The sequence below is a fragment of the Mus musculus genome, chromosome 13 (genome assembly GCF_000001635.26).
Source record: "Mus musculus strain C57BL/6J chromosome 13, GRCm38.p6 C57BL/6J".
Taxonomy (NCBI): domain Eukaryota; kingdom Metazoa; phylum Chordata; class Mammalia; order Rodentia; family Muridae; genus Mus; species Mus musculus.
Window position 1 is genome coordinate 70,577,939 of NC_000079.6, and position 104,920 is coordinate 70,682,858.

Below are 104,920 nucleotides of genomic sequence, written 5' to 3' on the forward strand. Positions count from 1 at the left end.
ATGAACAAGGCTTGACTCCACTGTGTCTGTGCGGGGTTCAGTAGGTGCACAGCATCCCATGGCTTTTGGTGCTTGTACTGAATAAAAGGGGGTGGGCCGGACAGCTGAGAACCAGAGCCATCTCTCTGCTTTCTAATTCACACAGATGTGAATTATTATGTGAACAAGCAGCCTCCCTCATGCTTCCTCCATGACAGCCAAGGGCCACTCCAACCTCCCTGCTTTCCCTGGCATGATGGACTCTGTCCCGAGATCCAAAATAAACCCTTCCTCCCTTAATTTGTTCCTTGTCAGGGATTTGCTCACAGAACCGAAAAGCAGGAACACACTCATTAGCCAGCCCTAGAGTTCCTAGGCTAATCTGCTGAGTCAGTTCCTTCTGCAGCCCGCAGACTCTTCACTTCTAACGACACATGTCCCATTTCATGGCGCATTGCTGAGGTCTCACATGTCCTTGGACACGCTAGACATTATTCAGTAGATCATGTCATCTAGTCCTGGATATTGTAGGAACATTTACCAAACAATTCCAACTCATGGGCCACAGAGACTGCTTCGGCTAGCCACTGTTGTCTCCTGAGACATCAGAACTTGGCTGCTGAAGGAAGTTTTACTTTAATTAATCCTGATCTGTAGTCCAGCTGGGTCTGAGCTTTTGGACAAATATTTGCTTCTCTAGGGAGCTGTTAGAGACCATACCATGAGAAAGCGAGCCCTTCACAATCTCCCACCCTGACAAGCCAAATAGTCTCGTGCTAGGAGCCGGTTGTCACTCCCTCCTCCCTGTTCCCTTCCTGGCACCTGAGGCTGTAAAAGCTGAATTATAGTCCCCTCTTCCCTATCTCTTCCTGACTCTCATGACTTCCAAGGACATGAGTTACATCTGAGCCCGGCCTGACACCCCAAGGCTGTTAAGGAGGATCTATGTTCTGGAGATAAGATGCAGAGTGCCCACCGCCTGTCGCCTGACTTTGGCCCCTGATGCCCACTTCTTTGTTCTTTGTTAATTCCCCCTCAACCCCTCCCTATTCCCCTCGATGTATGCTTTAAAACCCAGCATTTCAGCCTAATAAACGGAGACCTTGATAGGTAACACTCTACTTGGTCTTCGCTTCTCTTTTCTCTTCCAATCTCATTTTCTTCAGGTTTGCAGTCCCCCTCGCACCCACGAATAACTGAATCCCGCAGGACGGAATAGGGAGCCACCTTCACACACTGTGTAAGCTGGCTCAGCATTTCCCACTTTGGAATACTTAGTTTCTCAGCACTTGCAGAATTAACATTTTTTTCTTCCAGTTACTGAAATCACCAGCTGCCAGGTCAGGAGACATCTCACTGTGGTGCACAGGACGGGGGGGGGGGGGGGGTGAAGCCTGCGCTTCCCCTCTGGGCCTCTGTGGGGAGCTTGCTCTGTGTGCCCACCTGCAACCTCAGGCAAGTCTGTTGCTCCCAGGCAGAAGGCTCTTGGGTCCATTTGTGCTCAGGGTACCAATGGCCTTTGTCCTCAGCATGCACCCTCCTGACCTGCTTTAGTGAGAAGTTGTAGAATTGGGGGCTCTCAATCTTATCTAGTCTTTGGCATCCTGGACTTGAGATGAGGACTGAGGAGAGGGCTAGCCATTTGAGGGATTCCCTAGAATTATAACCTGTGCTATAATTATGTTTGCTTAAGTTCACATCAAGTCCCCTTGCCCTTGCACACAGAAGACTTCTCTATTGCTCCTACAAGAGTGAGTGTAGCTCTGGGCATCAGAAGAAACTGCCCCATTTCTAGACTGGAGTTCATTTTTTTTTTTCCACACAAGCCCTAACATTCACATAAAAAAAACACATGATTTTGTGACATTTAAGTCAAGTGTGTGTGTGTGTCCCTGCCTGTGTGTATGTGGTGTGTATGTGTGTGAGGCATGTTTTAGTAGTGTGTCTGTGAGAGCACTAGTGTGTGTGTGGTTATTTTTTTATACTGCATTTTAGCCTTATAATTTGAAGCATGTCTTTGTGTTTCTAGGAGCTTCATATTGTCCTTCAAGCTTCTTAAAATTTTTATAATCTCTCCTTCTGGCACGCTCTCCTCCTCATGCCCGTATTAACCTCTAAACACACTGAGATCCCTGCTGCTTTGTATTCTGAGCCTGATACATAAACATAACAAATGCAGTCTCTTGACCCCATACACAGTCGTTTCTGTTGGTTGTCCTGGGCATTTTCTCGGGCTTCTCATGTTTTCACATTTGTAGGTATGTGAAGCCATGATCCTTGAAAGTTTGTCTATAACAATCCTTTCTCCCTTTTTTTTTTTGTGGTACAAGGTCTCCCAGGAAGGCCCTGAATTCCCAGTCTTTCTCCGTGCCCTCCGAGTTGTAGAATTACCAGCCTGTACCACCACCACATCCAGCTGCCGCTGGGCCAACGATGCCAACCAGTGAGCAGAGCAGCTGCTTGCCCAGCTCCCCAGCTCTTTCCCCACAAGAGCAACCTGTTCTAGCTCCAGCACTCCCTCTGTGGTCACCCCTTCCCTGTCCTTTCTCACCTCTAAGAAACTCCTTTACTTTCTGCCAGTTCACCTATGCAGGGCACAATTACCATCTGGTACTCAGTGTTGCATGGAATCTCGGTGGGAATCCCTCCTCCTCTGCCTGTCAGTCCTGCTGTCAACCATGTTGTTCATACCACCACATGGCCATGTTAACTGTGCACATTCAGACTCAGGGTAAGAGATGAGGCCCAACGTGTTAGCTGAGGAGCCTCTCCATCACCAGGTCTGCTGTGCAGAACAGAAGGGGCAGTGCTAGTCCATTTTCAGGCCACTCCTCCATCACAGCGGGAGAAAAATGAAGTGTTGACATGATTTCTACGCAATCTGTATTGAAGGATCTGTAAGTGTTAAGATGAATGCAGATGGCTATTATTTACCTATCTATCTCTTTAGCAGTGCTGAGGACATGCCCTGGGCCTTGTGAATGAATGCCAGGCCAATCTCCACCAATGAGTCACGTTGCTAGAAAAGTAAGACTAAATTTAAAAAATGTATCATTTCTACAAACTCTATTATCCACATTCAACTTCAAATAATTCAAACAATAAAAATCTCCACCTTGATTTCTAATTTGAAACTAATTACTGAGAAGAAATAATTATCTCAGATGACTAGACATTGTTATTTAACTATTGCTTGGGATCTTGTGAGTGAATCTTTGATTGACTAAATCTGTGTGAGACTGAGTTAATTTAGAAGCAACGTGCTGACTCACTTCTGAAATTACACAGGGATCCTGCGAGATGAGGTATCATCTATTTTGAGATGGAAGTCATCTTCTGTAGGGGAAGGACACACCTCAGGAGTGGCACACATGGTGGGGTTCTGAGCAGAATGCATCAAAAGGGTGATTTCTGTATTGACAGACAGACATTGTCTGTGTCCCGTCTCTCACTCCTCTAGCTCATATGCTACAGTGATGTTTCACACAGCTGGGCTGTGTGCAGGACCTAAGACAAGCAAACAGACCATGCTCTTGTCTTTATGGAACCAATTTGCTTCCTGTGGTCAGCCCAAATCCACTTACCTGGGCAGAATAAATAGCATCTTTCTGTCTCCAGAAGATGGAGGAGCCAGCTGCCAAGCAAGCCACAAGCCTCTCCACACCTGTTCGCCTAGCCTTGTTCAGTTACCTGAAATGCCCAGATGTGGGCCCTGGAAACACATCTTGCCTTTGGTGAACAGGTTGTGAGGCCCAGAAAGCGAGCTCTGCAGCAAGTGCCTTTTAAGAGACTCTGCTGCCACCAAGTTGTAGTCTGCTCACGCCTCAGGCTCTAGAAGCAGGTGTAGGACAACAATCTGCCCTGAGGAAGACAGAGGGGTTGTATTACTTGGTTAGAAGAGAGTTTGCATTCTCTCTCCTGCAGCGAAGTTGAGAGGGTCATTGAACTACAGCCTGAAGCAACTTCAATAGTTAATGAGGTGTGCTGTGATACTCTGTATGAACCGGACCCTGGCTCACCCTCACTCACAGTCAACAGACACAAACCAAAGTTAAGGCAAAGCAAAGCAACCTAAACTTTCCCATTCTGGTAGGATACTTGCTAGTTCTGTGAGATGCCACAATGTCAGACTCTCCCTGTGCAATGGGACAATGACTATTCCTTCAGGACTTTGTATTCCTTCTGAGTGTTAAGGCTCACACGATGTTTTGAATGACAATTATTAAAGACTATTGACAGCCTTGTGAGGCAGCTCATACCCTTAGTCCGCTGAGGAGGCACAGAAGGAATGAGTAGGAGACCAACCTGGACTACACAGTGACTTCAAGCACAGCCTGGGCTACAGAGTGGGACTATGTCTCAAAAACTATTGTGGTTGACCTGTCTTGCTACGACTTTGCTACATACGAGCATGAGGTCAGAGGCCTGTCTCCAACTCATTCTGCACCTGAACCATCCAAGCCACTGTCTGTGAGAATTCCAAGGAAGCCACACTGTAACCATGCTTAAAGAGACATCTAAAGTCTCAATGCTACCTCTGAGGTCCCTCCCTGGATCCTTAGAGGCCTGGTCATATCTGCTTTACTTCTGAAGAAATTCTTCACATCATCTACACCTGGCCACAGCAGTGGACTCTTTCCTAACATGGGAAAGGCTCTGGGTTTGACCCCCAACACAGCAAACAGATGCATAAGAGATAGGGGAAGGAGGACGACAATGGAGGTAGATTGTCTGAAGGACCTTTTGTTTCCTAATGTGTTCTCAGTGGTGGCCTCCAGACCAAGGTGCAGAGTGCCCCCTGCTGGGAAGTCTAGGTTGCCAAGGCAGATTTTCCACTAAAAAGGCTTGTAGGAACTACCAATAACAATGCAAAACTAAAGAAAATAAAAGCCTTGGGTGGCCAGGCACCGGGATCTCTGTCTTGAGGGTTCTGTCTACACAAAGTCTTTATATGTCTACACAAAGTCCTTTCTGTGCAAGAGCTCAGCCATACTGTAGAGTTTGAATGAACAGGACATGACGTAGAACTTGTGAAAAACTGAAATACTGCCAGATGGATTGGTTTTTTTTTTTTTGCTTTTGTTTTTGTTTTCTTGAGTGCCTTTAAAGGAGGTATACTTTTAAAGGGGGTACGCATTTAAAGGGGATAGGCTTTTAAGAGGGTGTGCCTTTAAAGGGTGTGTGCCTTTACAGGGATGTGCCTTTAAAGGGGGATACACATGTAAAGAGCTGGAGGAAACGTGAAAGAGGGATTGCTTTCTGGATTTTTATCTTGCTTAATTTCCCATGCCTCACCAAGGTTCCTCTTTAAAAGTGAGTTGCCAGACTTAAGTTTAGGGGTTGCATTGCAGGTGTTATCAACTGAGGGAACAGTTGTCTAGTTGGACCAAGGCCCACTCAATAGGTAGGAATCCATCCATGCCTGGCTCTGTGCAGCTAGCCAACCCATAGCTGGAGAGGCCAGAGCTGAGAGGAGAGCCACTATTGCTGCTTCCTAAGCCAACATGTCTTTTATCTGTTCTGCATCTGTCCAGGTGAGTGACACTCTCACCGTTAATTAAGGAAGTAACGGAGACTCTTAGAGAGGCGCACACCAGTTAAAATGCAGAGAATAAGGCACTGTGTGTTGGGGGTGGTGAAGGAGAGGGAGGCTGCAAGTGCTATATAAAATCCTAAAAGGGATAATAAAACTTAAAGTTACACAAAATCATAGCAAGACCCAGAAATTTTATTTTTCTCATTATCAAACAAGTGTCACAAACAGAGAAATATGACTCTGGACCATGGCTGATGTGATGAGGGTTGAACTCCATTCTCTACAAATGCAAAACGAAAGGGCCAGGAAGGAGGGCCCTATAGGTTTCCTTAGTAGATTTATGACATGCCTGTTGGGCACATTCTGAGTGGATACTGTTTGCTTAAGCCACACTTCACCATCTCTATTCTGCAGTGGATACACAGCAACCACCTCAGAGGTGGCTCTGCAGCCAGCATCAAACACTTGCTTCTTCTGCAAACTTGCCTCCTAGCATCTCATAAGGAATGTGTTTGCATTTCAAAGTACCAGCAGCTGGACCCAATTCTAATTTGAGGGTTTGCTTACTATTTTAGATTTAATTTTTAAGGTATCCCCATGTATGAGAAAGTGTGGCGTGAGTGTAAACTGTACAATGTTTGGGATAAGTCAGACACATACCCTGTCATCATTGGTAGTCAGTTACGTGCTGAGCAGCAGCACCCCACAGACTCTCCTCTCTGCCCATCATCACTTTACTCTCAGCTTATATAAGCAGCTTTTCTATGCCCCACAGGACATCATGGAACTTGGTTTTTCTGCACCTAAGTTCACTTAACACAACATCCAGTTTTATCCAGTCACAGCAACACGATTCTTTGAGCATACATCCTATTCTCTCATATGCATATAGTTTCTTTGCACATCAGCTGATCAGCTGGTGGATGCTTGGGCTTGTTTGTAGCTCCTGGTCACCGTAAATGGAACTGTGGACCAGAGGGTGCAGCTGTCTTTGCAATAGGCTGATTCCATTTTTATTTGGGGGAGGGGGGGCATATTCCCCAGGAATGGTCTCAAGCTTTAAGAACATCCTTACCGGAATGTTGATTTCAAGCCACACTCATTACCCTATCATCCGGTTTCACTGGCAATAGACACATATATTGGGATGGAGTGAGAGACAGCTTCCTTTGACTTTGACCTACATTTTTCTGGCGATTAGTAGTGACCATTTTATCGTGTATCTATCAGACATTCCCACACCTTCTGAGAGACATCTGTTTGGGCGGCTTGCCCATTTTTAATGGGTGTAATGATTAATCTTGATTGTCCATTTGATGGGATTCAGAGTCACCATGGAGACCGATCTCTAGGCGTGTCTATGTGGGATATAGATTAATGAGGTCAGCTGAGATGCTAAGACCCACTCTATGTACGGTTGGCACCATTTCCATGAGCTGGGGGCTCAGAATGAATAAGGAGTTATGAGCTAATCATATGCCTTCAGCAACCTTTGCTTACTGGTTGTGCATGCAATGTGGCCAGATACTTCACCCTCCTGCCGCTATGCCTTCCCCACCACAGTGGACGGTGCCCCTTTGGATTGCCGTAGAAATATCCCCCCTCTCCCAAGTTGCTTCATATCTAGTGTTTATCTTAGCAACGAGAAAAGAAACTCTTTACTTGGATGCCACCTTCTTACTTCCTTGCATGCTCTTCATATTTAGCCGGGATTGATGCACTTGTAGGTGAGGCCTTCCATTCTGTAGGTCATTTCTTCAGGCTGTGTCATTGCTACATAGTTGACTTTGATGTGATCCCTATTATAAGTTATTGTGTTTTGCTTGCCTATGTTTTTGAGATCTGATAAGAAAAAAAAAAGCCAGCAATCTCCCCAAAACCCATCTATTCCAGTGTCCTGAAGTGTTTTCTAGTTTTCATTGACTAGTTTGTTTTATGATTTTCCATCTGTTTTATTTTTCTAACTAGTAAACATAAATATCCCATTCCCAACACGACCTGTTGACTTTTCCCCACTGTGCTCTTTCATAACTATGTTGAGCTGGTTTAGATGTGGGAGTCTGATTGCAGATTTCTCTCATTGATCTGTGAGTCTGTTTTCACATTAGTACCATCATGTGTTGACTACCACAGCTTGATAGTGCTTTATGCTAAGGCAGCACAATGCCTTCTGCATTGTTCTTTATGCTCAAGACTGCTTTCCTATTTGGAGGTTTCTGTGGCTCTGAACAGAGAGTTCAGACTAGAGGTTGTACAATTGTATAGAATGTCCTGTTTGTTCTAGATTGCAACGGATTTCAGAGATTTTTACAGTAGTGATTTTTGGACCCTGTGAACACAGGGTAGCCTTTCTATCTGTATGCATCAAAAACTTCTTTTTGGGGTGTTTAGATTTTTCATTTCTTTTGTTGACCTTATTGCCTTTGGTGGTGTTGTCCTGATTTGCTTCAGATATCCCATGGTCGGCAAAGGCAGTATTACTGAACTTTGAATGCTATTTTCTTTGTTTTGAGATTTGTGCATTCTTTAGTCCTAACACTTCTTTTTTTTTTGTAGATCTCTGTTTACAGTCACATTATGTGCAGTGACAGTGACCTTCCTCTTTTCCAATCTTACTGCTATTTTCTTCTTTCACCAGTCTGATCCCCCTGGTCTAGGACTTCTAGAATGGCAGTGAATGGCGGTATCATTTTCTTGCTCCCATTTGAGAAAGAAAATGGCCAGTCTTTCCTAATTCAATTTAACATCAATTGCTGGTAATGGTAACCGTGCTTTGTTGACACTGATACGTTCTTCAGCACCCAGCTGGTTCAGTTTCATCTGCAGGGATGTGTGTCTTGAACCTACCCAGAGATCTTCACGGGCTTCATCCTCTACAGAAGTGGTAGGCTGGCCTGTGAGTCCCAGCAGGAACTGGGGAAGGGCTGGGGCTGGCACAGTAGAGAGGCTGGTAGCAGGAGGAACCCAGGGGTGTATCTCGCCGAGCCTGCTGAAGATCTAACCTCCTCCATGAAGCAGAGTCCTTCATAAATGCTGCACCCATGCCACCCATATGGAATTCTCTGGCCTTTGACTTTGTCTTCAGCTGCACGCAGAAATTACTTACCAGTGGTAAACACACTGATGACAAAGGAGGGGTGGTCAAAGAACATTAAGAAGGTAATGCCTTGGTATAAAAATAGCATCTGTTAATACTTTGTTTAGAAAGGCAGGAAAGGGGTGTCCAGGGTTCATAGTCATTCACGAGGAAGTGTCGGACAGGGCGCAGAAATGGCTTAAAGTTAGTTCCTTCCTTACTCTAGAAATTCAGCTTCTAGAACTGCCTCATTAAAGCCTTTGTCTCATCTCTGCTGCAAGGTACCCGTAAGTGCTAGTCACACTTTAACTGCTTCCTATAGGAGCATGTCAGAACATGTGAGAAGCTCTTTTCCTCTGAACGGCTCCATCAGGCCAGAGTGCCACACCTGCCCACAGCCAGTAATACGCCTGGACATCTGGGGTTTTGCCCTCAAGTGTTTTATTTTGTGATTATTTTTAACCATCACCAGAGAGAATTTGACTGAACTGTTAAAAATTATTTGAACCTGTTACCTTGTCACCCACCTGACCCCCATGTACCTTAGACATAATGGGCCCAAGAAGCCAAACTAGTAGCTTAGGAGTAGGAAAGTGCTTTCCTGATGAGCAGCCACCTAGTCACCTGGCTCTGCTTACAAGATGGTCTGCAGCACCCTCTGGTGGCCACAATTCAAATCCATCCTCCTTCCACAGTGGCATTTGATGAGCTGCACAGCCCCATCTTTTATAATGAGGAAAAAACCACAAATGACCACCTTCACTGATGTGACAGCTCCAAGGATATATTGCACCATGACCCTGGAGGTCTTCGGAGGGCCAGCAGGTACGTCCAGTCCATTTGTCTCCACACAGTTTCACTTTTCAGTCAGGATGATAAAAGCCTCCATCTATACTCTGCTGGGTACCAGGATTCATCAGCCTAAAGCTACTTGGCCTGCAGAGAGTCATACAGCACCATGGGTGACTTCTGTCCATGTGGATGGATGGATGGATGGATGGATGGATGGATGGATGGATGGATGGAGTCTGTGCTGGAACTGGTACTACTGGACTGGAGAAGCCACTGTCTGTGGAAACATCTAGATGCCCAACTCCTGGACACTCAAGACACAGGAAGCGAGGCCTCTCCCTTCCCACTTATTTGCCACCTCGACAGGCCACCACTCACCAACAGATGCTTCAATGCTTTACCTAGCAATGGGGACCTTGTGCTTTCTTCCACTCTGTCCCACCTTCCATTCAGGAGGGCCGAGGCGAAGCTCTCTCTAGATGAGGAGACAGATGGGAGGGGAAGGAAGAGGAGGGAAAGAGTGAGGAAGGAAAAATCGGAGGATATGAATACGAATGAGCAAGTCAGCGCTTGCTTCCATCAGCTACTGATCCCCAAATCTCTGCCCTGATCTCTAATTTTGCTTATTGGGGGGGGGGGGGGGGAGCTCAAGGCCACCAACAGTTGAATATCTTGCACCCCCTCTTCCTCCTGTACCTGTTGAGGACCTATGTCAATCTGCCTTTCTGGGCGTGCCCAGAGCATCCTTTACCCTTCAGCAGCCCCACACCTCTGGAGGCTAGGGCTAAACAGTGAGACCTGCAGCCCAGCCTTAAGTGCCCTGCAGGCTGCTGTGGAAGAGGATCCCATGGACAGTCACTTGCATTTGGGCCCCACACCTTCTCACCCTCAGCAGGACTACCTTCACTTTCCAGGAGGAATGCGACTACTCCCTCTTCTTGTTAGATGCTCTTCTGGGTCCTTCCAACTTTACCTCCTCAGAGGACCTAGATCTCATGCTGACGTCTGTGCCCCTTCTCTGTGATTACAGACCCATCACTGCCAGGTCCAGTGGGTGATGACTTAAGAGACTTACCCATTGAGAATATGGCTCTCTCTTAACAGGCTCGTTGAGCACTAGCTCAGAGCATAGGCAGAAGGAGGCACTAAAGAAGAACTTCCAAAGGGGCAACCCACTCACTCATGTTTGTGAAAGCTACTTAAGACACAGATGCAAGTCACCAGAACCATTGTCAGGTGTGACTTTATAGACAGCAATTATAACTGAATAGCGAAGTCTACACAGAACCATTTGACACTCCACAGTCTGGGACACATCTTCATCCGCACTACAGATGGGACATCAAGCACCACATAAAACAATCACAACAGTGTGTATGGCTTGCTTTTATTTTTTATTATAAAAACACATACAAGAGTTTTAAGAAATGATGAATATAAGACAAATCAGAATCACAGTGAGTTATTAAACCCATTTCTATATACAAATAAAAAAATTCCGAAAGTGGAATATCATCCAATGTGAGACACATCATAGATAGCACTGTCTGTATGCACACACCCCACAGAGCTGTCCCTATGCACACAGCCCACAGGGCTCTGATGCTCCCTCAGACTGGCCATCTCTACACAGCCAAATGGGAGTCTTGCTCTGTCAGTTAATCCTGATAGTAATTTATGGTTCAGGACATTTACAAATGGGAAGAAACACACTCACATACACTTCCACCAAGTTTGTCCTACTATGGTACTACGGTAGCTGCGCACTATGCTGTGGTTAAACCTCTGGAGCCATTTCCAGCTACAACAGTGAGAGACTTGCTTAGTTCTTGTTTTAAAAGACAATTTGCTTTTGCCTAGCCATTTACTTGAGCATAAACTCTAAAAATGACTCAGGTACCAAACCATGTTTTTGTATGTTTAAGATCATTATAAAAAATGCCACTCAACCTTTAAAAGCCACTAAAAAGGACACTTTTGCAGCCAAAGAAATAAAAAGGGCTAAGTTCAAGTTTTTGTTGTTTGACCAAGATACAATAATACAATCTATATGTCTGTGACCATACAGTCATAACTGAAATGCATGTGGTATAGGGGGAAATGCAGCTGCCTGCCTCTGTCCTCATCAGACCACGAGGCGCGCTCCTGTCATCTGCATCATGCCGTTCTCTGCTGAAAGAAGGCAAGAGCTTTACAGTAGAGCTGGCTAAAGCCCTTCTCTCTGCAGTGATCGTGACCTTCCGGTAAGCCTCCTGTCTCAGGGAGCTGACAGCCAGCTCTCAGGGTGCAGAGTCTCCTTTGCTTGTACAGCCAGCCGAGCCATCAGCACTCAGAGAGCCAACCTCTTCCAAACAGTGGACAATGGCGGATGGAATAGCGTTGGAAGTTTGTGTTCGCCAAGCTTCTAGAATCTTGGATATCTCTGCTGGATTGCTAGGACTCAAGTCACAAAGGGCATACACAGCTGCAAGCTGTACACCCCATGGGATATCTGAAAAGGATTTTCAAATCAGTTATAATACATCGACAAAGAAAGCATCTGGTAGCATCTCCGCGTATGACCTAAAGAAAACTACTCAGACATGGACTATTTGCGGCCACTAATGAGAAAGTCACATTACAAAGAAAAATGTCTCACAACAAAAATGTTCATTCAAGACCTGTCTACAAATGAAAACTAAGAGCTCCCTGTCCCTCTGGGCACTGGCTGTTACCAGTTACATGGGGTTACTCCTCTAACCCCATGAAGCTGGAAAAACACGAGGAACCTCTAACAACACCAACTAACACAAAACGCTCAGCCTCCAGCACAGACATGAAAATCATAATAACTTTAGTCTATTTTTACTAAGTAGTCCATTTATACAAAAGCCTACCCTTGTGTCAACTGACACCAGATGAGACTATGATTCTGAGCCAGTGTGACTCCAGACAAGAATAACTTCAGCCAGTGTGACTCCAGGCCAATTTGAGCCTAGGCCAGTGTGGCTCCACGCCAGTGTGACTCAAGATCAGTGTGGCTTTGGGTTAGTGTGACTCTAGGCCGGCATGGATCTAGGCCAGTGACTCTAGGCCAGTGTGACTTCAGGCTAATATAGCTCCAAATCAGTATAACTGCAGGTTAGTTTGGCTCCAGATCAGTTTGACTCTAGGCCAGTGTGGCACTAGGCCAGTGAGACTCGAGACCAGTGTGGCTGTAGATCAGCGTGACTCGAGACCAGTGTGGCTGTAGATCAGCGTGACTCCAGATCAGTTTAATTCCAGGTCAGTTTGGCTCCAGACCAGTGTAACTCCAGGCCAGTGTGACTCCAGGCCAGTGTAGATCTAGGCAAGTGTGGCTCTAGGCCAGGATGGCTAGAGGCCAGTGTGATTCTAGCTTAGCATTTCTCTAGACCAGTGTGGCTTAGCGTTTCTAAGCCAGTGTGGCCCCAGGGCAGCATGACTCTAAACCCAGTATAACTCCAGACCAGCATGGCTCCTGGGCAGTGTGATTCTAGGCCACTGTGGCTCTAGACCAGTGTGGCTCTAGGCCAGTTTGACTCTAGACCAGTGTGGCTCTAGGCCAGTGTGACTCCAGACCAGCATGGCTCCAGGCCATTATGACAGATGTAGTTTAACCAGAGTGCCATTATCATTATGTTGGCAAAAGTTTACTTTTTAAAATCTAATTTATTAATTTATAACTTAGTTAATGTAATTCACTGAATTCTAAATGTTTCAGGAGCTAAAGTTCATTATTAGCCATGTATCTCCATCTTCTATGAGCAAGGCAGGGATAAACAAGGCAAATTAGAATTTCAGGCTGTGTCCCTCATGCAAATGCATATCCACATATCACAGATTGGATTAATCTCTAACCATGACATTCATTTATGACCCATATATGCCTTACATGCATAGCAAAGGTAATCCAATATAACAAACTAATACGTTCATGCTATTTAGCAGATTCATGATAGGAATTTTATAGCTCTGGTATTTTGTCAGTGTTTAAAAATTTTAGATTTTCATTTTCTGCCAAGGGCAGCTCTGGAAGGTTCCCCTCCTCAAATAGGAAGCAAAGGCCAGAGAAATCCATGTGTCTACATGTTAGTTCTAATTGAGAATTTAGAAGAATTTCTTCCCTGATACCGAAGAATCAAGAAAAGCATACATATGGCTCTTTTCAGAGTCAGGACTCAACGAGACATGAACGAGGCATTGACAGCCTTAAGCAGGTTTCCAGACTGCAGCACTCAGGCCGCAGCAACAGGGGTGACAGGCACTGCAGGCTCCTTACTGTTCCCTCTGGCATTTAGTGTATGAAATGAGGACAGTGCCTTTCCACCTCCAGGGAGCTAGGAGGCATGTACTAATATACACGGCTTTTAGGTTACACCCATGACAGCAACACAGTCCAGGCCGCACATGTTAGTGAGACACCTTACAAGCTATGACCCTGACTACCTTTTATATCAAGTAGTATCCAAATTGTCATCAAGAGCACTTTCCTATGGAAGCAATGAACACTGCCTTAGCAGCAGGACAGTGTCTAGAGAAACTGCTTACAGCTGCTACTCATGTGCCTGGCACGCACATCAGACCTGCCACCCAGAACTGAAGACAAAGACCTGTGGCTAGGAGTAGCCCAGTGCCACCGGGTGTCTAAGCTGTCAATTTGTATATCTAGTACAAAGCTGTTTACATTATTCATTCACTGCTCAATATTCAAAAGAGACACCAGACTCATCATTCGAAGGGTTACTCTGAGTTAAGCTTTACCCACAAAAATAAGACATTAAATTATATGCCATGAAATCCATAATGGTTAACACAAGGGCCCACTCTGCTACAGGACACTCCCCTTTGGCTGCTGTGCAGGTTTTCTCTGAGGATACAGCCCAGGAGGCAGCCTCATGGGCAGTTTTTCAGTTGTGGATTCCTCCTCTCAGATGACTGCAGTCTGTGTCAAGTTGACACAGAACTAGCTAGCACACTATCTACCCAAGAAGGCAGCAGGTATTTTGTGCTCATACATGCATGGGTGAGAGGTGGTAAGCCATTCTCAGGATGCTTCCTGAATGACAAGGCACCAGTCCTGGAGCAGAGTTCCCTTTTTTGAGGAAGAACTGCTCGTCAGAGCAACTGACCCTTGAAGATACAACACACCACAAAAGGTCAAAAGCACATGAATTTAAGTTGGAAGGACTGGCTCATGTCCTCAGGACATGAAGGGAGAACAGTTCAAGGGTAATGAAAGCCACAGTCTTACCTTCATCCTGAGCATGTTGTATGAACATACCAATAACCGAGCTGATATTCTTCACAGCAGTTGGAAACCCCTCCTTCAAACCCAACTGGCCTAATCGACCTGAAGTAACAAAACACAGCAAAGCAGAGTTCAATAAATGTTGGCTAATATTTCCTGGAAACTGTAATTCATGTCTTATTTTGTTAATTTTTTTCCATTTCCCACCATACATGGTATAGTTTAAGCCTGAAGACCTGTAGTGCAGTGTGGGCTACCACTCAGTGAGACAGCTGAGGCCACAGGGCTCATAGCACAAATCGATGCACCCTGCCACTCAGAGTGCTGCTCACCACCTCGTACCCATGCGAAAGCACAAACACCTGCTGCCTTCTTACAATGTCAATTGATATAGGCTAAAGTCACTAAGAAGAAGGAATTGCAATTGAGAAAATGCATCCATAAGATCAGGCTATAGGCAAGCCCATAAGGCATTTTCTTAATTAATGATTGCTGTGGGAGGGCCTAGTTCATTGTGGGCGGTGCCATCCACGGATTGGTGGTCCTGGGTTCTCTGAGAAAGCAGGCTGAGCAAGCCAGTAAGCGGCACTCCTGCAGAGCCTCCACATCAGTTCCTACCTCCAGGTTCTTGTCCTGACTTCCTTTGATGATGATCTGTGATGGAAATCATGAGCAAATAAATCCTTTCCTGCCCAAGTCGCTTTGGTCACAGTGTTTCTTCACTAACTAAACGATGAGACCCTAACTAAGACAGACAGGAATGCAGAAATGGAACTTAAGTAGTAGTCACCACAGGCAAATATAACACAGGCAAATTTACCAGGTTAACAGAGAAAGCCTGTGGCCTTACCAACAGACTATGGTGACAGAGCACAGGGCTGACTGCACACTCTGAGGGAGGGTCACAGTACAAAGGCAGCACCAGATGAACCGCAGCGTCTTTTCACGGGGTGAAGGAGGCGCTTCTGCCTGGCTAGCGCTAATGCCTGACGGACAAGGCACAGCTCTCTCAGTTCCCATCCATCCTGGACTGTGGTGCACACGTGTGACATGGAGGTCACAAGAGTGCACGCCAAACTCACAGCACACCGAGCACAGGGGGTTGTGAGAGTACACCCAGACTGAACTGAGCTCAACGCCTTGCACCAGACTCCCTACTTAGGAGCTCTCCAGTACTCAAGTATGAGCTGGTACGTGTACTACTGTGCTGTGTGTACTGGTGACATTTGGAAGATGTGCATAATCAACTGTTCCCCAGGTGAACAGTGCAGATCACAAAACTGAGAGTGAGCAAACGAGTTCTTCACCATGAAAGCTAGACTAGTGGACTGCAGCTTTCACAAGTAACTAAAGAACCGACTAATTTAACAGGTGCCACAGCAAGACTCCATTTCAGGAAGAACAAGGTGGACTATCTACAGATTTTCAAAATGGTTTCTGAAACACTCTTCACTTTCATTGATTATATTTTGCACGCATACACGCACGCTAGCTAATCCTTAGTTTGCCAGCACAGGCTCTCTGGGCTGCCTTCTTCCTGCTCCATGACAGGAAGAGCCTCTGACCAAGGAACTCAGCTCAACAGTCTGAGACACCTCCTCAGACTGTATGGGACCCCACACCTATGCCTCCAGCCTTGACTTGGCCAACTCATTAGGTAACATGATGCCATGCACGTTTTGACTTAATTCTCATGAAGGTACGTACGTACCCACTCAGACTCAAGTTTCTGTCTTCGATGTCTTATACATGTTCTAAGCACAGCATCATTAATTAGTGTGTGCAGTTCACAGGGAAGAAGGAGGGAATTTGTAGATACAGTGACAATCAGCAGGGATGTTGTATTTCCCACTACACACTTACAAGGTTTATTCATATAGCATATACTCAAATGCCAACATTATCTCCAATAGTCTTATATTGCCTTTGAGTTTTAATTCAGTGAAACCCAAAGGGCCCTTTGAAGAAATCAGCTTTTTGAAGAAAATAACTTTTAGAAGATATTCAATTTGTGGCTCCTGGGGATTAATCAGAACCCTCTTTAGTGGCTAGGATAAAGAGAAACCTCTTTAGCGGCTAATGCCTCTGCCCGCTTGTTAGCTCACTGGCCCACAATGACATTCTAGACACTGAATAACTTGTGAACCTGTCTGTGTATGTGTCAACACCACACTTAGAATGTCACAAACAGCCAGAGCACTGAGGTAAGAAAGCAGAACGGGAAAAGTAGGGTTGGTGCTGTCACGCAGACTTACCAATCAGTCTCAGCACAGACGCGACAATGACATCAGGGGTGTACGCGATGTTTGAATGTCCTTTTCTGTATTTGATCCACTTATCCATCACAGGCCACAGCTCCTTACTAGAAAATAGCATGACAAGATACATGTCCATCCCCATGCAGACAGTACTAGTGTGTGCCCACCCACATGCAGACGACAGTACTAGTGTGTGCCCATCCCCATGCAGACAGTATGAGGTGCGTGCGCCTGCTCTTCTCCTATAATCCGGCTTTGCTTTCCAGCTCCCTCAGCCCCTTCTGTTTACAGATGTAGATGACATGGTGAAAGAATAGTACTTCCACTACCACTGAAAGGATCCTGGCAAAGCACTCTGACAGATGCCAGCTCTAGCCCCTCCTGCCACTGAGAAAGAGTAGCCCTGTCTCCCTGAGCTCATAGGGAAATCCACTCAAATCCTGCCTCCATGCAGATCAGGCACTAGATAGAAGCTCTGCCATTTCCTTATGCAGGACTTGCTCAGTGGGGCATGCTTCTCCATGTCTATGTGCAAGGAGCTCCTCACAGACAAGCACCTTGACACAGACCTCATTCTAGAAATGCACCTAGTCTCAGGTCTCAAGTGTGAGATCCAGGTGTCCTGGAATCAGGAAAGTAGGGAGGACAAGACTCTCAGGCACAAATAGCTTGACTCTCACAGGAACCTTCAAGCATTTCAAAGACACAAGTCACCAGCCATGTGGTAAGTGGTTTAATATCATATCTCGTCTTAAACCAGGCTTTCTCAGCCAGAGTTCAAAAGTAATTTCTTTATCCAAGGGTCAGTTTTCTCCACTCTCTTATGGGATGGTGCATGGTAGGTGGCAGAAGCACAGAGAAGCAGAGAAAGCTTAACTAATTAAATCCAATGGCTGTCTGCAACAACAGGCTCCACCCTCTCCAATGCAGAGCAGCTCACTGGTGGGTAATCTGCACACATCTGTCCCTCTGGCTCTGACTTGCCAGTGCATGAAGGTGACAAGTGCAGCACTTGGTTAGCTTGGACTCGCTAAGCTGCCTGTGTGGATGTGTCAGAGGACAGACGGGAACAGAAGGCCCTCATGCTCCCATTATTCTATGGGGACATCAACAGGACAATGAAAAGCAGTCAGCAGTATGCAGAAAAACAGAGCTGAAGCCTGTAATAGCGACTTGGACATTTTCAGGCTACTTTTGTTAGCTCTTATAAAAATGAAGTTATTTGTACTTCAAACTCCTTGGTAAGACAGGACTAGTCAGCCCACACTCTAGTGTTAGCAGGTTACCTTCCCTTAACCACCTTCCCTAGAGCAGCAAACTTACTCACCTTATGATGTTGTCATGCGTCCAGATCCACCTCTGGTGGCAGCAGAGGAGATCAATGGCAAATATGTATTCCCATATGTTTGCACTTAGGTCTTCGCCAAACTCCTCACTTGACTGAAATTCTGTTTTCGGGCACAGCTGTATGGTCAAAAGCAGCTTAGAAACTACGATTCCAACATCTATAGGAGCATTCTAGAAAAGAAAAAAACCCACATTTTTAAAAAGTAACATCTGGACTGCCATTTACGCTATGCGTAACTTTGAACTAGAGCCCGAGTTTGAACTAGAAAGTGTAGAAACAAAAGTATTGGAGCCACAATCAGCACCACAGAAAGAGCAGAGCTGCAATCTAGATAGAAGTACTAACTGCATTTGGTACATGGAACCAGGGATTAAGGTTATAAAATGTAGTTACAATTTAACAATAGAATAACCCTTAAAATTCTATAAACTCTGCCTTCTGCAAATGTTGATCAATCTGCCAGAGAGTAATGCCCAGCTTCCTTCAGTTTTGAGAACATTCCGGGCTTTGTGTTCCCATCTATGCCAGTGGTTTAAGCACTTCTCTTCCCTGCCAAGCAGTAAATCACATGGACACACTGACTGATGGGCAGCTCACCTCTACAGAGTACACACTAGACTGTACCTAGTTCTGCTTCTAGGAACATTCATATAGGCCTTGCTTTTCTTTTCTTTCTTTTCTTTTCTTTCTTTTCTTTTTTTCTTTCTTTTTTTTTTTTTTTTTTTTTTTTTGATGAAAAGCTCCTTTCCCTTGAGAAAGACCCAAGGCAAGGCTGCAGAGGATTGTGTGCAACTCCCACAAGGCTGAGTTACTCAACATCCCATCAGTACTGCAAGAAAGTCCTGGAGCAAACACAGGCTCAGATCAACCTGAACTTGGAAGTCTGCATAAGCTACTGAGAGATTCTCAGGTTCCCACAAATGAGTACATCTTCGTGGGGAAGTCAGTAACTTTGTAAGCTGAGAAGATGCAGAAACAAATTCAAACACATCGAGCGGCTCCTTGGTAAGGGACTGAGCCTGCTAGAGTCTGCAGGAATACTGGTTTTGCAAGACACTGGGATTCCCAGTCTAGGCTGAGGTCACTTAACTGTAAGTATCATCAATCAGCATGATGAATTAAAATGTGTAGGAGAGAGACTGCACTAAGGTTACAAGCTCAAGAAGACTCTACCTGTTACATCTGAAGGTGCAGTTTGAAGTGCTTCTGAGCTATGAATTATTTATCATCACTTAAAACATTGATAACTAAGTGAAGTTCATAAAGCCTGCTTGTTTAGGAGATATAATCTATTGAATGTGCTCTAGCACACACTAATCAATGGGCAATGGACTGCCTACTTTTTACCTCTTACCCAATTTATGAATGGAACAAGACTCAGAGCATTACAGTTCCACATCAGGAGCATTTGATATTAAAGTCCACACACGTATTTCAAACTTGGCGGGGGGGGGGGGGGTGGGGTGGGGGGGGGAGACCAAAAATCAAAAGGCAACCCAACTCTGAATCTCAAAATTTCCAGTCAAAAGCATTTTGTATTAAGGATGCTCCCTCAGGATAAGGGCAGCAGGGACATGTGTGGTTTGGGGTGTCTGATGGCTGCACCTGGAGCTCATGAAGTAGCCCACCTCCTACACCTTCTGTTGGTTTGCGTTAGGATGAAGCTCAAGCCACTGTAGGCCCAGCAAGTGGTGTGCCAATTTCCACTATCACAGACAGGCAAAGGAATCAACTGAGTAGAGTCCACGACACCATCTCCCAAGCTGTATCACAGGCACATGTATTTTGTTTGTTTGAGAGAAGGTTTCTCTATGTAATATGGCTGTCTTGGGACTGCCATGTGGACCAGGCTGTCTTTGAACTTAGATTCACCTGCCTCTGCCTCCAAGTGCTGGGATTAAAGGTGTGGGGACCCAGGCCCAACCAGGGTTATATCTAAAGAGGTGATTAAAAACTTGTGTTCCCTTCCTTCTCATAAAGTCAAATACAGATTATCTTAAAGAATACTTTAAATTTACAATGGTAAACACATAGTTTATGTGTATATAAGCCATATAAACTATAAGCATTTTCTAAAACATTTGAGGTATTACATGCTCATAAAAAACAGAAAAGAACAAGATAAATGTAAACTCCACAGCAACTTCAGCATCTACTTTCATGGTTTACTAATGTCAACTAGATTCTTATTAGGTGAAATCTATGACCAAGCAAGTATCAATCTGAATAATATTTTAATAAACCATTGATTAAAGAAAAAATACAGTAAAAGATAAAAGTAAAAAGAACAAACTGAATAACTTCTCACCTAAGGACCTTTTGCAAAAATCAATGAATTTACAATCCCTTTCTCTGTAGATTACAGACCAACAGATTTCATCGGTCATAAGTTAGTGTATCAGATGAACATCATACATTTTGGAGGTCTGCAATACTTCCTGGGATGTCATGAGTACTCAATAAATAAAATGCATAAACTTAAGATAATATGACACTTTAAATCACGTGTTGTGAAGTATAGCTCTACAGTGCCTAAGAACAAGCTGGTGAGATGGCTCAGTAGGTAAAGGTTCTTGCCACTAAGTCTGATGAACTCAGTTTGATTTCCAGAACCATGGGTGGGAGGACAGAACAGACCCAATGGTTGTTCTATGATGTCCACACGTACAGTGAGCACATATGCATGTATAGGCACAGCATAATAAATAATAAGCAAGCAAATAAATACATATCATTTTTTAGAAATGTTGAAGAACTAGGACAAAAGGAAATACAATAAATACTAAGCTGCATAACAATACCTATGCTCATCCTACAAGTACTGCAGAAAAGAAACAAACAAAGAAACAAACCCCCCAAAACCCAAAAGTGCACCTTTTCCCAGCTCAGGAAAGCTCTCAAGCAGTTCAGAACTTCTCCTCTGGCACGCTGCCTGGCAACCAGCTGCATCGCTTCACTAATGGCTGACTGGGAGAGAAATACTTCACGCCACATGTTGGCAATGAACAGAGTCAACTTCTCAGATTCTGGAAAATCTGTAAGAAAGAGGGATGAAAAAAGCCTTTACATCTGTCTCACCGAGGCAACTGATCTAAGATGAGGCAGTGATTTTACTTCACAGGGGCCTACAAGGCACAGGCAGCCAACAGGGCTCTGATCTTCAATGTTTCACAACCTGTTTTCCCTCCATCTTTAGTCCCTTTTTAATTTGTCTTTTGTTTGAGACAGGTCTCATTCTGTAGTCTCGATCGCCTGCCTCAATCTCCCAAATCCCGAGACTGTAAGAGTGAGCTACCATGTCTGGCTTGGCACAGTGTTAGATTTTAAACTTTGTATACAGGTAGAAAACACAGAAGGAACAGGTGGTATCAAAGGGATCCATCCATCAAAGAACAGGAAGTTAAAACATCTTGCTTCTAAATTTCTTCAGGCTCAGAATTTTCCATTTGCTATACATTATGACAAGACGATTCAATTCATTTCTATAGAGACATTACCACTTGTTAAGTAACTGAACTATACTTTTACAAGTGGATTATTTAGATAATCTGAGGCAGGACTTGGAAGTTCTATGTGTCAGGTAAGGAATGTGGATCAGAACCTAGGAGTGGGCCTGTGGGAGCGCTAAGACAGGACAAACCTTCACAGCAACTGCACTGGAAAACTGTTTTTGTTTATAATATTAAGACACATTACAAACCGAGAAATTCCCATCAGACTCCACATACAGAGAGCACCAAGGATACATCATAGGCTGACTATGTCCGAGAAGGAGAGAGTACATGATACCTAGATTACACTAAAACCATCATATCTACTAGATTTGTAGTGACAGCAAACAGATTTGGGGTTCTCCCTCTGGGGATGAGGTGCTCACTAAGAGTTATTGTTTGCCGAGTTACTTACTGTGTTCTAAACCTTTGTCCTATCTGCACTGAACGCATACCCGGTTAGAACTCTGTTACACTCTCACTGTGATTAACAGGGTGTGCAGGCCAGAGTTCAAGCTTAATGCACCGTTGCTGTGTATACCTGTTCTGATGCCTGCTTCCTGCCGTGGCACTTCTACATGCCCCACACGGTGCATGGCACAAAGTCAACAGGAGACTGTGAGACAGGAAATGACTAAGGACATCTATGAAGCCACGGACGGACAATCCCCTCTAAGAAAAGGCATGCAGTCTGAGTGAGTTCACGACTGAGCTACAGCAAGAAATGCAGCAGATGTGGCTGAATCACACTCCCCTGCTGCCTGCCTTTGTGTTCCTACATTACCAGTCTCCAGCCCTTTCATGGTCACACAGCATGCACCCCACGATGGGTTACTGAGCAGATCAGTAAGCAGCAGCAGTGTGGCTGACTGATACAGATGCCCTGATGCAGCACTGTGCCGCGTTCCTGTCTGTCCCTGTTTATGAATACTCATGACTTGACAGCCCTGCTCCTCTACCTCCTCCTCATCAGTGAGGGACAACGTCCATCTCACAGTCACTGCCATTTAGCCAAAGGCACAGCAATATGGACAGCCATTGTACAAGGATCCCCACAGTGTGCAACACAGGAATAGAGAAAATACACAGTGGGCAAGAGGAAACAATCTATACAAATGCTGGTGCCAATTTAAGTCTAAACAATCTATACAAACCCAAGTACATGCACCCATGTCAGTAATTCTAAGTAAAGTATGTTGAAAACTAGTATGGCTATGTAGAATTACTTAATCTTTACGATAGTTCAAAACTTGTTTGTAAGACAGGATCTCTAAGACCATGCTAGCTTCAAACTCATGAGACTTTATATTCAACCAGCTGAACGAGAGAGAAGCAAGTGTACGGTGGGCCTGCAGCAGTGGGTGCTCACACAGCAGTGCTGCACCCTGGGCACACACACACCTTCCTTCAGAAGGCTGTAACAGAACAAGCGAGCTCTTTCCAAGTCTCCAAGTTGCCGACAAATGCCCACATACACTCTGCACAGTGCATGGATGTAACTGTGGTCCAGAGACGTCTTCTGAATCTTTAGCTCTGAGAGAATAGAGCGAAGTAAGTATTCTCCTAAATGCTAGATTGGGAAAAAGATAAAACAATTATTAGTGATACAAGAGCCAATCTTAAATTGGTATTTATCAGACAAATAAAGCTTATATAGCACCAGAAGGTAGGTCACAATAACGGATAACAACTTGCCTAGCATGCTAGCAGAGGTGAGAGAACTCCCTATGACTAACCTCTTGAGATCAAACTATAGATACCACAGCAAGTCTGTAAATCCACCTACTTGCCTATTAGGACATGGTCACCATTCAGATAAATTCTCTATTGTTCTAAGAATTGACGTGTGCAAATACCTGTGTACATACGTTAAGCTCAGGCTAATTGTATCTCCATTTTTATTTATTCTATTGTCCAAATTAGGTGTTATTTCCCTTTCCCTGAAAGAGAATTGTATCATTGAAAATATGACAAGCTATTCACACAGAAGATAGTCTCTCAAAGACACTTCAGTCTCTTAGGCTGAGAGGCAGCAATCTAGGACAGTCACTCCACAAGGACATCCTGGATGTAGCACTGGACACAGAAGGGGGAGTTGGCAGGCACTGCAGTTACCTGGCAAGGAGCTGAGTGATGCCTAGCATACATAGCCACAGAGTCCTCAGGAGCCACACAGCCAGTCTGTACAATGACCCGACACTGAATGAACCATTACTCAAAAAATGAAAGGCTACCATGTGCTGGAAATGTGGCAAGCTGAAGGAAGTATACTTTAAACTTAAAATGCCAGCACTTCCTGGAAATGTGCAAATTTGTTCTGACAGTTTCCTCATAGTGCTGTGCATCAAGCCTCCACTGTCTTTCAGCATTTCTAATCTACAGATGCAGGTTAGAAATACACAGGCTTCAATCTTGAGAGGGGTCTAATCTTCAGTGTCATCTGCACTAGCCAGTCCCTGCTAGACACTCATGCTTAACACATCCAGAGAGAGAAAGAAAAGTTGCCACCTACCTTGTTTGTTGTGCTAAATTCATAAACAACTTCTTTCTCTTGATCTCTCATGACAGGCTTTTTGGAGATATTTCCCACATACACATGACTACGAATGACAGGTAGCAGGTCGAAGGAGGACTCGGCAATCTTCCTCAGAGCCCGAGTTATGGCTATGTTATATGACTCTGCCATCTCCCTTGGGTTTACACGCAGAAGTGAAGCTGCACTGCAGACTGGGACATCAGCTTGCTCTTCCTCAGCTGGCACGACTTCAGCCAGTGGGCTTCCTCCTTGGGGGTCCTCGGGGACTCCTTCCCCAGTGACCTCCCTGGTGTCTGGTTCTGGGGACTTGTTGTCCAGGCGCAGTCTTTTAGCACTCCTCAGCATGGATACTGCTAGTGTTCTTTTCCCACCTGCATCCTGCTGGACACCCGAGTCTTGTGACTTACCTTGGCTACCGTCAGCACCAGAGCTGCCCCCCGTTAGGACAAATGCAGTTGATGTTGAGGTTATAGCTTTGAGTCCTAGGAGAGCACTGACCCGCCCTGGTAACACCTTTCCATCCACAGTGGAGCCTCGGGAGAGCTGCATGTTCCCTTTGAGGAGGCTGAGGGTCCGGGCTCTGGCAGATAACTCTGGGTACATGGTGTCAAGGATTTTTACAGAATTCTCCTGCTGCGGCCCGCTCACAGCAGCATGGCCTGGTGCGCAGGATGGGAGTCGGCCAGGCACAGGAAGTGCATGCTTTGGTGTAGCAGCACAGAACTGCAACGGAGAGGACACTATCCTTCCACTAGCTGCTGCTGTGGATGGGGACGGAGAGGGATCCAGAGGGGAGGCCTGCTGGAGTTCCTCAGGCCATGGAGACAACACAGGAGGCCCTGGAACTTCACACAGGGGGGAAACATGGCCAGCAGGTGAGGACCTTGAGGACGGACCAGAGTTTGGTACCAGAGGAGACAGTGTCTGTGATGACCTTGGAGGCGTGGCTATTAGTGGGGGGAGCAAGGGAGGCAGTGGTGGCCCCACTTCTTGCCGGATCTTGCTCAGAGTGTCAGGAGAACAGTTGGTGGGGGTGGACCTATCTGTGCCTGCCATGATGGGCTGAGCTTGGCTTCTTGGCAGTTTTATATTAGTTCCTTCCCCTGAGGCTGGCTGAGGGACTTCATTCAGATGCACTTCCCCTCTGTTGAGTACTAGTGTCTTAGCTAGCTTGCTTGCTTGATCTTTGTTGGAAATCTTTGATCGAGGCTTATTTTTACCAAGTGGCTCTAATTTCCAGTTATAATATGTGTGATCAGATGCAACTTTCTCGGTCTCAAGTGTCTGGTCATATATCTGAGAACGGATCCAGATGCTAGGTTTTACAGGTCTGTTCCGAAGACGACTCTTATCAAAGTTGGCACTCTGACCATTGCTGGAAATATCCTCCTGGGCACCAGAGAGATCACCACCACATGGAGGCTCTTGAGGTAGAGGGCCAGAAGGGCTGGCTTCAGGGGACTTCTCCATAGAACCGTCATCTAGGCCTCCCTGATCCTGGGAGGAAGCAGCATCCCCAAGAGTGTCACATAGAACTACTTGTTCCATGCCAGGGGAGATGGCCACACCACTGATGATAGTCCAGTTGTCTCCCTTTTCAATCACAAGGTCTTGATCCTTATTTATAAGTACACTTATAACCTCGGAGGTCACTGCGGAGATCTGGTACCGAAACGCCGTCTCTGCCACACAATCAGAACTTTGCTCTAACCTTGGTGGGGTTGAAGAGTCAGAACTCAGGGTCAACAGCTCCCCAGGTTCTGCTAGGCCCTCTTCCCCAATGCTGAGGCACTCCCCAGAATTAGGCTCATCCTCATAGCTGCTCTGAATGTGCTCAGGGTCAGACCTGCTACTGAGTGGGGAGCTGCCCCCACCATCCACAGCTGATGGGTCAGGCAACTCAGCAGTGTGGGGCATGGGGCTGGACGTTTCCTCAGGCAGAGCATCTTCTGTCAGATCTTCGGCTGCCTGGCTGTGATGCGTACTTTCAAGCAATGCATGCTCGGTATCCGTCCCACCACAGTCCACAGGGTTTGTATCGAGTTCTTCCCCGGTCTTGGTGAGAACGTCAGATGGCACTTCCAGAGGACACTGAGCATGCTGGCATGAGGTCCTACCACAAGAGTCATCCCCCTCTGACTCAGCCCACTCTTCCGAGGCTCTAAGTAGCTTTTCTTCCCAGAGCCTCTTCCCACACTTCTTTCTGGAGATTTCACTTTGCCTTAACTCTGTGTTCATTTCTTCACTCAGGCTTCCTTTGCTCGCACATTCTGAAGCAGAGACCCTCGAACTATAATCTCCTAACTGACAACTTTCAAGAACCATAACCACCTCTGATGTAGAAAGCTTGTCTATGTAAAGAAGGGTGCTTAGGTTACATTCTTCAAGTGCGGAGGTCAGATCACCTACATCTGAGGGGTGTCCTGCCTCACCCACCCCAGCCTCTGGGTCTCCCAAAGGTCTATGTGAGTCTTCCGCTTGCTCCTGTTGTCTGCGCCCCATCACAGCTTCAGCCTCATGCTCTCCCTCACTGCAACTAACAGCTTCATCCTCTACTTCGGTGTCTTCCTCTCCCCGCTCTCTGATACCTGTGTAGCAGTAGGAAGCCCCAGGAAGACTACTTTGGGAGGTCCCTTGTGTCTCCTCTTCTGCACGGCTGAGGCTTGAAGGGCAAACAGGGACTGTGGGCACACGAGCTCTGAGAGGACCCCTGCTGGGCACTACGGGAGGTGCACTGGCATTCTGTGGAGCACTATGAGACTCTCTGGCAACTACAGGGGCTTCAGTGTCTGCCTGGTGATGAGGTCCATGGGGCACCTGCTCAGCAGGGAAGACTCCCGATGTCACCCCAGACGGAAGCAGCTCCCCAGCCTCCAGCCTACTGGCACCTGACTGTGTGGTTTGGGGAGACTTCGTGGGCTTCTGCTGCAAGTGTTCATTCATAGCACATTGGAAGATGTTGTCTTCAGAGGAGAACGGTAACTTACGATCTGTGGAGCAACTAAAGTTCTCTGCAAGCAAGGAGTCGCTTGGAGAATCACAAATGGGGTTTCGCCAAGACACAGATACTTCTGGAGAAGGGGTTTCTTTATCAGCTATCTGCTCTGGGACCTGTGCTATGGGGTCTCCATCTCCAACACAGGCTGATACTGATGGCATAAGACCTGTCTCCTTGCCACCATTTACAGCAGGGCTCAGTGTGTTCCCATGTGGCTGCCAGGGTTCCAGGCTGCTACCCAGCACCCTCCTTGGTCTTGCCTGCTTTGTTATGACTGACACTTGGTTTGGCAGCAAAGCAGCAGCTGCATTAGATTCTGGAGGGATGGTACTTTCTCCAGAAGGTCCATGCATAGCTGTTAGGCTGCTGTTCTGTGAGGCCGGTGTGGCTTTCTCTAGCTGGAGCCTGGTCCTTTGCTGGTACTCTGAGGAAGCTCTGGGGCTACCCCCACTACCTCGCCTTAGGACATCACTGCGGTGCCATGAGGTACTGTCAGCAGAGCCAGAGCTCCTTCTGGTGAAGCCAGCCTGCGAACGTGCCAGTGAGGTCCAGTCTGACTTAGGCAGTATGAGTGTAGCGCCTGGCCCTCGGCCTTTACACTGTCCACCTCCTGTTGGCTTCGGAAATACTGACTGGGGAAGCGAGTGTCCCTTCGCTGTGCTTTTTAAAGTGCTGAAAGATTCCAGGCCCCTGCTTTTCCAGTCACTAAAGGTAGATGTTCCTAATTTTGACTTTGGACTCAAAGTAGACAAGCTGTTTTCTGGGTCATTTTCTTTTGGGAAACATGCTGTTGGCTCAGACCGCAGAAGAAATGTGTTTAAAGTTCTAGTTGGTGACTTTTGTTCTGTGCAGGTTCCTTCTGCTGGAGTGCCTACACTGACACACCCTGGCCATGGAGTCTGGTGGTTACTGCAGACCGACACTGGTACCGAGGTAGCAGAGGAAGAAGAGGGAAGCCTAGCCGAATGGCCACGACCTGCTGCAGCTGCACATATGCCTGACTGGGGAGTGGACTCCCGCACATCTCTTTCCCTTCTCTGAAAACGGCCAGAACCAGTCACACAGGGTGACTTGGAAGCAGATCCATCAGTGAGTGTCCGTTTAGAAAATTCTGACTGGGATGGACACAAAGCTTTTGACGACAGGGTTTTTCCTTCAGATTCTATGAGTTCACTGAAGGTCCTCTTGCCAAGGGAAGAAAAACAAATCTCTGACTCCCCAGCTCCAGCTTCCTTCTTTCGTGCTGGGCCTCTGGATGCCATCTCTAGCCACAGTTTTCTGTTATGCTTCAGCAGCCCTTTCCCAACTTGCACAGACTTATCCACCTCCCTGGCCTCCACCATTCTTTCTGCCTCTTCTACAGAGTCTCCTCTGTCCCTCACAAATTCAGATGATTCAGTCCAGTGCCTTCCCTGAGCTAGAGAAGCTGCGGCTGAGGGTTCTCCCAGTGCTGTTCTTCCAGTAACAAATCCAAGAGGTGTCAGACTGTTTACAGCCTGGGTGGCTTCCAGTGACCCAGGCTTTTTCACGTATTGGTCACTCCTTTTAATTTTTTCAAGCAAGTCAAAATAAGCCCGTGACTCTGCTGTGTAATCTTCCAAAGCTGATTCCATAGAGTCTCTCGGTGGGACAGAGTCACTATCGCTGGAATCCGTGAACTCTCCAAAGAAGGATTCCTTAAAGTCACACAAAGCACATAGTCACTGTCAGCACAACTAAGCACATTTACTCAACACCACACCTGTGAGGGCTGGGCCAGGCTCTGGGGTGGTGCTTGCTCTACCAATTCTTAAGATGCCAGGTCCGATAACCAAGGCCCTCCCAGTCCCAGTCTACAGAGCACCCAGGCTGGGTCTGTCCTTTCAGCTCTCATGTGTTCCTAGCCTTGGGCTCTGTGAAAGAGGAAACTGTACACTGAGGTTTGCTGGCTTCTGGCTCCATCGCCCTCTGGTTCCTCTCCTTGTGAGACTCAAGCCAAGGCTAACCCCTGAGCCATGTTATTATTCTGAGGACTGCATAGAACCAGAAATACTTCTCCAGACAGTGGCAAGTCACCTCTGCTCCAAAACCCCTCCCACATGCTCAACTAGTGGCTCCCATCTGGGTTAACTGCCTCTCTCTTACGTCATCAAACCCTGTCCTTTATATGCATATGGGAAGGGTGAGCTCAAGGGCTGGAACCTAATCGTCCACATGTAAAACCCTCAATCACCAATGCTTGAAGTCAGGACAGCTCTCTCAGCGCTCCCCCGCATTCCTCTACCTGTCTTTCTCTGTAGCGGCCAAGGATGCTGACTGGATCCCCACCTTTTCCTTATTCTTACTGAATGCCGCCACAGCTACATGGCTCTGCTTTACACAGTCACAGAGTCTAAGTGTCTATACCCTGCTCATCCCCATGGTAGGCATCATGTGTAGGTAGCATGTCTTATTTTAGATGAGACAAAGCATAGGTAAGAAATCAGTATGAAAATCGATGGGTATTCAGAGAACTACAAGTGGGGCTCTGCCACTCATTTCACATTAGCTATTTTGCAACTACTTTGAGTCTATTTCCCCTAAAGACCACAGTAAAAATGCTATCAAGTACCATTCCCTAAGTCATTTTTTTAAAACTGGACCAGCCTAGGGCCCCAGTGGCACCACCTGTACCCAGGTATTAGGACCCAGTCCTGAGCAGCATCCCTCCTCCTTCTGAACTGTGGTCCTTTCCTACTCATACTGTGACTCAACAGACACTTTCTCATGAAAATCCGCCACAGCCCTCGCCTTTAGAGCCAAGGATTCCCCACCTCCCTAATAATACTGTGGAGTTCCCTAGAAGACTCGCATGGCCCTTCCAGAAAGAGCCCACAAAAGTTCCCCCAAGCCATGTCAGCCTTGGGTTGAATACTGCTATAGAGCGGCTTCTCTCCTGAAACCGCTCGCTCCTCACAGTTTTCTTTCAAGGGCTCCTCTCTTTCCACCAGCCTCTCAGCTCTGTAATCTGAGGCAGAGTGTGACCTGCAGGCCAGCAGAGCTCTCTCTAAGCAGAGGAGCTCTATGCTGGGGTCTACTTTCATACACCAGCCCAGCTCTATATCGTCCATCACCGTTGTACCCACAGTACCTGACTAGGTGTCTGGAATAGAAGTGCAGGCCAAGTCTCCTCAGGGGAACAAATAGCATGTAAACGTTTGAAGATATACCCAAGGCTGAAATGCTCCTGGGTGGAGGGTCAGCAATGTTAGACATGGAGATTTTTCTGTCTCTGGAAACATGCCATGTTTGCAAGAGTATGCTTCATCCTCTCCATGTTTATCTCATGCTATGCACTAGCAATATAAATAAATGCCATCTTTGTACATACGAACTGTAATTAAAGACAAATAGAATGCAGCTCTAAGGCAAAGGGAAGAAAATCACACCGCATACATTGATCCAAAGGATCCTGGCACAGCTTTTTCTTCCCTTGTTACTTCAGAGTAAAACTGGCTAAAATGAACAGTTTTCCTGAGTACCCTAATACCTTTAAAATACCCTGGACAAAGGACAAACACATCAAAATGGAATTAAAATTCAGAAAGTCAACTCACAGGTGCCAGGGAAGAAGGTAAAGAGCCTGATGCCATCGGAGGGGGTGAGGGCACTGGAGACAGAAGAGGAGGGGGAAGTTTGAAGAAGTCAATTGCAGCTTGAAGATCATCATCAAAAAAGTGTTCGTGGTCATAGACGTTGGTCCTGTTGCCATCATCAGGCCTCTGCCCTGAGACTTCAGAATGCCTCTCCTCACAAAAAGCATGCTCAGTGCTGGGGCTTGCCCCACTGGGCAGCTCTTCTTCAGCACTCTCCGAGGAAGAAAAGTCACCCTCCATCTCCATGGACAGCTTGGAGAAGAAGGAACGCATGTCTGCGGCCCTGGCAGGGCCACCTTGCACTGGGAGCAGCTCATCTTGCTCAGAGGCTCGGGCTGCACTGCTTCCTTTGGCAGGTTTTTCTGAACAGGAGAGAAGCAGGCATTACATATTTAATAATGCCAAGGAAATGCACAAATTACATCCTCATAACAGGTCACATTACTAGCACAATTAACTTGAAATGAGTGGACGGCTTCAAAAAGGTCACCAGTCAACTTCTAAAGTGATCATAGACTGGGACAGGGTTGTGGATGGTACCAGGGCTAGCTCACAGCACAGCAGCAGGGCAGAGGCCTTACTGCCTAAACACACTGGAAGTCGCTTTCCCTTCAACAACAATCTAATGTACCTTTTATAGAAAGCCTATGGGTAGGTTTGACATTGGTTGATTTCAGATGACTGTTCAGAAAGATAAAACTGTCTGACTCAGTTTGTGGATGGAGATCTTTGTCACGTGCTCCCTCCCTCAAACACTGCTAGCATGGTGTGACAAACAGGCAACTATACAATTTTGGGGGAGGGGTCTTTGAGTTTCATGAACTTCAGTTGATGATGATGATTTAGCCTAGAAATATGGATCCCACGGGGTCACTGTAGTCACCAGGTATTTGACATAGGAGCAAGACCTCTTCAGAGGTGAGACTGGAACAGAGAAGTGCCTAGGCAGGACAAGTATGGCTGAGGCACACAGGAGCTGCTCTGGGGCAGCGTCTAGTAAATATTAACTTGGAATGCACTGGGGAGACAGAAGAAACAGCAGAGTGAGCAGAGGAGAGGGGAGTAAGGGACTGTAGTGCACTGGGAAGCAGGAGAGCTACCCTGACATGAAACAGACCAGAGTCAGCAGCGGAGAGGAGAGGGGCAGCCTTCCTTAAGCAAGAATTCCTGGAACTAAATGCAGAAGAAATTAGAAAAACAAAAAAACCCCAAAACCCCACAAACCTTCCCTGGGCCAACTGGAAGCAAAGGAGATCGACTACGGATGTGATCCTCACTGAATCACAGTGTGCCATGCATTCTGTCCCTAGTCCCCAGCACAGTGTCCTGAGCAGAAATGGAGTCTCAGACTAGATCTAGTGTAGGTGGAAAATGGGCCATTTCCATGAGTCCCACAGTTTGTTAACAGGATTGGGGAAAAGTTCAGATGGAATCATTCTTGTGTGAAAATAAAGATGACTTAAAAGAAGCTATTGTGTAGGACAGGAGGATTACTTGGTCTTCCACATACACCTGCCAAGCATGCCTTAGTTTCCCCTCCAAGTGCTCTGAGGAGAGCTGCTACCAAAGGCTGACAGTTATCTGCTGGGGTTTAGAGTCACACTCCTTCATACATTTCCAAGTCCCCACTCTCCGCTACACACTGGAGGCTGAAATACCAGAAGCCTGTAGCAGATGCTGTCACACTCATGCCTCAGGAGCGTCTGTAGTGTCTCTCACCTGGGATCCGTCTGCCGCCCTCCCCGGAGAGTCTGTGCGCAGTGTTCACACAGAGCCACAGCTCCTTCAGGAGAACTTTCACCTTCCCTGTAAACAGCAACGCACAGCTATCAGGCCCAGTGCTGTGACAGGAGACTTCTTACCCAAGCAGGGAGCAGCACCCAAACCTTCCCACTGCGACCACTGCGCTATCAACCAAGTCAGGCAAGGCTTCCGCTACAACCCCAAGACTCGACATAGGCTTGTTTGCTCTTTTTCTTTCTTCTAGAACAGCGGTTCTCAATCTTTCCAATGCTGTGACCCTTCAATATACAGCTCTGCATGTTGGGGTGACCCCCAATCATAAAATGATTTTTGTTGCTACTTCATAACTGTAATTTTCTAATGTAAGATCTGTTTTCTGATGGTCTTAGGCCACCCCTGTGGAAGGGTCAAATGCCAAAGGGCCGTGACCCACAGGTTGAGAACCACTGTTCTAGGGGATGGACTCAGAAGCCCCAGCCCGTTTGTTATTAAAGGCATTACAGTTTCTCTCTATCACAGCAAGTTAGCCTGTGCCTTTGTTCCACAGTGCTGAGATGGATACAACAGTAGCAAAGCCTCCCTCAGTTAAATGAGTCCATCAGCACAGGCACCAGATAACCATGCAGCAACCACCCAGAGGACTGATGGATGGTACAGTCCATGGTCATGAGGGCAAGGGATGGAAGCAATATGCAGAAAAGCCTGCAGGGGGCGCCCACAGCACAAGACTTCACAGAAGAAGACAGGCTTTAACAGGATGGGAAACTGCTGGGACTTAAATTCCAAAGATCTCTGGACTCTCAAACTGCTACAGAACCACTGACCCAAGATGAAAGACCCAGGGGAGACATAAGTAATAGAAGCCTGATAAAAACCATAAGAACAGTATAATATCAGGGATAAAATCTCTGTAACTCATTAAATACACAAATTTCAAAAATAGCCATCAAGGCAAATCTATCCATGAAAATGTAAACACAAAGAGCCCGAGGTGAAGCATGGATTAAGCACTAATCCATGCCAATTACATTTCAACATGAAAGGATTCTGAGGCCAAACCACAGATCTCTAGAAGGTCCTTAAGCCTAAGCTTTATGAAATGGGTAAAATCACTAACCCAGGTCAAGAGAAAATTGAATAGATCAACCTTTCCTGTTAAAATCTCCAGGAAATCTGCCACTGGTTTAATACAGTATACTCATATTAGGATACTAAACTGTCACCCCCAAAATGAAGTCCACAGATGGGGATATCAAGACAAGCATGGCTGACATAGTTACCACTGGAGGCTCCAGACCCCTGTGGCTGGCTGAGAAGCTTATCTGAATTATAATTTAACCTACCCCAGAGCCTGCTTCCAAATACTGTAATCCCTGTGCTTAAATGACCTGACCACGGTCCCTGCTTAGTACCATATACCCAAAGCAGCCAACAAGGAACCCTAAAAACAAAGAAAACAAGTTACTTTTTCATCCTCCTGGAGAGCAGTCACAATGCCAGGGAGCACACGTGCCCTCTCAGGACTGACCCCAAAGCTGCCTTCCCAACAAGCAGAGAGAAGCCTCAGTGCGGCTTTCTGACTGAGGTGTGAGTGGGCACCTGTTTAATCTCTCAAGAGCATGCTTATAGGATTGCCCACTCCATTGTCCCCGTGTACCAAGAGCATCTTCTTTAGCCTGATGAGGATGCCCGAGTGTGGCTAGACTGAGGTCCTGCTCAGCTCTTCCTTTACGGAAGCTTAACTGCTCGGGCAGCTACTCCTCTTGAGAAAGCAAGCTACGCTGCTCAATACCTGCTGAGCTGAAGCAGCACTATGTTTACGAAGGCCTGACACTTTTATGATCTACGCTGCTTCTCCTATGGACGCTGCCTATTGCCTTAGGTCCTGCTCTTAGACACCTGATGGCTCAACTGCTATTTGAAAGGGGAGGTCTCTTACTCTGTTTATCTTCAGACAGGTCAACAAAGCACACTGGAGGTTTGCATGATACTGGACACAACAGCAGCACACTCTGTCTGCTCTAATCCCATTTCCAAGTGAGACTTGTGACATTCTGTGGCCTGTCATCTGCTCTCCACACCTGAGGACGACACTGGGAACGGAAGCTGCCATGAGCAGAGGCTGCACAGGCAAAAGCATGGGCTGTCCTATTCTTAATCACATTACAGTGGGTTGTTGTTTCCAGGACCACCACCCAGCATCAGTTCCCAAGTCTAATCATGGTAACTGCCATGTTTTCCTGTTTTATTGTCTTAAGGGAGCAGAGGATTTTTATCAACATCACATTTACATGTTTGCTGTACTAGCCAAACCTTTATCAAGTTTCTAAAAAACTCGGTATGTGGTTTACAGTCCTTATAAATGGTTGTTCTGGCAGTTGCTTCTTTAGCCTTCTACAACCCCTTCTTTCAAACACACACACAGAAGATCCCCCCATGAAGAGGGCAACTTCCTCAGGAAACCCTGGAGGCTTGCTTGGCATAGTTCCATGTGCTTGGGTATAGAATGTTTTCTTACCAGACCTCAGCATCCTGAACCCCTTATTCCACACAGAATTGTTCTAAAGCCTGGACTTGCTCAGTTGGCCTTACTGCTCTCAGACGGACACTGTGAGCCTATCTTAAGTCAGCTTCAGGTACTCAACAATTTCTGCCTCATTTGATCTGAGGCAGGCATGCACTCTATTAGCCGGTTAAAGCTGCTCTCTGCCCCTGCGGTGTCAGGAGACATGCACTACTTGTGCTTCTGACCAGGGATTCTCCTTTTCCTCCTCACAGATCAACCCTCCTGGCTCTACTCACCCCTCTGAAGCCCTGGAGCAGGTGAATGCTGAGACCATGGCATTCGGCATGTTTGGTGCTGTTCCTTTACAGTCCATCCTCAGAGGACCCACACTTCATCTCCCAGCTCAGGAATCTACTACTAGGCTAGCCAACACTTTATCAGGTCCCTCCACCTCCTGTGATGAAGTGGCCCATGGGCATGTTCCTGAGCATGCTGAAGGACACTAACAGGTCTGAGCATCTCTTACTCATGTGCTAATCCTGGTTCTTTAGTCTTCTACAATTGGAGGGCTTTCCATGCCACTTGTACTTTTCAAAGTTTTCGTGAAGGGTTTAGGCAAACTAACGGCAGACAAAGTCTCCTTCCGTGCCTACACTCTGAATCTACTGTCTGTCAACCACTGCAGGTCCTCCTTTCAGGTCCTATGGAAGGCTAGGGAGTGGGCTTACTTACGAGAAGTTAAACAGTGTGTATAAGCATCTTATTGGGAGGGCAGGGAAAGCAGATAGCCCTCAAACCAGTCATTACTTATTTCAACTCTCACAGTTCCCACTCACAGCTCACACTATAAACTACACCTGGGGAGTTCCTGAACAAAACTCTAGCATGGTTTCTATACCTGGCAGGCTCCTCTTTAATCAGTTTTGCGTACAACATTGATGCTCTGGCTCTCAGACCTGAAAGAGCAACCTTTGAGACTGTTCTTCTCTGCTACCATGATCAGCTTCCCATCTTCTGCTTCACTTTCTTCTACAGATGCTAAACCTTGACAGTAGAGTTCTCAACATTCCTAATGCTGTGACCCTTTAATACAGCCCCTCATATTGTGGTGACCCGAAGCCAGACAATTATTTTAGTTGTTACTTCATAACTATACTTTTGCTGTTACGAGTCATAGAGTAAATAGCTGTGTTTTCCAATGGTCTTAGGTGACCTCTGACCCCTGTGAAAGAGTCATTTGAGCCCTATAGATCATGACCCACAGGTTGGGAACCACTGATCGAAAGTGTCCAGGAAAGCTACTCCTGTTTTGAGACAATGTATCATTAGCCAGGGTGATTTCAGATTCAAAATGATTCAAACTGCTCATCCCTGGCTATTCCAAGTGCTGATGCACAGTGTGTGTGTCCTGCCTGTGCCTGCTGCATCTGCCCTAACTGAGCTCTGTAAGCAGCAGTACTGGACCACTCAGATATGGCCTCCTTGTTTTATTTATTGTCCCCAGAAAACACACTGCAGAGCTATGGCCAGTTCTGCCTCACTTAACACTGCTCAGTACCCAGGGAACTTAATAAATTAATCTGGTAGGCTATAATCTAGGCAGAAACCTATATGTACTTGCTGAAAAAAAAGTGAGATTTATATAAATACTTTTCACAATCAATGTCTTTGTTGAGTCTTTCTTTCATATATTTTATAAGAAAATAGTTGGCTTTATACACATGTATACGTAAGCCTGTATATGTAACAATTCTACCATCCAAAATAACAAAGTATCTACAAAGCCGTATTTTCACAGAACCTGCGGCACATGAGCCAGCCAAGCACAATAAGCAACAGCAAAGGGGGCACAACTGTCAGCTCACTCACTCTTATCTATGCTTCCGTGCGAGTCGCTTGAGATTTGTGTCCCGATGTGTCTCAACTCTGAAAACATACATGGAAAAGGATTTAAAATGAACACTGCACACTCCAACTGGCCCTCCACATAAGCATTAACCAAATACTCACCCTTCTCATTTTTCTGTTTGGAAAATTCATCAAGCCTTTCCTGTGCGGGAGGGAGAGAAAACCCAAGAGTACTTATGCTGTACAGACACCAGGGGGCAAAGGTCAGGCAGGGGCAAGACAACACTAACTGTAGCCACAATTTGGATGCCACGGAAGCCCTGAGTCATAGCTTGTGAGGCGTGTGCATCTTTTACCGAGTACCTGTGTCTACAGAAGCCCCAGTCAGGGATGTAAAGTGTGTGCATCATTTTACCCAGTACCTGTGTCTTCTTAAACTCCTTTTCAAGTATTTTCTTTTCATTTCTCAGTTGCTTGAAGTCCTGAGTTTGCTTGACAGCAGCCTCTGTTTAACAGGTATCGCAAAGCAACGTGGGTTAGTGACCTCCCATCAAACGCAACCCAGCACAAGCTTCTTCTCTCCATGTCACACACAGGGGGTGCTTATACATCAAACCACAGACTGACGAAGGCTGTAAGGGTCCCTTCCACACCAGGCACAGCAATCCCAAATCCTTGCACACAACACTGGCTGCTCACGGACAGCATACAGAGCTTTAGAATGTGAGCGATCACTCTAATTCATTTCTTCTTCGGTTCAAAAGCACCAAATAGTGCACATACCGGTAAGAATCTAACCAGAACCAACATGACAGAGACATACAAGTGCAGCAATGCCAAGGACAGCAGTGTCATACAAGACACTGTAACAGTTCTCCTCTCCCCAGGTTTGACAGTCCGTGACACTTGTAGGGAAAATTACTTTCGTTACATGAAAAACAAAGGCCACATTTGATTTCACTGAAGGTGTGGTCTCTAAGTTGCATACATCCTCTCAGGCACACCACTCAGCTGCACAGACGAGGGAGGACAAGGCTGAGCACTCATGCACTTAGCGCTTGTCAGTGTGCACAGGATGGATGTTCCAACCGTCTGCAGGTGAGTCTACACTGAGGACGAGGACAAGAAATACTCAGTCACTCTTGCTCTAAATGGCCTTTTGCAACTAAATCTGAACTCCTTACAGGAAAACCCTCATTCTGAAGCAGAAACCAACCACCTTGATGCTGGGAGTCAATGGAGGTGGCAGACACCTGGGACCATGTTGGCCAGAGAGTGACAGCACAGATGATGCCTGTAGCTGAGACTCCCTATGAGTGACTACAGACAACCCGGACAGTCCAATCTGAGCTGGCCACTGAAAACACAGTTAAGCTGTAAGGACAGAACAGAGCCCAGGGAGGCCCTTTTGCCTTCTGCCTACTCAGAAACAAGAAGCACCAAATACAAGTGGGACTCTTCCCAGAATCCTCTGTGTGTGCCAGAGCCATCTATGTGCAGCAGCCCTGACATCAACTCAGCCCAGACTCCAGTCATGTGAGTAGAGGGAGCTTCAATTGAGGAAATGCCCCCTATAAGATCAGTGTGCAGGCAAGCCTGTATGGCATTTTCTTAATTAGTGATTGATGTGGGAGGTCTCAGACCATTGTGGGTGGTTACATCCCTGAGTTGTAGGCCCTGGTTTCCTATCAGCAGGCTGAGCAAGCTACAAGGAGCAAACCAGGAAACAGCATCACTCCATAGTCTTTGCATCAGCTCCTGCCTCCAGGGTCCTGTCTTGTTTGAGTTCCAGCCTTGATTTCCCACAATAGATTGTGATATACAAACCAAATAAACTCTCTCCTCCCCAAAATGGTGTTTATCATATGACTGGAAATCTTGACCAGGACAAATCACAAAGGGGCACCCTTTTCTAGTAACTACCAACTTCAGTTGAAATAGAGAGAGACCTAACACTGAGTCACTGTGTTTCCTTCCATGCTGCCTGTTTCCAGCAGCGGCGACAGGGAAGGGAAGATGATTAACCAGTGTACCCAGTTCTCATCTCCACACACTGAGCTGACTACAGAGGAGAGCGGCACACATCCCTTCCTAGCACATACACTGATACTTCATAGTCGCACACATAGCACAAGTCTGTGTAATAATATGGCTTAGCTGGCCAGAGAGCAGCAGCCGCACATACCTTCCAGCTTCTTCACCTTAGCTTCTAGTTTCTTCTTCCTAAGAATAAAACCTTGTTAGTTAGATGGCAAAAGAAATTTAGTGCATCACACATATCATTCCTTATATAAGAGATGTTGCTCACAACTAGTAACACACTAAACTACCAGCATATGATCTTATGGTAGAATGAGCCTGAGAAAGAACACTGCACCATTTAATGCGCAGTATTTCTAAGATGGATTTTTAAAACTCCGACTTCTGTTTGAGAACACAAAATAGGCCTATTGAGTCTTTGCCATAAACACATGGGAGACTTCCTTTTCATTCAGGACAGTAAATGTCATCTCTGAGCTGTGTCCAAATGATCTCGCTGGGTTACCCAGCACCTAACCCACTGGGTGTGGGAACTAAAGGGGGGCAGGGGAAGGAGGGGGAAGGGAGGATAGACCACGTCCAGCCAGAGTTCCTCCTATGCTCTGGGCAGGCGGACGCGGGAGGGCTGCCGGACACTTTCCACTCGGCCCTGGGTGGGCATCTAAGCCACTGACGCCACTCCACAGGGGGTGGACAAGGGTCAGCCCCCAACCGAGGGCGCAGAGCGACACCCTGTAGCCCCAGAATTATGGGAGAGTGGGCTTAGGGAGAGGTTCCCATGCAGGCCAGAGTAAGCACAGTGGGCCTAGATGAACAGAGACAGTCTATGGTTTTAGAGCCTTATTATAGAAAGGCAGGGGGAAAGAGAGAAGGTAGAAGAGAGAGAGAGAGTGTGTGAGTGTGAGAGAGAGAGGGGGGCAGGCCATGGCCAAGAGGAGAGAAGGGGGAAAAGGAGAGAGAAGAAAAGCTAGAGTAAGAGAGAGCGAGCTAGGAGAGAGAGAAGGAGAGGAGAAAGTAAGAAGAGTATAAGGGGAGTAAGAGGAGTAAGAGAATGAGGTGGGGTCAAGCAGCCCTTCTTCTGGTATGCTGTTATCTTTACTGTTGCTAGGTAACTGGGGAGGAGTCTAGCCTGAAAGTCAGAAGCTTGGGGCATTGCCTACATGACTACTAACCATGCTTCTCTTATGGGGGGCTGAGGGGGCGGTAACTTCAATAGGAGCCAGGGTTCCAGGAGACATGAGAGAACTCCTTCCGTCCTGTAGGTGAATCATCACCACCGGGTCCTGGGGTTCAACATCTAGCCTCAACTGGAAAACAGACTGTCTGTGTATAGCCCAATGCCCCACAACTGGGCATTTTTCAGAAGCATGCAAGTGAGCAAGGGAAGCAGCAGGTGGAAGCTTCCCTCGGTCTAAGATGGATTTCTGAGATAAAGAAGATAGGAGGCTTAGGACAGTATCAACACATTTGTGCTCAGAGGATGTGGCTGGCCTACCAAACCTGAGTGTAATTAGCACGATGCTTCTAACAGCCCACTTCACTAATGGTAACAAGCGCCCTTGCCAGTGAGATTCCACAGATGATGCCTGGAGAGGAGAGGACTGACACAAAGATGGGAGATCCAGGACTGTTTCAGGACACACAGGCACAGGTGGTTTGATAGCTCTGAGCACCCCTGCGGCACCAGGCGACTTTAGTCACAACAGTCCTGACTCCTCTGAGTCAGTGGTGGGAACTTGCTGACATTAGTCCAACTCTGCACAGCTAATTAATTATAAGCAATGAACAGAAACAGGGTTTTGGGGTTTGGGGGAGAGGAGAGGAGAGGAGAGGGGAGGGAAGGGGAGGGGAGGGGAAGGGAGGGGAGGGGAGGGGAAGGGAGGGGAGGGGAGGGAGGAAGAGGAAGAAGAGGAAGAGGAAGAAGAGGAAGAGGGAGAGGAAGAGGAAGAGGAAGAGGAAGAGGAAGAGGAAGAGAAAGAGAAAGAGGAAGAGAAAGCACGATTATTTACAGCTGTTTTAGGAAAGCCACTTACTGGGCATCAGTTCTCAGGCATTCTTCTTTCACACGAGCATATTCCTGGTGAGTGTCCTGATACAGCTTCAGAGAACTCTGACAAGGAAAACATGAAACAGAAAGATCACCCCAAGCAGTTATCAACCATGTTCCTCAATTGTTTCACCATAAGCTAAATTCTCTGTAGCACAACAGTAAGTGTACAGCCAGAACTGTCAGCAAGGCCCAGGAGTCACTCAGCACCAACAGGAGTAGGCTAGGTTCCTCCCAGCAGAGCTGACAGCATGGCAGAGCAAGAGCTACTCAGTTCCCATCCACACCACTGCTAATACCAAACAGCTAATGTGCTCACCTCAGCAGCTACAATAACAGAATCGAAGCTGATATTGGTACATTATTGTCAGGAAATGGAAAGCAACTTTATCAATATTAATGTAATCAATATTAATGGAAAATACATGAATATTGACTCATCTGCCACGATGACCCTGTGGACTGGGAAGACACTCTGTCCATGTGGTCTGTACTTGGCATTTCTGACAGTAAGAGCTCAGAGAGATGAGCTTTATCGAGGCCTTTACGGAATGGATTTGACAGGTTGGCTTACTCCTGAAAGTCATGGTCACTGGATGACTCTGAGGGTCTCCACTGAGCTCTGAGTCCAAGATTCACACTTCCTTGAGAACAAACTGAAGATATTACACAGCCAAGAGTACATAAGCCAGAGCACTGTGATTAACCTTCACTGCAGTTAAGTGGGAAGAGAAAACGGAACACTGATGTATATCCTCATGGAGTACAACTGCACATCACTGCTAAATCCACAGCACGAGGATGAGTGACAGACAGCAGCTATCTTCCCTGAAAAGAGCCATCAAGGACACAGGGTGGGATAACCATGGATAGCCCCACCTCCCCTTGGACTACCCTGCTAGGCTACGGATGTTTACAAATTCCATGGGCACAATACTAGGACTCCTGTAAAAAACACTAACAATCACATAAGAAAGCATTTAGAGCATTTTGAGCTGACTTTTTCAGGGGCCTAACTTTGAAGAAAAGCCTGTGAGAGGTCAAAGTATCTTCTCCCTCAGGTAAAGGACCACTCACTCACCTGTAGGAGCTTGTGAATGAATGCTGCTTTCTGTGGACCTCATGACCCTGAGAAACCACAGGGATTGTGCATGGTTTCCATAACACTGAACCAAGCTGCCAAAACCATTCGAATTAACTGGCTCAAGATCCACGAGAGGTCCTCAAGGACATTTGAGCTCTAGAGCAGAGGTCCTGAGTGCTGAGCTGAGGTTAGACCAGCACAACTAATGATATCCAACTGATCCCACACTGCCACACAATGATTCTCCTATTACTAATTCTGCATGTCTATGTTATGTCCCACTTAAATCAAGAAAAAAAATTAAGTTAAAAAAATAAGGTTTCTCAGAGATCATAAAAGCCACAACAATTTATACGCGTAACCCTCTCAACACTTGGGAGGAGTCCCATGAATTGCTGTGAAGATGTGCATCAGTCAGAGCAGCATGCTCAGAGTGGAGACCCAGAGGGCTTTCCACTAGCTCTGACATCCTCGGCCAACATGGAAATGCTCCCAAACCCGTAGGTGTGTGCACAGCTAACAGCTAACCCTGACAAACTACAATCCCCACAAAGGAAAGAGGCTCGGACGGACACCTTTTTCTCCTCCAGCTCAGCTTTCAAGGATCCCAATTCTTCTTGACACTTCTGCAGAGGGGAGATTTTCTGGAGCATCTGCTCCACTTGGTGATGCAGTGTGCTGTTCTCTCTGAAAATGGACAAAGTGTTGGCATCACTAAGCAGAAACAACTAGAGTATGCTAATAAACACTAACTTTAAATGTATTCTTCCTGCTCACAATAAAGATTAGACCACTTTTTATCTTTTAGGCATAAACGTTTTAATAAAACTGTATCAAAAAACAACAACAGATACTAGTCCAACAGACATCAGTACATGGGAGAATCTAAGGACACTGTGCCAAACATCTGGCACTTATAATCTTCATCTTTTCCCCATTTGTTTTAATTAAGTGGCACAGCATCTTACAATCTGATATATAACCCCATGTTAGCTTCTAAGTGATAACTGTAGTCAGAGCACAAAACATCACTGCAATTTTAGTGGTTTTATTTTGGTATAAACAACACAAGATAAATGGCATTGAACAGTGTAATTGTGTATGCAAAACTAATAGGAGAACTTCAGCTTCAGTTCACACGGTGGTCAGCAATTACAGAAGCAAATCATAGAGATGCAATGAGAACCCTTTGCCATAAATATACTTGAGCCATTTGATAGGACAGTGCAATCTGCCTGGAAGGAAGCACCCACAGCAGTTTAACCCAAGACAGGTCTCTGGCCTGCCACACATCCACCTCTACCCAAGAATTCACAGCTGCTATCCATCACAGCTACAAAAGCCAGGCAACTCACCTTCTTGCAAACTGCAGCTGTAAAACTTGTTAAAGAAAACCCAGAACCTTTGTCTTCTGATGTTTGTTTGGAGATAAATCTGCTTACGGTAATCATGCACACCTAGGATAGCGCATCAGCTCTACAGGATAAGCACACATCTGCCTCTAACAGTATGAGTCTGCATTAACCCTATTTACCAATGCCTGAACCTGTGGCAGGCGGTGTGAATAAGAATGACTCCCACAGGCTCATATATTTGAATGCTTAGTCACCAGAGAGCTGTACTATTTGAGGACTAGAAGGATTAATAGGTGTGGCCTTGCTGGAACAGGTGTGGCTTGCTGGAGAAAGTATGTCATTGGGATGGGCTTGGAGGTTTCAAAAAGCTCACACTAGGCCCAACATAGAAATCGATATACAGCCGGGCGTGATGGCGCACGCCTTTAATCCCAGCACTTGGGAGGCAGAGGCAGGCGGATTTCTGAGTTCGAGGCCAGTCTGGTCTACAAAGTGAGTTCCAGGACAGCCAAGGCTACACAGAGAAACCCTGTCTCGAGAAAAAGAAAAAAAAGAAAAAATACACACACACACACACACACACACACACACACACAAATCTAAGCACCTATATAGCTGTCTATCTGTCTCTATCATCCATCTATCCATCCATCTATCTATCTATCTATCTATCTATCTATCTATCTATCTATCAATCGATCCATCAGTCGACCAACCAACCTACAGATCAGAACGTAGCTTTCTGCTCCTACTCTGGTGTCTGACTTTTTGCCACCATGCTTCCCACCATAATGATAACAGACTGACCCTTGAAAGCAAGCCTCCAGTTAAATGCTTTCTTTATAAGAGTTGCCTTGGCCATGGTGCTTCTCCTCAGCAATAGGACTGTGACTAAGATAGAACACAAGTCAAAACATCTATTTCTGTACTAAAGCCTTAAATAAAAGACTAATTAGAATGACAAAAATTAAGACTGATAAAGCTGGTAGAAAATATTTTAATTTCTGTATACATCAGAACCTCTGAACAGTCCTGCAGACAAAACTGAGGCATGCACAAAGGGCTCAGGACCACATTACTTCTCAAGGTCAAGAAATACACATTCATTCATTCTCCTCACTTCACTACGGCCACAGAGGATGCGCTCAGGTTCTTCAGAAGGGTAGGGCAAGGGGTCGAGCTTAGGACACTGGTGCCTAGAGGCAGGAGAGCTTCACTTCTCAGCTGTAACAAATATATACTTGGGGCTAATGCCAAAGTGGTTTTAAAATTAGTTTCTGTAGCTGATGCCAAATATCCCATCACAAAATAAACCTCTGTATCTCAAACAGCAACTGCAGACTTATCTATTTAAAGGACCTGCACTAGGCTTTATCTATTTAAAGGACCTGTACTGGGGTTAGCATTATGGCTCAGCGGTTAAGAGTAAGCAGTTTCTAGTTCAGATCCCAGCACCTATTGGAGGTGCTCAAAGGCACCTGTAACTCCAGTTTCAGAGGTTTCAATGCCCTCTCTGACCAGCATGGGTACTGCACTCATGTGCACAAGCCCACAGAGACACATGATCAATAAATCTTTAAGAAAAAGAATCAACTGTTCATTTTTATTTAAATTTTGATAGGGAAATTTTAGAAAATTAGACCACTTACTTTACCATGAAATTACAAATGTAATCACCAAGAAGTTTATGCCAGTTTTCTAAGAGTGCTGTAGGGACCATCGTTCTAAGTGGCGTCACAGTGCTTCAGGGACCATGGACTCGACCCCTGCAAGAGCAACATCAACCCTAGCACTGAGAAGAGCCCAATCTCCACAGGTCTACACATGTTGATTTTTTGGGAAGAAATGTTGCTATGTTCTTTTGAGAGAGCTTTAAACCAAGGCAGAACCAGCCTTTTCCTGAAGATACCTACCCCTGCTTAGCCAACATTGTGAGTCTCAGCTGAGAATTGTATCACACATATAAAATTGCATTACCTATATAACTTGCGGATATACACATTAATAGGAACAGGATCAATTTCCTAACATGCCAGAGTTCTCAGTTAAAGATCTCAATCAGCAAGCATTGCTGCAGCTACCACAATGTAGCAACAACCCTGATGTCATACCCATGTACAACAACCCTGATGTCATACCCATGTACAACAACCCTGATGTCATACTCATGTGCAACAATCCTGATGTCATACCCATGTGCAACAATCCTGATGTCATACCCATGTACACGAGGAGCATCCACTCATTACAGAGCTAAGGACCCGAATAACAGAGCAAGCAACAGAAACAGAGTCTGCTAGGCTACCGCAGTTTAGGGTCCCCACCACACACGCATTGCTACTAAAGCCCCTCTGTTGGCTGTGTTTGTGAGATGGGCTCCCTTAAGCCAGCAGACACTGATAATTGATAAGAGGGCCCTCCTATCTTTGAGTTATTACACATAAATCAGGGCCGCCATCCACAGGGACAAGCAAGGAAAGGATATCATCGCATTTCTTCTGATATTCCGTCAGCAGGTTACTGCAAAGGAGAAAAGAACAGTTAGGCCCCCATGTCAGCAGGCGGGCGAGCACACCACAAAGAGGTATGGCTCAGATCACTCTAGGGGGCCCCCCCTTTGGTCCCCAGAAACAAAAGCATGCTGGGCTGACATCACCTTGATTCCTTATTGCACTACATAGGAGCTGTTGATCTAAAACATGAGACTATCAAGGGATATTAAAATAGTTAAATCTCACAATGTAGCATGAAATGGTGAGGAAATTTGCACCCAACAAAACAATTTTAGAGAGAAAACAGCTTTTAAAAATCCAATTTGGCAAATATAATTTTATAATAAAGGCCTATAATAAGGGGATCAGGGTTTCTGCCCTAGCCAGCACATTGGGTCTACTGTGGACTCCAAACCACCACCCGCTTCAGCCAGCTGGAGAGGCTGGCAGAGGTCTTCCAACACACAGATATACTTACTCTGTATTAATAATTTTTTGTTTCAAGGCAATTAATGCTTCAACATATTCATTTAAGTTCTGAAAGAAAAAAGCTACAGTCAGCTATTTACGCTTCTATGGCATTTCATTACATGTAACTGTCCTAGAATTTATAATTATAAAAGTTGGTTTATGGAACCACTTCAACAGAAATGGGCAAACCTCCCCATGCACTCACTGTGTGACTCCTCTGGAGCCCGGCGCCCACCACCCTTGTACAGAACTGCATGATCTGTCACAGAGATCAGAGGGTGGCAATAAGTCACTGAGGAGCGGGAGTGGGTGGGTTAGTGAGCAGGGGGAGGGGGGATAAAATGGGAGGTTCAGAGTGGAAATGAGGAAAGGGGTTAAAACTTGAAATGTAAATAAAGAAAATATCTAATAGAAAAATAAGTCACTGACTGTCTACTACTTAGCAGAAACATAGAAGCTGCCAGAAAAATACAACAAAATAACAAAAAAATAATATAATGTGACAGAGATCAAATATTACAATGGTTTCACAATTAAGTATACGTAATTTTGTGGGAAGTGTATATTACACTGCAGGAACCAGTCATAAGCTGGTTCCAAATCCTGTTAGGAAACTGAAGATTAAAGCATTCTTATTACGATAGCCAGGCATTCCCAAAAATTAAAATACAGATTTTTCTTTTCTTTAGCTGAGTTCTTTAAATGTCAAGTTTCTAATCAGTAAAACCTTCAAGAGTAACATCAGTGTTTTAAACACACCAGAGTAGCTTTGCAGCATCTCACACCGCCAAATCTACAACCAGGGTTCCCACCTTTCCTATCTCACAGGTCAGCCTTTAGTCAATGCAGAGGATTCGGACAGGAGCAGTAACTTTTCTATTCAGTGTCCGTATTTTTTTTTTGCAGCACCATGCACACAGCAGCTACAACTGACAAAAGCCCAGGCTAGAATCCACGTGGAAAGTGCGTGTCCTTGGCACTCACAGTCCCCACACACCTTCCCGCTTCTCTTCTGAAGGGAGCATGGCCATGCTCAGTCTTTCCTTGCTGGAGAAGCTTCACCTTGGCTGTGACCTCAGATACTCTTACAGGAGTTCCCATTAGCATTTACTTACTAACTTAGTTGTGAGTGTTCAAGTGTGCTGTGGTGTGTGTGGAGGTCAGGGGTCAGCTTTGTGGAGTTGGTTCTCTCACCTTCACATGGGCTCACTGAATGGAGTCCAGATCGCCAGGCTTGTGTAGAAAGCACCAATCCTGGTAGAGCCCTCTCCCCAGCCCCATCCTACCCCTCCTCGGGATGAGAGGTTTTCTCAGGCACTTCTGGGCATTCCTTATTCATCCTTAACAAGCTGCTGGTATATCACTTGCTTGGTGCTGAAGGTGTATTGTAAACTATAGTATTTAGTAGGTAGCTGCCTTTCAGCAAATGCTACACACATGCATGCTTGCTATATAATCATTCAAGGACATTCATAGAGCAACTAGACATGGCTAAATACTGATAAGCTATGTCTGAGTATGAGCTAAGGCTTTGTTTCCAGAAGCAAACTTAGCAAATTCTTTATCAGATGAAAATGAGATTTATTTTATGTCATCTAGCACTGGTCTTTTTTATATATTTATGTCTGTTACTCTTTTAGGATATATCTTATGCATGTAGACTCCCAAAACTTATATCAAATGACAACAAATGAACTCTTCACAGCACCAGCACACTCAGCTGCAACATTTAAGCCTTTCATTATATATGACATACTTTCTACACAGACTTCAATCATGCATGGTTCAGGATGGCTCCTGAACACTGTCAAAACACAGAAAAGCACACAATGCTTGATATATCCACAGCACCAACATTTCACATTTCTGTATGGCACTGAACACCATGAATTTAGTCCCGACCCAATAGCCTTGATGCAGTCCGAACACATAAAAGCTGAAGAATCTTTACCATAAAGCAAACCTGGCTCAGCAATTCCAAGAAGGCAAGTGCATCAGCAGAAGGAAGTTAACTCAGATGAGGAATCTGATTGACCTTCATCGCTTTAAAAGAATGCAACATGGGTCGGTTTCTGTCAGCACTGGGAGCTGATTCTGTGCCACAGTGCTCCATACCCAAATACTGTCAGGACACACCTGTGAGAACAGGTTAAGACCAACACTTCTCAAATTCCTGGCCCAAGAGGGACTCGCCCAGAGCCATCAGGACACAGGAACCAAGGAACAGCCAGGGACAGGATCCTTTTTGTTTCCATCTGCACCCTGGAGCTGACCCTGTGCCACAGCTCCCCACACCCAAATTCCTCCCAGAGAGAACTGGTCTCCCAGGAGTACTGACACATAGTGCAGGAGGGACAAGCCACAGTCAGAGGCAGCAAGACCAGCTAACACCAGAGATAACCAGATGGCGAGAGACAACACACCAGAAAAGCAAGAATCTGATTCAAAGTCACATCTCATGATGATGATTGAGGACTTTAAGAAGGACATAAATAACTCCCTTTAAAAAATACAGGACAACACAGGTAAACAGCTAGAAGCCCTTAAAGAGGAAACACAAAAATCACTAAAAGTATTACAGAAAAACACAACCAAACAGGTGAAAGGACAGAATAAAACCATCCAGGATCTAAAAATGGAAATAGAAACAATAAAAAAAAAAATCACAAAGGAAGACAACCCTGGAGATTGAAAACCTAGAAAACAGATCAGGAGTCACAGATACAAGAAGCACCAACAGAGTACAAGAGATAGAAGAGAGAATCTCAGGTGCAGAAGATACCATAGAAAACATTGACCCAACAGTCAAAGAAAATGCAAAAAGCAAAACATCCAGGAAACCCAGGACACAATGAGAAGACAAAATCTAAGGATAATAGGTATAGAAGAGAGTGAAGATTCCCAACTTAAAGGGCCAATAAATACCTTCAACAAAATTATAGAAGAAAACTTCCCTAACCTAAAGAAAGAGATGCACATAAACATACAAGAGGCCTACTGAACTCCAAATATATTTGGACCAGAAAAGAAATTCCTTCTGTCACGTAATAGTCAAGACACCAAATGCACAAAACAAAGAAAGATATTAAAAGTAGTAAGGGAAAAAGGCCAAGTAACATATAAAGGCAGACCTATCTGAATTTCATAGTCTCATCAGAGACTATGAAAACTAGAAGATCCTGGGCAGATGTCATACAGACCCCAAGAAAACACAAATGCCAGCCCAGGCTACTATATCCAGCAAAACTCTCAATTAACATAGATGAAGAAACCAAGATATTCCATGACAAAACCAAACTTACACAGTATCTTTCCACAAATCTAGTTCTACAAAGGATAATAGATGGAAAACGCCAACACAGGAGGGAAACTACGCCCTATAAAAAGCAAGAAAGTAATCTTTCAACAAACCCAAAAGAAGATAGCCACACAAAAATAAAAATAACATCAAAAATAACAGGAAGCAACAATCACTTTTTCTTAATATCTCTTAACAGCAATGGACTCAATTTCCCAATAAAAAGACATAGAATAAAAGACTGGATACGTAAACATGACCTAGCATTTTGCTGCATATGGGAAATGCACCTCAGTGTCAAAGACAGATACTACATCAGAGTAAAGGTCTGGAAAACAATTTTCCAATCAAATGGTCCCAAGATACAAGGTGGAGTAGCCATTCAAATATTGAATAAAATCAACTTTCAAGCAAAAGTTATCAAAAGGATAAGGAAGGACACTTCATACTCATCAAAGGAAAAACCTACGAAGAAAAACTCTCAATTCTGAACATCTAGGCTCCAAATGTAAGGGCACCCACATTCATAAAAGAAACTACTAAAGCTCAAAGCACATATTACATCTCACACATTAATAATGGGAGACTTCAAAACTCCACTCTCATCAATGGACAGATCATTAAAACAGAAACTAAACACATTGAAACTAACAGAAGTTATGGACCAAATAGATTTAACAGATACCTATAGAATATTTTATCCTAAAACAAAAGAATATATATTCTTCTCAGTACCTCGTGGTACCTTCTCCAAAACTGATCATATAACTGGTAACAAAACAGGTCTCAACAGATACAAAAAGATTGAAATAATCCTATGCATCCTACCAGATCACCACAGACTAAGGCTGGTCTTCAATAGCAACAAAAAAAACAGAAAGCCCACATACATGTAGAAGTTGAACAATGCCCTACTCAATGATAACTTGGTCAAGGAAAAAAATAAAGAAATTAAAGACTTTTTAGAATGTAATGAAAATGAAGCCATGACACACCCAAACTTACGGGTATAGCAGTGCTAAGAAGAAAACTTAGCTCTGAGTGCCTCCATAAAGAAACTGGAGAGAACATATACTACCAGCTTAACAGCATACCTGAAAGCACTAGAACAAAAAGAAGCAAATACACCCAAGAGGAAAAAATACCCAAGAAGAAAAAAAAAAAAAAAGAAGAAGAAGAAGAAGACGCAAATACTACCCAAGTAGACAGCAGGAAATAACCAAACTCAGGGCTGAAATCAATTAGTAGAAACAAAAAGAACTATACAAAGAATCAACAAAACCAGGAGTTGGTTCTTTGAGAAAATCAACAAGATAGAAAAACCCTTAGCCAGACTAACCAGAGGGCACAGAGACAGTATCCAAATTAACAAAATCAGAAATGAAAAAGGCGATGTAACAACAGAAACTGAGGAAATTAAAAAAAAAAAAAATCATCAGATCCTACTACAAAAGCCTATATTCATCAAAACTGAAAAATCTGGATGAAATAAACAATTATTTCATTATTTTGGTATTCTGATCCCCAGGTAGTGCAGTCTCTGGACGGTCAGTCCTTCAGTCTCTGCTCCACACTTTGTCTCTGTAACTCCTTCCATGGATATTTTGTTCCCCCTTTTTAGAAAGGGGTATCTGTGTAGACATATACCAAAAACCAAAATTAAATCGGGATCAGATAAACCATCTAAACAGTCCCATAACCCCTAAAAAAATAGAAGCAGTCATTAAAAGTCTCCCAACCAAAAAGAGCCTAGGATGAGAATGGTTCAAAGAAGACCTAATACCAATACTCTTCAAATTATTCCCCAAAATAGAAACAGAAGGAACACTATCCAATTCATTCTATGAAACCACAGTTACACTGCGTATTCTCCCTTGGAGATGGAACAGTTTCTGTCTAATCAGGAACTTTTCACCATTTCCTTTCATAGAGGACTTCATAAGAGACTTTTTGCCTACTTCTATCTTGTTTAGCGTTCCAAATAGATTTTTAAAAACTTGTTGAGTGCATATTAATTTTAGATTCAGAAGATATCATGTATATTTAAGAGGCATTTAACTAATATACTACAGGAGGACCCAGCAATACCACTCCTGGGCATATAATCCAGAAGATGCTCTAACACATAAAAAGGACACATGTTCCACTATGTTCATAGCAGCCTTATTTATAATAGCCAGAAGCTGGAAAAAAAAAACCAGATGTCCCTCAACAGAGGAATAGATACAGAAAGTATGGTACATTTACACATGGAGTACAACACAGCTATTAAAAAACAATGAATTTATGAAATTCTTAGACAAATGGATGGATCTGGAGGATATCATCCTAAGTGAGTAACCCAATAACAAAAGAACACACATAATATGCACTCACTGATAAGTGGATATTAGCCTAGAAGCTCAGAATACCCAAGATACAATTTGCAAACCACATGAAACTCATGAATAAGGAAGATCAAAGTGTGGATACTTCAATCCTTCTTAGAAGGGGGAATAAACTACCCATGGAAGGAGTTACAAAGTGTAGAGCAGAGACTGAAGGAATGACCATCCAGAGATTGCCCCACCTGGGACCCATCCCATATACAACCACCAAACCCTGACACTATTGTGAATGCAAATAATTGCTTGCTGACAGGAGCCTGATATAGCTGTCTCCTGAGAGGCTCTGAAAGTGCCTAATACAGAAGTGGATGCTCACAGCCATCCATTGGACTGAGCACTGGGTCCTCAATGCAGGAGCTAGAGAAAGTACCCAAGGAGCTGAAGGGGTTTGCAGCTCCACAGAAGGAACAACAATATGAACCAACCAGTACCCCTTACAACTCCCTGTGACTAAACCACCAACCAAAGAAAACTCATGGCTCTAGCTGCATATGAAGCAGAGGATGGCCTAGTCAGTCATCAATGGGAGGAAAGGCCCTTGGTCCTGTGAAGGTTCTATGCCCCAGTGTAGGGGAATGCCAGGGCCAGGAAGCAGGAGTGGGTGGGTTGGTGAGCAGAAGGAGGGGGAGGGGTTAGGGGGTTTTCGGAGGGGAAATCAGGAAAGGGGATAACATTTGAAATGTAAATAAAGAAAATATCTAATAAAAATTTTTTAAAGTATTTTGATGACTTAAATGTCAATACTGAGTAGTAGATGTTAAAATAAGTATTACTAGTTAAAAAAATAAATAAAAAAGAATGCAATGTAAGATAGCAAAGATGTACTTCTCACCTACTGCTCCAAACTCAATAGTACTGCAGGGATCTAAGGGGCACACCTGCATCTCTAGCCTCATGTGATTACCTGCATAAGAGGCCTCCTTAGATGCTCCCCAAACCACGTCAGTTTCTATGTCCTGAAGGAATACCATCTTTGTTGTTTCTTAAGTGTGTCTTATACATATGAAGAAATATAACTAATTTGTATTTGATGTCTGTAACTTGTTCATTTTATAAAAATGCCACTTACAAATTGATGCAAAAGTCTGTACAACAAACTGCAGGAAGTAAATATTCAAGAGTTCCAATGGTGGCATTACAGAGCTGGAGCACCCAGAGGCCCATGGCACTACTGCCCTTCTGCTGCTGCGCTTGGGTATCTGCTCCAGCCCCCCACTGTGAGGTAAAGAAAGTGTTTCTCTGCCTTCCCGCAGGAAGTCAGTCTTCCCATGAGTGTTGACCCATGGTGACCTACAGCATGGGATGAGGGCACCTGAGCAAACTCATCTAAGAAGGGTCCTTCCTTTCATGCCAGTCCTTTGTCTTCCAGGGAGGACTGGGTAAGATCCAAACGCTGGCACCAACTCTTCATCAGTAAAAGCCTGGGCCACAATACCATATAACAGTCCAAAAGGCCCTGCACAACACACTCAGTTAGGAGGCACCACAGCCCCCTCCCCAGCACCAAAGATTTCCAAACCTGAGCTAAAATGAATGGAAAAGGGGAGACTAAAGCTAGACATCAAGTGAACAAAAGCAGAGGAGAAAACCTCAAAGGCACATTGACAGAAAGAATGGCACACTGGAGAAGCCATACTGTGGTTAAAGGGACGCAGAGAGCACTCAGAATATTAGGCACAGGAATATCCACTAGGGTGCCTGTAAAATAAAGGGGCAGCCAGTGCTGGCAGGGATGAGAAAACTGATTCCCAATCACAGTTGATGGCTTTTGCCACAGGACTAAGCATTACACTCCTGGGCATACACTCAGAAGAATAGAAGACATATGCCCATGGCAGGCTCCTCAGCAATATTTACAACAGCACTCGTTACACTACAAACAGAAACATAAGCTTAATGCTCATTAAAGGATGAATGGCTAAGCCACCAAGTACTGACAATGAAGAGCAATGAAGCAATGCTACTACCAGATGAACCCTCAAATACGACACAGCAGACCCTGTATACTAAACCATTCCTACAAGCTGTCTGTAATAAGCAAGCCCGCAGATGAGGACTTGGCCAAAAACAGAATGAGGTGGTGGCTGGGATGACTGCTGGCTGGGAAAGGTTTCAGGATGAGTGGGTGACCACTATACTGCTAGATGTATAAGTCACCGACTAACTGCACACATTAAGGGGACACATTTTACATGAATTAAGTTATAGCTAAATTACAAAAGAGTTTAATTATAGACTCAAAAGTTCTGACCACAGAACTCAAAAAAAGGTCTCAGAAAAGAAAGCAAAATCAGAGGCCAGAGAAAAGAAAGAGTTAATAAAATTTGGTTTCAGAGGAAATGGTCTTAGGCCCAGTAGTATGCACTCAGGACAAACCACATGGAAAAGACAGAAAGATACAGTGTCAAGCCTTGGGCCCCATCTTCAGTTTTCCATTATGTGACAGAAAGTGTGTCTCCAACATTCAGCCAGAAGCCTGTGGCCACCCATGGGACAGAAATAGGATTTCAGAGGGGTAGAGATAGGGTAGCTAACGATCCTCTCAGCAAGCCAAACAGCAGCACTTGCCTCCCAGGGTCCTATGCTGGTGCAGTGAGCACATGCGTCATGCTTCTGTGGCCACCGCTCCCCCCAGGGACTGTACCCCCTCAAACCATGAACCAAAACAAATGCTCCTTATCCTGATTTTGCTAAGTGGTTTATCATAACAACAAGGAAAACTACTAGAATCCAGCTAGGAAACCAGGCATGATAGTGTATGGTTGTGAGCCCAGCCCTGGGGGGGTGGGGAGGGGTGGTAGGTTTAGGAGCGAAATTCAACTCTACACAGTGAGTTGCTGAATAGCCTAGGCCAGCTACATAATACTGCCTTTAATATATATAAATTAGGGCAAAGGAAAAACGATGGATGAATGCAAAGGTCATGATGTACATCAGAGCATAACTGAGTTAACCTGTGACGCCAATCTCCACCTCACTAACCGACGTCCTGCACCCTGAGAACGGCAGTGAGAGGCAGAGACAAGAGCAATATTAGTGTACCACCCTCAAATTCCAAGATTACAAATCTAGACTAAATGTCTGCAACTAAAATCAAGTAACAAATTTACTAATTTTCATTATAAAACTCATTCATTACTTTTATCCACATAATTTAAGCAATTAAAATGTGTTTTGGGGGAAGATGATACGGGCAAGGCTGCATTCTCTTAATAGATACATTCTCTCTCTCTCAACACTAGTCACATATAACTGTCTTAGAGAAACAAATAGGAAATAAAAACTTAAAACCACAAACCTTAACATCCTAGAGCAATGGTTCTCAACCTGTGAGTGGAGACCCCTTTGGGGGTCAAATGACCTATTCACAGGGGTCACCTAAAATTATCGTAAAACGTGGATTTTTAAATTATGATTCATAACAGTAGCAAAATTACTTCTTTGGAGTAGCAAAGAAAATAGTTTTATAGTTGGGATCACCGCAACAAAAGGAAGTGTATTAAAGGGTCACAGCATTAGGAAGCTTGAAGACCACTGTGCTAGAGAAGAAGTATACTATCCCTCCCAAGTTACCTGTTTCAGCTCCTTCTGCAGTACGCCCAAGGCCTGAGTGCCCATCAATATCAACCTAGTATTGCCAGTTGGACACTGCAGTGTTCCTAATTGAACAATTTGTTTCTCGTCTTCTGATCCAGGTTTATTTATGTTGTTTGGAACTGAACTTCCTGAATAGTGAGATCAGCATCTGAGAATACGAGAGGTGGGGGGCCTTCTGGGTCCTGTGTGCAGGTGGGGGTCAACTGTTCAACAGTTCTAGGAAAGGGAGGGGTGCTCCGGGTTAGGAAAGGGGTCTCTGCAGCTGTCTAACAACTATGTTCTCTCAGCATTCACCATTTAAGCTCCTGGAGCTTCTTTGCAGGTTGAGGATCCTTTAAATGAAATACTTCTTACCAGTTTCCTGTTCTGGGGACTATCTGCAGCCATTACATGCTGACCAACTCTAATGCAAAGTGCAGAGTCTCAAATGTTCTCCAAAAGGAAAGTGCCTTTAACAACTAGTCCCTTGGCTTTAATCTAAAACTGCGCAACTCAATGCTTGCCTAATTTACATAGCACCAAGAGACTCAGGCCAGCAATGGGTTTTGTGACTACTGAGGTTCTAGAATATGTGGCTGCTGGGCTACAGATCAGTAACAAATTAGTACAACCCAAAGGTCAAGAGTACTCTGTGAAACTATCAAAAGATACTTAAGATGCTGGGAAGCACAGCTGCCTTTAGATACACTTCTGACAGGGCAGATAAAAAGGCAACTGTATATTCCATTCTAAAGAAAACAGGGGCCACCGACAGCAAGGTGTTCTGCAAGCAAAGGACTTTTCAGTTCAGAACAGGGCCCCTCTACCCTAAGACTCCAAGTCAGAATGAAGGCCCAGCATCAGAGCAGGTGCAACTGAGGGAAAGACTATGTGGACTTCTTCTGAGGAATGAGAAGTATCAACGGCTTCTCCTGCTATTTCTCTCCAGAGAAATTTAAGCTACACACAGCAAACACTTGCTGTGATGATGTTCAGTCATCTTTCTCCTCCCCACAGGCAAGCAACCTAGTTTCTCTGTAAGTCTTCTTATCTCTTTCTACTCCTCCCTATTCCATGCTTTCTTATTCAAGGGCTCAGACCCAGCTGACAGATTCTCTACAGAAGCTAAAGGCTGTCAGAGTTCAAGTGACTGAAAATACTACCTAACCCCTCCACCAGAAAAAGATTCTTATTATGAACTCCAAGCCCACAGAAACCTAAAACTGGCTTCCAGTCCCTTGGAAGTACATTAGGACATTCCAAATATATTTCACAAATATCTGAAAAATAGCTAAACCACCCCAGTCTAAGGTTTTAAAGCCCAGATTTCCAACAATCTTTCCACCTCAGCTTCCTTTCCTTCTTCCACCACACTTCATGTGGGTACTCAAGGGCTGAAACCCTGGAATCCTCCACATCCTGGACCTGAGAACCATTCAATCACTTCACCCGGCTCTGCTTCTTACACCCAGGGCTTTTCCTGCTATCATTCTGTCCCCTAGAGCTTTGACGAACTCCTCCCTTAATACTCACTAGATCACTTTAGTGAGATAATTTGCCTTTTATCAAACACAGCTCCCATTCGTCGATTCATCTTGTGCCTTCCACCTGTGACTTTTAAGCTTTTCTACATACTTTGCTTTGGTTACATTAATAGAGAAAAGCTTCCATCTCTCAACATACAGGATATAAGCACAGAGCCTCCTAGGATGTTCTACCATCTTGCCAGACTCACTTTGCAAATTAAATACAGAGCTCAAGCTAGCTCTGAAACACTACTGCCTGGAAAGCCTTTTCAGAAGCAACCCTCCTCTTGGTGGGAGCACAGCCCTGGGGCTCTTTTACTCTTGTCTGTGGCTGCTTTCACACCTCAGTGGCAAGTGAGCAGGTGTGAACAACTTCCCAAAGCACAGTTATTTATGATCTTGCCTCTTAAGGGAGAAGGTTTACAGACCAGGCCTATACAGAGCTAAAGGAACCTCTCCTTTATTCCCTGCTCCCCAAAGTGTGACCTGGAGGGAGGGAACAAAGGTGTCCTTGGGAAGCAAAAGCAGCAGCTTCCAGGCCAAAATAAAGACAGGCGGTGGGAACAAGAGACCCAGCAAACGGACTGGATGCAGGCTGTCAAAGAAGGAAGGCACCAGGATAGCCACCAGTTTCTGGCCTAAGCAACCTAAAGAAATCAATGGCACTGCTCACTCAACAGGACAGGGACTCCTGGTGAGCAGTGTGTGAATGCAGCTCTCCAGAGGGCTAAGAAGAATGGGTCACACAGCTGTCTGTTCAAATACCTGCAATGATTCACCACCACCTCATCCAGAGAAGCCCAAGCTCATACAACGGTGTGGGTGTATGAGAACCACACAACCAGGGCTCTTCTGGCTCTTCTGACCTCTGCAAATCCTAAATCTTCAGTCTGCTGTGGCCTCACCGGTCTTCTCAAGCACACCAGGAAAGCAACTACCCCAGGCCTTGAGGCATCCACTAGGATGTCGGGCTTCAAAGAAATCAACCGAACTCGCTCTCCTATAACCTTGTTCAAATACGATTTTTCCAAAGACCAGAAAATCTCAGCAGCCAAAAGCCTGGTCCTTACCCACTCTCCCCTCCTACTTTTGCCTGTTTGTTACCAATATGTTGCTTCTAATGTAACTTTCCTCTTCTCTTTGCGTACATTGTTATAAACTAGCAGGGGATCAAAAAATTTGAGTAAATAGGCTCAAAACACAAATATGGTCCATTAAAGAAGCGTTCCATTCAGAATCTTTTAAGGGAGGGGAGGGTTATAAGATGCCTACACGATGTGGCCTAGCTACAACATGGCTTGACTCTCCATCTTCTCTATGAGAGTGCCAAACCATTTCCTATTCTCCAAGCAACTAGAACATACGAATCGGCGCAGAGACATTGCACTTTACAATAAAAAGCAAACTTCCACAGATAGCTAGCTAGTCTGCATCCCTTATCTCGTCTCACCAACCCCGAGGCTGCCACAGGCTTTGCTCATCAAACATCAAGAAACCGTCCCACTTGTTAAAACCGATCTCCAGAGCTACTTTTCAACATTCACAACTCCCACTGCCTCAACACCACCTCACCAGAACCCCCTGACATCTTCCATTATTTCCTTCCCAACATCTAAAATCCTGTCGAGTCGTACTTGCGCACGTTCATCTTATCCGTGTCCAGGTGGTTTACCAGAATATGAACAGTGCTTAGAACACTGGGTAGAAAGGGGATGAACTGAACGGGAGCAAGGGCAAGTTCCGTTTTGCCACTGACAATAGGTGAATGGAACTCTAAGACAGAAAGCTGTGCGAGTCTCCAGCCCTGAGCACTGGGGACTATTTCTATTGCATCAGTAAAACCTAGAACCCATCTGCAGCGATCCATTGTTAAGAACAGGACATGACACTGTAACAAACTACCTAGACCCACGTATGTTTATTGGACAATTTTAATCAGACAACTAACATGCTACTTAACAAAAGCTAAGCTTGGCAGTATATTAATAGATACGTGTAAGCTAAAATGCAGTTCCGTTCCGGAATCTTGGAAGTCTAGCGACCTGGGCACGCAACATAAAACCCTTGCCTTCAAACAACAAATAATTAGGAGTGCGAGGAGGCCTTCATCACAGAGAGGAAGATTCCCTCCGCGCGTAGACAGCGTCACCCACCAACCAAACTGGGCCCTGCAAACCCTGAGTCGGGAAGACGAGGAGTCCTGAAGAGCACGCTCACTCTGTCCGCCGCCGGCATCGCAGCAGCTGAACCAATTCTGTCCGTGATTAAACAAAGCACCGGCACCCGCCCCCAAAACGGCGCAAAAGGGTCAGCCAGGGATCCTGCGTACCTGCTGCAGGGAGGCGCAGCCCTGACACCGCGCGAGGTCGGCTGGCCCGGGCGCCGCCGGGTGCGTCTCGCCGGGCATCATGGTGCTGCGGCCCGGCCTGCAGGGCGCGCGCTCAGGGGCCCGCTGCCTCGGCCCTGCTCCGCCGCCCCAGCCACCGCCAGCCTGGCCGCTTCCCGCCGGGCGCGGGCAGGTCCATGCGTGCGCCAAGGTCCCCGTGGAGCCGGCCTAGGGCTCAGACCAGCGAAGCAGCCCAGGGCACTTGAGAGCGGCGCAGCCCCGAGGGCCCAAAGCGACGACAGCACACGAGGTCCCCGCCCCACCCAGCCCCGCCCCCCGTCGGGGCTGCCCGCAGATCCGCCTGATCAAAAAGCCAGAACGAAGCGTGGTCGTACAAAAAGCAAAGCCTTAGGACACATCTTGGAAGAGATGAACAAGAGCCAGGGCCTGCCTTCACGAACTGTCTGTGCATCTGTCAGCTGCCTCATTACAGGCCCTGTGTAGACGCCTAAATCCCTTCAGCCTCCAAGGGGCGGGGGTTTTGCGATGTCATTGGCATGCCGACCACCGAAGGAGGACCCGAGCCTGGGTTTGGAAAGTGCGAACGCTTCTTGCAGAGCTACTGCACTATTCTCCCAGTAGACAGGCAGGGAGCGGAAGAAAAACTACAATTCCCGGAGTGCCTCGCAGCGGCAGGGTGAGCACCGCCTGGAGGCCAACCTCTAGGGCTCCATGCTCTGCTACTAACGTGTGGGGTGTGTCTGCACGCAGCCAACCAGACAAACCCCTTCGAGCCGGTTTCCCAGTCATCTTCACCCTTAGGCTGGAGAGGTGGAAAGAAGAAATCCTCATTCAGCTTTAAAAGCCACTTGAAATCAGGGCTTGAACTCTCGCTGACATCCTAGCATTGTATCCACTCTCCTCAGAAACTTTGTTGCCATCAGTATCTGTCTACTAGGAAGTTTCTGGCGGCTCCTCATCTTCTGGTTACAAAGTCCCAATCTCAACAACAGTGTTGCATTTATTAGTGAGGGTTCTCTAGAGTCACAGAACTTATGGGTAGACTCTATATAGTAAGGGAATTTATTGATGACTTATACTCTGTAGTCCAACTCGCCAACAATGGTCAGCAGCAGCTGTGAATGGAAGTCCAACGATCTAGCAGTTGCTCAGTTCCACAGGGCAAGCAGGCAAAGAAGAGAGAGCCTATCTTTCTTCATCTAATGTCCTTATGTAGGTCTCTAGCAGAAGATACGGCCCAAATTAAAGGTGTGTGTCACCATGCCTGGATCTGGGACTTGCTTTGTCCCAGATGACCTTGAACTCAGAGAGCTTCCAATCTTAATCTCTTGGGATTCATAGCCAGTATATGCCTCAAGATCTCCACGATAGGGGCTGGTCAGATGGCTCAGCGGGTAAGAGCACCTGACTGCTCTTCCGAAGGTCCAGAGTTCAAATCCCAGCAACCACATGGTGGCTCACAACCATCCGTAACAAGATCTGACTCCCTCTTCTGGTGTGTCTGAAGACAGCTACAGTGTACTTACATATAATAATAAATAAATCTTAAAAAAAAAATCTCCACGATAAGATCCAGGTCAGAAACTTGTATCTCCCAGCCACCAGATTAGGATCACAGGTGAGCCTTCCAATTCTGGATTGTAGTTCATTCCAGATATAGTCAAGTTGACAACCAGGAATAGCCACTATAATTTATTAAGAGGGCATCCAGACCCTGCACATCTGTCCTAAGCCTCGGGATGGAAAATGCAACTCAAAACCCTCACACCCTGTTCTGTCTTCAAGCTATCTTCTTTGACGTTGAAAGACCATATAGATACCCAGAAATAGCTGAATGCCTTGTCATTGCTATTTGCACCCAAGCAAGACAGGCCCATAACCTGACAGTCTGTGTAGAAGGTCCAGGTTTCCTCAGAGGCTGGCGAACAGAATGTGTAAGGTTACAAGAAGAACATGGGTTTTGGTTGGGTCAGAGTCAATCCCCAACTAACAAGCTAGGTCTGGCCACCCAACCTCAACAGGCCAATTAAAGGGCATACTTTATAGTTAAAAGCAGAAAAAGATATCTCCAAAGTGGTCACATTAGGAAGAAGAAAGATCCAGTAATTAAAAAAAAAAAGATTTCCCCAACCTCAGCCCTGATCCAAAGCCCATCTTCAGAATCCTGACCTGGGTTTAGGTTTAAGTAGAGAGCAGGAAGTATGCATGGGTAGTCACGGTAGCTGTGGTCCTTCCTATCATAAACCCACTATTGTGTCTGCTCTAGCTTCTGCTGAAAGGCTATCTGACAAGCTGCCAAAACGGTGAGAAAAATCTTTGTCTAGATACAGGCTTCCGTTCTGGTTGGCTTTTGGCTTCAGCCATTTCCTTCTTCCAACATGGGATTCCTGTGGATACAAGGATCAATGGTCTTACAGTGGGGTTGAGAGCCAGGACACTGGTTCCTCTCTAGAATGCTCTTGTGCTCTCTCTCTCTCTCTCTCTCTCTCTCTCTCTCTCTCTCTCTCTCTCTCTGTCTCTGTGTGTGAGTGTGTGTGTGTGTGTCTGTGTCTGTGTTTGTCTGTCTGTCGGTCTGTCTGTCTTTCTCTTTTCCTGGGACAGTTAGAGAAGGGCAAAAGGGTAGATGCATGAGAGAACAGTGTGCCATGTGAAGCACACCAAACCATCCAGTTGAGCCTCCTACAAGCCACAGGACATAGGTCCAATCACCAAGTTGCTTGTGATGTTGTAACCAGGGTGATGGAGGTTGACCCTCACAATTGTTCAATTCTTACTTCTGATCCCTACAGATTTATCTTCATAGTAATTTTATTGCCCAGCTGGTTGGGTTTATTTTTATTTATTTATTGTTAATGCATATTGCCTTAGCCGAGAAGAAACCCTCATCTTCTCACTCTAGTACATTCTGGCAAAACCCCAGCAATGCATTGCAGAGGCCTGCAAAGCTGGGTGCTACCCTTCTGCCACAGCACACTTCCTATGCTTGTCTCTTTTCTGAAATGCTCTGCCTGCTACCTAGCTGTGTGGAAGTCCCACTTGGCCTTCTAGACTCCCCATTTTATTCCTGCAATTCTGAGTTAACACCCTCTTCCTTTTTTGCTTCTTAGTTTCAATGGATTTTTTTCCTTATTTTTGTTTGTTTGTTTTTTTCAAGACAAGGTTTCTCTGTAGCCTTGGCTGTCCTGGAACTTGCTCTATGTAGCCAGGCTGGCCTCAAACCTGGAGAGAAGATCTGCCTGCCTCTGCCTCCCAAGTGCTGGGAATAAAGATGTAGGTCACCAGCATGTGGCTTCAACTAATTTTGCAAATACCACAATTTAAATTGTGTGGTGAGTTTTCTTTTAACCACAAGATTTTGACATTCTCTGATGGCTCTAGCTTGGAAAACAGATAAATACAACTTGCTATGGTTCTTTCCCTCCCAAACATGTGCTGTAGCTTATTTTCCTTTGCATGTTAATAAATAAATAAATAGGAATTTACACCACTAGGTGAGCATTTAGAGGTAGAAACTTGGGCAGACTAGTAGGATTAGATATGGTCATCAGTATGAAGCCCCTTGGTGGAGTGCAGTAGCTTGAGCAAAAGAGAGTGTGACCAGAGGAGACACACAGGTGCACTCCCTGACCCTTGCCCTGAAATTCCCTGCCTTGGGGCCTCCTCATATTTAAGGCCACTGCCAGGTGTTTTCTTTCAGCCTTAGGCCACTGCATCAGGGAACCCAAATCAATCTCTCCTTAAAATCACCCAGTCTGTGGCATTGTGCTATTAGAAATACCAAACAGACTTAGACATGTTCCAGGTGTGGAGGGGATTGCTAGCAGCAAGCACCCCCACACCATAGGGATGCCTGCAGTTGAGTGATAGGTTAAGTGGGGAAGAACTTTGGAGGAACAGGAAACTAGCATGCTCCAAGCAGTCTTCTCAGGTGGAAAGGAGGAGCCCTGCTGTGGATTGGGGAAAGGTTGACCTCACCCTGGTTACAACATCACTCTGGTTACAACATCACAAGCAACTCGGTGACCGGACCTATGTCCTGAGGCTTGTAGAAGACAACTGGAAAGTGAGTCACTAGGAGGACTTCCTAGATTTGCCAGAGGAGATTTCAAAACAAAGCACTTAAGACAAGCCACGGCTCACGCTGGCTACTTTCAGTTAGAGTTACCGTGAGATTCTCAAGCAAACATGGTAGGAAGTAGCAAAGCATCCACCTACTTGAATCTCTGCCAGCCACCTGGAAGAGAGTGAGGAGAGTAAAGATGTGTTGAAGTAGTACAGGAGGTGTAAGCATCCAACAACCAAAGGGAGTGGTCTGGCTAAGGAGCTACTCTGCCTTGTAGGCACAGAATCCTTGTGGAGTAAGTCCTCTCAGAGTATGAGCCTAGAGAACCCTTGGCCTCACTGCTCAAGGCACCTTGGGTTTGTTTTCTGACATCCAGCAGGCAAAACACCCCACATCTAAAGCAATGAGCATTTGGATGTTGCTGTTTAGAGTAAGAGACTTAGAGAAATACCTAAAATTAGATATGGCCGTCACAGCGGTGCCCCTGAGATGACCATTTGTGTCTTTGGAAGGGGAGAGAGGCAGACCAGAGGGGACATCAGCTTCCCGATCCACAGTGCCACCCACTGACAGCCTTGAGGCTATACAAGAAGGCCATCACCTAGGTTTAGGCTTCCAGAACCATAAACAGAGTAAACCTCTTCTTACATCTTAACCAGCTATTGATATATGGCACTGACAACATAAAATGGCATAAGACCTATCTCAGCCTACTCGTAGGAGGACAAGGCAGTATGTAAAAAGAACATGTAGGTAGGGGCATGGCATGAGTTCTGACCCCCAGCATCCAAACGAAGGGCACTCTGTAGCAGTATGCATTGAGGAGGAAGAGACTAAAGGACCCCTTGGCATGCATGCTGTCAGCTAGTCTTGTGGGATCCAGAAACGTCAGATCCTGTGTGAGACTCAAAAATGAAGCTGGAGAAAACTGAAGGAAGACCTAAGGTCAAATTCTGTCCTTCACACATCTGCATATGCCACTCCTCCTCCACAGGGACACAGATACACACACGTGTGTGCACATGTGCACACACACACACACACACACACACACACATGGAGAGAGGGGGGAGGGAGGGAGGAACATATTTCCTTATAGACTTTTAAGAAGAACTATGCTTTTCTGACCATGTCCTTGGCCCTTCAGGGTACCTGCATTCTAGCCATGGCACAGAAGGATTCTCCATGCTGTCTGGTCCCGCCAGCTCTCTAGCTTTTGGAGACTCTTCCCACATTCTCACCTCATACCTTCACTGCCTCTAGACACACCGAAGCAACACGTCCAAAAGTTGGCGCGATTGGTAGGCAGCTGGTCACTTACTGAACTGGGTGACATGCCTCAGCCCGGGTGAGGTGACACATTAGGTTCAGAAACAAAGGGAAATTCACCATGGGAAGCTACTCGTTATTTGAAGTCACTATATTTTGCTTTATGAGAAGATATATTCTTGGGCTGGGAGAGCTCCATTGCCAAAGTGCTTGCCACACAATGCACAGCCAGGGGGACCCAAGTCTCATTCGCAGAGCCCACATTTTTAGCCATGTGGGTGCTGGGAATTGAACCCAAGTCCTCCAGAAGGGGAATAAGCACTCTTCTCTGCCAAGCCATCTCTCCAGCCTGCCCACATTTAAAAAAGATTTATTTGTTTGTTTGTTTGTTTGTTTGTTTATTTTATATGTGAGTACACTGTCATTCTCTTCAGACACAAGAGAAGCAGGCATCAGATCCCATTACAGATGGTTGTGAGCCACCATGTGGTTGCTGAAAATTGAACTCAGGACCTCTGGGAGAGCACTCAGTGCTTTTAACCTCTGAGCCATCTCTCCAGCTTCGCCCCACCCCCGCCCCAAGAGCCCACATGTAAAAGGCAAGCAAGCAAGCAAGCAAGCAAGCAAACAAATGGAGACATTCTTGCAATTTTAGTTATTAGGAAACAATGACAGGCAGATCTCCATCTCGAGGCCTCCTGAACAGCCAGAATAGCCTGCATGGTGATTTCTAGGCCAGTGGGAGGCTCTGTCTCCAAAACCAAGATGGGTGCCACCTGAAGAGAGACACTGGAGAAGGTCCTCCACTGCCATGAGCGTGCTCACATGTGCACCCCGACAGACATACAAGGAAAATAGTCTCTCGTTTGATCAATTACCCAAAAGTCGTTGAACTGTGTTATTAATTTTAAATCCCCCAACCACCCCTTAAAGTCTGCAGGCAGTTCTGTGATGTCTTCTGACAGTGTGACTTTTTCCTTCTGTGATGTAATGTTAGCATCTGGACACCAGGTGGCGATCTTTCCCTGTGTGATTTAGAAATAGCCTCGGTCCACGATAGCCTTTAGGAGCTCCTTAAGGGAGGGAGAGTGGTTCTTGGGACTGTGCCCTCAACCTGTCAGTCCACTCTGCCTGGTCCAGTTTCCAGAATACACCTGCTTGTCCAGACTTCATGAGTGTCCTAGAAAACAGTAGTTTGCTCTGAGCTATCCTTTAGAATGATAAACCCAGAGGATAAACATGGTTCTCAAAGAAAAGCAAGGCTGCCTCATTTTAAATCAGTCATGACCTAGGCATGAATGAAAACCTGACAGGTATGAGAGCAGAAAGGACCTGAGTCCCTGCACTGCTGTCCTGTGACACGTGCAGACACTGTGCCTGCTTATGCACACCTCCTGGCTGTAATGGCTATCACACAAGGAAGGCAGGCCTAGAAGGCTAACAGGGGGACTCTCACGGTGAGGATATGAAAGAGATGGAAACATTTCTCTTTTCTTGGGGCCAGTGAGGGCTACCAAACGATGCACCCAGAACTGAAGACATTCTCTGGACTGGTTCCCAGGAAGCTGTGGGTTGCTTATGGGGCCTTGATCAGGGGTACCTGTGATTATGGAAAATGGGTACACACATGTGGTAAGCTATATTTTCCCAACACTGGTGCAATGAGGACAGGGTTCTGTGTGGTATGATAGACTACAGAGTAATGTGGACACAAGAGAACACCAAGGGGTAGAAAATGGGCCCGGCAGGTGTTTTGTAGCATATTCAGGGCCAAGGCAGAATGGTTTGCACATCTTCAGAGGGAAGCTGGAGTTAACATGCTCTTATATCCACTGTCCTCAGACCCACAGCTGTCTGGAGCTCTGACTTCCTGCTGTGACCCCAGGGCACCTGCAGCTCATGATGCAGCTTAGTAAAACAGATTCCTATTTGTTCTTGGCATCAAGGCAGTTTCCAGGCCCCTTGCATCTGACCCATGGTACCATTTAGTTCTCCTGGCTGCCTGTTAGGAAAATGATCCTCCTGTACCCTCTGTCATGTCTACGAACTGGAGGAGAGATGATTCTAGAGCTCTGAGCTGCAAGTTAAGATGATCTCTCAATCCCAACCCTCTCCTTGTGCTGTCTGCTTCCGGATGCTAGGACACAGGACATGTGCAGCTGCCTTGCAACAATGTATCACAATGTGACTGAGTTCATACCTCCTGCTTCAGTGTGCTTCATTCTGTGCTCCATCCTTGCTTTTGCACCTTGGCAGTGGTAGCTCTTTATGCAGCAATATCTGTGTCACTCATGCAGTATCTCTTGCAGACACAGTCCCATACTACTGCCTTTCTGTGACATGAGATTGGCTCCCAGTGCCCCTAAGTCACGTCTCCCAACACAGAGACTCAGCGGCAGCACCTCAGGTCCCTTTCAATAGTCAAAGCCTCTGTCCTCCCCCGCCCCCCCCCCCCCAGTGTCCTACCTAGCTATGAAACCTATGAACCACAGCAATGGCCAGCATAGCATGACAACATCAGTGGATGGTATGCATACCTTGCCTGTTACCAACAGCTTCCTAATTGGACTTACAGCTTTCCCAGTCAGTAGGAAATCATTCCTTGTACTGGAAACCTAGCCAACTATGCAGAGCTAGTGAACGCACAGATCTCAGAAGAGAACCTACAACTGCCACTTTACTAAGCCAACATAATCCCTAACAATCTAAACATTTGTCCTTATACCAACAGGTTAAGTATTGACCTCACCCCTCAAAAAAAAAAAAAAAAAAACCAAAAACCAAAAAAACCAAAAACAAAAAAACAAAAAACTTTTCTTTGCAACAGAGACCATTGCAAAAAAAAAAAAAAAAAAAAAAAAAAAAAAAAAAAAAAAAAAGAAAAAAAGAAAAAAGAAAAAAAGAAAAAAATCACAACTAATCCAAATGCAGAGTTGTGGAGCTCAACCCCAACCAATGCTTCCACAGAACAATACCCTAAGGTAGTTGGAGGCACAGGGAGTTTGCTGTGAGGCTGTGTCTTGTAGAAGTATCAGAGAAGTTATTTCCATGAGGACTTAATAATGTGATGGCCTAGACATGACCAGAATAAAACTGACATCAGGGCACATGCTAGTGTGAACTGGGGAAAGCTTGTGAGACCTCAGCCCTACACAGAGGACTCTTTAGGCAGCCAAGAAATGCTGAGAGCAGGAGAAGTGGTCTTCCCCAGGGGAGAGCACCGTCACCCAGTCGTCAACCCTGAACACATGCATACGAGTAGCTCTGTACAGACTGAGCAGGTTGCATTTATGAAGGTGTCTATTTATTCACACCCTTGTGGCGCGTGAGAGGAAGGCCACTCTGGCCTCACAAATGCATGTCACAGCTGAAGGAGCCGTGTGTGGTAGACATTTCTTTCACTGCTTCCTCCTCTCCTTGTCCAGTCCTGGAGGAATGCCAGCCAGCCGGATAATACCGGATCCTACTGGAGGAAAGGTAAGCCTTCTGGCCCCTAGCCCATCCCAGCTAGACCCTCAAGCGACAGATTAGACAGAATTCCCGGCTGGGGGGATTTTAACCAGATGATAAAAAAGAAAAGGGGCTGGGAGAAATTTTAACTGGAAGATAAGAGAGGCAGGCCTGACCATTAAACTGAAGGGAACTTTTTGTTTCCTCAAAGGGGCTTCAGGGGCCAAGGTCCATGGCTGATATGTCAGCTAAGAGACACCCCAGTTAAATCCCATGGAAATGAGCACACATGTATGACTGATCAGGGCCTTTGAGTATGCCCTCCCTGGGTACCATGCCCCGGGTTAAGACAAGTGTCATGGGTGTCCCCCTCTCCTCCCTTCAATATACTTAAGACATGACTCTTGGTGGACACCAGGCATATGGTTATTTTCCATCTCTTATCCTCCCCCCTGCCCAACAACAGGTGGTCACTCTGAAGAACTGGCTGGGGCATGCAGGTGACACGCCTTGCCATCCCAGGAGGGAGTGTTCCCAGCTCTCCAAGGTCCATTCAGTGCACGTCCTCTGGAGGGCCTGCTGGTGCTGGTGTATCTTCTCTGGTTATTTCTGTGCAATGCTTCGCTGGGTCCTTCTGGATCTTTCTCTTCGCATTTCCACCCCCTCCCTACACAACATGCATCACTGAGTCTCGCTGGTGCTGTTTCCACAACAAGTGGTGGTACCTTCCTCTGCATCCATGCTCTCAGCTCCGCACGCTTCCAGCTTTCCCCTGGATCCTTGGAGGGAGGACTAACTTCCTGCCATGTGCTCCCAGAATGTGCCCCACCCCTCCTTGCTCACCATCCTTCACCTCCCAGCCATGAGCATTGTCCAAGAGACAGAGGCTGGATGGTTTAAAGGTTCTTCTGCAGCAGTCACAAAGCCATACTTCCTTCTGTGGGTCTGCTCCAAGCCAGTCTTTCTGTATATGATCCCTCTCATTCTCCAAATCTGTGTGGTTGCCTACCCTCAGCCCAAACATGGCCAGCTCCGGTCCTTCAGGTTCACACCACCAGGCATCTCCCCCAAATGGCCTCCGTATCACATTACTTGAAATAAATATAAAATATTCAAAGTAGGTGAGTGTGAGAGTCAGAACTCACAGCCATGTACTTCACCGTTGCTTCGAGCCCCAAATACCATGCAAGCAGGTGGTTTATCTTGAATGCATTGATGAGTTTGGTTGCTTTAGCTAGTCAAACAAGGCCTGTGCTGATTTAAAGTGAGTCCTTGAAGGTCAGAGGTATCAAGCGGCTGGTCCCGTGGGTCACAGAGAAGTGGTAGAGTTAGGACTTCAGCTTGCGTGCCAGAGAAGGTAGAGGCCATCTTGTGCCAGATTTGCTTTATGATTTCGAGCTGTCTCCCAGAAGCCAGCACAGCATCTCAGACACAGCACACTTTCTGACAGGCCCCAGAGGGCCTAGCCTCAGGCATGCATGGGGCTTTTCACTTACTACACACTTTGCCTGCACCACTCTGTTCTTCCAGGTCTGTGTGAGGAAGCCTGCCTTCCACGCTCGGATGAGGCCTTACCACCTCCCTGAGGCTTCACAGGCTTTTGGTTTCCACCCCTCTTCCTGTTTCCACCTGCCTATCCCCCCTGTACACACCTGAGACCCAGCTTCTGGGGTCTCTGGTACTTGTCCATGGTGCTATAATGTTACTTTAGTGATGGCGTCCCACCTAGAGCACCTGCCTTCTCCTGGCCAAGAGCCCTTGCTTCATTTTCTTCTCCTTGCTTGTCACCCCAGCACTGTGGCAGATGTCTACTAAATGGTGACTATGTCCTGGATGCGATTAACACCCGGGACTCTGGGGGAACAGGAGAAGAACGAGGGTCTCCCTAACACAGTGTGTTCTCCGGTCCTCTACCCAGAACTCCTTGTCTCATGTTGCCAGTTTCTTGCACAGTCTCTTTGACAGCCAGGCTTATTTCTACCTCAACATATCAACGTCAGCAGCATCTCCCTAGTCCCTTCTGGCACCAGGCCTGGAGCTGTAACCTATAAAGCATGCTGTAAATGAAACTGGAGGCGCATCGCCCTAAACTCATCAGAGACGCTTAGACCCACCAAGTCATAGGCAAACCTTTGAAAGTGTGGGTGGCTGTTGTGTTAAATAGCAACCCCCAGAAAGTGGCCTTTGTCACGTACTTCTTTTTCCTGACAATTCCAGTTCTCCTCTTGTGCATGGTGTCGTCATCTTCCCAAGCCCCAGTCACCAACTATCCATCTCCATTCTCAGACACACTCACATTGATCTTTAAGCCTTGTGTCCAGTCCCACCTCTCTCTGTAAGAAGTCCCCACCATCTGGAGATGTCAAAGATATTGCTGGCTGATTGATTTCTTGCATCAGCCAAGCCATGTGGATGTCTTTCCTGTCTGTCTGCTTACCAGGTCTTTTGTGTTCCTCACGATGGGCTCACTGTGTACCTCACTCCTGCTACATACCGTATATGGATGTAGGATTAAAATTCTCCAGAGCACTAAGATAACCAGGAGCTGCCTCTGGGAATATTCCAGGGGACCAAAGAGCTACTCCCACAGGGAGGCCCCCGTTTGTGATCCATGTATTTCAGTATGTGTGGGGAACATCCTTGCGACTTAAACAAGACATCTTTAAGCTGGCCTTACTGTGAGACAGATCCCACATTGACACTCTGTGGCCACTAAAACAAGGGCTGATGGATTCCATTCACTGTCCCTCACACAATGACCCTTTGATGTCTTTGGTCTTATCTGAGGAAATATCTTTCTCCATTTGTGAGCCTGGATGTAGGCTTGTGTCTCATGGGAGTCTTCTAGGAGAATTTGGAAAATGCAGGATCCCTTAGAGCATCCATAAAAGACTCATGATGCCAGTGTTTGCAAGCTAGAGTCCCCAGTGAAGGAGCTAGAGAAAGGACCAAAGGAGCTGAAGGGGTTTGCAACCCCATAGGAGGAACAACAATATGAACTAACCAGTACCCCCAGAGTTCCCAGGGACTAAACCACCAACCAAAGAATACACATGGTGGGACTCACGGCTCCAGCTGCATATGTAGCAGAGGATGGCCTAGTCAGACATCAATGAGAGGATAGGCCCTTGGTCCTGTGAAGGCTCGATACCCCAGTGTAGAGGAATGCCAGGGCCAGAAGGTGGGAGTGGGTGGGTTGGTGAGCAGGAGGAGGGGGGAGGGGGTGGGGGAGGGGTTTTTTTTTTTCCGGAGGGGAAACCAGAAAAGAGGATAAAATTTGAAAGGTAAATAAAGAAAATATCCAATAAACAAACAAACAAACAAATCTCTTCATTCTCTGTCAGAGTGTTCCAGACTTGACATGCCCAGGTCAACTACACTCCTGTTAGTTATAGCCAGCACCTGAGGTTGAGACCTCCCACACAACCCTCCTTTCCCATGTGAACACTCATGTCCAGCTTTTCAGGGTAGCAGCCCAGCCAGCATAACAGTCCATGCAACCCTGACCCTGCCGTCACCACAAGCAGTGTCCACTCCTGTCTGAGTGCCCAGCATCTGCCACACACATCAAGACAAAGGTACTCTTAAATGTAAGTCCGCGATATCTTCCCTGGATTAAGAAAGGAAACCCCAACATTAGAAGACTGTCAGCGATTCTTGCCTGCCTGTCTTCTCCTTCCTGGACAGCTGTGTCCCCTTCCTGTTGCCTGGCATGTGTCCGTCTTCCTGAAGACCTCTGCCCTGCTCTTCATTTCCTCTGGCTTCTCTTCCTTCCCCTGACCTCTGACCTCAGCTCACTCATACCTCTGCTCCAAGGCTACCCAGCCAGAGAGCTGCCTGGCACACAGCCAGTCCCTGCCTCTCAGCTGTCATCCCCAGCAGATGATGTCTATCTATGCATTTGCTCACTGCCTCTCTCCCCAGGAGTGGGGGCTTCCATGAAGATAACCTTCTCACTGTTTACTGCTGTGTCCCCAGGGCTGACATCATTCCTCACACATGACAATCACTCAAAAAAATAGTTGTTGAAAGAAGTGTGAGTGAAGGAACTGATGGAAGCTTTCCAGCTGGTATCTAAAGGAACTCACAACCCCGGGAGAAGAGGAACGGAAAGTGTAAGCAATGGTGAGTTTTGATATCCACCCAGAGGGCTTGAAAAGTTTGGAGTATGGGAAAGCGTGTGTGTGAGCATCAGGAAAACTCTTACATCCCAAAACATGGGGGGAGAACCAAGATGGTTTTTAGAAGGCGAAATAACGAACTCCAAGATGTAGTGACAATGGAATATTATTCAGCATTAAAGAGAAATAAGCAGCCGAGTGATTAAAGGGGCTTGGGGGAGGGAGAGGCCTTAAATGCTGATTCATCAAGGAACAATGCCCACGTAAGAAGGCTTTGTTTTCTGTGATCCCATGACACTTGGGAAAGGCAGAACTGCAGAGTCAATGAGGATGCTGGTGGCTTTTGGCCCCACCAGGGTGGGAAGGGCAAGAGGCAGAGCAGAGGGAGATCACACAGCAGGGCAGCTGTTCTTTTGACTCTGTGATGTAGGCATACACACTTTTAGAAACCCATGGAGTGTCGAACTCTCAGATGAACCCTAATGTGGAGCAATAACTTCTACTAAACGAGCATGAATGGGGTGGGAGTTATTGCCACAGAGAGCTGCACACAGGTGGGGACAGGAGTGCATGGGAAAAACCTCTCTGTACTTTCCACTTGCTTTTTAAAATAAAGGTAAAACCTTTAAAAAGTAAAGTCTACTGGGAAAACACACAAGAACAAAGTGTTGGAGCAAGAACAGTAACCTAGTCTGGGGTAGTTTGGTGTGTTGAAGACAAGGCAGTCTGTAAGTGTCTTGAGAGGGTAAGGGGCCATGGATACTTGTATGGAGCAACTGAGGCAAGAGGTGGGCACAGGTCAGGTTGGACAGACATTCACATGCTAGGGTAGCAAAGTTTTAGATAATGAAGTTTAGGAATCAATAGTGTGGATGTGCGAATAACAGGAACAATGTCCACATGATTGACCTAGGAATTTGACAGGGGAATAGCAGTAGAGAAGTGTACTGGCTAGTTTCATGTGGCAACTTGACACAAGCTGGAGTTACCACAGAGAAAGGATCCTCCCTTGAGGAAATGCCTCCATGAGATTCAGCTGTAAGGCATTTTCTCAATTAGTGATCAAGAGGGGAGAGCTCCGTCCATTATTGTGGGTGGTGTCATCCCTGGGCTGGTAGTCTTGGGTTCTGTAAGAGAGAGCAAAGTGAACAAATCAGAGGAAACAAGCCAGGAAGTAACATTCCTTCATGGCCTCTGCATCACCTCCTGCTTCCTGACCTGCTTGACTCCCAATCCTGACTTCCTTTGGTGATGAACAACAATGTGGAAGTATAAGCTGAATAAATTCTCTCCTCCCCAACTTGCTTCTTGGTTATGATATTTGTTCAGGAATAGAAACCCTGACTAAAACAAGATGGAAAGAGACTGTTCTGTTGTTGTGATGAAGATGCCGGGGGGTGGGGGGGAGGGTAGGAGGGGTGCTGGAGAGATGACTAAGTGGTTAAAGCACTGACTGCTCTTCTGACGGTCTTGAGTTCAAATCCAAGCAACCACATGGTGTCTCACAACCATTCATAATGAGAACTGACACCCTCTTCTGACGTGTCTGAAGACAGTTACAGTATACTTAGATTTAAAAAAAAAATGTCAGGGGACACTTGGCCACTGTCCACATAGGAGAACAAGAGGGAAGGGGATCCGGTCTGAATAGATACTATTGGCACTGGCAGAGTGGGAGGATTGGTGTGCTGAGGGAGAAGAGGTTGTGTTGACTCTTGGAATTCTAGCTTGAACCATGTGAAAGTGGCGTGGGCACATCACTTCCTGTGTAGACTATCTCGTTCAACTTTTGAGTTTAACCTTGTGAAGATAATAGAGCCCAACCATGTGGATGGTGAGTGGCTACTTGCATTCCTAGTTTCACCAATATTTTAACATGCATGTATGCATTTATTTGTGTGTATTTGCCTGTGTCTGCATGCTTGTGTGTGTGCATGTCATGGCAAGAGGAGCTGTAGTTGATTCTTGTCCTTCAGTGTGTGTGCGTCCTAGAGTTTGAACTCGGGTTACTAGACTTGGTGGCAAGCACCAGTACCTGTTAAGCCATCTCACTGGCCCTACTAAGCGACTAAGTTCATAACCAGGACTTTAATATCAAAGAGGCGTCTGGTTGGGGGTTACTGTGAACCCTGATTTCTTTCATTGTTTCATTCATTACACAGAATGTCACTCTGCTCTTTGGAGCTGGGACATAGAGGAAGGAAAGGCCAAATTGCCTCTTCCACTGGAATTGACTTCCTCATAGAGACAATAATTCCTGCCTAAGACTTGCCTGGATGCTTCTGAGACAGAGAACTGAACCTGGAGCCATGCCTACTTATCTTTGAATTGATACAATAGGGGCAGAAGATGTCCTTATTAAAGTCATGCTAAGAAAAAAATCACTAGAAAAAATGCTTGCATGTCTCTTGACTTTTATTTAAAGAGCTTTATGAAAATGAGACATAAAGAGGAAAAAGTTTGGTCTTGTATGAGTAATTAAATTAAGGAAGGAGAAAAAAAGGCTAGTTTAACTTCCCTTAGCTTTCAGCTAGATTATGTAGATTAAGTAGCTACAAACAGGACCCCCAAACTCAAGTTGCAGCAATTAGCAAGTGTCAGTGAAGGAGACAAAGCCAGGGAGTTTGAGTAGTCTTCTGCGCCTGATAGAAAATGGACACCTGGGGTGAGTCAATTCAGGTCACAAAGAGAGCAGTGGCAGTAAATTAAAGTGGACTTGTGTCTCTTCTCCAGAGACGGGTTAAGGTGACAGACAAGTGATGCAAGCAACACCATTCTCAACCCTGCCCTCATCTCTCTCTTCCATTAATGAAATCTCCAAAGCTGGAACTCTCTGGCATCTTGTAGAACATTAGAGAGAGAGAGTGAGTGATTTCTAATATGTTTTATAAAAACTAACAGAAGGACTGTAGTTTTACTAATACAGAAATGACACACATTTAAGGAAAAGGGAATGCTAATTCTCTCGCATTGATCGTGACTCAACTCGTCACACAGAACTACCACGCTTCTCTATACCCAGGCATCATTTTCATTATGTGTCAATTATTTAAACAAAACCTAATTTTTGTTTAGATACAAGTTACACTTTGGCAATTAGACATTCACGGGGCAGGATGTGTCTTGCTGGCTGTATCTAGCAGTTCTCAGAAAAGCCCTGAACCCCCAGTAGGAGTGGAAGCTAGAGCTTTGGACTGGACAGGAAAAGAGGCCAATGGAGCAGGAAGGATGTGGCTGCTCTCTTCCTGACTCCAGTCTTCCTGAGTAACAGAGGGCAGTCACCCTGGTCTGGTCTGGTCTGGCCTAACGTTCATCTAGAAGCCTAGTTTCCAGCAATTCTATAAGAACTATATTTAAATTATTATACTCAAAACAGTTCCTGTCTTTTAAAAATGTTAAATGACAAACAATACTTGTATATTTGGGGGGTACACACACCCATACACACCCATATGGTAAAAAGATTAATGTAATTAGCTAATACATCTGCCATCTCACCAGCTATCATGACACATAGAAAGGATGTTAAAAACTCCACATATACACAAATACACAAATGTACTCCAACTTGAGTGAATGTGAAAAAATACCATGTGCTCTTTAAGACTTTCCCTCCAAACAAACTTCCTGTTTGCTCAGCCTGCTGGCTAAATTTTGGCAGCAGACTGTACCGTGTTCAGGTGTGCTACTGTCATCTAGGGATGAAATAACTCAAAATATTATTAACTTTATGGGGAGCTCAGAGCAAAAGAAGGCAAGGGACCAAGCCACCCAGGGCTCCAGCAAGCAAGGCACAATGGCCAGATGCCACAGAGACTTCAGTGAGTTCAGTAACAATTCCATTTTTGGCATGTGCTGTGCAGTATGGTAGCAGTTTTGACTGTGATCGGTCAGTTTTGTCTGGCACTTGTGGTGGGTCGACACCATCATTACAGCCTTCTCTTGTGTGCTCTCCTGTATTTGCCACAGCATTCTTCACATTCCTGCAGTGACCAGGAAGAAGAGGAGCTTCAGAGCCAGTCTGCTCCCTTCAGGAAGAGTTCCAGGCAGAAGCAAACAGAACTCACCTCCCTGGGGAGCAGGAGTCAGCTGTGAACTGCTGTGGCCTTAGTTCATGGTCTAGCACACCCATCAGAACCTGCAGTAGCAGTTTCCTGTCTGTGTTCCTGCTGTAACCAGTTCCAGCGGTGATCTCATCACGGCCTGCCTCCCACTCCTTCTGGGGAGCTCAGCCCCTCAGAAGAGCCCTCCAGGGCACTGCCTGCTACCCAGATGGAGAGCCCTTCAAGGCACTCCCTGCTACCCACAGCCCCTTCTAACCTTTCAGCAGCCCCCCAAGTCTTCCCTTAGTTGGGTCAGTTGAAGATAGCTAGTGGACGGTGCTCCATGCCTTTGTCCCGGGCATGGCCTGGTGTTCCTTCTCTAGGTGTCTCTGAGCCCTTGCTTTTGTTCTGCCAACCTTCCTCCTTCCTGTCACTGACAGTTCATCTGTCCTCTCACTCCCCTGCCATTCTTTCATGTTCTACAGCTGCCCGTCTTCCCTCTACAAGTGTTCTCTCCCTCCTGGCTCCTGTATACTTACCCAGAGAGACTTTCACTTCGGGTGAAGCTGCCCAACTCTTTCTACCCCTGGAAGAGCAGACATACACTCCTTAAAGCAACGTGGAGAAAACAGGATGTTCTTTCATCCCCTCACCATTTCAGACAGTAGTCCTACCCTCTCCTTACATCTCTGAACTCACCCTGCTGGTATATAGGTCAGTAGGTCACAGCTCAGCCTCCCATCCTCACATGGATGGCATTTACTCCCTGACTTTCTTCAGCACAATACCTTCATGAAGAGTCCTGTCTGCCTCACCCAGTTCAACTTTGCCACCTCCAGCTTCCCACCCAAGCCCAGCGTGTTCTATGATTTACGATTGAACTCAGCTCAAACTAATCACCCTGCCCTTTGAATCAAGGTAAACTTTAGAATTTAGCAGAATCAGGTCATCTGTCTCTCTCACACACCAACACCCACACCCACTCCTCTCTCTAGTTCTTCTACACTCTTTAATCTCTAGGTCATAAACTCCCAAACACTCTATCTCACCACTGGGTCTCCTCCAGTGTATGTTACAAATCAATTCACAAGGCAGGATTTAATCCATAATCATTTAACTGGAACGCTTGGGGAAAGTAGGCAGGGAATACTACTTACGCACAGCCCTCGAGGATGGTGTGAAATTCTTTACGTTGTAACATCCGATAGCCACGCATGTCTTGTGTTGCATAAAACCTTTTGGTTTCCACTTGTGTTTCAGATGTTTTGCCCCAAACCAGGGGATAAGTATGTTGACTCACAGCTCTGGAATCCCGCAGAGCAAAGCACTGTGGTGCTTGCTTTCCACGGGGAGACTGCAACGTGACCAGCACAGGGTCATGTTCTCCGCGAAGCAGGTTTAACTCACAGATCTTAGATTTGACAAGAGCAAAAAGAATCCAATCCATTTCAAACTTGACAGACGTGATCTATTGTCCTTGAACCAAGTGGTAGTAATTTAGAAAAAGAAAGAAAGAAAAAAAAGTCTTTCTGGCTGCCAGAGTTCATGTTTTCAATTCCCTTATCTGAAAGTCGTCCCACGTTTCTTTATCAGGGGAGATTCCCGGGTCCCACTACATTTGATGAAACTCTCATATGCTATATGATTCTCTCACCTAAGCACACCCGCAGAAAAGTAAGAATCCATGTTAAGACCCCTCCCCCCATTTCTGTTCAATTTTTACTGGAATAAGCACAGAGTCCATAGCTGCCCCTGGCCAGTCATGCTATGGGGATGTAAAGGTTAAGGAGAATTCCCTCCTATTCAGATGTAATGAGGCTGAGGAGATGAGATCTCTTCTCCAGGTGTGATAGAAGCCGAGGAGAAACATTTCTGTATCCAGGTATGATGGAGGCTGATAAAGAAAAAAAAAAACACTCTGGTAACCATGGGTGATAAGGCAGTGGAGATGCAGTTCCAGCTCTGGGTAACTACAGCCTGATAAAGGGAACGCAGGTCAAGTGTGGTGGCCACTGTGAGCACTCAGTTCCATGAGCAGGGAGGCACGGAAGGAATATTTCACAAGGGAGGTGACGTTGGAGTCTGCCAGGAGCAGGGTTATTATTATTAGGGTCAAGTGTCCTCAAAGGAAGGGAACAGCTTTGATAAAGGCACTCAGCGTAGAGTACAAGCCTCATAACGACACGTGAGAACTAGCATACGGCTAGAAGAGAGGTTGTCCAGGGAGTCCATAAATTCCAGGGGGACATCTGTAGCAAGAACACCATATTGTCTGTGTTCTAACAATCTGGACTTTCAACGTCAAGAGCTTTCTAGGGATGGCTTCTGTTACCTTTTCTGTGTAGCACAAATGAAAACATTTGAAGCCCAAAGCTGCCCACATGCACACACACACACACACACACACACACACACACACGCATGTGCACACAGAAGTGCAAACTCAGAAGCCATGTACTCAGTGTCTGAAAATACCAGAGAGTGGTGTGGTTTTATGCAAACACTTAGGGCACAGCCACTCAGTGTGGTCTTGGACAGATAATTAATGTCTAGGGAGGGTCTTTATCGAGGCAGTCACAAAAGGGGGCAAAAGTCCTTCCATTGTGCTACAGTGTATACATGTATTGTGCCCGGCTGCAGATCCCAGGCCAGGGTTCTCTTAGTGATGCATATGGAGCTATAGAGACATCATGTTTGTAAGCCTGGTGCTTATCCATTTTACTGCACTTCCTTCTCGCAGGCTGAGATCCTGTTAGAAGCAGCCCAATACAGAGAGCAAATGAACTCCTTGCTGTTCTAAGTTAAAAAGAAGTTATCTGGGTATAGTGGTTCATGCCTGCAATCCCAGAACCTGTAGTAGGAAGACAGAAACAAGAGTATTGCAGAGTTTGAGGCCAGCCTGAGTTATATATACAGTGAGTTTTAGGTCATGCTGGACAAAGAGAGAGGCCAAAACCCAAACAACAACCAGCAAACAACAGGAAGAGTTCACACTGTACTCAATGTCAGGATTATTAAAACATCCCTTGGCTGACACAGTTACTCTCAGCACACCACAGTCAGCCTGTGGAAGCCAAGGGATGTTTTAATAATCCTGACATTGAGTCCAGTGTGAACTCTTCCTGAGCTACAACTGTCTTGAGGAATTCTTGGCCATCTTCAGTTCCCTGTTTTTGGTCTTTTGGACACACAGTTGCAGGTCATCTGATGGGTGAGAAGCATCCTGCTTGGACAGCCACCTTCCCTATAAGTCACCCCTACCCCTTCCTGCCTCTCACCGCTCTGACACTGGTTCTGGGAGGCTTCTGACTGAACGGTAGAGGCGTCATGGACTCCCACCTCCATATGCCCGGCTTTGGCTTTCACCTGTCCCCTTTAGAAATTCTCCGGTGGGCAGTATGTTGAGAATCAGAAGGTCCACACCCGCACTGACTCAGTGTCTACACTTGCACTGATGTCACTGTGGTTTTAAACCAAGTTGACTTTGACACTTCAAGTAACTCTTGTCCAGGGAGATTACAGTAAAACAAAACAAAACAAACAAAAATAAGACGAAGCCCAATTTCTGATTTTAGTAACTTTCACCACATGGGCCACCATGGTTGCCTGGGTGCTCTTTGGCCATCTACTGCTCCTGAACTATTGTGTCAAGAATCTTACCTAGTCTAAGTAAGATCCTGCCTGTCACTTCGAAAGATCTGCTTTAGCATAGACAGAAAAAAAACCCACAATACTCACGCTGCCCTTGTCCTTTTCCTCTCTGGCGCCTATCTGTGACAGGTAGGACTTCCCAGATAGCATCATCCACCCTGTGTTCAGCTTGTTCAGGTAGTGTTTATAGGGAACTGGCATTGGCCTCATGAGTGCTAGTGCTAATGAGTTCTGTACTTAGTTGCCTGCCCAGGTCTCTCTGAGGGACCACTTAAGGTTAATTATAAAGTAGTTAAATAATCCAAGTGGGGTGGTACAGGCCTTTGATCCCAGAACTTGGGAGGCAAAGGCAGGCAGGTCTCTGTGAGTTTGAGGCCAGTCTGGTCTGCATAGTGCATTCTAGGACAGCCAGAGCTACATAGTGAGATCATGTCTCAAAAATACGTTTTATATATATATATATATATATATATATATATATATATATATATATATATATATATATAGAGAGAGAGAGAGAGAGAGATTTGATAGATAGATGATAGATAGATAGATAGATAGATAGATAGGATAGAGAGATAGAGAGATGGAGATAGAAAGGTAGAGAGATAGTGATAGATGGATAGAGATAGATAGAGCGGTAGTGTCTTAGTCAGGGTTTCTATTCATGCACAAACATCATGACCAAGAAGAAGTTGGGGAGGAAAGGGTTTATTCGGCTTACATTTCCATACTGTTGATCACCAAAGGATGCAGGACTGGAACTCAAGCAGGTCAGAAAGCAGGAGCTGATGCAGAAGCCATGGAGGGATGTTCTTTACTGGCTTGCCTCCCCTGGCTTGCTCAGCCTGCTCTCTTATAGAACCCAAGACTACCAGCCCAGAGATGGTCCCACCCACAAGGGGCCTTTCCCCCTTGATCACTAATTGAGAAAATGCCTTACAGTTGGATCTCATGGAGGCATCTCCCCAGCTGAAGCTCCTTTCTCTGTGATAACTCCAGACTGTGTCAAGTTGACACCCAAAACCAGCCAGTACAGGTAGGTAGGTAGGTAAGTAGATAGATAGATAGATAGATAGATAGATAGATAGATAGATAGATAGATAGATAGACAGACAGACAGATAGACAGATAGATAGGAGATAGAGAGGTAGATAGATAGTGATAGATAGGATAGAGAGAGAGATAGAGAGGTAGATAGATAGTGATGGATGGATAGACAGACAGACAGACACAGAGATAGATAGATAGATAGATAGATAGATAGATAGATAGATAGATAGATAGATAGATAGATAGATAGATAGATAGATAGAGTGAAGTAAAGTAAAGTAGTTAAGCATACTACCTGTGGATTCCAACACACCAATCAGCAGTAGGTGCTGTCACTCTTGCTAATGCCGGGTGGTGGGCTGCATCATAACTGCTTCTGTCATGTTCAACCTCTGTCCCTCCTGTGGCAATGGAGACTTGGAAGATGTGATCTTGGGATAGAAGGTTTGCTCTTGTTTTTCAGGGAAGGACCTAAATGCAATCATGAGTGTCCCTATAATAGCAACTGGGTCAGGTTGATACAGATGTGAAACGGCTTGTAGGCAGAAACAGAGGTGAAGTGATCCTTCACATTTTACTTCATGCAGGGGGATACTCAGTGGCCCAGGAGGAAAGTGGGGAAGGGTGTGGTGAAAGTCCTCACAAAAGCCCTAGAGGAAGCTACTGACTGCACACATGGGGCCAGGCTGTCAACTGATCATCTCTTAGCCAATCCAACATGAAGGTTACAGTTCCTCTTTATGAAGTCCTCACCGACAAACACATCATTGTCTGGATCCTGCTTACTTATCACCACGAGGTCACATGCACTTCTTGGCCATGTGTCCAGCCCACTTTACCTGTTCATGTCCTCTGTCCCTTCTCTTTCTAGGGAATTCAGCCTTTCCGAGAGTCACATTGTCACCATAATTTGCCTTTTATGAATGCTGCAAATGTTCTTCTAAATTTCCCATTGTCACTTTGGATTTATGCTTTTCTCCAATGAAGAAATTCACATGCAGTATAAATCCATCAAACCCACTGGCATTTTTCTTTATGATTTCAGTTCTTGGATTACGTAGACATATCCATTTTTAACCCCTGAACTAAATGTACATCTATACTTTCTTCTACTACATTTTGAGGCTGTTATTTTGTACGTAGACTGTATTATATTTAAAATTCTTTTCAAAACAAGTGGCTATTAGAAAATAGACCGCCCCCAAGAGAGTTGGCCAGTCTTCTCAATTCTAACCATTGAATAATTCATCTTTTCTGTCATACTGTTCCTATGTGAAGTCCGTAATGATCTAAGCTTTCTCAGACTGTCTATTCTATTCCCCAAGCCTGCCTATTATCTTGGCTGAAGGCCATATAATGTAAATTACTGTTGGTTTATATTACATTTCCTTATCTGGAAAAACAAGCCTTGTTCAAAAGTCTTTTATTTGCAAATAGACAGTTTTTTTTTTTTAAATAGAATAAAGTGATGCTTAAGAACCATAAGTTTTCATTTGGAGGCTAAGTACTTTGCAACTAGAAAAATATCTCCACTTCTTAGTGAAATATTCTGTCCATGATATTTGTGTTTTCAGTCATTTGGATATACATTTAGTTTGATTGCATTGAAAGTCAGCACCACCTTTCTCATTATTATTCCCAGTGCTAATTTTTCTTTGTCCACAGAGCATGAGAATCTCTTAGACACAGGGGTCATCTGAATGTTGGTTGAGAGTCCCAAGTAGTGGGCAGCTTATATAGTCTCAGGCTCGTGAGACAGTGTAGTGGTTAGAATAGGTTTGCCCCACATAGGCTCTGGTGTTTGAATGCTTAGTCCACAGGGAGTGACACTATGAGGAGATGTGTCCTTGTTATAGTACTTGTGGCCTTGTTGGAGGAAGTGTGCCACTGTGTAGGAGGGCTTGGAGAGGCTCTTATGCTCTGGCTCCACACAATGTTGAATGAGATCCTCCTCCTGAGTGGCTGTAGAAGACAGTCTCCTTTTTCTAGGAGCCTTTGGGTCAAGATATAGAGCTCTTTTCTTTTTCTTTTTTTATTAGATATTTTCTTTATTTACATTTCAAAATTTTTCCCCTTTCCTCATTTCCCCTCCAACCACCCCATCCTATTCCCCTCCCCCTGCTCACTAACCCACCCACTTCTGCTTCCCTGTTCTGGCATTCCTCTATACTGGGGCATCAAGCCTTCACAAGGCCAAGAGCCTCTTCTCTCATTGATGTCCCATCTTCTGCTACATATGTGGCTGAATCCTTGAATACCTTCTTGTGTACTCTTTGGTTGGTGGTTTAGTCCCTGGGAGCTCTGGGGGTACTGGTTGGTTCATATTGTTCCTCCTATGGGGCTGCAAACCCCTTCAGCTCCTTGGGTACATTCTCTAGCTCCTCCATTGGGAACCCTGTGCTCAGTCCAATGGATGACTGAGAGCATCCACTTCTGTAGTTGTCAGGCACTAGCAGTGCTTCTCAGGAGACAGCTATACCAGGCTCCTGTCAGCAAGCACTTGTGGGCATCCACAATAGTGTGTGGGTTTGGTAACTGTATAATGGGATGGATCCCCAAGTGGGACAATCACTGGATGTCCTTTTCTTCAGTTTCTGCTTCCAAGTTTGTCTCTGTATCTCCTCCCACGGGTATTTTGATCCCCCCTTCTAAGAAGAACTGAAGTATCCACACTGTGGTCTTCCTTCTTGAGCTTCATGTGGTCTGTGAATTCTTTCTTGGGCATTCCAAATTTCTGGGTTAATATCCACTTATCGGTGAGTACATACCATGTGTGTTCTTTTGTGATTGGGTTACCTCACTCAGGATACTATTTTCTAGTTCCATCCGTTTGCCTAAGAACTTCATGAATCCCTCATTTTTAATAGCTGAGTAGTAAGTACTCCATTGTGTAAATGTACCACATTTTCTGTATCCATCCCTCTGTTGGACATCTGTTTTCTTTCCAGCTCCTTGCTATTATAAATAAGGCTGCTATGAACATAGTGGAGCATGTGTCCTTATTACATGTTGAAGCATTTTCTGGGTATATACCCAGGAGTATTATAGCTAGGTACTCAGGTAGTACTATATCCAATTTTCTGAGGAACTGCCAAACTGATTACCAGAGAGGTTATACCAGCTTGAAATCCCACCAGAAATGGAGGAGTGTTCCTCTTTGTCCATATCCTCTCATGCTGTCACCTGAATTTTTGATCTTAGCCATTCTGACTGGAGCGAAGTGGAATCTCAGGGTTGTTTTGATTTGCATTTCCCTGATTACTAAGTATGTTGAACATTTTTTTAGGTGCTTTTCAGCCATTTCGTATTCCTCAGTTGAGAATCCTTTCTTTAGCTCTGTACCCCATCATTAATAGGGTATTTGGTTCTCTGGAGTCTAATTTCTTGACTTCTTTGTGTATATTGGATATTAGCCCTCTATTGGATGTAGGGTTGGTAAAGATCTTTTCCTTATCTCTTGGTTGCCATTTTGTCCTGTCGACAGTGTCCGTAGCCTTGAGGTCCCATTTGTCAATTCTTGGTTTTACAACATAAGCTATTGGTGTTCTGTCCAGGAAAATTTCCCCTGTGCTCATGTGCTTGAGGCTCTTCCTCATTTTCTTTTCTATTAGTTTCAGTGTATCTGGTTTTATGTGGAGGTCCTTGATCCATTTGGATTTGAGCTTTGTATAAGGAGATTAGAATGGATCAATTTGCAATCTTCTAAGTGTTAACCACAAGTTGTGCCAGCACCATTTGTTGAAAATGCTGTCTTTTTTCCACTGGGTGGTTTTACCTCCTTTGTCAAGGATCAAGTGACCATTGCCGTGTGGTTCATTTGTGGGTCTTTAATTATATTCCATTGATCTACTTGACTGTGACTACCAATAAATACCATGCAGTTTTTATCATGATTGTTCTGTAGTACAGTCTGAGGTCAGGGATGGTGATTCCACCAGAAGTTCTTTTAATGTTGAGAATAGTTTTTAGCTATCCTGGTTTTTTTTTTTCTTTTTCTTTTTTTTTTTTTTTTTTTTTTTTTTTTTGTTACTCCAAATGAATTTGCAAATTGCTCTTTCTAACTCTATGAAGAACTGATTTGGAATTTTATGGGAATTGCATTGAATCTGTAGATTGCTTTCGCAAGATGGCAATTGTTACTATATTAGTCCTGACAATTCTTGAGCATGGGAGAGCTTTCCATCTTCTGAGATCTTCGATTTCTTGAAGTTCTTGTGATATAGATCTTTAATTTCCTTAGTTATAGTCACACCAAGATATTTTATATTTTTTGTGACTATTGTGAAAGATATTGTTTCCCTAATTTCTTTCTCAGCCTGTTTATCCTTTGAGTAGAGGAAGGCCACTGATTTGTTTGAGTTAATTTTATATCCAGCCACTTTGCTGAAGTTGTTTATAAGGTTTAGGAGTTCTCTGGTGGAATTTTTTTGGGTCACGTAAGTATACTATTATGTCAGAGACCATCCCGTGAGAAAGTGAGCCCTTCACAATTTCCCTGACAGGCCAAATGGCCTCATGCTAGGAGCTGGTTATCACCCCCCTCTCCCAATTCCTTTCCTGGCACCTGAAGCTGTAAAAGCTGAATTATAGTCCCCTCTTCCCTATCTCTTCCTGAACTCCCGTGCCATCCAAGGACATGAGTTATGCCTGAGCCTGGCCTGACACCCAAGGCTGTCAAGGAGGATCTATGTTCCAGAGATAAGATGCAGAGTGCCCGCTGCCTGGCGCCTGACTTCCGCCCCCATGTCAGCAGATGCCCGCTTCTTTGTTCTTTGTAAAATTCCCCCTCGGCCCCTCCCCTGTCCCCCGAGATGTATGCTTTAAAAAGAAGACACCTCAGCATAATAAATGAGACCTGGACAAATTTGCTTGGTCTCCTGCTTTCTTTCCCCTCCTCTTATCTCCTTCCAGGTTTCCGGTCCCCCTCGCACCCACGAATAACTGAATCCAGCGGAACGGGATACTATTATGTCATCTGCAAATAGTGATATTTTTACTTCTTCCTTTCCAATTTGTATCCCTTTGACCTCCTTTTCTTGTCTAATTGCTCTGGCTAGAAATTTGAGTACTGTATTGAACAGATAAGGAGAGAGTGGATAGCCTTGTCTAGTCCCTGATTTTAGTTGGATTGCTTCAAATTTCTCCATTTAGTTTGATGTTGGCTACTGGTTTGCTGTATATTGCTTTTATTATGTTTAGGTATGGGCCTTGAATTCCTGATCTTTCCAAGACTTTTATCATGAAAGGGTGTTTGATTTTGTCAAATGCTTTCTCAGTATCTAATGAAATAATCATGTGGTTTGTTTTTTTCTTTGCATTTGTTAATATAGTGGATTACATTGATGGATTTCTGTATATTGAACCATCTCTGTATCTCTGGGATGAAGCCTACTTGATCATGATGGATGATAGTTTTGATGTGTTCTTGGATTTGGTTTGGGAGAATTTTATTGAGTATTTTTGCATCGATATTCATAAGGAAAATTGGTCTGAAGTTCTCTTTCATTTTTGGGTCTTTGTGTGGTTAAGGTATCAGAGTAATCGTGGTTTCATAGAATGAATTGTGTAGTGTCCCTTCTGATCAATTTTGTGGAATAATTTGAAGAGTATTGGTATTAGGTCTTCTTTGAAGGTCTGATAGAACTCTGCACTAAACCCATTTGGTCCTGGGTTTTGTTTGTTTGTTTTTGTTGTTGGGGGACTATTAGTGACTGCTTCTATTTCTTTAGGGCTTTCAGGACTGTTTAGATCGTTTATCTGATCCTGATTTAACTTTGATACCTGGTATCTGTCCAGAATTTTTTCCATTTCATTCAGATTTTCCTGTTTTGTTGAGTAGAGGCTTTTGTAGTAGGATGTGATGATTGTTTGGATTTCCCCAGTTTTTGAAGTTATGTCTCCCTTTTCATTTCTGATTCTTTTTATTTGGATACCATCTCTGTGCACTCTGGTTAGTCTGGCTAAGGGTTTATCTGTCTTGTTGATTTTCTCAAAGAACCAGCTTCTGGTTTTGTTGATTCTTTGTACAGTTGTTTTTGTTTCTACTTGGTTGATTTCAGCCCTGAGTTTTATTATTTCCTGCCTTCTACTCCTCTTGGGTCTATTTGCTTCCTTTTGTTTTAGAGCTTTCAATTGTGCTGTCAAGCTGGTAGTGTATGCTCTCTCCAGTTTCTTTTAGGAGGCACTCAGAGCTATGAGTTTTCCTCTTAGTACTACATTCATTGTGTCCCATAAGTTTGGGTATGCTGTGGCTTCATTTTCATTAAATTCTAAAAAGTCTTTAATTTCTTCCTTTATTTCTTCTTTGACCAAGGTAGTATTGAGTAGAGTGTTGTTCAGCTTCCATGTTAATGTTGGCTTTCTATTATTTTATTTGTTATTGAAGACCAGCCTTATTCAGTGATGATCTGATAGGATGCATGAGATTATTTCAATCTTCTTGTATCTTTTAAGGCCTGTTTTTTGACCAATTATATGGTCAGTTTTGGAGAAGGTACCATGAGGTGCTGAGAAGAAGGTATATTCTTTTGTTTGAAGATAAAATGTTTTATAAATATCGGTTAAATCCATTTGTTTCATAACTTCTGTTAGCGTCACTGTGTCTCTGTTTAGTTTCTGTTTCCATGATCTGTCTGTTGATGAAAGTGGGGTGTTGAAGTCTCCCACTACTACTGTGTGAGGTGCAATGTGTACTTTGAGCTTTAGCAAAGTTTCTTTTATGAATGTGGGTGCCCTTGCATTTGGAGCATAGATGTTCAGAATTGAAAGTTCTTCTTGGTATATTTTACTTTGATGAGTATGAAGTGTCCCTCCTTATCTTTTTTGATAACTTTAGGTTTAGTCTATTTGATTTGATATTAGAATACTCCAGCTTGTTTCTTGGGACCATTTGCTTGGAGAATTGTTTTCCAGCCTTTTACTCTGAAGTAGTGTCTGCCTTTGTCACTGAGGTGGGTTTCCTGTATGTGGCAAAATGTTGGGTCCTGTTTATGTAACCAGTCTGTTAGTCTATATCTTTTTGTTGGGGAATTGAGTTCAATGATATTAAAAGATATTAAGGAAAAGTGATTGTTGCTTCCTGTTGTTTTCATTGTTAGAGGTGGAGTGTGTTTATGTGGCTATATTCTTTTCAGTTTATTAAAAGATGATTATTTTCTTGCTATTTCTAGGGAGTAGTTTCCCTCCTTGTGTTGGAGTTTTCCATTTATTATCCTTTGAAGGGCTGGATTTGCAGAAAGATACTGTGTAAATTTGCTTTTGTCATTGAATATCTTGGTTTCCCTATCTATGGTAATTGAGAGTTTTGCTGGGCATAGTAACCTAGGCTGGCATTTGTGTTTTCTTGGGGTCTGTATGACACCTGCCCAGTTTTTCCTAGCTTTCATAGTCTCTGGGTGAGAAGTCTGGTGTAATTATGATAGGTCTGCCTTTATATGTTACTTGACCTTTTTCCCTTACTGGTTTTTAATATTCTTTCTTTGTTTTGTGCATTTGGAGTTTTGATTATTATATGACAGGAGGAAATTCTTTTCTGGTCCAATCTATTTGGTTTTCTGTAGCCTTCTTGTATGTCCATTGGCATCTCTTTCTTTAGGTTATGGAAGTTTTCTTCTATAATTTTGTTGAAGATATTTACTGACCTTTTAAGTTGGGAGTCTTCTTTCTCTTTTGTACCTATTTTCCTTAGATCTCGCCTGGGCTAGTATCTCGCCGGCAAGAATTCACTCAGACAACCGGATCCTTCTACAGCAAAGCTTTTATTGCTTACTTCTCAGGAAGACCCTGAACCCAGAAAATGGTGCTGCTTATATATCCCGCAGCAGGACGTTTCAGCACCTGATGTGTTGTGACAGCTCCTGATCCATTGCTCACCCATCACCCCATTACTACGCCCCAAGATGGGCAGTGACTAGGCGTGAGTTCACTCTCACACCTGTGTACAAGGCTTGTTTACTAGTTAGGCACAGTGGAGGCCAGCGCCATCTTATAATGGCGATTGCTCACGGCACAGCTCTCCACACTTAGATTTGGTCTTCTCATTGTGTCCTGGATTTCCTGGATGTTTGGGGTTAGGAGCCTTTTGCTTTTTGCATTTTCTTTGACTGTTGTGTCAATGTTTTCTATGGTATCTTCTGCACCTGAAATTCTCTCTTCTATCTCTTGTATTCTGTTGGTGATGCTCACATCTGTAACTCCTGACCTCTTTCCTAGGTTTTCTATCTCCAGAGTTGTCTCCCTTTGTGATTTCTTTATTGTTTCTACTTTCATTTTTAGATCTTTTATGGTTTTGTTCAATTCCTTCACCTGTTTGGTTATGTTTCCCTATAATTCTTTAGGGGATTTTTGTGTTTCCTCTTTAAGTCTTCTACCTGTTCTCCTGTATTTCTTTAAGGGAGTTACTTATGTCCTTCTTAAAATCGTCTATCACCATCATGAGATGTGATTTTAAATCCAAATCTTGCTTTTCCGGTGTGTTGGTGTATCCATGACTTTCTGTTGTGGGAGAAATGGGTTCTGATGATGCCATGTAGCCTTGGTTTCTGTTGGTAAGGTTTTTGTGCTTGTCTTTCACCATCTTGTCATGTCTAGTGTTAGTTGGTCTTGCTGTCTCTGGCTTGAGCTTTTCCCTCCTGTGGGCCTGTAAGCCTGTGTCAGTACTCCTGAAAGATGAGCTCTCCCCTGGCAGGACCCATGCACAAAGGGCTGTGGAACAACCCCAGCTCTTGGGTGCAGATGGAGGCTGGAAGGACCCTGTCCCAGCTGTTCCACTACTTCTGCTGACAGTACTCTTCTGGCTGGTCCCACCATAGACTGTCACTAGAGAGAAAATGGCGATCTCATGATATAGAACTCTTGGCTCCTTCTCCAGAACCATGTCTGCGTGGACACTGTCATGCTTTCCAGTATGATGATAACGTACTGAACCTCTGACACTGTAAGCCAGCTCCATTTTAATATTGTCCTTTGTAAGGGTCACCTGGGCCATGGTGTCTCTTCACAGTAATGGAACCCAAATTAAAATAGTCAGCAAGACTATATGCTAGAGAACATCACAGATTTTTATGATTTGTGTCACAAGCTGTCTTAGTCAGGGTTTCTATTCCAAGTTGGGGAGGAAAGGGTTTATTCAGCTTACATTTCCACATTGCTGTTCATCACTGAAAGAAGTCAGGACTGGAACTCAAGCAGGTCAGGGAGCAGGAGCTGATGCAGAGGCCATTGAGGGATATTCTTTACTGGAGTGCTTCTCCTGGCTTGCTCAGCCTGCTCTCTTATAGAACCCAAGACTACCAGCCCAGAGATGGTCCCACCCACAAGGGGCCTTTCCCCCTTGATCACTAATTGAGAAAATGCCTTACAGTTGGATCTCATGGAGGCATTTCCTCAACTGAAGCTCCTTTCTCTGTGGTAACTTCAGCTGTGTCAAGTTGACACAAAACTAGCCAGTACACAAGCCACTAGACTTCCCCAGCTGGCTGCAGTGGTTTTTCTTGTTCCATAAGATTCATCAGAGTGGCTGAAGGAAAATGCTGTGGGGCCAGATGGGTTGCAAATTGCCAAGTGAAAACTGACCAGGCTTCCCTATTCCAAACCTTTGACTGCTGTCATCCCATGACTTTCTAAAAGTTAGGGTCAGCTAGATATTGACACCTTTGAGGAACACCAGGCAGCATCTCAGTGTCCAGAGAAGCTTATGAAAGACTGTGATCCTATCACAATACTACCAAAATATGGGAAAGGCACAATGTCCTTACTGATGAAAACAACTTCAGCTGTAATTGCTGATACAGCAGTGGGAGTAGAGTCAGCTTCATTCCAGATGGCAGTTTCCAGGCTTATAAGTGGGTCTGTGCACCCATCAGTGAGGGTTGGAGGGCAGAGATTAATAATAAGGCTCAGGCTGAGGGTGTTGACAGTCTTTCTTTATGGGATGGTTGGGGCTTTTTCAAGGATTTACTTATTGATTCCAGAACAAATTGTATTAGTTTCGCTTTGCCATGGAAAGGTTACCTTGAGCTGTACTGCATAGAAATAGTCTCTTCTCTGTCTACCTTTAGCTGGTTCAAACTGGGGTATAGTGAGGCTGGGTTCTCTGCTCAGGGTCTCGATCAGTAAGATCAGGATGATAGTCAGGCTTTCTTCCATTCAGGAGAGCTCAGAAGGACACACTTCCTCAGAGACAGGCAGTGGTCCACGCAATTCAGGTCTTCAGGGTTTTAGGGCCATGGATCCAAGCATGTCTATACTCCTCTTCTTCCATGACAACCAGTCTCTCACATTGAATGCCCAAGCATGACTCTTTCTTGGGAAAAAGCTTCATCATTTTATGAATTCACTTGCCTAGGTCAGGCTCAGCTGGAAGATATCTGTACACTAAAGTGAGCTTATTTTGTATCTTCTCGTCATCCATAAGATCCCAGTCATAAGATTGCTTAGCCAACATTAGATTGAATAATTTAATGGAATGATTGAATTCATATGCACTTGAGAGGGGATGCCTCAGACACTCCATAGAGGGGCTATCTCAGACACTCAGTAGAGCTCTGCCTCCCCCTTTCATTTTTCATACCTTTTCAGTACACCGGCTGCACTTGCCCTAAATTCCCTTTTGTTTTGGAGGTAATGTGTGTGTCACCTGTGATCTACAAGAGATGTGTATTGAAATGTCTGTGATCTGCAATGATCGAGTGTTTTGAAATGCCAGAGATGGGCCAGTGAGCAGAACTCTGGCAACCTAGGAAGGCCTCCTCTGACCCTGTCAGAAAGACTTCCCTTGCTGCCTGTCCATTTCTTATCTCAGAACTAAATGACTCTGCATGCTTGAGACTGACAGTTGACTTTTGATGAATGGCTTGCAGAACCTGCTTGAAGCTTTGCTCTTCATGGTTTATAGGACACTCCATTTACTGGGGCAAGAGGAGTTAAATAGTAGCCATAGTAGCAAGAGATATTAATATCATTTGCCTTTTGTTTGCCCTCTTGAGGAGAGAAACCACCCAAACCCACAGCTGAGACACTCTGACGTGATTGTCACATCCTTGCTGTGTGCCAGTCGTTTCCCAGGCTACCATGATCTCATTCTCTTGGACCTTAGTCATGAGTATTTTAAACTCTCTGCATTTGAACCATTGTTAGTGAAATTCTAGTCAGTGGAAAACACCAGCCAAATCAGGCTCCCCGGTGCAGACGGGTTGTATGCACCCTTCTTTCAGCAGCATTGGGAATGGGAATGAGTGCTGGAGAGATGCTAAGGACTGTCCCCACTAGTCCTGTATCCTTAAACCTCTCTGCCTAGACCATCAGCTTCTACATGACTGGAGGAATCCATGAGTCCCCACTTTTATGAAATGCGAGTGAATTCCCCTGGATAGGAGGGAGAAGGCCCATTGAACAACCCTCTGTGCCAGATTGGTCACCAGTAGGATCCCCAGACCTGTTGTCCTTTTAGGGAACCGATGTCATTAATAATACCAAGCTCAGAGACACAGCACTGTGGCTCATTTTCCAAAGCAGGCCATGTTCATATCATGAAGCTGCCTGGGCTTAATTTCCAGCCACCTCCCCACTGTCTGTTGAGGAGTATTGAGAGCCAAACCCATTCATTCTTTCCACCTCTTGCTGGCGGTCAGAGCAGTTTAATGGCTGTCCTGTGAGGGAGACAGGGATGATGAACAGGAACAAGCAGAGAGTGATGAGAAAGAAGGATTACAAGTTGGAAGAGGAAGGCGAGATAATAAAAGTGTAATTTAAAACATCATACTTGTACAGTTACCACGCTTGCTTAACAGGGAATCTAAGTGTATCTCGTTGCTGATGGTCCGCAGTGAGAAATAAGACTCAAGGAGATCCAGGGGGCATTCTAATACTCTTAACAGAGCAGTGGGGGATGGGAAACAAAGTGGGGTAACTGCCACTCAGCAGTTTCCTACTCCCTAGGAGTATGTCTGGCTCCAGATGGGGTCTCAGCTCTGGTGCTGGCTTGCAGTCTCCCACATTCTCTGAGAGAACAGAGCAGATAGGTTTTGGGTCTGCTGCTATTGCAGTGTCTGCTCTTACCAATAGTGTTAGCATTCTGTCTAAACTCCACCCCACAGTTACCTGGCAACAACATGGTAGGCCTGACCCCACTATAAAAGGGGCTGCTTGCCCCCTTCTCCCTCTTTTACTCTTGTTCTCTTGTTCCTCTTGCTCTCTTGGGCTCTTGCTCCTTTGCTCTTCCCTCCCCACCCCTCCCCATTCCCTTCCTCTCCTCTCTCCACTTGCTCATGGCCAGCTTCTACTTCTCTTCTCTTCTCTTCTCTTCTCTTCTCTTCTCTTCTCTTCTCTTCTCTTCTCTTCTCTTCTCTTCTCTTCTCTTCTCTTCTCTTCTCTCCTCTCCTCTCCTCTCCTCTCCTCTCCTCTCCTCTCCTCTCCTCTCCTCTCCTCTCTTCTCTTCTCTTCTCTTCTCTCCCCCCTCCCTTTCTCTCTGCCTCTACTACCCTCTTAACTCCCCTCTCCATGCCCTGAATAAACTCTATCCTATACTATACTGTCATGTGGCTGGTCCCTCAGAGGGAAGGGATGCCTAGGCATGGGCCTGCTGAGACATCCCCTTCCTCCACACCACACCACACATCCATAGAACACATTCTTTCTCGCTTTATCTTCTTATAAACACATTAAATAGACCTTGCATCTCAGAGTGGTAGACACTGAGCCAGACCTGAGGGTATTTCAAGTCTTGTTTGAACCTGCACCCCGGGGATCTAGAACACCCCACCTCCAACCTTTCCTTAGCATTCTCCCGGGCAGTTCTGTGATTCCTTAGACTTCATTCTCTCCTATGTCCTCAGAATTCTGACCCACACCATATCTCACCACTCTGCCTCTATCCTCCTAAGGAGGCTACTTCTTTCCCAGAACTACTCAAAGCCCTCCCCTCCCGCATATCTTCCCTTTCTTGTTCCCTCATATATTTTGTCTTCACAGGAGACTCCCTACTCCCTAGGAGTATATCTGGCTCCAGGTGGGGTCTTCACAGGTGACAGAGTTTTGAAAAGGCTAAAAATCCAAGCATCTGGGTCTTGTCTTTGCTCAAAATTCTCCAATGGCTTTTCATTGTGATTAAAATCAAGTATTCATGTGACCTCTGTAGAATCCACATTTTCTGCTTCCTAGCTCTTCCTAATGCCAACCTCCAGTGCTGTTTAATCTTTCTGTTGGAGAACTCACCAGGTTGTCTAAGCACCAAGCCTTCTGCTTGAAGTATAATCCTTCCTTCTGGATTATCCCATGGTACTTAAGTGTTTATTCAAATAATGCAGCTCTCCAAAAAGTTGTTCTGACTTTGTAAGACATGACCCCAGTGGGACAGCAGTCCTCATGGTGACAACCATGTTGTCATACTGAAGTCTCTCAAATGTTTGCAAAGTGAAGAAATGAATGATGGTACTTAATCATTGTCAACTAGACTAGTTATAGAGTGTGCCACCCCTCCCCCATCTCCACAGAGAATTGGTTGAAGAGAGGAGAACTCTGAAATGTGTGTGTGTGTGTGTGTGTGTGTGTGTGTGTGTGTGTGTGTGTGCTGAGGTTGGGGGCACAAAGCATCATCCTATAGGCTGGAGTCTCACACTGAATAAACAGGAGAATGCCAGCTGAGCACAGCATTTGTCCTCCCTTCCTCCCTTCCTCCCTTCCTCCCTTCCTCCCTTCCTCCCTTCCTCCCTTCCTCCCTTCCTCCCTTCCTCTCCCTCCCTTCCTTCCTTCCTTCCTTCCTTCCTTCCTTCCTTCCTTCCTTCCTTCCTTCCACTGCTATGCCAGGCACTTTGTCCTAGCAATAACTAAAAACAGCTAATGCATGTGTGAATAAAATGGGCAATTCTCTCAGTGTTTTAGAAAGTCTAACCATTTAAACCATAAACTAAGTTTACCAGGCACTCCATCTTTAAGTCTCTAAGCAGTCTGTGCCATGTTATAGTAGCCGATTGTGGGCAGCTACTGAGACACAAACTTAATGAAAACACTCAACAACTAAATGCTTATTTCCTCAGTCATCTGTGTGCTGAGGATGCACAGGGGCTGAGGATCCCTAATTGCTGACCCCTGAACTGGTCTTCTGAGAGGAGGAGGATGCTGGGAAAAGGAAGACTACAGCAGTTGATGGAGCAAGTCAGGCACAGACGTAAGAGACTAAGCAGAGAGGGGAGGCTCCAAGGCTTGTCTGTTCTTATCTTTTTTCTTCTTTGCATGCTTTGTTTAAAAGAAAAAGCAATAAATTTATCATTTTCATTTCCAAACTGACATCAACTACGGGATGTCACAGTAAAATAGTGGTAGTATTGGTTCTAGTCACTGCCGCCTAAAAGACAACTTAAATGAAATTTCCCCATAGGAACAGGGTAAGACTGTGTAAGCTGCTGCCTTAGTCCATTTTTGGTGCTGTAACAAAGCATCTAAGTTTGAGAAACATAAAGAAGAGAAATTGATTTTCTTAGAACTTAAGACATTAAGAAGTCTGCTCTATGATCATGGCTCAGCGACACAGCTTTCCTTCCTAGATGGCTCCTTGTTGCTATTCCCTCTGTAGGAGGTTGATCCTGTAAGGCTACATGGAGGGGAAAAAGTCTTGAGCTAGTTCCCTCTAGCCCTTTTATAAAATACCAATCTATCATGAAATTTAATCACTGTATCAATAACTTTTGTGTTGTTCTGACCAAATACCTTAGAAAGACCAGTTAAGGTAGATGGGAATTTTTGACACTCACGGTGTCAGAGTTGTTTGTCCACCATGAAGGAGAGAAGAATGTAGACATTGAGATTCTGGTTCGCAGGAAGCAGGCAGAGAAGACACAGGCACTCATAGGTTCAACTCTTACTTCCTTTATCCTCTCGGGGCTGTGGGATGGTGGAATGCTCCCAATGAAGTCTGCAGGTCCCCCCTCCTTAGTCAGTCCTTCCTGGAAATACCTTCCCAGGCATAGCATAAGCAGACATGACCTACTGCATATGCCTCAGCTCCATCAAGATGATGACTGAGGACTGACCACCCTACCATCCATTATGTTCCAACACTCATCATGTATAGGCACCTCCAAGTGCACTTAATGAACTATCAAAATAGAGATCTGAACTTGGGAGGGGGTATGCTGAGAAAGAAATATGGAGAGTTGAGGAAGAAAATGGGAGTAGATAGGCTAATATTTCATTGCATACATATAAAAGAAATTTCAAAAGTAGAAATGAGAAAGGAAAGGTTATTCTAGCCCCAGCCTCAAAGCCCCTGGTTCTTTACAACCTCGGTAGATGAGTGAAAAAAAGAACAAAAGAAAGCAAAAAGAGAGAAAGAACTCCTAGGTATGGTGGTTGAGAAAGTCTATTACAGATGTAAGGCTGACATAGCCAGAGGGAAACACATCTGGGAGAGTCCAGAGTGAGCCTGACCCTGAATCATGTTGGGAGATAAGAGAGGGAATGGAGACCGGAGTGGGTGGGTGGGGAAATACCCTCATAGAAGCAGGGGAGGGGAGGGGATAGGGGGTTTGCGGAGGGAAAATGGGGAAGGGAGACAATATTTGAAATGTAATAAAATACAATAACCAATTATTTAAAAAGATTTCACTTGGGCTCCATCCCCTCCCTGGACTGAAGGTAGTAGAAAAAATAACAGAGAAGGTTTGTGAGCCTCTGCAGAAGAAGTTCCAGAAACAATGGCACCGTTAATTTCTTGTTTCCAGGGACCTGGAGGAAAAGATGGTATCGGTGCAGAAGGAGGAAAGGTGGTTGATTGAGTCTCATGGGGCCAGATGATGAAAGAAGAAAGGTGAACTGGGCTCAGATAGCAGACTCTGAAACTGCCACTCATGGGAGAAGGGATGAAGATAATCTACAAGCAGCTCCTGGCCACACCTGCGATGGCCGCACGTCACACGGTGAGAAAAGTGTTTATGCAGATGAGATGTTACCTTGCCTATCTGCAGGCTGGTTTTTCATTGCTCTTGGAGGGTGCGATGCTGCTCCCACATGTACGGAGATGATACAGCCATCTGCTCACAACGAAGCGAAGTGAACGTTGGCAACCGAGTGCATTTAAATTGATATTAGTGCCAAGGTTACTTTATTTATAGCTTTTCTTAAGTTTCTCACAACAATAGACCAAGGCAAGTTTCATGGTACCTGAGCCTAAATCAAACTTGCATTTTTTCTGATGAGTATTTAATTTGGTTTTTGGCAGAAGACTGTGTGTTTTTCTTGGGCTTTACATCATTTATGAGGTTGCATGGATACGCTCTAACAAAACATCATCTATAATCAGATGAGACTCACAGAAGAAAGAATAGCATTGCCAAGTCCGACTAATCTTAGCCTTTATGGGAATAGTTATTTGCTATGAATGATTAGCCAAACATCTGTGTCAACAGTTTTGGGGCTACAGATAGAGATGTTGACCCCCCGCATTTACATGACTCTGCAGCAGGCTCAAGTACAGCTCTTCAGATCCAAACCCACTCTACTAATTAATTATGATCATTAAAGGCACGAATATTTGAATGGCGCATACGTGTGCTAAACTCTAGTACAGTGGAATCCATTCACTACTGTATCGAGTTATGGAGTCATTTCTAGGGAGGAAACAATTTTATTTCCCCTGTTATACAGAAGCAGATGGTTCCATCTGGCCCTGTAATCCAAGAACCACCCAGCCTTTGCTGGCTCAGAGACGTGTATTCTTCATAGGTGACTTGTATGATTGAGGATGACAAAGTTCAAACACTGGGTCCGTTGTAAATCCAGTTTACATCTGCACATAATTGTCCTACACATCTGTACATAATTGTCCTACGCACTTGTGACAGTTGCACTTGTCGTGGGAAACGCAGTTACAAACACTGGACTTCTAGAGATACCTGGCAGACTCACTGCCTGTGGGAAGGGGACAGTGTGTGTGTCCAGAAGGGACATCTTTTCTGCTCCGTTGGAGATCTATCCTGCTTCTTTGTGAGATTGCTTATTATCATGTCTGTAGAGCAGCAGTGGATTCTGAAGAGATGAGGTCTGCACTCCGGAAGCTTTCTTCAGATGTAGAAAACGGTCATATGAGGACGATGATCAGATTCGGGGCCATGTTTCTAACCTGGAGACGAGGCCGACACTCCCAGCTCTGGTTTTCAGCACTGGGGAAGTCAGTGCAGAGGAGGCATTGCAATTACATCGGAATCCACCAAAAGCACCATCGCTCTTGGGATGCTCAGCTGTCCCTGGCTGCCTCTGTTTGGTCAGCTGCATCCGCTGTGGGCACGAGAGGCTTTCCAAAGCCCTCAGAGGGGGCCAACGCGAAGCCTTGAGTCATCAGATCAGCCAGAGACTAATTCCTTGTGTTTAATAAAAGGAACTTTTAAATCAAGTGAGCTTTCTTTCCCCCTTAAGTATCTGCTCCTATTGAATCTGAATCCTTCATAAGTCCTAAGACTGTGGAATGGAAGGGCAAAGGAGAGAGGGCAGCCCGGGGTGGTTCAGGCTCAGCTTCCTTGGGATTTTTTTTTTTTTTTTAACATTACTAAGGACTGCAGTGGAGTGGAGCCCGGTTTCAGATTTTATCTCTCTGACCAAACAGTCTTATCTCTTTGTTTCTGTAAGCCTGCCTCTTTGTTGGGTAGGATTTCACTTTATGAAGTAAACTAGGTAGGGAACTACGGAAAGGCTCCAGCAAACTTAGATACAAATTGTGTTAAGTTGAACAAAGAGTCTTGCGAATTTCTCTCATTTGCCCGAGAGAACATATTGCTGATGACAGAAGTCCGTAGGCTTCCAGGATGATTTGGGATCGGCTCCCACCTCCTGGATAGCATGCACATTTTTCCTGGTCCTCTGGGTTTTCTCCACATACTGTTCTGGGTTTGGCAATTTTACCAGGGAAACAATTCTTTACCTTTCCTCAGAAACCTAAAAGTGACAGAAGAGACGATTGGTTCTTACTTCATTTCAAGGTTGGCCAACCGTGGAATCTCAGTGAGCTGCAAGTCTCTGCTATGCCACCCACAGTGTCAGAAGAAACCCCTTAGCTCTGTGCTCCTACCTCAGAAGTCAGCTCCTACACAGAAGCTCAGTCTAATCCGTCTTCATAGAAGTAGCCTTGTGTGCAATAGTAGAGCCTCATTCATAGGCTCCAGTTACCTGTGTTTAGTGTAGTTCAAAAATAGAAAGTGGGGAATTCTAGAAACAGGCAATTCCTCAGTTTTAAGTTACTCTTGAAAACATGGTAAAATCCAGGATCTTCTCCATGTGCCCCACTAAGGACATGGATTACCCACAGGCAGCATGTCTGAGTGCTATAGCTTACCTTCCCGCTAGTCATATCCACTGTCTGGTATCTCAGCACTTCTGTTGAATTGACCCTTATTTATTTAATAGGAGACCCAGAACACGAGAGTAGTGAGACTAGCCATTTGGATGACAAAGAAACGCCGGAACGTGTGTGTGTGTGTGTGTGTGTGTGTGTGTGTGTGTGTGTGTGTGTGAAAAGACAGACGTCTTCAACTTAATAAGGTAAGAAAACATACTATCTTTCACTTGGGACGCTGCAAAAACAAACAAGAAATTCAGGCTCAGCCTACCTACCTCTGTGACAAATGTTCTGGCCAAGGTGGAGATGAGTGCTTGCGACACTGGAAAAGTTATATCATGTTAGTTCATGTATTCATATGGATGACGGAAATATGGCATCTGTGGTTGCTCATGTCCCTTGGGGTTTGGAACGTAGTCCCCAGAACAGGATGTGGGTTTGTGCACAGCTGTGTCCAGTTCTGCATCTACAGGGGTCAGTGATGAATCTGAGGAGTATATCAGGTGCTCAAGGGCCTTCCACTGAGGACAATTCTGTCCTCCTATACCCCCCTCCCCCAAGTCTGCCTGGATCTTCCTCTGGTATGCGTAGCTCTATAGGATGGTGCTAAGTCCCTTTCAGAGGAGGCAGCATCCTCTAAGCCATGCATTAGAGAAAAGGGATGACTGCTGAGTCCTGCTACAGTTCAAGATGTCCTTGCTTCCATTCCAGAAGGCAGAAGCTCCCCACCCGCAATCAGGGAGCATCGGAATGCAGGGCAACAGGGAGTAGGACTGAGTAGACTAAGCAAAGAGCTTCCAGAATCTTCTTTTTGGAAATATTTTTGATGAAATGTGACAGTTAGGCATCTCTGTCATGCCCTCATTCTGGAGTGTGGGCCGTACCCCTTTCATTTCCTGGAAGCACCAACCTAACACCTGGACTCAAGCCTCCTATCTCCTTGGCCTGGATTGGAAACAATTTCAACTTAGAAGAAAGTGGGAAAGTCCAGGACATCTGACAACCTTTTACTCAAAATATACCATGGTTCCTTATCTCATTTGCTTTTTCAGGAGTGGGAAGAAAGCAATAGCATTAGCTGCTGTGTGTGGGGTTCCTTATACACACACACATACACATACACACACACACACACATACATGTGCACACTCAGACTCATGTATACATACACAAGTATACACACGTTTTCATACATAGATACATGTATACACTCACATATATGTGTTCATGCACAGACACACACATATACCTATACACATACATATACACATACACAGACAGACAGACAGATAGTCACACACACAGATAAATAGTTCCCTTCCATCCTCTTGGATGCTATGCTCCAGAACTCCCATGGAAGACCAAAACATGTCCCATGTTGCCTGTCCTTCCTATTCATACACACCAAAATGCAATTCAATGGGAACGCACTATTCTTTGATATCAGTCAAGTGTGAAAGTCATTATATGTAGACTGTCTAAGATCATCGCTTTCAATGACAGATGGGATACAGAGCCCCACAGTCACTGTGGCTTTTGGACATTTTGCTTCACTTCTGTCTCTCTCCATGTACATGGTGATGCGTGTATATATACAGTATCATGGGCCTGCACATGGAAGTCAGTAGACAGCCTCTGGTGTTGGTCTTCTGCTTTGAGACAAAATCTCTTATTTGCCACTCCCTATGCTAGGCTGTCAGACACATGGGGTCCTCCTGTGTCTTCTTCCTATACTTCTGTAGAAATACTGGGATTACAGACTTATGCTGCAACTTCTTGCTCTCACCTTGGGACCTCACACTTGTGAGGCAGATACTTCACTCAATGGTTATCTCCTCAGACATCTTTATAGATCGTCCTTAGCAATGCTGTGGAGGAAAATGAAAATAGAGGGAAAACTGAGTCTGACTGAAGAACATGCAAACAGCTGCTACTTTGGGGATTGATTCCTTTGTATAAAAATGAGCTAATTTTATATCATGTTCAGGGAAGGCATTTTAGATTTAATAAACTAGTGAGCTTTAGACATTTGAAAACAATTACACATTGTCCAGTTAGGTAGGGTTCATGTTTAAAATGACTGACACCCACTCATTGAATTATTTCTAGCTTGAGTGTTTAGTTTAGCTTTACTGTGGAGAAATGAGAAAATATGAGTATTCATAGTTTATTGTCTAAAAGTCTTCGCCACACCTTTAATCTGGAGATGTCGTTTAAATTTTTTGTTTCAAAGGAGCTAACAAAACAAACAACCCCCTCCCCCCAATCCAAAATATTTTTCAATACTTCTGACTGAATTTTTCCATTGTTAAAAAGTAAACGAAATGGCTAATTAGGGCAAACTGAAGAGCAGATCAAACTCCTTTGCTTTCAGATACTATCTCTGCTCCGTGATCCTGTGCAGGTGAAAAACGCCTGACAGGACGGAAGAAGGAAAGGACGGATACCCAACAATTCCACAAATGAGTGAAATTCGAACAGCATGCTGGGAGTTGTGAAGCAGCGGCCTAGGAGGCACCCACAAGAACCTGCACAAGTCCCAAAGAGCATGCGCAGTGTGAGGAGGGACGCTGGCCCAGAGGACACCACCAGGAAAAATTTGGTCACGAAGAGGATGTGCATTTCTCTAATTCTTTCCTGAAAATTACCAAATATTTTAAGACAGATTTTTTTAGTGAATGTTTCTTTTTATTACCCAGTTTTCTGAAACTGGAACATTAGTCACTTCCTCGGGATGAAATTGGTCTACCCCCTTTTCTCCTGCATGTTGTTTGCCCCCCGCACCGTTGTCTTTCTGCAAGGGTTAGCTCCCATGTCTTCTCTGTATTTCTCTGCTTGTTCTGTGCCCCTCTAGGATGGTGACGCACAACTCTTTCTCTTCTCATGAAACAAAAACCCTCAGCTCAGCCCCAGAATCCACAAACACTCAAAATCTTCCCACTCCACACAAGCTCCTTCTCACACCTCAGGCTACCGCTCCCCTACTGCAGCTGTGCAGGCCAGCTCATAGCCAGGGAGGTTAGATCACTGTGACTTGTCTATACAGCTGGGTTTCTGGCAGGGTCCAGGAACCACTAATCCCTCCTTCATGGTAGAACCAAGAGTTTAGACTCAAATCCACTTTGCAGGCATACTCACATCTCTGAAAACATGATAGATTCGTCATAAAGTCCAAACAAGGGTCACCAAGCCTCAGCTGTGAGAGCATCCTCCTCCCACTGCCTGTCTGTGGCACTGGTCCTGGTGGAAGACCTGGACTCCTTCAGTTCCTTCTCAGGGGTCCTGCAGTGACTGTTCTCAAGACCTCGTGTGAAGGGATCATATGTGGAGGAGTTTCCCTGTGGTGTGAAGCAGATATTGGGGTGATGAAGACCATGGCCGACACTCTGGGGTGAAGGTCACGTGGTTGGTCATTTCTTATTGTGGCACTAGCCACAGCTGATTTAGAATCTGATGGGTGAAGCCCACGGATTGGGTCCAAACCAGAAAAATGTCAAAAGGATGCCAGAGGGGAGTTGGAAATTAGGTAATAGGGAGGGAAAAGAGTCCATGACTGGGCTCTTAAGTCTATCTGTGGTCACCACTCATGGCTTGGCTGAGTTCTCATGAGGACAAAGCCAAAGCTGTCAGGATAACAAGTCTGGTCAAACACAGACTCATCGTCATGGTGAGCTTGATCATGAAGTGACTTTGCATCCAGTCCGGGACCCAAGAGGCTGTGCCTGTTATCTGTCGTCATGGGCACTAAAAGCCTGTCTCTCCACGACCTTCCTCTTGATAGGCAGAGAGAGAGAGAGAGAGGGAGAGAGAGAGAGAGGGAGGGAGAGAGAGAGAGAGAGAGAGAGAGAGAGAGAGGTGCTGTTCGTTGGCACCAGTCTCTTGCTGCTGTCACTGGGACCTTGTATCAGAGAAATAACATGGGGTTGTGGTCACTGGAAAGGTCTCACTGAAGCAAACAAAGTCAGTTGCCATCTGCAATCCATGGACATCAAGTCTGCAAACTTTCAGCTCCTGGTACTCACAGTTCCTCAGGGCTCCCTAGCCCAGCTCTTCTTTCTCTGCCTTCCACTGATCAAACAGAAACTGTCCAGTTCTTCCATGAGCCTGTACCACGTGATTCTTGATTTACCTTGGGGTGGAAGGCAGGTCCTAGTAGGTACTTTCTCTTCCAGGCAGGGTGACCTGGATTCTGTCAAATGCTCCCTCAAGTCTGAATTTCTGTTCCTTACCACTCAAGAAATCCCAGCCCACCAGTGGGTTTTGATTCCAAAACTTCTCGTTCTCAAGGACGGCAGATCCTAGGAATGAACCAGATGAACTTGCCCAAGAGAGAACAAAGCTGCACAGCAGCAGAAGTGGCAACAAGTATTTAAGACCAGATATTTCAACCGAAGCCTAATTTCTGCTTGCCGAGTCCTGGGGCTGAGCAGCAGGTGAGGGCCTGGGGATAGAAAGTTTCTGAAATCAGTGTGAGTCAGGACACCTGTCTAAACCAGTCTAACCGGATTCTGCCCAAAGCAGACTATGAGTATCTGGCCCCAGAGATGGTGGGAGAGCAGGAAGCAGCTTGGATATTAAGGATGACTGGCTACATTGTGTGGAATGGCAAGTTATTGCTAAACTGACTGGGCGGAGTGTTTGATAAACTGCAAAGTGCAGAGACAAGCACCATAGTCTAAGCTCAAGGCCAGTGGGAAGGATCCAAAGAAAACCAACGATTGTTTTGTTCTCAGAAAATAAGGAAATGCTACAACACTGTGATGGCATGTCTCAGGGACAGAGAACCTGGTAAAAATCTCCCGCTCCCCCTCCCTTTCTCATCAATCCCGGTTCATCCCAACTCCAAAATAATTAAGGATCTTAGTGGAGGATGGAAGCAAAGCCCGAGAGCACGTGTCAGTAATAATTAGATTCTAAAACAAAGATGGGAGAGGCAGCCTTTGCTATATAGCACAGGGCTAGGTTGAGCTAGCCACATGCAGGATTATGGGATGGAAAAGCCCCTTTCTGAGGTGGGAGAATCTGGAGAGCTCAATTTACTCGGGCCAAATGTACTTTGATGGGCTTCAGGACAACAACCTCTCTAAGGTCCCTCCTGGGTGGATTTCTTACTTAAAGAAACATTGTAGCTACAGAGAAAAGAAACCCGGCAACATTACAGACTGGTGATGAAAACCTAGTCCCGGGCTTTGAGGTAGAGGCCATGTCTAGCTCCTGTTAGACAGAATTACACATTTTAAGGCACAAAAATTTCATTGGTATTTAAAATAGCTTTTTAACATGATTTTATTTTTTTAAATTATATGCACATGTGTGTGTTTGTGTACACATGGGTTCAGGTACCTCCAGAGG

At 45.2% G+C, this 104,920-nt stretch overlaps 1 protein-coding gene and 3 long non-coding RNA genes across 7 annotated transcripts; 1 reads left to right on the forward strand and 3 right to left on the reverse strand.

Annotated features, from left to right (window-relative positions):
• Positions 1–10,749: 10,749 nt before the first annotated feature.
• On the reverse strand, positions 10,750–59,901 carry Ice1 (interactor of little elongation complex ELL subunit 1). 3 transcript variants are annotated; one of them, XR_382437.4, is made up of 19 exons: positions 59,579–59,901; positions 46,470–46,528; positions 45,985–46,019; positions 43,500–43,518; positions 42,720–42,831; positions 41,047–41,123; positions 39,159–39,196; positions 37,396–37,478; positions 37,136–37,175; positions 36,995–37,051; positions 32,596–32,682; positions 30,838–31,238; positions 24,241–28,938; positions 23,130–23,261; positions 21,112–21,272; positions 18,217–18,407; positions 16,887–16,993; positions 14,635–14,733; positions 10,750–11,874 (listed from the first exon to the last, which is right to left on the reverse strand). XR_382437.4 is itself a non-coding variant. In NM_144837.3 (19 exons), exons 1-19 carry the CDS (start codon positions 59,657–59,659, stop codon positions 11,663–11,665), a joined length of 6,726 nt encoding a protein of 2,241 aa, NP_659086.2. In that variant the 5' UTR covers positions 59,660–59,696; the 3' UTR covers positions 10,751–11,662. The 3 variants fall into 3 exon arrangements, 2 of the variants coding, with proteins under 2 accessions (XP_030103089.1, NP_659086.2); NM_144837.3 differs by having other exon boundaries at positions 10,751–11,874; positions 23,130–23,298; positions 59,579–59,696; XM_030247229.1 differs by lacking the exons at positions 42,720–42,831; positions 43,500–43,518; positions 45,985–46,019; positions 46,470–46,528; positions 59,579–59,901 and adding an exon at positions 41,635–42,705 and having other exon boundaries at positions 23,130–23,298; positions 30,838–32,682.
• On the reverse strand, positions 32,848–36,987 carry Gm40996. Its single transcript, XR_873649.1, has 2 exons — positions 34,559–36,987; positions 32,848–34,060 (listed from the first exon to the last, which is right to left on the reverse strand). It is a non-coding gene; the product is annotated as a predicted gene, 40996 (long non-coding RNA).
• Positions 59,902–72,647: 12,746 nt separating the features above from the next.
• On the reverse strand, positions 72,648–78,039 carry Gm36377. Of its 2 annotated transcripts, none has more exons than XR_382634.3 (3): positions 77,700–77,898; positions 77,082–77,128; positions 72,648–73,626 (listed from the first exon to the last, which is right to left on the reverse strand). It is a non-coding gene; the product is annotated as a predicted gene, 36377 (long non-coding RNA). The 2 variants fall into 2 exon arrangements; XR_873650.2 differs by lacking the exon at positions 72,648–73,626 and adding an exon at positions 75,429–76,482 and having other exon boundaries at positions 77,700–78,039.
• Positions 78,040–95,183: 17,144 nt separating this feature from the next.
• Gm36474 lies at positions 95,184–102,005 on the forward strand. The gene is made up of 3 exons (XR_382636.2): positions 95,184–95,410; positions 96,963–97,157; positions 101,943–102,005. It is a non-coding gene; the product is annotated as a predicted gene, 36474 (long non-coding RNA).
• The last annotated feature ends 2,915 nt before the right edge of the window (positions 102,006–104,920 follow it).

Bases quoted from the DNA above. Each gene is read 5' to 3' on its own strand.
- Ice1 (NM_144837.3), bottom strand. From the start codon at position 59,659: ATGATGCCCGGCGAGACGCACCCGGCGGCGCCCGGGCCAGCCGACCTC. The intron at 37,052-37,135 runs GTGAGTATTTGG...GTATGTTTTCAG, and splicing joins CAAACAGAAAAATGAGAAGG to AGTTGAGACACATCGGGACA. The intron at 21,273-23,129 runs GTGTGTGTGTGC...TCTTTCTTACAG, and splicing joins TTACAGCCTTCTGAAGGAAG to ATTTTCCAGAATCTGAGAAG.